Here is a 144,179-nt window from a genome sequence, read left to right as displayed (position 1 = left end):
GGCGCTCGTATATGTGTATATGTGTGAATGCGCCTGATAAAAGTGGATTGATCGATTGTTGACCGTTCTTTCACTAGTACGTAAGTGTGATATGATAACTTCGATATTGGGTTTGTTCATGAAAATTTTGAATTAGATAACCCTTTTAAAATTGTGTTTTTGACTATCCCTAGTCTAAAATATGTGTGCAATAAGAACATGAAGTTCTGGTGACTTATAAGATGCTATTTTTATAGATGACAGTTTTAGATTCTCCATTCTTGAACCCCTCGACGTGGGCACCTGTACGTGGTGAGGGGACCTCCCAGTGATGCTGCTGGGCTTCCAGATTAGCATCACTGGGATCTAACGCCCATACCTTGATTCCAGGGTTACATCTTTGGAATCCGGCGTGTGCAGCCGTGCGCCGCGACCCTGGAATTCGGAAAAGGGGATCCTGGTGGTTGAGGGGCCCAGCCTTAATACACCACTTTTGCCCCTGCTTCGACAATAGGGGTGGTCCCGGACCGGCCCGACTGCGATCAATCGGCGGGTGGTTCTTACTGCTAGGGTCAACTGCGTTACAAAAAGTCTCCCTCCCTTTGGTCCTGGGACGGGTTCAAGGCTTATTGGAAACGTGGGTATGGTGCCTCTAAGCTAACTTGGCGTCCCATTCGTGTACGCAGACCTGCTAGTTCACGAGTGGGCGTCCCCTCGTAGGGCTCCGTGGTGGGTGAGGTACTTAGGGCATCGGAAATGTTTATTTTACTCCTATGAGTATTATAAATTCAAATTCTTCTGGGGCCCCAACAAGGCCCCTACCTAATCGAGATGATGACGCAGAAAACACCTCTGCAAAAAGAGCCAAGACTGAGGATACACCACCACCAGGGACACCGCTTTTCCTCATTCTCCATTCCACCGGAGAGCAGTCAATTGGAAAGATGTCACCCTTCTTTATCCAGAAAGGATTAGAAGGGTTGGCAGGTTCACCAAAATCCGTTAAACGACTGCATTCTGGCGACCTTTTGGTTGAAGCTTCCACCACAAAACAAGCTGTAAAAATCTTGAACTCTACATGCATAAGGGGAATATCTATCACCGTAACCCCCCCACAAAACTCTGAATTCTTCACGAGGTATTATATCAGAGTGGGACCTTCTTCATGTTTCTGAAGAAGAGATCTACTCTGAATTAAAAGACCAAGGAGTGACAGCTGTCAAGAGAATATCGATACGAAAGGATGGGAATCTCGTCCCTACCCGAGTTCTTATCCTCACGTTTAACCCCCCCCCCACAGCCTCCAAGTTCCATCAAGGCAGGCTATCTAAACTGCCCAGCGAGGATTTATATCCCAAACCCACTGCGGTGTTTTAGATGCCAAAAATACGGCCACTCACAAACATCTTGTCGTGGTAACCCTGCCTGTGCTCGATGTGGTGTTAAAGACCACGAGAGCAAGGAATGTTCAGCTCCAAAACCGATCTGTGTCAATTGCCAAGGAGAGCACCCCGCCTACTCTAGAGCATGCCAGCGGTGAAAGGATGAAAAAGAAATCCAAAAACTGAAAACAGGGCTGAATATCTCCTACCCAGAGGCCAGAAAACGTATCCAACCAATAAATAGCGGGAAACCTTCATATGCCCCAGAAGGTTTCTGCTAAGTGCACTATCGGGACACAAACTGAGATGACTATACCACCAAGAGAGTCATTCACTCCGATTGCACGCTATAATCAGCTGCCACTCCTATATCCGTACCTCCTAGTGCTCCACCACTACCAAAACCAAGTGGTAAAGAAAAGCCAAAAAGTTCAGAAGAATCACCCGTGATACCAGAAACAATGGATGTAGAGAATAAGGAGGTACCGGATGAATCAGTCTTGGAATTTTTTGCGGAGGAAGAAATGGACACGGGACATCGTCCATTCTTCCCCAAAAAAGATAAATCCAAGACTGAAAAAATTAGGCTCTCAGCACCCCGGAAGCCGCCTGATGGACCCACCAAGCCAAAATAATGGCTAAATTCCTACAATGGAATTGTCGTGGATTCCGGCGAATTACTGATGACCTCCTGCAAAAGCATGAGCCAGTTTGCTTTTGCTTGCAGGAGACTTATCTAAAGGCAAATGATGATCCCACCATGCATAACATCACAATTTTTCGTAAGGATAGAATTGCGGATGGTCCTGCTCATGGAGGAGTGGCTATCCTTGTGGGCAACCAAACCCCAGTTCGGCCCTTGCTAGTTACAACCAGCATAGAGACGGTTGCAATTCGCCTTTCAGTAAGATTTTTATTAACCGTGTGCTCTATTTATTTGCCACCTGGGACTGACATCTCCCAGGAAGACCTTGATGATCTTGTAACGCAGTTGCCACCCCCTTTCTTACTTCTCGGAAATTTTAATGGACATAACACCCTGTGGGGTAGTGCTAACATCAATGGAAGGGGACGAGTCATAGAGCGTATGCTAAATGACAATGACCTTTCCCTTCTAAATACTGGAACAAACACATTCTTCCACATGCCTACCCGTACTTTTTCTGCCATTGATCTTTCTATCTGCTCCCTTCTCTACTCCCTTCACTCATTTGGGAAGTGGAGGAGCACCCATACGGAAGTGATCACTTCCCTGTGATAATCTCGTTACACAGTGGGAGACCATGTCTTCCTTTCAGGTTACCACGGTGGAAGATTGATCAGGCTGACTGGACTGCCTTCCAACATCAGGCAAATTTTGACCTCAGAGCCGTCAGTCAGGAGCCTATCAACGATGCAGTAACGTACATCACAGAAATTATTGTCCAAGCAGCTGCGAATGCTGTTCCAAAAACATCTGCCCGGTTTCCACCATTTCCCAAACCTTCCTGGAATTCACAATGCACAGCAGCAAAAAAGGCTCAAAACAAAGCGTGGGGGATATTCCGCCGATATCCTACCACGACCAACCTTATAGCCTTTAAACGCGCACGGGCCAAAGCACGCTACATCCGCCGTCAGAGTCAAGGAATCGTGGATCCGTTTTACTTCATCAATTACTCAGTCCACTAGTAATAAATTGGTCTGGGATAAAATCCGGAAAATTAAGGGAAAATATACATCCCACCCTTCTTCAATCCTAGATTATAATGGATGCATTATTGCAGATCCAACTGCAATAGCCAATTCTCTTGGGGAAACATTCACTAACATCTCTGCAACATCTTCGTATTCCCCAGAGTTCCTGGTCCTGAAACATAAAGTCGAAAAACAGGCACTTAATTTTAAGTCTAAGAGCGTCTATCCGTACAACAGGTCATTTACTATACAGGAACTGAAAAGAGCTCTTATTCTTTCCAAAGCAAGTGCTGTTGGACCAGATGGCATCCATTATGAAATGATTAAGCATCTTTCACCAAAATCCATGGATTATCTGCTCCTTCTATATAACAGAATCTTTATTGAAGGGCAGTTTCGGATTCCTGGGCAAGGCAATCGTTCTTGCCTTTGCTAAGCCAGAAAAGGATCCAAAAGTCACTACTAATTATCGTCCTATTGCTCTGACTAGCTGTCTGTGCAAAATGCTGGAGAGAATGGTTAATTTTCGTTTAATATGATATTTAGAATCGAATGACCTTCTCTCCAACATCCAGTGCTGCTTCCGAAGGAACAGTTCCACTCTGGACCATCTCATTAGACTGGAAACATCCATCCGGGATGCTTTCCTAAAACGTGAACATTTGGTGTCTGTATTCTTTGACATGGAGAAAGCGTATGACACAACTTGAAGATTTGGCATCTTAAAAGATTTGCATAGCCTTGGTCTTAGAGGGCATCTCCCCATTTTTATTAAAAACTTTTTAGCCAATCGATCCTTCCAAGTTCGTGTGGGATCCTCACTCTCTCGTCCCTTCTGTCAAGAGGAGGGAGTACCACGAGGATCAGTATTAAGTGTCACGCTTTTCGCCATCAAAGTAAATTCCATCACAGAACAACTTCCTCCAACTGTAAACAGTGCCCTCTATGTTGATGACTTTAGCATATTTTGTCAGTCATGGAACATGTGGGTTATTGAAAGGCAACTGCAAAAAGCCATTGATCGTCTTAATTCCTGGGCATATACTAATGGCTTCAGGTTCTCGCCGGAGAAGACCGTTTGCGTACACTTTTGTCGTAAGCGTAATCTTCATCCTGAACCTGAATTAAGGCTCGGGCGAAATGCTATTCCAGTAGCAGCGGACACAGAATTCTTGGGACTCGTATTTGATAAAAAGCTGACCTTTCTGGATCACATCCGTCAACTCCGCACAAAGTGCACAAGAGGTCTGAATATTCTGCTCTCTCTCTCCTACATCTTGGGGTGCGGATCGATGCACCCTACTACGCATTTACCGTGCGCTTGTACGATCCAGACTAGATTACGGGTCCCTGGTATACAATTCGGCCAGAGAAGTGTACTTCGTTTGCTGGATCCTGTCCATCATCAGGCTCTCCGTATCGCTATTGGAGCATATCGAACATCTCCTGTCCAGAGCTTATACATCGAAGCAAACGAACCACCGTTATCGCTTCGACGTAAGCAGTTGTCTCTAATGTACGCTTTAAAACTGAAATCCCTGCCAGACCATCCTACGTGGCCATTCGTTTTTGAGTCACGATGGGAAAATTTGTACAACACCCGTAAGACTGCCAATCGTCCTTTTGGTATTCGTCTCCAAGAGCTACTCAAAGAACTTAATATCAAGGTAGACAAGGTTGCCCAAACATCAAAGCAACCCCTTCCACCCTGGCATGCTCATGTTCCAGCATGTGACGTGTACCTTAGAAATTGGGGAAAGTCAGACACTCCATCGTCTGTCTACCTGCAGCTTTATTCAGCACACCGAGCTGAACATTCAGACTTCGCGCCACTTTACACAGACGGTTCGAAGTCGGAATCATATGTGGGATCTGCTGCTGTCTTTACAGACACCACTACATCGGACCAGATTCTCTCTGAATGCGGCATATTTACTGCAGAACTGCACGCTATAGAGTTAGCCTTGGATCACATTAGTGAATGCCAATACCAACGGTTCATTTTATATTCCGACTCTCTCAGCATGTTACAGACTTTAATAACTGTGAGATATAATTCTCATCCAGTTCTGTCTTGCATTCAGCAGAAGATTCACTTCCTCCGTGAACGTGAATACGATATCCGCTTCTGCTGGATTCCCAGCCACATTGGGATTAGGGGAAATGATTTGGCTGACACCGCAGCCAAATCAGCAATTGCCAATAATAATCGCTTCCTGTCAGTCCCCTATACAGACTACAGGCAAATAATACACCAAAACATACACTCCCAATGGCAGGATTCGTGGAATAGACAGACTGGGAATAAATTATATCGTATAAAGCCTGTAATTGAACCGTGGCAGTCTAGTCTGCGTAGGAAGTTGTTCTTGCCCGGACCCACATAGTCATTTGACTCATTCTTTTTTGTTGAGGGCTGATGATCCTCCTATGTGTGAGTCCTGTGGCACAATTTTATCAATTAGACACATTTTAATTGACTGTCCAGATTTTAGCAATATCCGCTTTACCGCTTTTAATCATCTGACTGAGCCGTATACACTCAGTCAAATTTTATCTGACAATGACAATGTGTCTGCTGTTTTTAGCTATTTTAAATCAATAAAGGTTTTTATTTGTATTTAAAATTTACATGTTACTGTTATTTCTTTATTGATTTATTTTTTCTACATTTTATACCTTTTGTTATTTTATATCTTGACATGGTGACCTAAGTAATTAGGTCAGTGAAATTTAAATTTTTATATATCACCTGGTTTTGGCGCATTATAGCCTTAGTTGCTAATGCGCCAATAAAACCCAACAACCACCCATTCTTGAAGTGATACAAATTTCCGTTATTGCTTTGATTGTTTTGTATATACCCAAAATTCTCTGAGCTAAACACAAAATAATTGTATTTTTGGACACATGGGTGACTGCACGTCGTCGGGAGTCACATTTTGGGCATATGGACGACCTTGTGTTGGCCTGGGAAATTTTTCTGTAACATTAGCTTAATGCAGAATACAGTGGCGCTGTGGTCGTGTTCTGTATCAGTTTACGTTTGACTTTTATGAATTATTAATTATAGTTTTAATTATTTTACAGCCGATTTTGCGCTGTAACAGTTGTTTCTACGGGAACTGTTTCTCCCAGCCTTTGTGATCAATGCTTTACTGGTCGTCAGATAAGTGTTTTTTTATCTTGATTACACCGGATTTATATTCAAAGTAATTCTTTGTTATCTAGCCTTCTCAAACGGCAAATTGCTGTAACAAGTAATCTCTTGGGATCAATGAATAGTCTACTACAAAAAAGTATAAAACCTATTCCAAATGCACAGTAAGGATTCTACGCATGATGCTTTGACTTACCCACAACTTATTTCCAGTTCTACTGTAACTGAAGACTACATCTGTCATTTCATCTCGTGTTTGTGCCTGCTGTTCTGACATTGTTTTTACTGCAGTCCAGTGCACACTCTGTAAAAACTATATATGTCAGCGTTGCCTCAACTTTCTGCCTGATGATGTTCGTACAAACCAGAATCCCGGATCTCACATTTACCTTAAGTGCTACTTTACTTCTCCGTCTACTGTTGGCCCTCTGAGTGTCTCCCATTCAGCACCAATCTCTGATCAATTGTCACCTCATCTTCAATCTGTAGCAAGTTCTAATGGGCCTCCTGTCTCTACAGTCTCATCTGTCTTACCTCAGCTTAACATAATTGAGTATCTCTGCAAAATTCTTTCCAGGGCTCCTAGTAATGAACCAGCAACCAATCCTGAAATATGCAAGCTTCGGTCTCATCCTCTTCCTGCATAAACTCTCACCCTTCAGATTTTTCTATGCTACAGTCTAACACTGTGCCTACTGGGAAATCCCAAGGCCTTTCTCCACTTCCCTATGTACAGTGTACTGTTCCAAGCTTGTTCTTCACATCCTTCAACTGTGGGACTACTGAAGTTCCTAAGCCTCGCCCAACAAATACTACCAAGCAAGCTTCCACTGCTGATGCTTCTGATTGCGAAATTGTGAGAGTTCATCCAGAATGATCTCATAGAACCTATTCCAGTTCCTCCTGTCTTACATCCTAAGCAGATTTCCTTCAGTGATGCTCATCAATCAGCTGAAGTTCTGCCACGTCATTATCGTTGCATTTGGATGGTAACGCTACTTCCAGTCAAATTGCTCACCTGTCTTTGAATGCTGCCCAGTTACCTAGTCCTCCGTCTGATAATGTCAAGCTCTCCACTACGCCTTCAAATATATTTCTCGATTCTACTTACTCTTCTGGAGTACTCATGCCGAATAATATGAATGGCCCTACAAAAGCACTTCAGCCCTTCGCTTTGACAGGTCAGTTCTTGTCCTCAGCGCCTGCGAATAGTCTTTGCCCAACCAATTATAATCAGCGTCTATCCAATAAACAGTCCACAACATCAGCTGACTTATCTCGTTCTTCAGCTAACGGAAGTAGAGCACCCCTATTTTTCTTCGGAACTAATAAGAGCTCAAGAATTCAAGCTGTTTCTCGCCAGGCTCGGTCTTTCGTCATTCGGCTTGCTCCTTCCACAGATCCTTCAGATATTGAGGATTTTCTCAACATTGAGTTAGGTTATCACACCTCTGTGAGGAAGTTATCTACCCGTTATCCAGACTGTGCGTCGTTTCTAATCTTAAGTAATTCATCTGAGCAAGCATGTATATTAGATACTGATATTTGGCCAGTCGATGCTATTATTAAGCCGTACAGGTCGTCTTCTGGCAATGCTGCCCATCTTGTCAAGCCTACTCGTACTAGCTAGCAGTCATCTTCCCGATGTTTATCAAGGTCGTCATCATTATCGTTACTATTTTATATAAATTGTAGAAGTGTTGTAAAAAATATGACTGCTTTCTTCTCTTCCTTCTGCAACAAACTTTTGCCGTAGTCGCCCTTACTGAAATCTGGTTACATCCACACATACTTAATAGTGAAATTTCACCTCTCTCCTATTCTGTTTATCGTTTGGATTTGGATCGAGATTGCTATCTTTACACCATCACTTGGTCATTTGCTATCTTTACCCATCACTTGGTCAAAGTGCTTCAGTTCACTAAACATTCTTCCATTTAAGGTATCTCTTTATTAGTTAATCCTGCAGGAAAGCTTCTTCTGCTTATGCTTTTTTACCTTGCTTCCCCAGTTTCTTTAGCCACCATTCAACAATTAGAAGATATTATAGATGCAGTGATCTTTTGAAACCTCCGAAAGCAATACCATTTATTCTGGGTGATTTTAATATCCCAACTGCTTTTGACCCCAATTGTTCACGAAATTCACTGGCTAAGAAATTTTGTAGCATTTGGCTTAGTAATGTCCTAAATCAAATCTGTAACTTTCCCACCCGGAATTCCTTTTACCTTGATTTAGTTTTACCCATGAATCAGTTCTCTTCTCAATTTCTAAGGGTGATAATTTCATCCGATCAGATCATTTCCCTATTGTCTTAGATTTCCTTTCTTTTATTTCTGAACCTTCCTTTGACAGATACTTTTGTAGCTTTAGGCACACAGACTGGACTTCGTTAAATCAATTTCTGGGCAATCTTGACTGGATTCCAATCCATAATTTTGAATCGATTGATCATTACGTTGAGTATCTGTACTTAACCCTCCATTCTGCAATTTCTGATTTCGTTCGCGTCAAATTCTCTTCCGCTAATCGTAGTAACTTCCGTCACTGGATGTCGAACAAGCTTGTGTATTCAATTCGTCGCAAAAATTATCTCCATAAAGAGTACGTAAAACTCAAAACTAACTTTAGCTACTTTTCCTTTTCTTCTCTTAGACGCCATGTTAAGAGAATTACTAAATCTCAATATTCTCATTAACTTCACTCAGTTGAGGCCGAACTTACTCTCAATTTCAATTCGAGACCATTGTGGTCCTATCTCAAAGCTATCGAAATCTCCTAGAATTCCTATGCTAATTAATGTTCAGATATTTCTATCAACTGTCCTCTTGGCATTGCTAATATGTTTGTTACGCACTTTTCGAAACTTTGTACTTCCGAACAGCAACACTCTATTCCTTGTTATCCGCTTGAATATAATAGTAATGACAGTTTTTATAGATTAGTTCTCACTACTGATGACTGTCTTCTTCATGGCTGTTACCCTTCATCGTTCAAAGAGACTTATTATTATTATTCGTTTATTAACCACAAGAAACTGTGGGCACACCCCGGGACGGCAGTGTGCCAGGAGGGTGAGAGATTTATAAAAAACAGGGTGATAAAGCTATGCCTAATAACTACCGACCTATTACTATACTGAATACAATTGCGAAAGTTTTTGAACTCCTACTTTATAAATATCTTAGTTCCTACCTTCACTCTTTTATCAGTAAGCATCAGTATGCTTTTCTTTCTAGGAAATCAACTGTTTCAAATCTTGCCTTGTTTTCTCATTTCCTACAAACTAACTTGGACAAAGGAAATCAAACTTATTCGCTTTTCCTTGATATTTCATTTGACTCTGTCCACATCAATCTTTTGCTGTTCAAGCTGTCATCGTATGGTCTACGATCCCCTTTACTAGATTTGCTTGATTCACTGCTTAGAAATAGTAAACTATCCGTAATAATTGATGGTACTTCATCGACTCCGTTTACTGTTTCTCAAGGTGTTCCTCGAGGCTTACCATTGGGTCCGCTCGTCTTTATTGTTTATACTAATGATTTGTCAACCTTATTTCAGTCTGTTAATGTTGAGTGGCAACTTTATGCAGATGATAATAAACTTTACAAAGTTATTCGTTCTTCAACTAACAGAGTTGAACTCCAGTCCTGTCTTGGTTCCCTCTTACTTTGGTTTAATAAAAATAACTTGTTTCTAAATCCGTTAAAATGTAAATTGTCGCTTTCGCTCGAATTGTGTAGTTAGACCCTCCATTCTTACTGATTATTATATTGGAAACTCTTTAATTGCAAGTACTGATTCGTTCAAGGATTTAGGTGTCCCATTTCGATCTGACCGTCATCCCTCTTCACACGTTGATCATGTAATATCACACACTTCTAAACTTCTTGGATTAATCAAGCGTTCTTCCTCTGTTTTCAAGAGTGAAAAAGTTAATAGTCTTATGCTGTTGTCAAGTTATAATCTTATGCTGCACCAGCATAACTACATGGCTAGTAATAATAATAAATCAATTTCGATGAACGGCCCTGGGAAAGGGAATTGTGTTGGTCATAACGATGTGCGAATGAACCTACTGAAGCTGTACTTTCAATCCCGGTACAGCGGTATTTTGTTAGAAATATAAAATTCAGAAATCACAGCTTTATTAAATGTATTCGTACATATATATAGCATTCGCCATTTTAAACAAAATCATTTAAATTAATGAAAAACATGAGTATAATAACAGTTATTGTCAGGAAAAGGACTAATATGATACAAAAACGGCCTACATTTTAGGATACTTCGTTGAGAAAAGAATTCGGGAACGAAAGGGTGTGCGCTGTACGAAGTTGTGTAGGGGGGCATGTCACATGTGTATATGTAAGGGCGGCACCTGAACGTTTGTTCAACTCCGCCTAGTCTGTCTGTGAAGAACAGAATCAACTGTAAAAGGGCCAGAAATGTGTTTGTGTGTTGTGTTATGTTCTGGCCTCTTGGCTACCCAGAAGCATCTATCACCTGGAGAAATGATTCTGGAAGGTGGGCCAGATAGAGGGGGGGGGAAGAAAATACCTTAAAAAAGAGTCTGTTTCTTAGTAAAGATAACCTCACATCTTTATAATAGATTCATGCGCAGTGCATAAAAAGGGATGTTCTTTTGGTTTTTGTAGCTGGAGAGGACCGCCCGAAAAATTTGAGAATGTTAACAAAACTTTATAGGCGTTGGAATACATGTCGTTTATAATTAGTACTATCAGTACTGAATCCAGAGTGCGTAATTGATTATCATATTTGTACAAAATAGGATATTTCCCGGTGTAGTAATCCACCTCCCCCGCCTTCTGAAAGATTAGAGCGCTCCTTTGGGAGGAGGGGAAAATAAATATAATAATAATGAATGTATAATCTAACTCTCCTTCTCTGGAGATTTCAGATATCATTCAATACGGAGCAATATGAAAATTGCGTAAAACTAAGGTTATATATATATATATATATAAACGGTATCTTTTTTATTTTAAATATTTTTATATGATGCCCTACAATTTGAAATTTTCAGATTCAAATAAGTAACGCATAAAACGTGCCCTGTTGGTAAAGTGCTATTTACAGAAAAATATAAAGTAATATATTAAAATAATAATAATAAAATTAACTAACTATGTATAGTAGCATAAAGCTGAAAATCCTCCATATGGTAATGGAAGTTGTATTCTGCAAGAAAGGTGGTGGATCGAGACGGTTTGTAAAGAAAAGGATATGTAGATGACATTTCTTATCGTGGATGAGCTAGTTTAAAATCAACATCTAGATGTTAGACTGTCTGAAGCATCTTGCTAAGTAGGAAGCGATGTGTAAGATCCGAGTGTCGTGAGACTGGGACGGAAAGAGCGTGCATGGCTGAGAAGCCCGAATTCTCTGGACGTAGTAGTTCCAGATACCTGGTGCAGAGTTAGTTCGATTAAAAGGACCATTAATAATCTGCCACACTCTGATGCTGCCGGAGCCGATATTACCCAGACTGCTATAAAACTAGCTAGTGCTTACATTTTAGAATTATTAGCTTCTCTGTTTAACAGGCGTTTTAACTGACATTTTTTTCCCTCCATCTTAACGTGATTACTCGATCTCGCACTGTGAGACTGAGTGATCGCTGGGATGACTACTCCATCACCCCAATCATCTAACTGATTAACTGTTGATCTAACTGATTAAAAACATCACTGTTAAGATAATGTCAGTGTTGTAGAACTAACTGGAAATATACAGCAGGTGCAACTGAAAGACATTTTTCTTAGTCCAGGAAACTATAAGCAATAGTGGTTAATTTGTTAGCTTTCTTCGTGTGATGGAAGGCAAGCACTAGGAGAAAGATTGAAAAGATTTGTAGGTACATGATCAAATAAAAAAATAATGATAAATATATATCGGACGGATTTTCACTAGCTATCAACAGTGAAGAGATTATATCGAATTGATTATTACTTTGGTCGCCGACTTATTAGTGAGAGGTAATCCAAGGTCCGCAAGGCTACTAGTTATCATGCTTTCCGAGGAGTTTAGTTAGAGGCAGCAGACTGAAGTCCCTACAGATAAGAAGGGATTTCATGGCTGAAAGTGGGTAACGAGCCACTCATAGTTCCTTCAGAGATGTTGGCATCTGGAGTTTGGGGAGGGGGATGCACTCCATATGTTGAGGAAAGTGTCTAATGAACTGTGAGCGGCGACATAGTGTGCGTTAGAGAGAGAGAGAGAGAAGGAAGGAAATCACCAAGAAAGAGAAGAATCATGATATCCAGCTCAGGGCCCTGGGTGTGCCAAGCCCATACTCACCAGATTGCAGACCTCGTGGACACGTACAGTTGCTTTCTTCATAAAATAACCTTCAAGAGACAACTTCTTGAATTCCAAAATTGGCTTCGTATGCATTGCAAAACTCGGTACCACCAACGATGTTATGCCGAACATGTCCAGACGTCCAGGATTGTGCGGGAGAGTCCCGGATTTCAGTCGTTTGCCCTGCATTGCAAGCTGTCCCGGAAAATGGCCCGGATTGGACATGTAGCCTCCATACTTAATGGAAAACACAATGCAAATCATTTGCATTATGTTTGCCGGGACCCAACGGAAAGCTTTTTCGGTAGTAAATAAGGACGTCAACAAAAACACAGCTGACCGTAGAAACGCTGAAAGCATATTACAAGTTAAGTGCAATTTTGCTAATTCTTGTGAGAATTTTACGAAGAAATAGCAAATAAGGAAGAATTATTAAGAAAAATCTACTCAGCGGAAAAATACATTTAATATTATTTAATTTCTCTTGTTTTTTATTATTATGATTATTATTATTTCACAGAAAAAAACCTTAACTTTTTTCACTAAACAAAAATGAAAATCAATTAAAAACATGACCCCTCTAACAAGTGTTTTTTTTTTTTTTTTTTTTTTCCTCTCTCTCTCTCTTCTAATTACAATTATTTTTCTCGGTTCACATCCTTCACGCAACCTTCTGTTCGTTACGTAGCATAACACGAGGCGTACCGTATACTGTACTGGATTTCAGCCTTTCTGGGGGGGGGAATATATATACAGGGTGATTCACTACCAGTGCGACAAACTTGCAGGAGGTGTAGGGGGCACAAAGACGAATCGGAATCACATAGCATTGCAGGGTCCGAAATGCCTTCGTCATGCGGTAGAGGACGTTGAACGGGAGGTCGCGTGAACAGCGATCCCGCTGGAAGTCAGCATTTGCGAACCGGTTCCCGAGGCAGTAGGATGGACGAGTATTCAAACGTTGAACTGCCGACATGCACCTCGCGTATGGAGCGCGGACTGTACCGGACGCGCTGCTCTGCGCTTGTACCAGGAACGTTTCCCCGCACAGGCGTGCTCCTCATCATACGATTTTCGCACGTGTGCACAGAAGGTTACGTGAGACTGGTTGTTTCACGAGAGGTACCATGAATCGAGAGCGAACGACGAGGACGCCAGACAATGAGGAGAATGAATGTCCTACGTCTTGCAGAAGGCAATCCGAGTACTCGAGCGATAGGCCAACGATTGGGTATTTCCCAATCCACTGTATGGAGGATACTGTCAACAAACCAAATGAGTTCATACCATCCGCAACGCGTCCAATCATTGGAGCCTGCGGATTATCCACTCCGGAGGACTTTTGCTACTTGGTTTCTTCAACAGAAACGGTTCGCAAATGCTGACTTCCAGCGGGATCGCTGCTCACGCGACCTCCCGTTCAGCGTCCTCTACCGCATGACGAAGGCATTTCGGACCCTGCAATTCGGACCCCACCTATGTGATTCCGATTCGTCTTTATGCCCCCTACACCTCCTGCAAGTTTGTCGCACTGGTAGTGAATCACCCTGTATATATATTTAAATGAAGATTGATGCAACAAAGCATCATATGTTTAAGAGTGTAAATATTCTACATAATATTGGTGTAAATACATCATAGAAAACTCTTAAACGAAAAAACTACGTTTGTAGTTTGAAGGGGAATCATTTTATCTGTATCTCATATTGTGCCCCTCCTTCACAACGAGTTGCCATGTATTGCACTACCTCGAATAAGTAACGCTTCACTAAAAGAGAAGACTATTGTTACTTATTCTCGGTGGGCACCACCACCCAGACGGCACCGTTTCAAGGATTATTGGTATTGCATACATGAAAATCCAGTTGTGAAGATAATCACACAATATGAGAGATGCCAGATGTACATGATAATATTTAAATGAAGATTGTAGTTTTTTCGTTTAAGAGTTTTCTATGGTGTATTTACACAAATATCATACATATATATATATACGCACACACACGCTATATATATCCAAAATAAGTAAAATGCATAAATAAAATTAATAAATAAATTTAATCAATAAACTAAATTTAGTATTGGTTTTTCTCGGTTTACATTATAACCCGCAAGAATTTTTGTGTAAATTACACCTTTAGCCTCTACCACTATTACTAACATCTTTAACAGATATTATATTAGACTATTTTAAATAATATATATATTTATAGCCACACACACTATATATATATATATATATATATATATATATATATATATATATATACACACACACACACACACACATATATAGTTTTTTTTTTTTAAGAAATTTGATCTTTTATTTTATGTTTAGTTCAAAGAAATCAATGTATTTAATTTATATTTTGTATGTCTATATTGTTTCAAGGGGGTTGAAAAATTCACCACCCCTGGATGTCCCGCATTGGAATGTTAAGGATCTGGTCACTTTAGTTATACCTCATTTGTTTCGTACCTATATAATAACCACAAATATAGCAGAAGTGTGAAAATAACTTACACCTTTGTTTGTTAACCATAGCAAATTGCAAAAAAAAAAAAAAAAAAAAAAAAACACAACAGCGAATATTAAACCTTTTGCCGTCAAAATATTTACCCTAAAGAAAAAAAAAATCAACAACACTATTGCATTCAGCACACACATTAAAATGTAATAGAAACATTTTACGTTACTCATCTATTTCGTAAATTCTTTATTGCTTTACCATAAGCTCTGCACTAAGCTACAAATAGTAGTGCAAACATGCAGCAGATGGCAGCACATTATCTAGTAAATTTCGAAGTAAGAAATTCATATTTCGAATTAAAGTTATCCTTCAGATATCTAAAAAAAAAAAAAAAAAGAATTGTTGAATTGTGTTCTTCTGAAATAGTATATATAACATAGCAGTTTGATAATATGAACCAGAGTTGTAATGCTCAATACGTTCTACGTTGATATCAATATTTATAAAAGAATAAGAGAAGCTTACCTCAATATGATACGTAGAACACTTCCGTATGATACTCTCCAGAAATTAAAACGAAAACAGAAAATCTTACATTACAGTAAAAAATAATTAAAAATCAATTGAACACAATTAAAATTAATTTTAAGCAAATAAAAATTGAGTAAAAAATTAATTAAAATAATTTAACAAAAAATTGCAAAAATGTTTTAATTCTTTTTTACTGTAATGTAAGATTTTCGATTTTTTAATTGTTTTCGTTTTAATTTCTGGAGAGTATCATACGGAAGTGTTCTGCATATCATATTGAGGTAAACTTCTCTTAATATTTTATAAATACATAACATAGTAGTATAACATGGTTAACATTTCTACAAAATGTTGTGAAGTTATAGGAAATTACTCATTTCAGTAAAAATGCTTTACATATTAAATATGCAGCTGATATACAAAATGTTTTTATTGAACTGTTCATGTTGGTTATTAGTTCTAGAATCATTGCGGCGCATCGGCTTAAAGCCATAACCCCTATAAGGTACATGCGGTATTATACAAGCACTTCACAGAAAGCCAGAGACTAATAGTAGCCTGGGTTAAGTGTGTGTTAGACGCCAAAGAGACTCACATCTGGTGAGTATGAGCTTGGCACACTCAGGGTCCTGAGCTGGATATCATCATTCTTCTCTTTCTTGGTGATTCCCTTCTACCTCTCTCTCTCTCTCTGGGTAACTCGAGGAATTATTATTATTTATTTATTTTATTTTATTTTTTATTTATTTATTTTTTTGGCTGGTGCAGCATAAGCCTCAGGCTTCCTTGACCCATATAGCTGCTAATAATAATAATAATGAGTCGTCAGTATACATTCCTGTAATTCCTTGTTCGGTTTTCTGGACGAAAAACCCGCGTTTCCAGGAGAAATAAAAAATCCGTAAAAGTTTCTTGCATCATAAACGGCATTGGAATTTTCAGCCTTTTCCACCCAGTGTGGGAGGACCATGAGCCACCACACTACTGAAGGCGCCAAAAACGGGAGTAGAACACTAAATATTGATTTTGTTGAATAGGCCAGATATTTGGTATAAACTGAAATGAGTAAGTGTAAGAGCATGAAATTTGATACATAAGTTCATACATTAATGAGGTAAAGATTTCACCACAAGGAGAATGATTATGTCCAGATGTGTACAATGTGGAGCCAACTATAAATTCTTTCTGGGACTCCTCTCTACCAGACTTTTGTCTGGCAATCTGGTAAAGGAGGCCCCATGATCATTAACAGCCATACCAAACCAGCTGTGGCAGTATGGTAGTTTCACCATAGTGCCACCTGGATTGTTTTCACAGCTTTATTTCATCTTGCAGAGTTAAAAATAATATTGCATTCATTTATGCAGAAGCTGCTTAAACTTGTATTTCACATGACAATGGCACTAGGGAAAAGAGCATTTGGAAGTTGGTAAAGAAATCAGAGATATGAAACCTGATTGAGTTTGACTTAGTGGTATGCCATGTTTGAATGTAATTTGTTAAAGTTATGAAAAAGCCTTCATAGATACCTTAGAGAGACTCATAGTAACTGATACAAATTAAAAATGTAGGTTTTACTTTATAACTTATAAAGTGAAAGCGGTGCACTACCTTAAAGAAACTAGGAAAGGAAAGCAAAAGATCCACTGCAATTAGTTTTCATATGTTAATCACAGTTACCTGGACATTCTGTATGAGAGATTTCACAAATGTGGCCTAATTTCTTTCAAAAGGACTCGTGCGCACACACACACACACACACACACACACACACACACACACACACACACACACACACACACACACACACACACACACACACACACACACACACAATCAGTGAGACAAGAAAGGCAGGTCAGTTATCCTAGGCAACACATTGTGTGTGTAGGGTTTTTTTTTTTATAATTGTCAAGTTCTTTTGAAACTACACTGCTCGACAAAATTAACAGAACATGTAGACAACATGGTGTAACTCATGCAGCTTGCAATGAAGTGGGACAAAATTTGGTATGGTGGTGGGACATTTATAGGGGTTTTATAAGAATTACCAAAAAGGTTGCATTACAGAAGTCAATACAGTACAAGCTGTTCAAAAATAGTCACATGACATCAGTGTAGTATATCCCCTCAGTTCATTCAAAGGCTCAATACCTCAATCTGATTACCTCACAGGTGCCTAGTCTCCAGATGCTGCAATTTGTTGAATGCTTTTTTTGGCAAGACCACCCCTTGTTCTCCTCATTAATTTATTGCCCTTCTCTGTACCTGTTCCAGATTTACATCCTTCCTAAAGTGAAGCCTCCAGACCTGTATACAATACCAAAGGTGCAGCCTAATCATGGCCTTATACAAAGGATAATCAAAGTTTCTGTATATATCATTGACAAAACCCCTTGAGCTGTTCTGGCAGCATGTCTGCACTGCTCAGAGAATTTCATATCTGACTGGACAATTACCCCCAGATCATTTTCACTTTACACTACCTTGATTGTAGTACCACAAATTTGGTACGTTTCTCTGCAGTTACTACTACCCATGTGCACTACTTTGCATGTATCAATGTTAAACTTCAATTGCCAATTCTCAGCCCATCTGCCTAACTTTTATAGATCCTGTTGCAGTAGCTGACCTTTAATCACCCTGTCTACCTTTGTATCATCTGCAAACTTGGACATTAAGCCTGATATACCTTCATCAATATCATTGATAAACAGAAAACAACGGGCCCAACACCGAACCCTAGGGGACTCCACTAATAACATTAGTTCACAAAGAGTAGTGTCCATTGATTAACTCTCCCCCACTCAACCATCCCTTTATCTGTAGCAGCAAATTGCTCTTAATGCGACTCTCCAATTTGTACAACTGTATTTTATGTGAAATTGTATCATAAGCTTTCCTGAAATCCAAGTATATGATATCAAAATTATTTTATGCATCCAGCTCCTTTATGACTGCATCATAGTATTCAATCAAATTGGTCACATATGATTTCACTGTAACAAGCCAATGCTGTGACTGAAGTATACCTACACTCCTATCTAGATGATCCTGCATTACTTCTTTAACCAGTGACTCCATTATTTTCCCTGAAACAGAATTTAAGCTAACAGGTCTGTAATTATTAGTGTTACTTTGCTCTCCCTTTCTGAAATCCAGTCCATGGGGACTTCCCCGAACCCAAGGGTGCTCTCATAATTATGGCTCAGGGTTTGCTTATCTCCTTTGCTGCCTCCCATAATATAATTGGAGAGATCCCATCCATTCTTGGTGCCTTTCTTATTTTAACTTCAACAATTTCTCTTCCACTTTCCTCTCAGTTATTACAAAATCATTTAGCCCCTTTTAGAGCTTGATAAACTTCTGGCATTCCCTTCCCTAAAGAAAATTCCTCATGCACAAATGTAGATGAAAAATACTCATTCAATTTGTCAGCAACCTGAGCAGGATCATCAACAGTCAAACAATCGATATCAAGTGGGCCAATTTGATTCATCCCCTTCCTTCTAGAGTTGTTTACATAAGTAAAGACGTCTTTGCTGTTTTTCTTTGCATCCTTGGCCAAATATTTCTCATAATTTTCCTTCACTTCCTGACTTCCTTTGTGACTTGATAAAAGACTAGTTTATATCTACCATAGGCTTCTGTGTTGCCCAATAATTTATATGCATCCCATGCACTTTTCTTTTCTGCCACAAGTTTCAGCAGTTTATCAGATATCCATGTAGGCCTCTACCTTGAACAGTATTTCTTATTTGGTATGAAAAGCCTATTAGCTTCTATTATTAATTCTTAAATGCTTCCCATTTAGAATTTTCTGATGGTAACATCAGTTGGTACCATTGTATAGAATTTAAAAACTGTCTGAGATGTGGTATGGCTGTTAAATCATCCAACTGTAGTCACTTTGACGAAAGCAAAAACCCCTCTCTTTACCCTTGATAGTACTTAGCATTAGCATTAGTAGAGGCATATGATGCAAGAAAGCAAGCTTATGCAGCATCAGCCAAAAAAACCAAAAAAAAAAACCTTCCACTTCACTCCTCCGTTCATTCGAAATACCTGTCCAGCTGAGCCTTAAATTTATTTAGGCTATCAACTTCCACAACAAAGGATGGAAGTCTGTTCCACCAACCAACTACCCGCTGGCTAAAGGCAAATTTCCGCATATCTATCCTCATCTGTCTTTTCTCAATTTGAATTTATGCCCACTCAGGTGATTATTCTGAGCAAGAGGAAGAATCCCATCAACATTGAGCATGCTCAAACCATTCAAGGCTTTATACAACTCTATCAGATCACCTCGCCGGTGCCTAGTCTCCAGACACTGTAATTTGTAAAACTTCAGCTTTCTTCGTAAGAGCAACCTTTTGTTCCATTCACTAATCTTGTTGCCCTTCTCTGTACTCGTTCCAACAGCTCTACATCCTCTTGAAATGAGGCCTCCAGACCTGTATACAGTACTCTAGGTGTGGCCTGACCATTGCCTTATACAAGAGAATAATCACCTCCTTATCCCTGCTAGAAAAATTCCTGTATATCACTGACAAGACACCATGAGCTACTCTTGCAGCCTGTCTGCACTGCTCAGAGAACTTCATATCTGACTGCACAATTACCCCCAGGTCCTTTTCATTCTCTACCACTGTCAGTGTAGTACCACAGAGTTGATACGTTGCTCTGGGGTTGCCATTTCCCATATGTAGTGCTTTACATTTGTCAATGTTAAACTTCATTTGCCACCTCTCAGCCCATCTGCCCAACCTTTCCAGATCCTGTTGCAGCAGCATAGCGTCAGTAGTGTCTTTAACAACCCTGCTAACCTTTGTATTGTCTGCAAACTTCGACATTAAGCTTGATATACCATCATCAATATCATTTATAAATACAGAAAACAATAATGGACCCAATACTGAACCCTGAGGGACTCCACTAATAACATTAGTCCACGATGCGCAGTGTCCATTGATTACCACTCTCTGTTTTCTCCCCCTCAATCACCCCTTTATCCGTAGCAGCAATTTGCCTCCAATGCACACTGCTCCAATTTGTGCAGCAGACTTCCATGTGCAACAGTATCAAAAGCCTTTCTAAGATCTAAGTATATAATATCAAAGTTATTCCCTGCATCCAGCTCTTTTGTGACTGCATCATAGTATCCAATCAAATTGGTCACGCAAGACTTCCCCTTAACAAAACCATGCTGTGTACGAGCTATAACTGAAGTCTTGTCTAGATGATCCTGCAGTGCTTCTTTAACCAGTGCTTCCATTAATTTTCCTGGAACAGAATTTAAACTCACAGGTCTATAATTACTTGTGTCAGCCTTTGATCCTCCTTTATGAATTGGGGTCAGATTTGAACATCTCCAGTCTATGGGTACCTCCCCTGAGTCCAAGGAAGCTCTTATAATTATGGCTAAGGGTTTGCTTACTTCTTTTGCTACCTCCTTTAATATAACTGGATAGATCCCATCCACCCCATGTGCCTTTCTTGTGTTTATCTAACAATTTCTCCTCCACTTTACTCTCAGTTATTACAAGATTATCTGGCTTACTGCCAGAGTTGAATACATCTCTGGCATTCCCCCTCACTGAATAACTCCTCATGTGTGAATGTTGATGCAAAATATTGATTTAGTTTGTTAGCTACCTGATCAGAATCATCAACAATTGAACCATCGATATCAAGTGGACCAATTTGATTCATCCCCTTCCTTCTAGAGTTTACATAAGTAACGAACTCTTTGCTGTTTTTCTTTGCATCCTTTGCCAAAGATTTCTCATAATCTGCCTTTGCCTGCCTAACCTCCTTTGTGACTTGGTTACAGACCAGCTTATATCTATCATAGGCTTCTGTGTCACATGTTAATTTATATGTATCCCATGCATTTCTCTTCTCTGCCATCTGTCTTATTAGTTCATCTGACATCCATTTAGGCCTAAACCTTGAACAATATTTCTTAGTTGGTATGTAAAGCCTAGTAGCTTCCAAGATAAGTTCTTTGAATGCTTCCCATTTTGAATTTGCTGTTGGTAACATCATCAGTTGGTCCCACTGTATAGAATTTAAATACTGTCTCAGACCATCGTAGTCTCCTTTACGAAAGCAATAACCCTTCCCTTTACCCCTGCTGGTAGTTACCTCTTTGAGTAAATCCCACTTCAGAACACTGTGATCACTGCAACCTAGTGGTTCCTTTATCTGCAGATTCTTAATGCATGAAGAATCACTACTGATAATCAAATCAAGAGTATTACTCCCTCTAGTTGCCTCCCGAACATGCTGATGTAGAAAACAATCATCCAATAAATCCACAAAAGCCTTGCTAGTGTGTGAGTGACCAACCCACAAATTGCAGTCAATATCTGGGAAATTAAAATCCCCCATTATAAGACTCTCTGATTTACTGGCCCACTCTATTTCCCTGTATAGTTTCTTATTATACTCATCAGAGTCATTAGGCCTATAGCACACTCCTACTCTTAATTTTTATCTCCCAATGCTTAGGTCACACCAAACTGACTCGACACTGCACTGTCCAGCGATGTCGACTGGCTTCACTTCCTTGGATTTTGTGTTTCTTAACTAATAGCATAACCCCTCCTCCCTTCCTATCCTGTCTATCCTTTCTGTAGACGTTGTACTCCCCAAATTCCAGTTGTGCATTCCTTATATCTGTGTGACACTACGTCTCTGATATCCCAACAATATCCGCCTTTGATGCTTTGAGCAATACCTCAAATTTATTTACCAAACTCCTAGCATTGGTGTACACGCAAGTATACATGAACCTGTTCCTATTCTTAGCTACCCTAACACAATCCATGTTTACTTGTACCGCAATGACTCCCAGCAGTCTTTGAAATAACCTGCAATTTGTTTTCCAGACTTCCGTTCATTCCAATAGAAGCAGTGCAAAATCACTTTCACCTCTGCCAGTGGCTACTGTTAATCTATTAGTCCTTGTATCCCCCCCCCAAGCTAGCAGTTTTAGTTACATCTCCAAACTAGTTGTAGCTACATCTTTAAGTAAATCCTAAATCAATACACTGTGATCGTTGCCACCTGGTGGTTTTTTTATCTGCAGATTCTTAATGCATGAATAATGGCTGCTGATAATCAGATCAAGAGTATTACTCCCTCTTGTTGCTTCTCTAATATTCTGCTGTAGAAAACAGTCATCGAATAAATCCACAAAAGTCTTGGTAGTCTGTGAGTGACCAACCCACAAGTTCTAGTCAATATCTGGAAACTTAAAATCATCCATTATAAGACATTCTGATTTATTGGTCCATTCTATTTCTCTATGCAGCTGTTCGTTATATATTAGGCCTATAATATATAACGAATATATAATATATAATACACAAGTTCTAGTCAATATCTGGAAACTTAAAATCATCCATTATAAGACATTCTGATTTATTGGTCCATTCTATTTCTCTATGCAGCTGTTCGTTATATATTAGGCCTATAATACACTCCTACTCCCAACTTTGTTTTCCAGTGCTTATATCACACCAAACTGACTGAACATTGCACCGGTCACCCATGTCAACTGGATGTGCTGCCTAAGATTTTATATGCTTCTTAACTAAGAGCATAACCCCCTCCTGTCTTGTCTGTCCTTCCTGTATACATTGTAATCCTCATATTCAATATTCAATTTCACTATCACTTATATCTGAGTGACACCCTATGTCTGCTATCCCTACAGTGTCTTCATTTGATGTAATCAGTACTTTGAATTCATCAAGTTCATTTATAACTTGATGAATTTACACATGCACATGTTTTTAGTCTTAGTAATCGTAGTGGGGAGATTCAATTGTCTGCAAAACTGGAAACATTTTCTATAATAATAACACATGGAATGGAATCAAAATACATTTCCCGGGTGAAAAAAAATTGATATTATTAACCGGTTACCAATCTCTAGGGAAACTAAAGAGACTATGGTTAACTAAATGGGAATTAATGAACAAGCAAAAAAATAAATAACATAAACTAATAAATAAAACTTGAGCACTTGGTTGCAAATATAAAGGTTATGCTGAAAATGTTTACAGCAATACCTCGTTTAGCACGGGTTTCACTATAACACTGTTTTCAATTAGGTTTAAGTCAATTTTACTGTACATATTAAAACTCATTCAATAGCCTAGACATGTATTCTACATATATGCTGCATTGTCGTAGCCTAGGTATGTGTACATATACCAGGGGATATCAAAAAGTTCGTACCCTTACCTAGAAATAATAGCCCTAGAAAGGTGAAACTTTGCAGGAACTTTAATCCTTTTCTATTTATAGTAACACATTTCTCCCATTTATGGATCAGTTATTTAATGCCTTGATCATAGAAGTCTGCACTTTTTGCCTGAAACCATGATTCCACTTCATTGATGACTTCCCTCAACTACGTTGACACGTCTTTAGTCTCTGGATCATACTGGTACACCCAACGTTTGCCATTTGTTACCAACTGATCAAAAAAGTTCTCAACATCTGCATTACACAAATCCAACAGTTGGCGAGAACATTGCATTCGACATTGCTTCTGCAAAGTCAAATCTTGGAACCCATTGTGTAGAGGCCGTAGACATGTGCAGATGGTCATGTAAAATGCTGTGGGCAGATCCATAACTAATTCCACTGAATCTGCGATGAAATTAATTGTCACACATCTGTCACTCAGCACTAGCTGTTCAACCTTTGCAACTGTCTCACTGTCTGTAGATGGCCTTCCTTCTCGGCTCATCAAAAACACTTGTACGACTGTACTGGAACTCCTGTTTTCACTTTTTTACAGTGTCATAGGATGGACAATTCTGCCCATACACAGCTTTCATTTCTTCGTCAATTTCCTGAGCTTTTCTTGCCCTGCAAATGCAGGAACTTGATCACTGCTCGATACTCTGTGTCAACCATAGCATCCTTCCTCAGTTTCTGGACTCTACCTCTGGTGTATGATAACGATAACGTGAAATTGCACGTTAGTTGTTGAATATGTAGACAACTTATATTAAAAATGGCATCTTCCTATTGATGTTTTATCTACATCAGAGTATGAACTTTGATATCCCCTCGTATGCTACGGTGCCAACTCTATTGTCTCACATTCACATGTGCCAATAGCTCACCTCAGGCTGTCAGCGGCAACATGCAACAGTGTTCAGTATTCTTAATTCCATCCTGACAAGACTACGTGATAGCTTTTCAAACTTTTCATTTCACAATTTAATTTTTATCCCATTAAAGATGATTGAAAATATATCTGCATTTTGGCTAGCAATCACTGCCAACAACATGTGTTCCGTTTAGCAACATGTTTTGCCCAATTTGGCAAATGATTTCACTGGTTTTGAATCGCAAGTTCAAACAATTGCCAAAGACATCATGAAGATCGGAAAAGATTTGGGATTCAAAACTTTGGACACTGCCAGTGTACTTGACTACACTGACCCACATGCAAATGAATTAGATGATACAACTCTCCTTGAAATTGATGAGCAAACTGCATATAAGAAGAGGTAAACAATTCTGCTGCCAAAAAATTTTCAACAGAAGAATTGGAGAAAGTTTTTTGGGGGATTGACATTGCCTGCGAGGCTATTATGAATGGAGATCCGAAGGTTGAACGTAACATCAAGATACGGAAAATTTTATAAGATGGCATTCGATGCTACAAAGATGTATGCCGAAAAAAAGGAGAGATGACTTCACCAGACTTCATTATTGAAATACCTAAATAAACAATAAAGCTTTTTTCTCATCTCATCTCTCATGATGTTACCTTTTCATTAATAAAATTTTTGCAATATTTTTTTATTTCAAATCCTTTTAATAACCCCAGGGGCTCACATCTGGTGAGTATGGGCTTGAACACACCTTAGCTGGATATCATCATTCTTCTCTTTCTTGGTGATTCCCTTCTACTTCTCTCTCTCTCTCTCAGGGTAATTCTGAAATTTTTTTTTGGCTGGTGCAGCATAAGCCTCAGGCTTCCTTGCACCATATAGCTAATAATAATTGGCTATCAATTATTATTATTATTATCAAGTGCAAATTGTTTATAGATTTATTATAATTTGTTTTTAGACTGTTTCTCTGGTACACATTCAATTAAAACCCATTATAATTATACCTCAATCAGCACGGTTTCACATAACACGGAACAGTTTCAGTACCAATTATCAGTGCTATGCGGGGTATTGCTGTATTGCCTGCAATTAAGCCCAGATAAAACATGCAGGATTTTATAAGTGCCTTTTCTATTAACAGACCTGAGGATTCTGTAAGAATTATGGAAGAATTTTTCTTAGCGTGGCCTGCCTTAAAATTGGCAGAAGGAATTTCTTTAGTAAAAAGTGGAATTTATTTGAATAGAATTTAAGAAATTCAAGAAAAATAATTGAGAAGGCCTTAAAGTCAGGGGAACTGTCAATTAAGAGATTAGAGAAATAATACAAGTTATTGATATGGGGAAAAATGACACATTATTATTATTATTAGCTATATGGTGCACGGAAGCCTGAGGCTTATGCTGCATCAGCCAAAAAAAAATCCCGAGTTACCCAGCGAGAGTCCTGAACTCATTATACTAATCCACCACTACCCATTTTTCTTCACCTCATACTGTCCCACTTACCTTACTTTCCCACTTACCTTACTTAAAAATCATGGATTGACCTTATAAAGTGAAATGTTTAATTGAAATCCATTTCACCATCTATGTGAGGCTTTCGGCCTAAAAACTGAATGTTTCCGCTGTTTAATGATTTTATGGTTACACACAAAACACTATGCAACAGGCATGTAAGTGAAGTAGAATGTGCCAATTATGTTCACTGTCTCAATTTATGTTATTAATTCCATATCATTAGTTAGATTTCATGGATTTCAAATATGTTCATTGGGCTTAATTTCACTTTTTTTAATTTTACATTTTTTTTTTTTTAGAGTTTAGAATTTATGTTAAACCTGTCTTCTGGAGATAGCCACTCTTAGTATATATACTACAGTATCTTAAAATTTCAACTTGTAATGTATTATTATTTGATCACAATATGCCTTATCCTATCAAAATACATTCTTGGCATATTTGTTATCAGTCATACCTGATATGTGATGAAACACTTGTCTCATTTTTTAAACCAGCAATAGTGGCACCCAAAATGTAGCAGAAACAGTGGCAGGTTACCTGACAGGTTTCCAACTTTCTTTTTAATTTTTGGAAAATGTTTTGCATTTTTTGATATAATTTTGAAAAGTACACAGAATAAGTACTTGCAGTGCTTATTGTATGTTTCTTAAGTTTAATAAAAATTAAAAATTTTAAAACATGCTATGTGTTTTACACCTTTCATTTTCAAAGAAATCAAAGAAAATTAATTCTGCTGAAAATAGTGAAAAAAAAAAAAAAAAAAAAAACATTTTAGACATAGAAACATGGAAGTAAACCTGTTAGTGTGTGTAATTTCAAACATGTGCATATATTTCAGTTTATTATGTATAATATTATAAAAAAAATCCATTATAGAGGCAACCCTCAGTATAACACAGTACTTCTACAAGTACTGTATAAGTTTTGCTCTAACACGATTGATAAATTACAGCAATCCTCGCACAACACTGTACTTATATAACATGGTTAGAGAATTTCAGTAAATCTGGCATAACACGGTTTTGTGCGGGGAAAACCCTGCTATTGTGTTGGATGTAATTTTTCAACATTTCCAATCTTTTTGAATCCCCACTGTTGACTTGCTAGAAAAAAAAAAATTATTCAGAAATCCTTGTATTTTATTTTGTTGGGAAATCCCCGTATTATGTTCTGTGCTATTGAGCTTGTGCTTGTTGAAAAATCTAGATTTCATCAAAGTTTTATTACTATTGGATAGCACACCAGGCCATCCAAAAGATATGCATTCCAAACATTAAAGTTATGTTTCTACCAGCACAGTTGTACTAATACAACTTCTTTCACAGGTGTTAATACAACTTCTTTCTGCCATTAGATCAAGGCATTATATCCACTTTTAAAATTAATTACATCAGAAAATCGTTACAATGAATTTTGGAAAAAATTGATTCCAAAATTATTGAAGTAATGGAGGTATGGAAACATTTCTCAATTGTGGACTGTATCAGAATCATAGCTCTATCGCTCAAAGAAAGTAAAACCGTCAACTTTAAATGCATGTGGAAAAATATATGGCCAGAGTCAGTTCATTCAAGAAATATGGTCGAACCGGCAGAAAATGGAATCAGTACAATTGTAGAACTTGCTACGTCAGTAGGAGGGGAAGGTTTTGATGATATGACTACTGAAGCCCTCGTGAGTAGCACAGTTGATAGAATCGCCCTCCTCCCCACACCGGGTGGAAAAGACTTGAATTTGAATCCTGTTGATGATGGGAGGAATTTTTATGGATCTATTTCACAACGTGGCAATCGGGCCCAGGTGAGGGTAGCATGGTTTTTTCCCAAGAAACATAGGTTTTTCGTTCAGCAAAACAGAAAATCAACCTCAGGACGCATACAATTTATAGACAATACATGCAGAGCAACATAGCCTTAGTTGCAGATGCTCCTAAAAATATAAAATAAAAATAAAAAAAGATATGATTACTTGAAGATGTTGAAGAATTACTGGTAGAAAAAGAGGCTGGCGAAGCGGATTTGGTGGAAATGGCATCGGAGGTAAAATCATATCAATTCAGAAGAAGATTAAAATTCTAAACTTCCAAATTTTACACTAAAAAGCATACGGGAAGGCATAAAGTTAGCCAAGCAATTAGAATCTTATTTTTTGAATGCAAATTCTTGAATGAAAGGAGCCCAAAGTTCAAAAGGGAGCTTCAAAAATGCTTAGTTCCATACAAAGATTTTTTAAAGAGAGCAGAAGATACACAAAATATAGAATGGTGTATTTTTGTTAGCTTTTGGAATGTAACCCTCCCCCCCTTTTTGTACTTTCTTAGTCCCGTATAACACAGTTTCACACAACATAACATTTTATAGGAACCTAACTACCTTGTTAACAAGGGTTACCTGTATATATTTGATATTATTGCCTACTCCCACTTTCGGGTTTATTTCAAATTTCACATGCTTCACAGAGTGTAAAATTTGAAATTATGTATCTTTCTTCCCGCTGTGTTAATAGCCATTTGGAGAGAGAATATTGAGTTTCATTTTCTCATCTTTATTCTGTCATCTTTCTGAAACAACTGGAGTAAGACTGCTGATGTTTATTGAACTAATGAGAGAAGAAAAACAAGTAACCTGAAACTAAACAAACACAGCATTGCTGCTTGTCGGATACCATTTACTCTTCAAGAAAAAGCCAAATAGCTTAAAAGATGGTGGTGGGTCCCCCTCACAGATTCTTGTGTGCAATTTCTATAGGAAAACTGTAAAAAATCACTTCAGAAACTATTGCAGTAAAAGTGTGACTATATTTAGGAAGAGAAAAAATTTCAGATTTTTAATCATTGATTAATGGTTATTGTGAGAATGTTATTTTAGAGGATCCCTGTCAGGTGACGTGCCACTATTGCAGGGTTAATAGAGAGGTATAAGGAGTACTATGCCTTTGTCTCTGCTCTTCTATAACTAGTCACTTAGCTAAGCCACAGAAGAGAAGCAGTTTAGTTATAAGAAGAAAGGACAAATGGTTAAGACCAAGCTGTAAAAGACAGCTTGGTCAACTAGTGTTACTGAAAATAAACTGACTTACCATAATACTTAAAGTGAGATGACTCCAACTATTTGAAACAGGTTTTTTAAGAATATATTTGCAGGAATCCGAATAAATATCTCCACGAGTACATTGATTTTAATTCTAGTGTTATGATGAAAAAAATTGTTCTGTGTCTATATTTTTCATGGGGGAAATGTCATGTAGCTTATCAACACTGAAGTCAATAATTAACCAGAAACAGAAAACAAATATATTTTTTCATTTTAAATTGCTGAGAATGTTTATTATTATTATTATTTAGAGCTTTGTTTACAAGACATGAAACCATGTTTTTTTAAACATCTACTTTAGATAAGAAGATAATTTTTATAAATAGGCTCAAGTTTTACTTAATTCTTAAGAACAGATCATTTAATGAATGATGAACTATGTCAAAAATTTGAAAAATGTTTGATCACACAAACAGTATTTATTTTCCTCTAGAAAAATTTTTGGCCAGAATTCTTGAAGAAAAATAATTCTCATTGTAAATTTTTAGGTTTGTTTTGTCTTAATTTATAAGTGTTCTTAATATTCTAAAAGTTCTTAAATATGGTTTCAATATTACAAAAGTTCTTTCATGTTCTAAACATAAAAGAACTTTTGTTAATAGTAAAATATTACAAATCATTAACTAAATGTAGTGTTAATTGTACAAGGTATGATCAAGAAAAATCAGTATTGTAATCTCATTATGATGCAAAAAAAAAAAAAAAAAAAAAAAGTGGAAACTTTTTTGCAAATGTAAGGAAGTAAGCTTTATACCATCAGCAAAAAATCTATTCTGTACCTAACCTTTTTCAATTGAATTTATGTCTCCTTTTGTATGTTGACTGAAAAAGAGTTAAGATGCCGTCACCGTCAGTATTTAGTTTATGTAATCCTTTTAACCCTTGAATGATTCAATTAGGTCACTGTGTAGATGCCTGGTTTCCAGATGCTGGAATTTACAGGACTCCCCCCCCGCCAGTCCTCCTTGGTAAGAATATTCTTTGAGATTTTGTGCTTATTCTTGGTTCTTGTTTCTTCTACCAATGAGAATATACTTCTCTTATTATTGATAACTTTCTGAGCCTTAATCCCTTTGATCAATCCCTTTCCTCAAAATGTCTAGTTGCCAAACTTTGCAGTCAGAACTCTAAGCATTAATAAATTGCATGCCTTATAGAGGAGCACTAATCACTGTCCTATTAGGACAGTGATTAGTGATCCTCTATAAGAGTTCTGCATCATTCTTTAGGTGGAGCTTCCAGACCCAAATACATCTTATATAAAGGAATAATGGCATTCTTTTCCATACTTGCATAGGTCTGACAAAGCATTGATAGGACATCATGTGTTATTATATTGTGCTAGTCAGTTTTACTTAGCACTATATAATGAGTCTTAATCAGTTTGTTTTTTCATTCTTTTATTCAAATGCCTTGCTTCCCACTCGTGTGATGACAACACCAAAACAATAATCTACAATGCAGCAGAAATTTTCATATTCGGTTAATAGTCATCTTTCAGTAGCATGTACAGTTTATTTGGTGTTCTTCTCAACTATATTAGTGGGCCTCAAACAATGAGGCACTTGCCCACATGTATAGACATTCATTTGTATTAGCAGTAACTAATCTCCAGAATATTATTTTTCAGATATCTTCGTAGCATATCTTTTAGTAACCACTACAAAACTTCTTTGAAGAAATGCTGAATGGGTTTGACCAAGTGGAACAGAGTCATGATTTTATCTATGCAAAAACACAAGGTCAATGTGCTTCTGACATTTTAGTGGACCTACTCAAGCTAGCCTGAATATGCAATGATTTCTGACCAAAAGCAACATGGCTGTGATCCCACATTCTCTGTTTCTCAAAACCTATCTCCCTGCAGCTGATCATTCTCAAAACTGAAATTTGTACTGAAAGGGCAAAAGTTTCATGATGTTTAAGAGAACTCTGAAAAACCAGGCCATCTCAAAATTTTTTAAGGAGATCAAATCCAGGACTCCAGAAATCCTACCAACAGTGGTAGGATCACTGGATTTGTAGTATCAAGCAGGGCTTACAATACCGAGATTCTGGGATCCCGGTAATTTTTTTCCGGTATTCAAATCCTGGTATTGATACAAAAATACTGGTTTTTCTGTACTAATTTAAAAAATAATTATCTATGATTTATTCACATAAAGTTTATAAAATCGACAAATGAAGGATTGTTATGCACAGTACAAATGCAATGGAAACCTGAAAATGTCATGAAACTATAAGACATAAAATCTTAGTAAGTATAGTGTGTGTGTGGAAGTAAAGCACTTAAGAAATAACGAAAACATCACTACGGAAATATTTCCATTAGTGGCAGTAGGCCTGATAGTGCAATTAAGGAATATGATGAACAATGGTATGGCGGTACGGAAGGGTTAAAATTAAAAGCTTCTGAAAAATAGTTTAATCCCTCTATTACACCGCTACTTGAGGATGCGACTCAGTGCATTTTGGGAAAGGGTGTCGTGTCAGTATGGAGCAGTTCAAAGGTATTGTGAACAGGTGATCTTAAGGTAAAAGATGAAAGCGTTTCATTGTGTGTGGGAAAAATATTCTGTTTTTCCCACCAATGGAAGAAGAGTGAGTTGAAAGAATAACACCGTGATTGGGTCAGGTTTAAATTAGATAGGGAGAAATACACAAATGCGTGCATACCCCTCTGGGGTTTGCACATAAGCTTTCATATAAAAAAGTAGTACAGGGGGCGATTGTAACTTGCAATCAATTCAATAAATAAATAAATGAGAAGGAAATAAATCAGATGCTCGCACCAAAAGAGGGGTTTGTGGTTGTTGTTCAGACGGGTTGCAGACTGCCAGTGGTAGTTTTGGGTTCAGTTCAGGTCCAGTTCTGAGAGTGTCCAGCTCCCAGAGTAAAGGATTCTGCTGAGCATGTTCTGTGCTAGAAGTTAATCCGGAAGTTGAATAACAAGCCAGTCAGATAGTGCCCTGGCTTCTACTACTGCTGTGATAATTTCCTTCAGTATTAACAGAGAACTGTTCTCGAAATAAGACAGTACTGGAAGAGCTATACAGCAGAGATGCAGAGCTCAACTAAGAAGAGAGAGAGAGAGAGAGAGACATCACTGCACTCTGTGGAAGGAACCCGCACAAAGGAATCCCACTGTGAAAGAGAAGGTAAATCCCCTGAACTGTGTTGTTTTGGAAATGGTACTTAGATAAAGTGGGAGATTATTTTAGAATAAGGTTGAAGTTGAATAAACACGAGAAATAAGGAAATGTTTCGTACTGAGTTGGTTTATTGGTTGAAATTGTAAAGAAAATTGATATTGCTAAATTAAGAGAGGTTACATGGAATTTTTAGCATTACGTTAGCAACTTATGGATTGCTGTTGTGAAGAGAACTGATATTGGTGATTAAGAGAAATATGAGGAAGTGATTAAGATTGAATTAGTGTAGTGTTTTAAGCTGTAGAGAGAGTTGATATTGTTAATTGAGAGAAATGTTATGGAAATGATAGCGTGTATTAACAGATTAAATGAGAAAAATGAATATATTAGATGTAAATGAACACCAGCTATGTATTCTAAGTAGTTATGTATTCTAAGTAGATTGGTATGATAAATTACTTTTGTTTTATGTTTGTGTCATTGCTCTTGAGAAACCGACAGCTCACATATAATATATATACAGGCTGGCCTCGATTAACGCGATTAATTCGTCCCATGAACGCATTGTGCAAAACAGAAATGCGTTAATTGAATATAATAATCAATAGAAAATATTATAATTGCTCCTTGAACTTCTAGAATGTCCATAAAGAATTTTAAAAATACCTTTTAAATAACTTTTCAACTGTATACAATGTAAAAGATTATGAAAATAATTATGGAATTAAATGTTTATTGCATAAAATAGCTGTTCCCAAACTGCACTGCTGAATATTTTAAATTTTCGAGGGAAACACAGCGATACTTGACATCTGTCGGACACCGCACAAACTATTAGCTCAAGGTAGTTCACAGTTTCAATATTTCTTATTAAGTTGTTTAGACCTAACAACTTAATAAATGGAACTGTTAGGTATTTCTTTTGGTCTAGGTGCGCCATGAAAAAATTAGTGAGACACTAAGGGCACCGTGAACCGAGAAAGTTTGGGAATCTCTGACGTAAAATACACAATGAAGAAATGACTGTTGCAGAAATATTTGAACAGTGTTGACTTTCTCTTTTCATCAATCAATTTCCGATAGCTGACAACAATCTTCTCTGGGTCCTGGCTAAATAAATATTGCAGAGAACCTCAAACCTTTTGTTTGAGGTTCTCTGCAATACGAAAGATTTCATCTAGTTCTTTTACTGTTACCTCCTTCGCGGTAACATTTTCATCTGGCTCATTTAAAAATTTGAATTTTTAAATGCAAGTCTGCATTGACTTTATTAGCGGGAGACAAACAAGTAACACGTCTTCTTCCGATGGTTGATGGAACACACTGAGGCGGGCAGCAGGCAAACGTTTGTTTATTGCCCGTCCGATGCATGGTAAGCTTAACGCGCGATTCAAATCTTTTTCAACTATCGCATAAAAAAAAATTGCGTTAACTGGAAATTTGCATTGTGTAAAGTGAAAAGTGGTATAATTTTTTCAAATAGCAGTAACTGAAAAACACATTAATCGAACTTGCGTTATGCGAGGCCTGGCTGTACTCGTGTATGTGGGGGGGGAGAGGTATATCCCTCAGCTCCTAGAAATTCTCATTTTTTAACACGGTCAAGTAGTTTTGGGGCTTAGTGCTTGAGGGGAGCTGTTGTATGAAAATCATAACAATGGCCACTGATGGCGATACTAAGGTACAGGAAAATAAAAATTAATAAATAAATAAATAATCCCCCCCCCCACAACATAGATTTGGTTTCCCCACCAAGCATAGCCGCCAGTCCCTTTCTTTCGTTAATTTGGATATAGTGCCATAAAAAGTCAAAGAGGAAATATTTTTTATTTTTGGTAAAAAGGAAATAAGATTTTTTGAAGATGAGGGAATAAGGGGGGTTGTTAAACTGCAACTCGTCTACGACTATCTCAGTACAAAGCACCAACCAGCACAGAATCCAAAAGGACGTTTTCTGCCTCTAATTAAATATGTACAAAAATTAAAACCAGTTTAAACGATAACATTATTGAGTTTCTTAAGAGATCACTTTATTCGGACAGGTAGTGTGGATGCTTATGTTTTTGTTTTTAGAATAACTGTATGTTTAATAATTTTTGCTAGAATATTTATTATTGTAATAAAAGTTGGATTTAAAATGTGAATTCAAGTAATTACTTGTTTTTTCCTTACTTTATTGTACACCTAATTGTCATCAAAATTTAATGCAAAAAATGTGTTTTTTTTTGGAATACCGGTATCAATACCAGTATCCCGGTTTCATAAATTAAAAATACCGAAATACCGGTATTAAGATTTCGATTAGTATTGTGAGCCCTAGTATCAAGCCTCATTGGGGACTACTTTGAAGGTGGCAACAGAGAATACCTAAGTGACAATATTTTATTATTATTATTTTTTTTTTTAATACAATCTGGAACCTTTCTGATCACACCTTATACAGGAACATCACAAAAAAAGAAAAAAAAAAAAAAAAAGTTGGGGAACTGTTTAAAATGTGTCACATCAATATGGATCAGTTTAAAAAACTGCATGCCATATAAGCATTTTCAGAAGTGTCATGAATTTCTATACACAACATAGAACCAAAATAAATAAAACAAAACGATAGTTTATATTTCATATTAAGATCAACATTCAAACAAGTTAACATTCAACCTTAAAAATGATAAATTTTGTACCTTAGAGCCAAAAATTAAATAAGGTACCTTTTTATACATAAGATATAAAATAAAAGCTAATAAATAAATAAAATTATTATTTAAGGTAAACTATATGTTCAGAAAACCTAATCTCTTTATAATAATTAACTATCTTGGACCTTGTGTAATGATCTGAACCAACATAACCATCATTATCAAACTTTTTTTTTTATATCATGTTATTTAAAATACCAAATGATTAATGTATACAATCAAAAGAAAAAAAAAAAAAAAAAAAAACCTTTTCTTTTAATAATAAATTTCTCCAGAGCCATGAAACAGTTGTAAATTTTATGCAAAAGTATTCTTTTAATCTAGTATAAAAGTTATAGAAAGTTTATTCTAGCATTATTAAACCAAAATATCCCAAGAACCATCATAAAAATATTCACACATGCAAATATCATAAAAAATACAGTCACATCAAGTTCCCCAAACATCTAATTACCTTTTGATTCAGGATAATATTCGGATTATCCATACCAAAATAAGCTGTAAAGGCAGAATATCTGTCCCTACTATGTATAAAAAGCATTACCAGTAAAATATTCATTTTTCTTTACAAACCATCCCTATAAACATGCAACTTAAAATATATCTGCCTTCAAGAAGTCCACTGTAGTCTTTAAATACACCATTGGTTACTACACACTGTTATCATCATTTTTTATTAAGCTCATCAACAAGTTCTTGAAACTCATAAACAAACCACTTAGACTCTTGTCTCACTTTTTCTCGCACTTCATTGCCTCCAAAGCCAATAAAAGCATCCTATAAAAAGATGGTAAATTTTTCATATTAAGAAAGAAAAATAGATGCCATTTTAAACTATTGATGAACACTGTCTTAAAGCTTAATTGATGAACACTCTTATAAATTAATATTCACTAATAGCATATTTTTTTAATGTCCATATTTACTAAAATTCTCATTTATTATAGTTATTTCAATTCTTTATCAAAAAAATGTGACTGTGACACCATGTCTTTTTGGTAACTGTTGTTTCAATACAGGAATCACTTCTTTGGCCAAAATAAAATTTTAATAATGTTTACATGGTACAATATTTCAGATGTAATAATTAGAAATATATATATTTAAAATGATCTTAAAATTTTAATAGACTTACACTTAACTTTAATGCTAAAGTTTTAAATGGCAATATTTATTTGTTAGTTACAGAATTTAAAAAGGGGGTTGGGGGGATTCATTCAGAATTTACTTTTCTAAAGCCACAGTATTCTGCATGCCTTATTAGTAGCTGTTGCACCAGTAAGGGCCATGCAAAGGTACTTGGGAGCCCAGATGCAAAAGAGGTTAGGGGGCCATTTACGTTGAGACTTTGATGGCTCCCTCAATTGGGGACCCTAGTGCTGCACATCCACTGCAACCCCATTTGCACAGCCCTGGCACCAGTATATATCAGCCACAACAAAATGGTTACAATGGTTACACGACCTCGAAAGTTGAAATTTTCGCTATCTAACTCTCTAAAAGGTAACTAATACAATTTACACCATAAAAAACGAGAGTTTTTTTAATGGCGTAAATTGTATTAGTTACCAATTCAAATCATTAAAATGCATTACACTTTCATCATTATCATATATGTTCTGTTATAAGAACCAATTTTAAACGGCTTTGTGATATTTTTCTAAAGCATATTTCTGGAAGTCATGACCGTAAAACAATAAAAACAATTTGCACTTTCCAGTTTACTGCAAGCAATTATAAACTGGTAGTAAACTTCATGTTATTGCATTTGTGAAAATACCAATAGCTGGAATTGTGTGGGTTTTTACATTATTATGGTGAAATGTGTTTGCTCTTTACTGAAATCTTCAATCGTATAAAAAACATAAATAAATTTTCAGAATCTTTTCTTCGTTCTTTTTTTTTTTAAAGCTTCGTAAACTTGTTACTCCGTGCAAATCTTGTTAGTTGCAATTTGTGCATTCTGTTAAAAAATGCTTATGCATGCTATTGAAATTTATAAAGAAAAGAAATTATCTTGGAAACAAATGCCTCTTAAAGCATTTTTGAAGACGACAACTCCTTGTGCAACAAAACAATGAGTGCTGAGCCAATAATGAGTTATCGAGTGTGCATTTAGTCGATGATGATGATGAAGAAGAATAAACATTCTTCAAAATTTGTAAGTCATAAATGATTTCTCTATTATTATAATTTGCTTAATTTTAGAGGCTACATTTTCATTTCTTTGGATAAATCAATTATTGTTTAAACATAAACTAATTAGCTAACTAATTTCATTGTTGAGAACGTAACCCCTATTTTTAACATTGTCTATGGAAAATAAATTTCCGCTTTACGAGTGCACACTAGGAACGAATTAACTCGTAAAGTCGGGAACTACTTGTATTTCTTTATCTACTAACCAACTAACTTTTCTAACCACTTGGCCTCCTTGCGGCACTGCTCCTACTTCCCTGTGGTGGGGCCAAAAAGCTGGGGGGGAAAGTTAACTCCCAGGGGCAAAGAGAAGCTATCCATGGACTACGACAATTATCCTGTGCTTGAGCAGCCTAGGCGCTCATCTAATACTGTTAGCAATGCTGATCATGAAACTCTCACACAACAAAGTCAAAAAGACTGCATAAGGATGCAGAACAATAAGAATGCCCATCATTCCTTATCTTACATTCTCTCTTGGACAAATCTTGTAGCACTCTATCACCATTTCTCATTTAAAAAAATGCTTAGAAAATGTGGCTGACTCTCCCAAAATGATGGGAAGACTCAGATCTGGAGACCTACTGATTGAAACAGCGATTCATAAACATTCTGAAACGCTGTTGAATCTAACAACATTTGAAGGACTACACGTACAAGGACTTACCCCGCAGGCAACATTAAATACCTCCAAGGGAGTAACTGCAGAGTGGGATCTGATTAATGTAACAGAAGCTGAACTGGTCCAGGAACTGAAACATCAAAAGGTGATTCAATCCAAATGCATCACAATTAAGAAACAAGATGTTAACCACACCCACAACATCATTCTGACATTCAAAACACGTCTTACCATCTAGTGTCAAAGCTGGCTATCTCAACCGTGAGTATATATATTCCGAATTCTGTATTTTGAGACTCACTTTCTTGATCAATTTCTAATAGTACAAGAATAGGACAAAATTTTAAAAAAATATCCTCTTTGTGGAAAGTGTACAAATCCCACATTGTGGAATGTGAAAAATGTGAATAAAAAAAAAAAATAAATAAGAAAAGCTCATCGACATTAGTTGACACACTTTCCTTATTTACCTTCCCAAAAACAGTGGGGGCCAGTAAATTTGGTATTTTAGATAACTGATTATTTTGGGGGGTTTTGAACATAATGGTTACTTTGGTTATTGTGTGCCAGGTTCATATGATTTATTACATAGTATGCCTGTATAAGTTGTGTTTTCATGGGACAATCTGTGTGGATTGATAAACATGGTACAACTTATGGGGGGAAACCCCCCCAACTTTGTCCACCTGGGATTGGCTAACTCCAAATGAAAAGGCCTTTTATAATTACTCAAATCTCTGGGATTGGAATACTGCTCTCTCTCCATATACACCAATGAGCCAAAACATTATGACCACCTACCTAATACGATGTTGGTCCTCCATGTGCAGCCAAAACAGCTCATACCCAGCAAGGCATGGATGCTACAATATTTCTTAATGTGTCTTGTGGTATCTGGTACCAACATGTAACCAGCAGATCCTTTAACCCCTGTAAGGTCTGTGGTTGAGATGTCACAGATCAGAGTCACTGTTCCAACACAAACCACAGATGCTCGATGGGATTGATGTGTGGGGAATTTGGAGGCCAGGGCAATACCTGGAAGTCTCCCCATGTTCCGCAAACCAGTCTCGAACAATCTGGGCGGTGTGGCATGGCGCATTATCCTGCTGAAAGACAGCACCGCCAGAGGGGAAGGTCGCTGCCATGAAAAGGTGTACCTGGTCAGCAATGATGTTTAGGTAGGTGGTAGACGAGTGCCCAGCACATGGATGACTGGACCCAGGGTATCCCAGCAGAACATCGCCCAAAGCACGACACCACCGCCACCAGCATGTTTTCGTCCCACGGTGCATCCAGGCACCATCACTTCCCCAGGTAAACAACGCACACATACCCAGCCGTCCACATGGTGCAACAGGAAACATGATTCATTGGACCAGACGACTTTCTTCTAATCACTCAAGGTCCAGTTTTGATGCTTGCATGCCCATGGTAGGCACTGGTTAGAATGAGCACTCAGAGCGGCTTGCAGCTACACAGCCCCATTTTCAGCAGGGTTCGATTACTCTGTGTTGACACATTACTCCCATCACCAGCATTCCAATTACTGGTGAGTTGCGCCAGTCTCCCTTCTGTTGCCACGTGCCATCTGGGAGAGCCTTCGCTCACCTCGAGCATCGATGAGCCGTGGTCGTCCAACACCTCGCCAGCAGTTTGCAGGTTTTCTCTCCTCACACTACTTTTGGTAGGTACTAACCACGGCTGATTGTGAGCACCCCACCAGCTGTGCCATTTCGGATATGCTCTGACCCAGTCGTCTGGCCATTACAATTTAGCCTTTGTCAAACTCGCTTTAAGTCCGCTGCCCTTCCCAACTGAAGAACAAGAGTAACACTGATTAACGGAGCTCAGTATGAGGTGTTTTTTATACCATATCCTGACCCATGCACATGCCATAGTTCACCTGCAGTTACTTTGATTTACATAATGACTCACTGGTCATAATGTTTTGGCTCATCGGTGTAAATGACAAGTGGTAACCCACTATGCTCTCCAAGCAAACTTATATTTTAGCTTATATGATGTCACTGGTGTTTAAATTGTGGTAAGGCAGTTTAACCATCCATATTCAGGAGAAAAACAAAAGTTGGTTTAAGGTCATTTACTTCGCTTCCCACTCTGTACTGATGCTATGAAAGAGAAGGAAGAGAACAAAAGCCTTCAAAACAAGTCAAACTAACAGGCTGGTTGGTGTACACTGTACATCATTCAGTATTGTTGGACAAAAGTGGCAGGATAGTTTAAAATGGTACATTTTATAATTATTTTCTTTATTCTGACACTTTGTTAGTTAATAAGAACAAGTAATAGCAGTCCTGTTAATAAAAAAAAAAATATACTGACCGCCTCACTTCCAATGCGCAATAATGCAATGCAAAAGAAATCAGTCAAAATGAAGATTCTATGAAAGTCAGCATAGGAGTGGGTATGCAGCGCACTGTGCATACCACAATAGAGCTTTAAAGAATTTTTTTACAGTTCTACATCTCCATTGCAGAGACTGGAGACTATACCAGAGGACAGTAGATAAATATCTAATAGATATATTTTTTTTTTTGTTGATGTTAAAATAACCAACAAACCTACTAGATGGTTAAATACTAATACGGATGGCAAAACTGTTATGCAGTAAATAGCAAACACTTTGGAAACTTTAAAAGTTATTTTTTTCTTTTTTTTTTTACTAATCTGACTTACTGCAGGAGGGCATGCTGCTAAATCTGTAGCACCATCTCCAATCATCACCATTCTTCTATGACCATAACGATGTTTTAAGTAAGCTACTACTTGAGCTTTACCATCCTGGGTAGAAGTTGGCTCATTTTCATCAAAGCCTGCATAGTCACCTAAAAAAAAAAGGAAGGAAAAAATTATTTCTGAATGAAATCTCCATTTCATTTGGAGATATTGTATTCTTGTTTCTTTCTTTTGGATTATGATGCAAATATTTCAAATGAAACAAGATTAATTGAATTCAATTTTATATTAATTATATAAAAAATTATATATATTTATATATATATATATATAAATTAATTATTTATAAAGGAAGAGTATTTGAAAATATTCTCCCTTTAAACACAAATTATTTTAATATATTTGGTATCAACCCACAGAGAGTCTGCAGTGAAAGTATTTATAGGAACCAGTTCTTATAGAATTCCACTCATCAACAGTTGAAATGAAAACTGGTTAAGAAAGTCAAAGTCTCAATCATCTCAATTAACAGCTGAAGCTCTCTCTCTGTCTAAAGGGCACGTCCTTGACTTCAGCATTAATTACTGTTATTCAAAGCGAACTAATCTTAGTAGCAGTAAGGGTGGCAAATGATGCTAGAAAGCAAGCTTATATAGCATCAGTCAAAGGGGAGGGGGGGGGGGCAGACTACACACTTCTCCAATCCATACCCTGCATGAATTTGTGTAGTTCTTCCTTGAATTTATTAAACATTCAATTACACAACAACAGATGGATGCCTGTTCCAACAATCAACCACCCATTGACCGAAGGCAAACTTCTGCACATCTATCCTGCAACCATTCTTCCTTGACGTAAATTTTTGCCCCCTCATGTATGTAGTCAAAGAAAGAGGATGAATGCCATTCACATTCAGCTTACTTGTTCTATTCAAGACCTTAAAACACTTCAATCAGATCACCCTGCAGGTGCCTAATCTCCACAAGCTCAATTTGTAGAACTGAAGCCTTTCTAGATAGCAACACCTTTTTGTTCCCTTTATTAATCTGGTTGCGCTTCTCTGCACCTATTCCAACAGATCTACATCCTTCCTAAAGTGAAGCTTCCAGACCTGTATACAATACTCAAGATGTGGCCTAACCATGGCCTTGTACAAAGGGATAACACCCCCTTATCCTGCTAGCAAAGTTTCTGTATATCATTGACAAAACCCCTTGAGCTGTTTTGGCAGCATGTCTGCACTGCTCAGAGAATTTCAAATCTAACTGCACAATTACCCCCAGGTCTTGGTCTATTTCATTTTCCACTATCCTAAGTATAGTACCACACAGTTGATAAGTTACTCTGGGATTACTGCTACCCATGGTATTACATTAAATTAATTATAGCTGAGTAAAATACTACAAAAAAGGTTATTCTATTCTGTACCAGTTGATAAGTTACTGTGGGATTACTGCTACCCATATGCAGTACCTTGCATTTGTCAATGTTAAACTTGAACTGCCATTTCTCAGCCCACTGACCCAATTTTCCTAGATCTTGTTGCAGTAGCTGACCCTGATTACTGTCGCTAACCACTCTGCCAATCTTTGTATCATCTGAAAACTTAGACATTAAGGCAATTAACCTTCATCAGTATCATTAATAAACATTGAAAACAATAATGGACTCGAAATTGAACCCTGGGAGAACCCCACTAATAACATTAGTCTAAAAGAACAGTGCCCATTGCTAATTAATCACTCTTTGTCTTCCCTCACTCAAACATTCCTTCATCCATAGCAGTAACCCTTAGTTCCACATTGCTTCATTTTGTACAGCAATCTGTTATGTGCAACAGTATCAAAAGCCTTCCTGAAATCCAATTATATGATATCTAAATTATATTTTGCATCCAGTTCCTTTGTGACTGCATCATAATATCCAATCAAATTGGCCAGACCAGGTTTCCCATTAATAATCCATGCTGTGACTGAAGTATAACTGTGTTCCTGTCTAGATGGTCCTGCATCACTGAAACAGAAGTTAAGCTAACAGACCTGTTAGCTTAACTTCTGTTTCAATACTCAAGATAACCTTTTGATCCTCCTTTGTGAACTTGGGATACATTTGCACTTCTCCAGTCCGTTGATGTGTCCCCTGAATCCAAGGATGCTCTCATAATTATGGGTAAGGGTTGGCTTACTTCCGTTGCTGCCTCCCTTAATATAGTTGGATAGATTCCATCCACCCTAGGTGCCTTTTCTGTTTAGCTTCAACAATTTCTCTTCCACTTTTCCTTTCAGTTAAAACAAAATCATTTAGCTCTCTGTTAGAGTGTGATAGATGTCTGGCATCCCTTTCCCTAAAGAATTCCTCATGTGTGAATGAGGAATTCTTTAGGGAAAATACCTATTCAATTTGTCAGCAACCTGAACAGGATCACCTTAATATAAGCACATTGTATTCTTTACCAGAGACTTCTCATAATCTGCCTTAGCTTACATAACCTCCTTTGTGACTTGGTTACAGACTAATTCATATATACTACATGCTTCTGTATTACCTGATAATTTATATGCATCCCACACATATTTCTTCTCTGCCACAAGTCTCATCACTGAAACAGAAGTTAAGCTAACAGGTCTAAGCCTTGAACAGATACAGATTTAGTATTTCTTAGTTGGTATGAAAAGGCTAGTAGCTTCTATGGTTACTTCCTGAATGCTTTCCATTTAAAATTTGCTGTTGGTATTATCATCAGTTGGTCCACTGCATACAATTTAAAAACTGTCTAACAGCACTGTAGTAACCCTTACAAAAATAAAAGCCTTTTCCTTTGCTCTTGACAGTATTCACCTCTTTAATTAAATTCCACAACACTACACTCTGATCACTGCTGACTAGTGGTTCTTTTATTTGTAGATTCTTAATGCATGAATAATCACTGCTGATAATTAGATCAAGAATATTGCTTCCTCTTGTTGCCCCTCTAACATGCTGCCATAGAAAACAGTCATTCAATAACTCTACAAAGGTTTTGCTAGTGTGTGAGTAACAAACCCACCATTTCCAGTCAACATCTGAAAAGTTAAAACCCCCCCATTATAAGTCATTCTGATTTACTGGCCCACTCTGTACAGCTGTTTGGGTATACTCATTGCAGTCATTAGGCTTATAGCACACTCCTATTCTCATTTTTGTTTTCGCAGTGCTTATGTCACACAAAACTGGCTAAATATTGCGCTGGTCACCCATGTTGATTGGATGCACTGCTTAGATTTAATATGTTTCTTAGCTAAGAGCATAACTCTTCCACACTTTCTGTCCTGTTTGTTCTTCCTGTATACATTGTATATAGGAAGGACACACATGTTTAAATTCAACATTGCTTATGTCTGAATGACATCGATATCCCTATAACGTCTGCATTTGATGATTTAATCAGTACTTCAAATTCATCAAATTTATTTACAATGCTCCTAGCTTTAGTGTAAATACAAGCGTACATGCATATGTTCTTATTCTTAGTTACCCTAACACAGCCCATGTATATACTTGTTCCATGATGACCAACAGCAGGGCTTGAAATCCCTAACACTTTGCTTTACAGGCTGCTGCACATTCCAATAGAAGCAGTGCAAGGACCATTTTCATGTCTGCCTGCATCTCTAGTTAATCGTTAATCTCTGTATCCCTCAAGGCTAGCAGTTTTCTGATCCACCTATCACTCACTGCCTCAATAGCATCAGGAAATATTCTTGCACCCCTTTTATTTACAAGCTCTCATATAGGAAAATTAGAAACTGAAAAATCAGGCTGATCTCCTTATATATATATATATATCCAAGCATGAAAAAGCAAATATTAAATGTTATAATAAATATAAATATTATAATAAATATTAAGCAGTCACATAACCAATTAATGCCATCTAGGACGATTAAACATTACATCGGTCTGTATAAATATGAATATGAGTTAAGTTGATAGTGGTAAGAGTTTTTAAAGGTAAAATATGATATACTAGCTTATCAGACAAACCATAAACCATGGCGGGTACCCAACGTGACCTGGAAAAAAATCAATCTATGCCGTGACATAAGCAATAAATTATAAACATATATAAAAATACCATTAAAATGTTAATTATGGCAATAAGATACATTGAAAGGGCCTTTTTCGAGGGCTAACCCTTTCAATGTATCAACCATAATTAACGAGCTATCCGTTTCTGTAGTCATCGTCCAGCATAACTATGTCCAAATATATGTAAAATAGTAGTAAGTTAGAGCCAAAAGGTAGTGACGAGAATAAAATTTTGTAGTAAGTTAGAGCCAAATGGTAGTAATAAAATTTGTTAATTAATCCCAAATTTAGCAGTAAGCTGGCAAGATGACTGTTAGCCCGACGGATAGCCAAAATTTTAAATTAAAATTATAGAAAGAGCTATAATTATTGTTAGGCATATGTGCGTAGTTGATAGTAAATGCAGTCATGGTAGTCTAAGCAAAAAATAAAAGTGTGAGCTATCGCTAACCAAGGCGAATTTTAATGGTATTTTTATATATGTTTATAATTTATTGCTTATGTCACGGCATAGATTGATTTTTTCCAGGTCACGTTGGGTACCCGCCATGGTTTATGGTTTGTCTGATAAGCTAGTATATCATATTTTACCTTTAAAAACTCTTACCACTATCAACTTAACTCATATTCATATATATATATATATAACCATAGAAATAAATTAGAATAAGAATGAATTAAAAATAACAATAATGCCAGCAGCATGGCAAGACAAGAGCAAAAATAGTCAAAATTAAACATAACAATCAAACCAACAGGGAGGGAAGATTGGTTTGGTTTTTTTTTTTTTTAGGAGCATTAGCAACTACGGCCATATTGCTCTGGAAATATGCGGTGGTCATTCGCTGACCTTTCTGCATCCTCCGTATTTGGTGGTGACGGGCTCGAACCCCGGTCTAATCAAGAAGGGGAGGGAAGAGAGGGATAACAAGAGTAAAAATATTGCAGCAGAAACTCTCACTCTCTAAGATAATTTAGAACATCTAAATGTAAGGATAATAAAATAATAATTTAATAAAATAAATAATAAAATAAATAATAAACAGAACTGCAATTTGGGAAGTACAACGTCTACAGAAAGGATAGACAGGATAAGAAGGGGGGTGGGGTTATGCTATTAGTTAAGAAACACATAAAAACCAAGGAAGTGAAGCCAGTCGACATCGCTGGACAGTGCAGTGTGGAGTCAGTTTGGTGTGACATAAACATTGGGAGATCAAAATTGAGAGTAGGAGTGTGCTATAGGCCTAATGACTCTGATGAGTATAATAAGGAACTGTACAGGGAAATAGAGTGGGCCAGTAAATCAGAGTGTCTTATAATGGGAGATTTTAATTTCCCAGATATTGACTGGAATTTGGGGGCTGGTTACTCACACACTAGCAGGGCTTTTGTGGATTTATTGGATGATTGTTTTCTACATCAGCATGTTCGGGAGGCAACTAGAGGGAGTAATACTCTTGATTTGATTATCAGCAGTGATTCTTCATGCATTAAGAATCTGCAGATAAATGAACCACTAGGTGGCAGTGATCACAGTGTGCTGAAGTGGGATTTACTCAAAGAGGTAACTACCATTAGGGGTAAAGGGAAGGGTTATTGCTTCCATAAAGGCGACTACGATGGACTGAGACAGTATTTAAATTCTATACAGTGGGACCAACTGATGATGTTACCAACAGCAAATTCAAAATGGGAAGCATTCAAAGAACTTATCTTGGAAGCTACTAGGCTTTACATACCAACTAAGAAATATTGTTCAAGGTTTAGGCTAAAATGGATGTCAGATGAACTAATGAGGCATATGGCAGAGAAGAAAAATGCATGGGATACATACAAATTAACACATGACACAGAAGCCTATGATAGATACAAGTTGATATGCAACCAAGTTACAAAGGAGGTTAGGCAGGCGAAGGCAGATTACGAGAAATCCTTGGCAAGGGATGCAAAGAAAAACAGCAAAGAGTTCTTTACTTATGTAAACTCTAGAAGGAAGGGGATGAATCAGATTGGTCCACTTGATATTGATGGGTCAAGTGTTGATGATCCTGCTCAGGTAGCCAACAAACTAAATGAATATTTTGCATCGACATTCACACATGAGGAGTTATTCAGCGAGGGGAATGCCAGAGGTGTATTCAACTCTAGCAGTAAGCTACAGAATCTTCAAATAACTGGAAGTAAAGTGGAGGAGAAACTGTTGAAGATAAACACAAGAAAGGCACCCGGGGTGGATGGGATCTATCCAGTTATATTAAAGGAGGCAGCAAAGGAAGTAAGCAAACCCTTAGCCATAATTATGAGAGCTTCCTTGGACTCAGGGGAGGTACCCATAGACTGGAAATGTGCAAATGTGACCCCAATTCACAAAGGGGGATCAAAGGCTGACACAAGTAATTATAGACCTGTGAGTTTAACTTCTGTTCCAGGAAAATTAATGGAGGCACTGGTTAAAGAAGCACTGCAGGATCATTTAGACAAGACTTCAGTTATAGCTCAGACACAGCATGGTTTTGTTAAGGGGAAGTCTTGCCTGACCAACTTGATTGGATACTATGATGCAGTCACAAAAGAACTGGATGCAGGGAATAACTTTGATATTATATACTTGGATCTTAGAAAGGCTTTTGATACTGTTGCACATGGAAGACTGCTACACAAATTGGAGCAGTGTGACATTGGAGGCAAATTGCTGCTATGGATAAAGGGGTGGTTGAGGGGGAGAAGACAGAGAGTGGTAATCAATGGACACTGCTCATCGTGGACCGATGTTATTAGTGGAGTCCCTCAGGGCTCAGTGTTGGGTCCATTATTGTTTTCTGTATTTATAAATGATATTGATGATGGTATATCCGGCTTAATGTCCAAGTTTGCAGACGATACAAAGGTTGGCAGGGTTGTCAAGGACACTACGGACACTATGCTGCTGCAACAGGATCTGGAAAGGTTGAGCAGATGGGCTGAGAGGTGGCAAATGAAGTTTAACATTGACAAATGTAAAGTACTACACATGGGAAACAGCAACCCCAGAGCAACGTATCAACTCTGTGGTACTACACTGACAGTGGTAGAGAATGAAAGGGACTTAGGGGTGGTTGTGCAGGCAGATATGAAGTTCTCTGAGCAGTGCAGACGGGCTGCAAGAGTAGCTCATGGAGTATTGTCAATGATATACAGGAATTTTGCCAGCAGGGATAAGGAGGTGATTATTCCATTGTATAAGGCGATGGTCAGGCCACACCTAGAGTACTGTATACAGGTCTGGAGGCCTCATTTCAAGAAGGATGTAGAGCTGCTGGAACGAGTACAGAGAAGGGCAACAAGATTAGTGAATGGAACAAAGGGGTGCTCTTACGAAGAAAGGCTTAAGTTTTGCAAATTACAGTGTCTGGAGACTAGGCAACAGCGAGGTGATCTGATAGAGGTGTATAAAGCCTTGAATGGTTTAAGCATGCTCAATGCTGATGGGATTCTTCCTCTAGCTCAGAAAAATCACCTGAGAGGGCATAAATTCAAATTGAGGAAAGACAGATGTAGGATAGATGTGCGGAAATTTGCCTTTAGCCAGCGGGTGGATGGTTGGTGGAACAGACTTCCATCCCTTGTGGTGGAGGTTGATAGCCTAAATAAGTTTAAGGCTCAGCTGGACAGGTATTTTGAACGAACAGAGGGGTGAAGTGGAAGTGGGTTTTTTTTTTTTTTTTTTTTTTTTGGCTGATGCTGCATAAGCTTGCTTTCTTGCATCAAATGCCTCTACTAATGCTAATGCTAATTCATTAAATTTCGAAAGCCAATTAAATAGAAATTTAATGGCACCCCTCTGACGGGCACCAGGTTCAAATTTATGTGACATATCACCAATAGAGATGTAAACCACTACAATAAAATAAAACAAAAATAAACCAAAAATAGACTGACCATTATGCCCCATCTCAACAGAGGACCACAAGGCCAATAATGATCAGGGAATCGCTGCATTTCGATTGCTAGACAAATCGCCACAAAGACAAGTCGATCGAAAGATCAGTCCGCCACCTGCTCCCCAGTTTGAACCGATATCCCTATAATGGAACATCTAAATCCTTACATTTAGATGTTCTAAATTATCTTAGAGAGTTTCTGCTGCAATATTTTTACTCTTGTTACCCCTCTCTTCCCTCCCTGTTGGTTTGATTGTTATGTTTAATTTTGACTATTTTCACTCTTGTCTTGCCATGCTGCTGGCATTATTTTTAATTTTTATTCAAATTTATTTTTATGGTTATATTTCAAGCATCATGTAGAGGAATATGCTTTTTGCTGCCTCTGATGTTTCTGTACACATTTTTATTTTATTTTTAGTATGAAAGATTCAGTTTCCAACTATTTTAAATATTATTCAAATATATGTATAATATATATATATATATATATATATATATATATTATGAATTTTTTCCTTTGTAACAATTATCACCTTCAATCTTGCAACATTTTTGACAACACACACACACACACACACACCATGGCAATGTGCATTCTACACAGCTTTCTGTAAGTAAAGCAATTTTTGGCAAGCACAAAATGGGAAGGAGATGTTGAAACATCCACTTCTTCAGTTTGAAGACATTATATAGAATATAACATTATAGAACATTATAATATAGGCATAGAATATGACTTCAGTTTGTTTCATTTGGATCTACAGAGGAGCTACACTGGAGTCCACTACATGTGTATTTGATACATGTAGAGATGTGAGTAATAGAGAAACATTCAGACATTTGACACTTATAATCTAGAACCATTAGGTATAAAATATAATGGAGGCATAGAAATGCATTACAATAAGAATAATGAAAAGAAAAGAAAAAAAAAAAAAAAAAAGGAATTAAAGAAAAAGAAGTTTCAAAATAACAGTTGCAGAAAGGATTATTCACCAGCAGAGGGCTAATTACACAAGAGAGCCTGTTGTGCTTTTCAGCTGTTGTGTGTTAGCAGGACTATAACTGCTAACATAGCCTGTAAGTCTGAAAGTAGTTTTTTTATTATTATTTCATCCCAGAAGTCAGAATTTGCCAAAATGTAAAATGTCTTTTAATAGTGTTATTAATTCTTTGTAAAATTCTTATCAGTATTAAACAGCTTCTTAAAGCTGAGAGGCACCCTGAAAGAAGTAAGCTAATATCTACATTCAAAATATATTTTCAAAAAAAATAACATTAAAAGTTCCATTTTCCTATTATGTTGTACATAGTGTTCGTAAATACCCATTTGGTTCCCTGAACTTCCCCAACCTTTCAACCTCAGTGATCTTGGCAGGTGATTTATTCCACTCATAGTCAACTATTCATTGGCTAAAGGTAAGTGTCCTGAAATCCAGTCTATTGGCACTCCTTTCAGTTTATATTTATGTCTTCTGGTTCTTCTCTACCAGTGATAATATGCAACCTTCAATTATTTTACTCATCTCCTTTAGGATTTTCCTGTTTGAATTTTTTTACTTTCTAGTCCAGCAAATGTTTTAATTATTAGGGCTGACTATGGTCCTGGGATATATCATAGATACATTTAAAGATCTAATCCATATGTAGTCACAAGTACACAGACTGTTGTTAACTGTTTGTATTGGTTTATCTACTACAATGGTTCCCAAACTCTTTTTTTTTTTTTTTTGCCCCTCAGGACCTCTTGAAAGCTGCTATATATGCTAAAGTATTTAAAAATACTTATATCAAATTCAGTTTTAATAAATTAAAAGGCAATAGTTAATTTTATGTTTGAGAACTTCTGATCTACTGCAGCTTACACATAGAAGGTTGTAACTTACAACCTTCTATGTGGGATGGTGGTCTAATCCTACATCTGTAACTTTTACATGTGTACAACTGTGCTCTTTTGAACCTCCCAAAATCCACTGTGATAGTGTTATTCAAAGTTCATGAGGCTATCCACCCCTTTTATCATTGAGGTGATACCTAAATGAAAAAAAGTGTGAGGACTACAGTATCCTCACAAAATGTTTTCAACAAACAATGAAGAGTGTAATTCGTGCCTCGTGCATATTACTGTCATCGTAGCAGGTCCATCAGTACATTAACTACTCATAGAAAGCTGCATAGCCTTGGGTAATATAGGGCATCTACAATTAAGCCCAATATCATGGTTACAAGTGAGAAATGCCATCTGGAAGGATGTCTTTCCCAATGTTTTCAGCCTCTAGAAAAGTGGTAGACGACATAGTGGATTCTAGAATAGTGATAAATAAATACAGTGCTGTTGTTTTTTTTCATAATTTAACAATAAATTAAACAATCATAAGAAGGCCCAAATCTGTAAAAGAAGTAGTGCCTTTGCATTATTTCTTTTACATGCTATGGAGTCTCAATTTATTACTGTTATATTGTTAAATTTATATTTTTTTTACCACAGAAGAAGAAGGCAAAAGTCTGCAAAATATATAGTTGTTTAATGTATCATTAAATTAATTCAAAATTGTGAAAAACAATGTAGTGTAATATGCATATTATCATGTTGTTTATCCCTACATTCACTATGTCTTTTATGCTATGGAGTGACAAATCTTACTAAACAATGTTTCATTCCAGTGGAATGAATTGGAAGAGTGTTTCCTGTTGGAGTGTATCATCAACTGTGCAGTTTGATGGTAGCAGTCTGATGATACAGGGCTGTTTTAGCTAGTTTGGATGTGGTTCATTGGTGGTAATACCATTAATTCCACAACCTACTTGGTAATTTTGGTCAAGTGTGCACTATCTACAGTGTATATCATTATATCATCTAGTGCTCTACCAGTACTAATATAATTATATAATAGTGGATTCTGCTTCTTACTGTGTCTTTTATGCTCCAATTCCCTCAGGTATCCAAAGGATAATTCACCAGGGAAGGCAAGCAGTTGTTCAGCATCCTTTGTTTCTAGATCAGTACTCAGGAACTCACTCTAGTTTATAATACAGCCAAACAGACCAAAGGATATAAGCAATTCACAGACACAATATTATTTTTGTATGGATGCAGTTACAATCTTTCTGTATAAGTTGGTACACTGATATTAATTTTAAATCAGGTGATTACAAGACATGCTATGAATTTCTCTGATCTTTGCACTGGTAACCCATATGCTTTCTGGGGTCCACACTCTCTACTTCTAATAAAAACTACTTTGGTCTTGTTAACTTATCAGTGATGTTTTGGAGCCCACCATTCAAATTTATTTTGGAAATCAAGTTGAACCGCCACAAAATTAATTTTTTGTTATAAATACAAACTTCTTTATTATTGTTCAAGAGAGAGACCACAGACATATGAGATACAATACAATGAGTAAATAATTTAAGGAAATAAATTCCATAAACCATGACTGTCTTTTCTAAAGACTATATATAAATTAGAATTCATTGAAATTAGTTTAAAATATGTCTGAATGGTGGGGTTTCTGTGTGAAAAAATAATTTTCTGTGTAAAAGGAGATCTTCTGAAATTAAAACAGAGTGGTTAAAAAAAAAAAAAAAAAAAGAGTATAATATACATACCATTGAAGTAGAATTTTAATCTGTTAGCAAATATGTTCTTTACAGGAATCCCTAAGGCTTTTGCTACAGGCTCTATAATAGTTTGAAATCCCCCAGAAATAAGATATACAGGAACACCTCTATTATGAAGAACTCTCACTAATTCCCTAATAAATGCCACATGGAAGAATAATTTTTTTCAGAAACACATTACAATAACATATTAATTATTTAAAGAACTGTATGCTTTCCTCATAAATTAAAAAAAAAAAAATTACTTTATGAATGAGTTAACTGCATGGTTTTCAGAAATAAAAAAATTTAAATGTTTTTATGGAAGAAATATAATATTTATAATCCCCCTAAAATTGGTTAAAAAAGTATGCAAGTAAAATTCGTTTTAAGAAGAGGCTTGGTTGCATAGCATGTTAAGTTTATTAATTTTACATCAGTTTATGAAATGAAGGAATTTTAGATGTAATCTAATGTTATATGAATCATCAACTTTATGTTATATGAATATAACATTATGTTCACATAACATAATGTTATATGAATCATAATGTTGTATGAATCATCAACTACTATAAATGCACAATTCATCCATCTCTCATATGTTAAATCCAAATACAAAATCTTAATTATGTCATATTTGGAGAGCTGGTCAACAAACAATTGGTTAACAGGACAGTTGGTCAACATGACTTGATATATTACAAATATAACAGAAAACAGTGATTAATAATTAATTTTATTTGTTTTGTTTTATTAATTTCAAATATAAAATACAGAAATAAACTAATATAACATGACAAAGTATTTGCTGCAATTACAATTATGAGCAAGTTTGAATTGCAAATATAATTCAAAGGTAATTTTTAGAAATATATAATAAATAATGAATGGATTGCAGCTTATTATTGTCAGACTAAAATTTCTCTTCAGATCTTAAAAAAAAAAAAAAAAAAAAAAAAAGAAAGAAATAAGCAATAAAAAGTGAGACAGGGACGTCCAATCCCTGGTACATCAATTTGATGCAGTGTTTTATTTAGTGTACTTCTTATGTTTACTGTGCTAAAAATGCTACATTCACTACCTACTCTGGAGTTCTTCATAGAATTGAAACTTTCATTAACACAGTATAGTTATGAGAGTTACTTTTTTATGATTGTTAAAAAGCATGGAGTACCTGTTCAAGATTTTTGCTGAGTGGGAGAACAGAATTTCTACTTTATTATTGCTACAACAGTGTTAAAACATATTTAAATACATAAAATAATAGTAACAATAAAAAATAATAATAAATCTACATTACCAGTTTAATTCTAACATAACGAAACAGGCCTACGCGCTCTGGATTCATTAAGAAATTTATTATAGTTACACACAGAGCGTACAAATAAAGAAGAAATATATGAGCTTTCGGCTATATGGTAGCCTTCATCAGAATTAAAAATACATGAATGGCAGTTGGAATGGAGATGTGCACTGCCAGGTGCGTGAGACGCGAGGTTTAATTGTTTGTTGACGTTTGTGGCTGTGACGCATGATGACGTGGCCAGCGTTTGTCCAATGATAGAACTACTGACTCTGTGATCGGGTTGACTTGGCAACCACTGTTCCTGTTCAAGGATTTATCCGAAGATTTTATATTTAACGATTCCAACCAGGTACGCTTTAGGTAATGGTGGGATCTGTCTACCAGTTTAATCTGTCTATCAGTATCAGTATCAGTATCAGTTTAGTATCTGTCTATCAGTTTAATTCTTTTTACATAACACAAAATACCTGTCACTGCTACTAGCAACTGTATGATACTGCATATTTTTGTTGCCTAAGTGAAGTCAAAATGCTAAGTTACTGAGCAATAGTATTTTGAGTTTTTTAAAATTTAATCCAATCTTAGTGAAGTAATTAATAAAGATATGATTGTGAGGGGGTTAATGATAGATATTAAGGATATACATACTTCATTAAAATGATGGTACACATATTTTATTGTATGTGCAGTGGTCACTGTCAATTCAGAAATAACCTTTTTTTTTGTTTGAATGTTTCTGTTTTTATTATACGGGGAACAGATACTATCCTTATGGCAAACATTGGAGAGTTTATGCTAAAGGCACATACATCAACATACTTCGTATTATTTTCAAATGCACTCTTCATTTCATTAATTTTTATCAACAGAAATTAATTCTGCTTTTCGGTTGACAGATTTTAACTAGCAAGCTTTTATATAAATAAAAAGTTTGTACTCTAGATGATTAGCAGTCTTTCTGCCAACAAGCATATTCTCCCCCTAAGCTGGCTTCCCCCTCCCCCACTAACTGCTTTCCTTTTTTTGACTTCTCTTTTGCATGGATATATTTCAAGAGAAAAACTGTCTTTCTAATTAGATGGTATTGCTAACCTATTGTCTTCTGACTAATGTTTACTGATTTCCTGGCATTCTGGCCTGTAAACACCTTTTCTCCCCTCTGATATAATGGGCATTGAATGTGCCTAAATCTGCCTGGAATGTTTTTCAAACTGAAATCTGTAGCAGTTTATATGCAGCTGCATATGAGTGCTACTCAATGAAATTGTTTTATGTTCGATAAACTGCAAGCATTATAAAACCTTGAAATAATGTCAGTGGGGGGGGAACTTAACTGCTCCGGTCAGTAATATTATAACAATAGTAATTACAGTGCAACCTCAATATAACGTAGGTGTGAGGCAACAACTCTTTGATGCCCATGTTATAAGCGGAATTCCATTATAGCTGAAACAACTTTCTTTCTTTTTTTTTTTTTTTTTCCAGTTTTTTTTTTTTTAACATAAATTCACTTTAGTACATAAAGTATTTATTTACTAAAGTGTAAAGTAGTGTTTTATGAGTATATAGACTAAAAGACAAAGTATTAAAGGTTATATCATTCCCTTTACATTCTACTAATACACAATGCTGTTATGGACTTGCATTTTATGAATCCATTCTGAAATAGTCATGTAATTTAGTTTGTCAGAACTGATGACCTTAACAATGGTCAGAGGCAATAAATGAAGATGTTCACCATCACTCTGACATTTTAACCATGCCATCACCTCATTAATGTTTTCAAGCACTTTGTTAATTTCTAGTTCTTTTTCCTTAAACAAGTCATCCACATTATCTTGTGAGTATCACTGGCCTTCTGTTTGTCGGTGCCTCTGTAGCCAGGTGGGCAGGAGCAGCAGTGCGTAGCACACACTTCTTGATTAGACCGGGGTTCAAGCCTGTGACCACCAAATACGGAGGATGCAGAAAGGTCAGGGAATGACCACTGCATATCCCCGGAGCAATATGGCCTTAGTTTCTAATGCTCCTAAAAACCAAATAACAAAAAACAACAACTTCTGTTTGTCGATTGCCTTGTTTCTTTCCTCGCCCAAGTAACATGTCAGTAGCCCTTGTGTCATTAAGCTAAATAACAACAACAACATCAAGTAACGTGAAACTGATGCTTCTGCATCCACCTCAATCCAAGCAGCCAGGTCATTTGTTCCATGACTGCAACCAAGTATGTTATAAACAGCCTTTGCTTCTTGTTCTGAAAATGTTGCTAGCTAGTTCAAGGTTATTATTAGTGATCTTGTCTTTTCCAATACATTTTTAAATTGTTGTTGTTGAGATTACTTTCTTCCACACTAACCAGAGGTATATTGCTAAAAAAAAAAAATAGTGCCGGAATGCTCGTCATAAAAAACATAGTACCGGAACGCTCGTTCTCCAGAAGACTATGTGACAACGCCACATTGACTGTACAGTAACTGAATCAGACTTCAGACTCACGGTTTATAGAACAACCAGTTCTAGCATTCACCTCATGGTAAATCAAAATGCAGCATTCGCATGCATCACAGTATATCTCATTTGCTGGATCTCTTTATCTAACACATTGTACTTTAGTAAGAAACGTTCAAGTTTCATTGTGAAATTTATATTTTTGTTTTTAAATAAATTTTTAAAGAAATCTATTAATTTTAAAGATTACTATTAATATATATTTTTAATAGCAATAAGTAAAATAGATATTTCTTCCTCCCCTTTGATTATGCCATTGTTTCGTAATATTAGGTGTATAAATTTAATGATTTTCTATCATGACATTTAGAAAAAAGTACTGGAACATCGTTCCGGTGCGTTCTGGCCCGAATGCACCACTGATGCTAACCCGATATTGTAGAGCAACATCTTTTGGTGTTGATATTTTCAGAAGTTCTAGAACTTGAATTTTCTGAGTTCACGACACCAGCAAGTAGCGCACCACAATAGTAGGCTTTGAAGGCTTGAATAATGCCCCGATCCATTGACTGAATTAGTGCAGGTGTGCCGACCGGGTTAGCTGGGTGGGTAAAGTGCCTGCCTGGCAACCCAAAGGTCGCGGGTTCGAATCCCGCCTTGGGCTTGGATCAAAGTACTGCAAAAACCTTGGGAGGTGCATTATGGCCACAGAAGCCGATGTGCCAACAACTACCAAAAAAAAAAAACAAAAAGTGCAGGTGTGATCCTTGGCAAAAATGCGACTCTGATCTTGCCATCTTTTGATTTCAGGAAATTAGCTGCAGGATGAGCTGGGCAGTGATCAAATAGTAACAGCCTTTTCTTCGTGTTTTTTGGAAAGCAAGTGGCATCTCATTGATGATATAAACTCATTTTCAAACCATGAAGCAAAAATATCACTTGTCATCCAAATGTTGGAGCTAGTTTTATAAATCACAGGGACTTTGATTTTTACCAATGCAAATGTATTGTAATTGGGATTTACCAATGGCTTTAGCTTGTAATTTCCAGTCTTTTTGCACACAGTAACACAGTAATTTTCTCTTCGTTAGTTTTCATGTCAGCTTTCTTGGGTACCTTTTTTATATCTAGTGACTTGTCGGGGAGAAGTTTACAGTACAGTGCTGTTTCATCACAATTGTACAGCTTTTTTTCTGTGAATTCACTATCTTGAATCACATTATGCTGAAATTCAGGAAATGCTTCTGTGTTTCCCGAATGTTTCCTTCTACGTCTGTTGTAATGGCATCAAATGCAGATTTGCCTATTAGACTAACCTGGGATGATATCCCATGACGAACCTTCCATCTCCAAAGCCACCCTTCAAAAGCTTTAAATGTCATCATCTCCAAGTAGCTTATTTATTTATTTATATATACACATTATGAAATTTAAGTTCTTGGGTTTTCAAAATTACTCCATTTGTTGGCACTACTTTACTAAGCTTCTGTAGAAACCACTCGTATAAGCTTTAGTCCACATCACTGTTTTCACAAAGTTCTTTCATTTGGAGGCTTACTGCATCTTCTATGGAGTCTATGAACAAATGAAATTTTTCTTCCTCTTTCATTCAACTACAGATTGTTCCTTTTGGAATTCCACTCACCAATTTTACTGCATTTTGTTTCTCCACTCTATAACTCTTTTGATTATTTTTAACTTTTCTTCAAATGTATATTTTTTTTCTTTTGGTGACCATTACTTCAGTCTTGCTGATTTACTAATTTTGCCATTCTGATGCTCTGGAATTTACCGTGTTTTGAGAAAATTAAATCAAACCAAACTGTCCAGTTTATTCTAATGCCGAAGTGAAGTCACATGATCTCTCCATAAATCACTTGTCATTTCATGTGTATTTTTGTCTAGTTCAGTCCTTAGCAGTTTGTGCTACTCTAACTGTAACTTCTAGTTGAAAAAAGGATGTCGTGTGCTGTTTACAAAAATTTACTTTGTAAGTAATGTAATGCACTTGACAGATTTTAGCCGTATTCCCTGTGGATTACTTGTGGGGTCCTGTTTGTTATTTCCTTACCTCCAGAAGTTAAAAACAATACAGATATTATTGAAAGTGAGTATAACATAAAAATTCCATTTTTAAATAATGTCCTACATTTGATATCAAAAAGTATTGATATTGAATACTTATTGAGTAATACTTATATAATACTTATCGATATCGAGTATTAACATCACTCTTGGAGTGATGTTAATGCGGGTAATTAGACACTAAGATGGTAGGCTCATTGATAGAAATGCAGAAAAGATGCAGATGATATTATTTAGACCATTTGAGTGTGGGGCTCTGTTCAACAGAACCAGTTGAACATGCTTGTGGCCCTGAGTACTTTGAATATGTCACTGACTTACCCTTTCAGCAGTTTGCTTTCCATGTGAGAGAGAGAGAGAGAGAGAGATGTTTGTTCATGGAATTTGAAATTTTTATTAAACTAACTTTACATATAAATGCTTTCAGTAGAGTCTGTCATTACTTCCTATAGAATCGTGCTAGTAAGCAAAGTTACTTAAAGCTAACTTATAATAAATACTGCTATATTTCTGAAAAGCATATTTGTAAAGACTAGGAATTTAATATTTTGTGGAAAAGGGTGTTCAATTTTAATTAGGTATACCTCAAAACATGACATTATATCTTAATTGTTGAAAGAAATTAAGAAACTGTATATAATTTTTCAGGAAACTAATATTTTGAACTGGACTGCATGCTGATAATTTGGAGGCATTGTGTATGCACAACTTAAAAGTGGGAATTGTGTTCACTGGTAGTGACAGACTAATACATGCATTATAAAAATGAAAAATTACAAAGGTGAGTTATTTTTCTTTTTAAATCAAAATGATTTGAGTTTTGAACAGTTGTACAAAAAAATGCAATACAAAAAATGATTAGGAAACTTATTACATAAAGAACAGAGATGAGTTTACAATAACATAAAATAAATGCAGAAAAAACTGCTGGAATTAAAAAGTGAAATTCATTTGATCCAGTAAAATTTTAAAACAATATCATTTTGCAATATACAACAGAGGTGGACTGTATTTGAATAACCAAAAGTTATGAGAACAGGATATTTTTGTTTAGGAAAAAATTCACTATAGTACTGCAGTTTAATATGACTTTAGAGTTATGTTTGAGAATGCTTATTACTGTTTAGCTTAAACAGAAATATGCAATCACAGGAGTAACACTTTCTAGCACATGCTTACAAGCAATAAATCTCAGCCCCTCTTCTACAAGTCAAACTGCAGTGTGAATAAAATAAATAAATAGCACATAGATATATTGATCAAGGATACAAGAAATTAGCATTCTGTTTACTAAATTAACCATATTTAGCAGTCACACTGGCTCTTGAACCATGGTCAACTCATATGCATATATTACTGCATTCCCGAGTCACTCAGCTAGTGTGTCAGTGATAGTGTCAGGTCTGTAGTGTGATTAACTTCATAGAGCTGCAGTAAAATTATCAAAAAGCTTTAGCTGCTTATTATCACTGAAACATGAAATGACTTTAGAAAGAATGGCAATAGTTTCCCTGGACAATAAATTAACTATTTTAAAAAGAAATTATCTAGCAGGAGATACTGTTGTGTCACATGTGCCTAATAATACATTTCACCAAAAATATAGTTTAATCTTTTAAAAGTGGCACAATTCTATGTTTTGAGGATTGATTCAAACAGTATGTTTCATTAATGTACAATTGTCGTAATTTTTCTACTACATGCTGCCATCTGTTATCTGTGTTTCCAACTAATTATAGACACTATTTATAATTAGTCCACCTCAGGTGACTTTTTTATGTTTAACTTCAGAAATTTCTCCTCCACTTTGCTCTTCGTTATTACAAAATCATTTAGCTCCCTGTTAGAGTTTAGTATACTTCTGTCCTCTCCATACAGAATTCCTAATGTGTGATTGTAGATGCAGAATGCTCATTCAGTTTGTCAGCTATGTGAGCAGGATAGGATTATCAACCGTCAAACCATCAAGTGGCCCAATCTGATTCATCACATTTCCTTTAGAGTTAACATAATTAAAGAAGTCTTTGTTTCCCTTGGCAAGGATTTCTCGTAATCAGCCTTCGCTTGTCTAACCTCCTTTTTGACTTGATTACAGACTAGCTTATATCTGATATAGGCTTCTGTGTCACTTGATAATTTATATGCATCCCATGCATTTTTCTTCTCTGCCATGAGCCTCAATAGTTCATCTGACATCCATTTAGGTCTTAACCTTAAACAGTATTTCTTAGTTGGTATGAAAAGCCTGGTAGCTTCCAAGATTAATTCTTTGAAGGCTTCTCATTTAGAATTTGCTGTTTTTAACATCATCAGTTGATCTCACTGTACAGAATTTAAAAACTGTCTGAGACCACTGTAGTCACCTTTATGAAAGCAAAATCCCTTCCCTTTATCCTTGGTGGTAGTTACATCTTTAAGTAAATTCCACATCAGTACACTGTGATCACTGACATGTAGTGGTTCCTTTATCTGCAAATTCTTAATGCATGAATAATCACTGCTGATAATCAGATCAAGAGTATTACTCCCTCTGGTTGCTCTTCAAACATGTTGCTGAAGAAAACAATCCTCCCATAAATCCATGAAAGTCTTGCTGGTGTGGAAGTGACCAACCCACAAGTTCCAGTTAAAATCCCTCATTAGAAGACATTCTGATTTACTGGCCCACTCTATTTCTCTGCACAATTGTTCATTGTAATCATTAGAGTCATTAGGCCTACAACACACTCCTACTCTCATTTTTCCTCTCCCAGTGCTTATGTCACACCAAACTGACTCAACATTGCACTGTCCACCCATATCAACTGGATGCACTTCCTTAGATTTTGTGGTTCTTAACTACTAACAGCATACTCCCTCCTCCCCTGTCTGTCCTTTCTGTACACACTGTACTCCCCAAATTCCAATTCTGCACTGCTTATATCTGTGTGACACCATGTCTCCGATATCCCAACAATATATCTGCCTTTGATGTCTTGACCAGCACTTCAAATTCATCAAATTTATTTACTATACTTCTAGCATTGGTGTACATGCAAGTATACATGCACCTGTTCTTACTCTTAGTTACCCTAACTCGGCCCATGTATTTACTTGTTCCACAATGACTCCATCAGGTCTTGAAATTCTCAGCAACTTGCTCTCTAGGCTGCTGCTCATTCCAATAGAAGCGGTGCAAGAATCACTTTCACCTCTGCCTGCAGCTACTGTTGATCTTTTAGTCTGTGAATCCCCTCCCAAGCTAGCAGTTTTCCAACACCCACCTAACACTGCCTCAATAGCATCAGCAAATATTCTTGCACTCTTTCTATTTAAGGGTATCCCATCCCTGTAGAAGCAGTCTCTCCTGTTAGCAAGTACAGACCATGCTGAAAAAAATTCTACCTAATGAGCCTTGCACAATCTCTCTAGGGCTGAATTGATTGACAAGGCTCTCATCATATACTCCCTCCTATCATGTCTGAGCAGAACTGTAGACACTTTCAAATTTAATCCTAACTTGTGACTTTTGAAATAATCAAATAAATAGTTTATTTTTATTTATTTATTTTTTATTTTATGTTTTTTTTTTTTTATTATATATACCGTATTTCCCCATGTATAAGACACACCTTAATTTTGGGGCCAGAAATTCGAGAAAAAAAAATGTATTACATAAAGTTATTGAACTCAAGTTTTATTCATCACAAAATTCATATAACTCCTCATCACTGTCAAAACTCCCATCCAATAGCTTGTCCTCATCTGTGTCTGATGAAGAATCACTGTCTTCATATATTGCCTCGTACTCAGTTCCATCTATGGCATTTGAAATGCCACACTTCTTAAATGACTTGACAATGATCTCAATCTTGATATTATCCCAGGATCTTTTCACCCAGGTACAAACTTCTCCTATAGTTGGTTTCTTCACTCTTCCTGCTGGTATCAAATTGTCCCCAGAAGACTTCATCCATTGGTTCCATTCGTCTCTCATGGCAGCTTTGGAGGGTTTGTTAATACTGACATCAAGTGGTTGGAGCTGGGATGTCAAGCCTCCAGGTATGACGACAAGTTTTGTTTTTTGCTCTGCAGCAATCTTCTTTGTGTTTTTTGTTATGTGTGGCCCGAACTGATCAAGCACCAATAGGGCAGGTTTGCGTAAGAGCCCACCTGGTCTCCTGCTCCATACTTTCTCAAACCAGATCGTCATCCCATCCTGATCCATCCAACCCTTGTCATGAACGTGGACAATCACTCCTCGAGGAATCTTCTTTTGGCATTGTTTTGTGTTTGAAAATCAGCATAGGAGACAGCTTGGTTCCATCGGCACAACAAGCTAGAACAACTGTATAATGGCTCTTTTCATGTCCACTTGTTTTCACAGTTACAGTTTTCACCCCTTCTTATCAACAGTTCTGTTACCTGGGACATCAAATTGAAGGGGAACTTTGCCCATATTTGCAGTTTGTCCCAACTCAAACTGATGTCTTCCGACATTGAATGACAAAACGATGAAATTCAAGGACCTTCTACTCATAGCTTTCAGGCATCTTTTGGGAAAGTCTGGTGCGTGTACACATGCTTAGTCCATTCCGTTTCATGAACCTGAAGCACCAATTGTGTCCTCCTTTGAAATCAGTAACTTCTTTTTCATCAGCAATTCTTCTTGTCTCATGCTGAACCATCTTTGTGGACACAGGAATTCCAATTGCCCTTTGCTCTTCAATCCATATCTTCAATTCCCTCTCTAAATCAGGCCATTTTGCTGACTTGCCTCTCATGGCCTTCTTCTGCCGTGGCGTTTTCAGTAGGGTTTCTTCTTCCCATAGCCAGTCTCTCAGTTGGAGGAGGACCAAACTTACGATTTCCATAAAAAGCAGCACGATTTCCATTCACTTTTCCAAACTGGATCACTTTTAACTTGAATTCAGCACTGTACAAAAATCTTTTCTTAGCCATTTCTGGGCTAAGAAATGGCTAAGATAATATACCTAAGATAATGTTACCTAATATACCGGTAACAAGTGCGAAACAATGAGCGCAAAGACAACAAGTGCGAAAAAGCGGGAAATGCAAGTAAAAAAATCTACAACCACTGTATAAGACGCACCCAGTATTTCAGACCCCAAATTTTTCGAAAAAGGGTGCATCTTGTACGTGGGGAAATACGGTATATATATATATATATATATATTTTTTTTTTTTTTTTTTTTTTTTTGGCTAGTGCAACAAAAGTCTTGAGCTTTCTTGCATCATATGATTAATATTAATGAACTGAGAGCTGCAAACCCTAGTTGAAAGCTTTATGGAATCCAATTTGGGAAACACTGTTATAAGGTAAAATAGTTATTGCTAGTTACATCACAATATAACTGGTATGATAAAATTTGGCTACTTGAAAGTTCAAAATAGTAGTGAAAACAAAAATTTTCATATAAAAAAAAAATAAATAAATAAAATTACTTTATGCCAGGAGTGAGTCGTGGAGGATTACAGCGCAGATAGTCCTCTAACATAGACATACTTGGCTGGATAAGCTCCAGTCGCCTGGTTAAAGCTTCACGAAAAGTTAATCCACCTCTCATTGCTTTAAGTGTCCTAAAGTTTTGAGAAAGTTTTGAAAAGGAGGTTTGAGGAAATATATAATATAAATATAATATATAATACTGAACCTTACATAAGTATATTTGCTACCAGAAGGTATATACTTAGAGCAATTCTTCTCAAACTACAGGGTGCAAGAAGCACTGATTTAGAGTAGGCTAGGGCATCATCACTTTCAAACTTAATTACATTTATAAATAACTTTTTGCTGGAAGTAATTTAAGTGTATTATAACTAGAACTAGTAGTTTCCATAAAATATTACTAAAATTTCACTACCAGTGTGTTCACTAATTTTAAAAAGAACACTGTTTGGTAGGTAGGGAATAATGGTTATTTTTAATTAATTACATTAAAACTGCATTTGCTTTAAGGCCAAATCTGAATACAGCTTTCATCTGTAAAAAATCACCATTAATAAGAATTCCAAAGTAACACAGTATAAGGAATAAAAAATATATATATATAATGCTGAATAGAATTAAAAATATAACTCCAATTTTAAGTGCATCCTTCTCTGGACATCATTACAAAATATTCTTAGTTGCTTGACCAATAATAAGGACACTTCATAAATGCAACCTTCACTTCTACAGTTACTGAAAACAAGCTTTGCCTTAGAGGCATGATGCCCATTTGATTTTTCAGAAATTCAAAGCTGACAAAACTGCCCAAACCGCACAACCAACGTTAGAGACATTGCTAAAAAATTTAAAATCATGTAAACTATCCTTTGGCAGGGTGAAGGCATGCATATGCATCATCATTTAATAACAGGACTCTGTTATAACATGCTCAATCATTTCTGATGTTTATCCACTGAAACAATGTAAGGGTGTGGAATTCGGACAATGGTAATTAAAATTTGACTGTGGAATTAAAGTGCAGACAAAGTATGATTCTAAATCCATATATTTTTGTAGTTAATATTCAAAGTCCCCTTCTTCCATCTAGCAGATCTGGCAGTGAAAAGCATCTTTATGTCAGTCTTAAAGAATTCTATTCTATAAGTTGGATGTCACAGCCAATCATTAATCATTCAATTTCATTTTTCAGATACAAAAATTACAATATGTGAAGTGCTTCCTCAGAAAAAGGTGCTTACATGAGAACAAGCCTAGACTATAGGGAGGGTATTCCCATAGTTTTCAACTCCAAGTGGCGCCTCCGTAGCCAGGTGGGAAGGAGCAGCAGTGCGTAGCACAAGCTTCTTGATTAGACCGGGGTTCGAGCCCGTCGCCACCAAATGCAGAGGATGCGGAAAGGTCAAGGGAATGACCACCGCATATTCCCAGAGCAATATGGCCTTAGTTGCTAATGCTCCTAAAAAACCAAACAAACAAACAACAATCAACTCCAAGTTTTGAATGCTACTGCCTGATTACTATTATTTTCACTGACAGTCATATATCTGAACTTTATATGATTCTTGCAGTGAATCATATGTGATGGGCTCAGATACACATCCAGCATTCTTTGCATCTCAGAAGATGGAAGGCCATTTGAAAGTCAAGAGACTGTTTTCTACACCATCTTTAAAATAAATTAAGCAGAGTGCATTAAGGAAGTATGGGTGCATCATAAAATATGAAATAGGTGTATTTCTGTCAAAATGGTTTTTTTGGGAGGGGGGGACAATTGCTGGATACAATTGAGTCAACAAGAGCCAGCACATCTCTTAAAGGATGCTTTTGGCACCTTGTTGGGGTTCATAACCTGATGACTTAAGCCATCTCTGAGGACATATTTGATATTATCAGTGTACCTAAAAAATTGACCTCTCACTATATGAATATATACTACAAGACCAGTTTATATATACCATTCCCAAACTTTTTTTTATTCATGCTCTGCTCTCTCAAAAGAAATAAGTCGATTCAAGTCCCTTCTTTGTCACATTCCAGAACTCAATGGGCTAAAAATTTTAATATCTCTTGTTTCCCATAAAGTTACAGTTATCTTCATCCAGTGAGCAATGTCTTCCAGAATAAAAATGCTACAGTTTCATCGAGCCAAAGGGGTGTAGAGAAGGAGAAAATTTGGGCGGGGGAGGTCACGAAGGTCTTTATAAATTATAACACTGCACTTTAAATTACACCTTAGTAATAAATGAAATGAGATGCTTCATTCTCCACATCTGTGTTTTTCCAATTTAAAAAATTTCAAAATTTTGCATTACGGTAGTATTCAGATTTTTATGCATATAAAAAGTGACCACAACAGTATATAACAAACATAATCAACTAATTATTTACAAGGTCAGACATTTTGCATAGTCTAATTTTGATCAGATGTCTGGTAAGATGTTTTTAATGTTTAAAAAGATTTCAGTAACACAAATTATTTTTGCTTTGCTGAAAATTTTATACCTTTCAGCCTACAATTTAAAAAAAAAGTATAATACAGAAAACTGCTGCTTACATTTCCATTACTTCTCTTTCTCGTCCAGCAAACTTGGCTAGCTCATCTATTGCTTCGTCCATACACACAGTTGAATCCACATCAAAGCAAACTGCATCTGCAGCATTCCAGAGAGCTCTGGTTGCTAATTCTGCATTGGACATATTGTATTTTATTTTTACTGAACACAGCAAGTCAAATTCTGCAAAAACAACAAAGGGACAAATCATAGCAATTAGTCTAAAAAAAAAAATGTAATGTAGACTTTCCCTTAATATACATATATATTTTAACTCTGCTCTGCAACTGATTGATTAAACTTTTATCCCATCACGCATTTCTGTGCGTGTTATTTTGGTATATAAGGATGTATGAAACAAACAGAATAGTTTCCTATTTTGAAATGCATGTAATTCTAAACAGCTGTCTTTTTGACTTACACTATTTTGCACCATACACACTGCCTCCATCCTCTTATTTTAATTTATGCAGCTGATTAATGCACATCACATTAACTTGTTTACCACCAGTGCTGAATTTTGAGCAAATGTTTTTGCTGTGTTTAACTCTGGATAAGTTTTTCTTTCATTTCTTTATTCACACATTTGTGTGGCATTATTGTTTGTGGATTCAGGCTGTTTTCTTATGGGGGAGAGAGAGGGTAAAATGATGATGATGATATATGTGATTTGCAATAATTGAAAATTTTTAACTTGAATTGATCTTGAAGTTTAACCAAACTTCATATATTATACATAAAACTTGAATAGTTACCATACAACTTAATATCATAAAACAGTATTCATTCCAATACTCTGGTTCTGGAGACCTGTTAACCTACTTGTTATCTGTAGATAGTATAATAAACAAAATAGTGAATTATGGATAGTATAATAAACAAAATATTGAATTATGGATAGTATAATAAACAAAACTCATAAGGTGATGTATAACCACACTTGTTTTGTAACTTTGATAAAATATATTTAAATTTTATAATTTTTTTAAGGTAGGAAGCTACCTTAAAAAATTATTTTTTTTTAAGGTGGCTTCTTAAAAGGTAGTTTTTTAAAATGTATGGTTTGACCTGTGACATTGGGTTAAAAGCAGCTAACTGTTGTTGATAGGAGGCACAAAATATGCATAAAAATATTTATGTGCAATTTCAAAACAACAGACATTAGTCAGTTTTCTTTCTTTAAAAATTTCATTTTAAAAGGTCTGAAAGTGAGGAATGATGACTGGTCAACAGTCGTGGATTTTTTTTTTTTTTTTGAAATTTGTATCTCAAGAGAAACTACTTCAAAAAATTAAAAATGACCTGGTTTTTGTTCACCTCTTGTTGTAAAAATTTATTTCATTGTTACATAAATTTTAACTACAGGACTGTCAGTGATATATTCACAATATTTATTGTGAATTCACTAAAGGACTGCCAGTGATATATTCACAATATTTATTGTAATACTGTACTGGCAGTCCTGTAGTGAAATTCTAATCTGTAGTCTATATTATGCCTTGTGCATTTATTTTTTAGTATAAATATAGAGACATATAGAGATTTTTATGAGGTGATCAAAATATGTTTAGACAGGAAGAAGTTCAATAAAATAATTACTGAGCAGAAGAACCTTTGGCTTCTCATTTACTTTAGTGCAATTATTCTTTATTATTCCTCACATATAATAATATAACTGTTTTTAAAATAGGTTAAACCATATCTGTTTTATTAAAGATTTCTTTTTCATTTTTACATATTACCTAGATATGGTACGATTCTTGTTGTTTTGGTTTCTCCCCCACTGGATTTCAGGCTTTTAAACTAATTTTTGTCCTGGTTGTGTCCATGAGCAAGTCCCATTAATCAAAGGCCATATTGTGCTGTTTCTATTGTCTATACAAGTGTGTTCATGGGCTGATTTGCATGTTTCAGGCCAAAAAAAAAAAAAAAAAACCCAAAATAACTTGCAAGGGAAATTCCTACTTTCTTTATTCCTCAGATTGGTTAACTGCAAGCACAATTGAAAAGGACTTGAAGAATTTTTCTAGTCTCTCCAATGGAATTTGAACCCAGGCCTCTTTAAATGAGTGACATGTGCAGCCATGTAGTAGTAGTAGTGGCATGTGATGCAAGAAAGCAAGTGTATGAGCTTATGTGGCATCAGCCAAAAAAAAAAAAAAAAAAAATCACACCATTCCCTCCAAATGCCTGTCCAGTTCCTCCTTAAATTTATTCAATCTATCAACTTCCACAATGACAGATGGAAGTTTGTTCCAGCAATTAACCACCCGCTGGCTAAAGGCAAATTTCCGCACATCTATTCTACTTCTGTCTTTTCTTAATTTGAATTTATGCCCCCTTAGGTTCGTAATCTGAACAAGTGGAAGGATCCCATCAGAATTCAGCGTGCTCAACCCATTCAAGGCCTTATACACCTCAATCAGATCACCGCACAGGTGCCTAGTCTCCAGCCACTGCAATTTGCAGAACTTAAGCCTCTCTTGGTAAGAGGATCCCTTCATTCCCCTCACCAATCTTGTTGCCCTTCTCTGTACACGTTCAAGCAAATCTACATCCTTTCTAAAATGAGGCCTCCAGACCTGTACGCAGTACTCAAGGCGTGGCCTGACCACTGCCTTATACAGAGGGACAATCACCTCCTTTTTCCCTGCTAGCAAAATTCCTATATATCATTGACAAAACCCCATGACCTGCCCTGGCAGCCTGTCTGCATTGCTCAGAAAACTTCATATCTGACTGCACAATTACTCCCAGGTCTTTTTAATTTTCTACCATCTTAAGTGTAGTACCACACAGTTGGTATGTTTCTCTGGGGTTACTTCTTCCCATATGCAGTACTTTGCATTTGTCAAGGTTAAACTTCAGTTGCCACTTCTTAGCCCATCTGCCCAAATTATCTAGATCCTGTTGCAGTAGCACATGAGTCGGCATTTTGCTGCCTCATTTGTGATATTCTTTCTCATATTTTCATCGTCTTGTACCGGGGGGGGGGGGGCCTCATTCAGGTGAGTATGGGCTTGGCACACCCATGGTTCTGAGCTGGATATCATCATTCTTCTCTTTCTTGGTGACTGCTTTACTGCTCTCTCTCTCTCTCTCTCTCTCTCTAAGGGAATTTTTTTTTTTTTTTTTGGCTGGTGCAGCAAAAGTCTCAGGCTTCCTTGCACCATAAGGCTAATAATAATAATAATAATAAGACAATGAAAATATGCTTAGGCAGGAAGAAGTTCAATAAAATACCAAATGTCTAAATTAGCATCTTGCAGAAGTGTCTCAAATTATTATAACCAGTAACTTGAAAGAAAATTTAAGTTCTATACTATCATACCCACCAGTTAAGCTACCTCACCTGGGGGAATATAATGGGATGGTATGGATGTTAACAAGCATAATTGGAGGGAGGGGGATTTATAGTTTTACAAAGGGTTTCCACACTGTGGATCATGGCAAATTTGAAGGATAGAAAAATTTTAATTTTGCGATTTCTTCTTGATTTATTTGATTCGATTGCTCTTTATTTCCAATGAAACGTTTTTTTTTTTTTTTTTCTTTTTAAATAAAGTTCTAACTTCTAAGGTTCTATCAGTTTTATTTTATATACATTAAATTTTATGTCAAAAGTAAGTTGTATATTTATTTCTTGCCCAACTGTAATTTGAATGAAATCATTCGTTTACTTATTGCGAGCATGGTATCTTTTGTTATCCAAAATTATATATGCAACAACGAAAAGATATAATTGGAAGGGGGGGGGGGACAATGCATAGCTCATAAGATAAAAAATATATAAATTTAATTGATTTTATCTGCGCACGGGTAACTAAAAATAACTTCATTCGGAGCAAAAGTCAGAAAAATTAAAATATTGGACAACTGTCATCGGATCCGAGAAGAAAAAAAATTTAAACAAATAAACTTAGCATACATCACCTTAGCTTTAGTAAACAGTTTACATCACCGGGAACTTGGTATTATCGCAGAATAATTTTATTGAGAAAAAGAAAAGTGACTTATAACACAAAGTTTTCAAAATGCGCGAAACCATTTACTCAACTAACTTTTTTCCCTCTTTGTTTTGTGCGCGTTTTTTTTTTTTTTTTTTCCTGACCCGGAAATAGCTCAAGGATACAAATTCTCCGACAGGGGTAAATCAGACTACTTCCTGTTCAGTTAAAATACAAATATAAATAGTATACATTTAATTTTCTTTTTTCCCTTATAATAGGGCAACTTTTTAAGTATATTTTATTCGCTTGCTTGCCAGTTGCCTATAAGTTTTTATAATCCCATTAGGAAACTTCACTCTGTAAGCAGAATTCAATTTTAAAGAGATCGGGAGTTGCGTTTTTGATATAGTTAGAGTTAGAGCTCGTTCAGTTATTCAGTTAGAGCTCGAAAATAACCCCAGGGACTCACACTAGTGAGATAGTAGGCCCGGTACACCCAGGATCCTAGCTGAATATCACCATTCTTCTCTTTCTTGGTGATTCTCTTCTTCTTCAGACTGGCACTCTCTCTCTCTCTCTCTCTTTCGAGGTAATTCAGAATTTTTTTTTTTTTTTTGCTGGTGCAGCATAAGCCTCAGACTTCCTTGCGCCATATGGCTAATAATAATAAATGGAAATTGTTACAAAACACCAATATAATCAGTGCAGAAGGCAGAAAACGAGTTTACTATATGACATTATTGGTGCATGTGACGAACCGAATTGATATTACAGTGTTAATTTCCGAACATGCATTTACAGTCTCTGACAAAGTACACCCTAAGATTAGGGCTTCAACAATTATGTTATTTGTTATGGCTTAAGTTCAGTACCATCAACTGCGGTAAGACCTCATAAAGCTATAAATTCTGTCTTCCTCCCTTTTTCCCCAAACCCTGACCGCTTGATCTTTAATGACGACACCAAACCAGCTGTTGGTCCGCAGACTCTCGGGAATCTCCGTGGTGGCCAATATGGGTGTGATATTTTGCCACTTTGGGCTGCATCAGAGCGCCTGTAATAAGCAGGTGCTCATCGCTTATTAAAATTGTTTCAATTGAAAACTGAAGTAGGAGTATGAACATACCTAAAGCTGCACCTGATCATCCACTACCTTTTCTTGAGTGCGTCATTGCGGTAGCACAATGTTTATAATCACGGCCTCTCCACACCGAGTTTAAAAGGCCCAGGTTTGAATCCCATTAATGATGCGAGAAATTTTTATGGGCTATATTCACTCCATGGTTGAAATCGTTAATCTTAACAAGGGTTTTTGGTTAGTAAAGTAGACAAGCCGAGTTTAAATGAAAAATTTTACGAAACGGAACGATGATTAATAAGTTATTTTAATTTTAATAATCAAGTATGCGAAAGGTGGTTATAAAGCCCCTTCACACTTATTAAAAATGAATAACTTGAAAACTAATATTTGATATTGCGAAACAGTTGGTGTCCTTTTTTTTCCTCGTTGTAATATGAGTTTAGTGGCATATTAGCTATGGTGTACTGTACTTGCACCAGTGACCTCAGCTCAGAGGGGCCAAAAAGAAAGAAGTAAAGTTTAATAAATAATGAACATTGAATCAGGAACCAAGGTTGTCATAATATAACACTGGGCGAGTTATTATTTCATATCAAGAGTTATATTTTTGATGAAATTAAGTTTTCAAGATAGTAACATGGCTAGATTTAAAAAACACAGAAAAGAATTCATAACAGTGCATAATGCTTTTGTTGGTTTTGTGTTGTTCTTGTTTATCCCCGGAGCAACTGAGGCAATATTGCTCCGGGGATATGCGGTGGCCATTCCCTGACTTTTCCGCATCCTCCGTATTTGGTGGTCACGGGCTCGAACCCCGGTCTAATCAGGAAGCGTGTGCTTCTTGATACGCACTGCTTCTCCTGCCCACCTGTCTACAGAGGCGCCTGGTTTTGTGTAAGATGGTTTGTATTTCTAGAAGTCATCATTGTTTTTTTTAATTTATATATACTGTACATAGCTGATTCGTTTCGATTATTCTTTTAGAAATAGAGTAGTAGTAGTAGTGGCTAGTGATGCAAGAAAGCAAGTGTATGAGCTTATGCAGCATCAGCCAAAAAAAAAAAAAAAAAAAATTCACACAACCATTCCCTCTAAATGTTTGTCCAGTTCCTCCTTAAATTTATTTAACCTATCAACTTCCACAACGACAGATGGAAGTTTGTTCCACCAATTAACCACCCGCTGGCTAAAGGCAAATTTCCGCACATCTATTCTACATCTGTCTTTCATTAATTTGAATTTATGCCCCCTTAGGTTCATAATCCGAACAAGTGGAAGGATCCCATCAGAATTCAGCGTGCTCAACCCATTCAAGGCCTTATACACCTGAAACAGATCACCGCGCAGGTGCCTAGTCTCCAACCATTGCAATTTGCAGAAATTAAACCTCTCTTGATAAGAGGATCCCTTCATTCTCCTCACCAATCTTGCCCTTCTCTGTACACGCTCAAGCAAATCTACATCCTTCCTAAAATGAGGCCTCCAGACCTGTATGCAGTACTCAAGGTGTGGCCTGACCATTGCCTTATACAGAGGTACAATCACCTCCTTTTCCCTGCTAGCAAAATTCCTATATATCATTAACAAAACCTCATGACCTGCTCTGGCAGCCTGTCTGTATTGCTCAGAAAATTTCACATCTGACTGCACAATTACTCCCAGGTCTTTTTCATTTTCTACCACCTTAAGTGTAGTACCACACAGTTGGTACGTTTCTCTGGGGTTACATCTACCCATATGCAGTACTTTGCATTTGTCAAGGTTAAACTTCAGTTGCCACTTCCTAGCCCATCTGCCCAAATTATCTAGATCCTGTTGCAGTAGCACACTGCCATTACTGTCATTAACAACCGTGCCAACCTTTGTATCATCTGCAAACTTCGACACTAAGCCTGATATACCTTCATCAATATCATTGATAAATATACAAAACAACAGAGGACCCAACACCGAACCCTGTGGGACTCCACTAATAACATTAGTCCACGAAGAGCACCACCCTATGTCTTCAATTACCACCCTATGTCTTCTCCCACTCAACCATCCTTATGCCTACGGATTCCAATGTTTTCGCGAATAAGGATAGTGTGACGATATCCAAAGAAATATATTGTTTCAGTAAGTTAATAGCAACGGCGCTTTTCTGAAATTTTTTACTGGTTCTACCGAAATGGCAGAGTGATATTATTGTTTTCTACTGGAAAATTTAGCAATAGGATTTACGGCTAAAATTTTCAATTGCGCATTTAGGTAATGAAGTGCTGCTGATTCATGCTAATGTATCTCTACAGACAGTTATGGAATTATTATTATTTATAATAGACATTACACAAGCTAACAGTTCTGTATTGAAAAGTAGGGGAAGGAGGATGGAAATAGCGTCCTTTTAAGATAAGTTAAATAAGGATGTGTTTAAATTGTATGAGAGGTCTCACGAGATTTTGAACGATAATGACATAACAGAGAATATCTGTAAAAATTCTGCAGGGAGTTTAGCTTATGTCTAGGGATTCTTTCGCGAATAAAGATAGTGTGACGATATCCAAAAAAATATATTGTTTCAGTTGGGCTAGGACTTGGGTGCTGCAATGGAGAAGTCTAGCTAGATTATAAATTTTGAGTTCATTTGGCGTTGTATTGACACAACCATGAAGTGGCAATCGCCATTCAGTGAAAAACAACTTTTGTTTTTGCTTTGAGGCGTGGAGGTCACCCTCACAGGAATGGCGTTATGTGCAGGGTACCTACTGCTGAGAAAAAAAAATTCCTTGTGGGTAATTTTGGAGATTTACTTTCAGAGCTCCGACGCAGATACACACCCAAGCCAATCTAAATGCATGCCTTTTTCTACCATCTTCATACATCCATGTTTTCTTAATAGTCAGTTATGACTATTAAGGAAACATTAGTCCAGCAAACAGGGAAACCGACCTAAAAAAATACACGCAGTCAATTAGCGTAGTCAATAAGATTGTGGCGTCTACTGACGCCGTATAACTTTAGTTGATTTGACACTTAGGTGGGTCGGAAAACTGCTAGCTTGGGGGGGGGGGATTCATAGACTAAAAGATTAAAAGTAGCCGCAGGCAGAGGTGAAGGTGATTCTTGCACAACTTCTTTTAGCATTAGCATTAGTAGAGGCATTTGATGCAAGAAAGCAAGCTTATGCAGCATCAGCCAAAAAAAAAACCCCACTTCCACTTCACCCCTCTGTTTGTTCGAAATACCTGTCCAGCTGAGCCTTAAACTTATTTAGGCTATCAACCTCCACCACAAGGGATGGAAGTCAGTTCCACCAACCAACCACCCGCTGGCTAAAGGCAAATTTCCGCACGTGAATAGTAGAATAAGTAGCGACTATTTAGAATAAGTAGCGACCCGGAGCGAGGGGTGCTAGGGGTTTCAGAGACTGATGGCAGTCATCTTGAAACAGGTGGGTATACGGGATGTGTTAGAGTGGCTGGGAATAGGAATAGGTGCATGTATACCAATGCTAGAAGTATAGTAAATAAATTTGATGAATTTGAAGTGTTGGTCAAGACATTAAAGGCGGATATTGTTGGGATATCAGAGACGTGGTGTCACACAGATATAAGGAATGCCGAACTGGAATTTGGGGAGTACAATGTGTACAGACAAGATAGGAAGGGAGGAGGTGTTATGCTGCTAATTAAGAAAAACATAAAATCAAAAGAAGTGCATCCAGTTGATATAGACGAACAGTGCACTGTTGAGTCAGTTTGGTGTGACATAAACACTGCGAAAGCAAAAATAAGAGTAGGAGTGTGTTATAGGCCTAATGACTTGAATGAGTACAATGAACAATTGTACAGAGAAATAGAGTGGGCTAGTAAATCAGAATGTCTTATAATGGGGGATTTTAACTTCCCAGATATTGACTGGAACTTGTGGATTGGTCACTCACACACTAGTAAGGCTTTTGTGGATTTATTGAATGACTGTTTTCTGCAGCAGCATGTTCAAGAGGCAACCAGAGAGGGTAATACTCTTGATCTGGTTATCAGCAGTGATCATTCGTGTATTAAGAATTTGCAGATAAAGGAACCACTAGGTGGCAGTGATCACAGTGTACTGATGTGGGATTTACTTAAAGATATAATTCCCATCAGGGGTTTTTGCTTCCATAAAGGTAAGTACAGTGGTCTCAGACAGTTTTTAAATTCTGTAAGTGGGATCAACTGGCAATGTTACCAACAGTAAATTCTAAGTGGGAAGCAATCAAGGAATTAATCGAGGATGCTACTAAAAGTTTCATACCTACTAAGAAATATTGTTCAAGGTTTAGGCCTAAATGGTTATCAAATGAACTAATGAGACTCGTGACAGAGAAGAAAAATGCATGGGATGCATATAGATTATCAAGTTACAGAGAAGCCTATGGCAGATATAAGCTAGTCTGTAATCAAGTCACAAAGGAGGTTAGGCAGGCGAAGGCAGATTACGAGAAATCTTTGGCAAAAGATGCTAAAAAAAAACAGCAAGGATTTCTTTACTTATGTAAACTCTAAAAGGAAGGGGATGAATCTGATTGGTCCACTTGACATCGATGGTTCGACTGTTGATGATCCTGCTCAGATAGCAAACAAACTGAATGAGTATTTTGCATCTACATTCACACATGAGGAGTTATTAAGGTTTAAAAATGGCAGAAGGTTATCAAATTGTAGCAGGGTGCTTCATGATTTTGTAATAACTGATAGCAAAATGGAGGAGAACTTGTTGAAGTTAAACATAAGAAAAGCACCTGGGGTGGATGGGATCTATCCAGTTATATTTAAAGGAGGCGGCAAAGCAACTAAGCAAACCCTCAGCCATAATTAAGAGAGCATCCTTGGATTCAGGGGAGATCCCCACGGACTGGAGATGTGCAAATGTATCCCCAATTCACAAAGGGGGATCGAAGGGTGACACGAGTAATTACAGACCAGTTAGTTTAACTCCTGTTCTGGGTAAAATAATGAAGTCACTGGTTAAAGATGCATTGCAGGATCATCTATACAAGACTGTAGCAATAATTTGGACACAGCATGGATTTGTTAAGGGAAGGTCTTGTCTGACAAATTTGATAGGATATTATGATGTGGTTACAAAGGAACTGGATGCAAAAAATAATTTTGATATCATATACAGTACTTGGATTTCAGGAAAGCTTTTGACACTGTTGCGCATGGAAGACTATTGTACAAATTGGATCAGAATGGTATTAAGGGTAAGTTGCGACAATGGATAAAAGGATGGTTGAGTGGGAGAAAACAGAGGGTGGTAATTAATGGGTGCTGCTCTTCGCGGACTAATGTTATTAGTAGTCCCACAGGGTTCGGTGTTGGGTCCTCTGTTGTTTTGTATATTTATCAATGATATTGATGAAGGTATATCAGGCTTAGTGTCGAAGTTTGTAGATGATACAAAGGTTGACACGGTTGTTAATGACAGTAATGGCAGTGTGCTACTGCAACAGGATCTAGATAATTTGGGCAGATGGGCTAAGAAATGGCAACTGAAGTTTAACCTTGACAAATGCAAAATACTGCATATGGATAGAAGTAACCCCAGAGAAACGTACCGTGTGGTAGTACACTTAAGGTGGTAGAAAATGAAAAAGACCTGGGAGTAATTGTGCAGTCAGATATGAAGTTTTCTGAGCAATGTAGACAGGCTGCCAGGGTAGGTCATGGGGTTTTGTCAATGATATATAGGAATTTTGCTACCAGGGAGAAGGAGGTGATTGTCCCTCTGTATAAGTCAATGGTCAGGCCGCGCCTTGAGTACTGCGTACAGGTCTGGAGGCCTCATTTTAGGAAGGATGTAGATTTTCTTGAGCGTGTACAGAGAAGGGCAACAAGATTGGTGAGGGGAAATGAAGGGATCCTCTTACCAAGAGAGGCTTAAGTTCTGCAAATTGCAGTGGCTGGAGACTAGGCACCTGCGCGGTGATCTGATTGAGGTGTATAATGGGTTGAGCACGCTGAATTCTGATGGGATCCTTCCACTTGTTCAGATTAAGAACCCAATGGGGCATAAATTCAAATTAAGGAAAGACAGATGTAGAATAGATGTGCGGAAATTTGCCTTTAGCCAGCGGGTGGTTAATTGCTGGAACAAACTTCCATCTGTCGTTGTGGAAGTTGATAGGTTGAATAAATTTAAGGAGGAACTGGACAGGCATTTGGAGGGAATGGTGTGATTTTTTTTTTTTTTTTTTTTTTTATATGGCTGATGCTGCATAAGCTCATACACTTGCTTTCTTGCATCACAAGCCACTACTACTTAACACACATTAACTCAACGTAATTGTAATTTTAATCACTATTCTAACAGAAATAGCTTCTCATGCTTAACTAATAGTCATGTTGGCTTTGATACTGATTATATAAGTCAATATTGCAAAAGACTCGTAGTGCGTACAATAGTCATGCTGGAATCATGTAGAAAGCATATCTTTTAATTAAGCCACATGTGATCTAAATTAACTCTTTCACAACCTTATTTTTTTTTATCATGAATCATCAATTTGGGAAGTTTGAGGAATAAGCTTTACGCTCGGAATAAATAATTCTTTCTGTCACCGTTGACAATGTGTGCCTAATTGACACCTGGCTCCTGCCCCCATCAAAACCAACTAAACTTCAACTCTAGCACTCCCACTAGACGTGGCGATGGCGCTGTTCTTACGAATGATTTTTGCAAATACACCATGACAGTCTCGTTCAACCACATACAGTTGTATGAGTACCGATTGTCTGTTAAAGTAAACAGCACGTTGTTTGATGATATAGTTGTAGTCTATATCCCTCCATTGCCTGACTTTTCATATGGATACTCACCAAGCTTCACAAGTCACTACTCATCAAAGAATGTGTACGTCTCCTTTTTAAGGAGTCGTACACATTCTTTAATGAGTGGCTGACTTGTAAAACTCTGTAATTTCTGTTGTTAATGTAGGCTCAACGTGAGGTGAAAATCGCCGTAAATTGATTTTTTTCATGAGCAAAGTGCAGCAATTCTACTCCTAGAATTAATTTCACGTTGGTTCATTGTCCCCTTGCAATTCTGTTACAGCTTCCTACTCCGAATTTCCATATCCCTAACATCTGTAATAAAAAGCTCATATCTGGTACTGTTTTTTCTACCTTGAAAAATGACTCTACGTAGCTAAATTCATTCCATAGAAAATTCTCGAAACCCTACTAGCAGTCTTGTTTGAATAGATGTTAGCCATACACTTAACTAATTGAACTGTGCAATTCCAAACATGTCTACTTCGATATTGAAAGGCTATCAGATTTGTAACATTCTACTGTTCGTGCTGGCTTCTCAAGTCTCGAATTCTAGTGTCAGGCCAAATCTGAACTCGCGCTTGCCCACACCGACACCCAGTCGGCCTAATCCTTTAATTAACATGCTTGAAAATACTTTCAGTATCGACGAAAATATACTTTCAATTCTTGCACCCTTGAATAGAAAAATAACTGTATGAATTCAGTGGGGTTGGGGGAAGTGCTATCTGTTCTGCACTTCGTTCTGTTAATCCCATTTCTAAACCGCCGAGATTATGTTTACGTGTATGCAGTAATCGATATCAAACGTAGCTTGGTTTCGCTTTTAATCTTCTCCTTAAGTTGAATAACATTGCCATGATAGCCTTCTCTTAAACTAACACCTGTCATACTAAATTTCAGCTCCTAGCGAATTCATGACTAATAATTGCTACTGTTATGAGTCATAAAGACTTAGGAGTAGCTGATATCTAGTTTGAGCTTGGCCCAACACATTTTAAGCAAATCGATAGTCTGCGCTTTGTTAACATGTAGGAAGTGCTGTTTATACAAACAATACTTCCTAATTAAAAAAAACAGTCGTGTATCTAAGAACGGCAGTCTGTTCGTCAATACTATATGTTGTAAAAGTATGGGCTTCGCCTACCTTGGTTTCATTGGTTTTACCCAAATATAAATGGAACAAATTGTTGCTGCTGCTGAATTTTGGATACCGAAATGAACAAACAACAAACACCACTTGCCAAATAGCCTGAAATTCAGGAGATTTCAGCAGTGATGAAACGTCTCCAACTTCTCGGTTGGAGACGCCTCATCATTAGTGTTAAGACGATGACTTTAATAATAATATCCTCACCGTCATGGGCTCCAGCAGCATGGGGCAAGGTGGTGCAAGTGCGCCACCTTTGGATTTTGAAGTAATACACAATTTTTAATATTTTCATTAATTTATTGAAACATAAGATATTGCATGTATTCGAAAATTTGGTGAACAAAAAATTTATTCCCACATGCACCACCTTACAAAATATCCTGCCTGCGCCCACGCTCACCATCCTTCTGGAATCTGTGCATCTATATAATATCGGTGTGGATACACCATAGAGAACTCTTAAGAAAAAACTACGATAGTAGTGTGGGAGGCATCATTTCCTCTGTATCTCTTATTGTGCTCATCCTTCACAACGAGTTGTCACGGTATTGCACTATTTCGAATAAGTAACGCTTCACTAATAGAGAAGACTATTGTTACTTATTCTCGGTAGGCAACGTTTCAAAGCTATTGACCTGTCATCGGTGGGTGGGCAGGTACCCTGGTATTGCAGACATGACGACCCAGTTGTGAAGATAATCACACAATATGAGAGATGCTAAAAGGTTTAAATAGTAATATTTGCAGGTGGTGCATGTTACATGCACCACCTGCACTCAGATCATCTCTTTCCCTGATATTTAACTGGTTTGCAAAATAATTGCAAACTGTTTTAAAATCTCTGATGGGTTCACTGAAAGCTCTTCCATCGATTAATTTGCTCCCCAACCGTGATATTGCTCTCCAAATGACAACTAACACCTGCTGCACAATAACTATTGCAAGCTGGTTTACATACGAGGGGGCCAGGTATTAAAAAGTTCAAAATTTGCAACTGCCCGTTACGGCACAGTGGCTGGGGGTTTACAGTTAAAAACATACTACTCGTATGTTTTTTAAAGTATGATGCCATATTAATGGGCCATCTATAACTGTCAGGGATGATATTAATACTGCTGTTGTTTATCGAAAGGCTAACAATTTTTCTACATAGTGAACTCAAGATGCTGTCCTCTGTAAATTTTTCTTGGATTGGTAATGCGGAGAAGCAATTTATGTTGTTAATTCATAACGGTATAATTGTGCGTCCATCAGACTTGATCAATCTACACTAGATTATTGTTTGTTGACAACCCTTGAGTTATTATGATGAAGCTATGAGAAAATGATGTGTCTACTTGTATTTTTTTGCATAACTAAATGTTCTCAACATTTAATCACTGGCTAACGTAATCTTCATACCAAAGAACATTCTGCTGGTAGCAGAATGGCTGTAATCACCATCTTTCCCACATTTGGCAGTGAAAGGCTCGGGTTCGAATCCCGTCATTGACACGAAGAACTTTTTTGGGCATTTTTTTTTTTTTTTTTCATTCCGTATCTGAGTTAGTCTCAAGTGCGGACAGCAAATTTCTCCCCAGAAAGTCAGATTTTTCATTCAGCAGCAAAACAGGAAAATCGACCAGAGTATACACGCAATTTATGGACACAGACATGTAGACAAATGAGTTCATTCTCGGGTGCCCATAATACCTCTCCGCCGGTGTCTAGTTTCTAGGTCCTGTAATTTTCAGAATGGAAGTCTTTCGTATTAAGAGTACCCTTTTGTGCGCGTGACTAACCTCCTTACTCTACTCTGTACCCGTTCCAACAGATCCTCACCCTTTCCTGAAATGAGGCTTCCAGACCTGTATTCAAGTTGTGGTCTCACCATTGCCTTATACAACGGGATAATCACCTTCCTCTCCCTGCTGGCAAAATTCACATTCTTCATTGACAGAACCTTATGAGCTATCTTAGGTTGTTATGTTATTAGCAGCTTGTCTGCACTGCTCAGAGAACTTCATGTCAGGCTGTACAATTGCCTTGAGTGACCGGGGTTCAAGCCCGTGACTGCTGAATACGGTGCTGTTTCTTGTATTCTGTCTATCTTGTTAACTCCTCTGACTGTTTGGTCGTCCCGGAGTATAAACAGAAAATTTATTTATTTTACACTTAGGTCTTTCTTGTTCCCCGCCATCTTGAGTGTGATACCACTCAGTTGGTATATTATTCTGGGATAACTGTGCCCATATGTAATAGCTGTTATCATTTTAACATTCATCAGATTAAACCTCAATTCCACCTCTCAACCCACTGCCTAATTTGCCTAGGACTTACTCGTTGCAGTAGCATACTCTGATTCTTATCATTAACCGTCCTGCCAACCTTTTTTATCATCTGAAAACTTAGTCAATAAGCTTGGTATGCTTTCATCAACATCGTTAATAAATATAGAAAAAGTAAGGGCCCAGCACTGCACCCTAAGGGACTCCACTAATAATATTAATCTAAGAAGAGCAGGTGTGCATTCAAAACCTCCCTCTGTCTTCTGCCGCTCAACCATCCATATTTACCCATAGCAGAAACCTTTCCCTATTGTTACACTGCTCTAATTTGTCAGTTTGTACAGCAGTCGTTGACATACTTCCTGTATGTCAGCAAGGATATGGAACGATGTCAAAAGCTTTAATGAAATCTAAGTACCGGTATATGTTGCAAAATTATTATTTATTATTTTTATGGTGTAGAATACCACTGAAATACTAAGTTGTACTGATGTTTTTGCACATTTACGAAAATTTTGTGGAAATAAGCATTTTTATTGGTAAAATTTTATTCCGTTTAATTAATTTTGTATATGAGAAATGAGAATTTAAAATATCCCCCCCACTCCACTGTAGCGCAATGTTCCTTTTTTAAATAACATATTTTATATTCGGGATTATAGAAGTCGTCCCACGAAGAAGTTGGAAATCATTATCGATATCAAGATTCTACTGTATGCCAATGGATGAAAATTTTAAAGTTAATCAAAATGTTAAAAATATGGGCTTGGTTATTAGCTAAGGTGCTTGAACTAAGTAGGTCAAGGATACCGAGTTTCAGCCGATAACGGAGCTGTTTCTTTACTGACGTATGTGGTCCAGGTGCTGGTAAAAGCTAATAAAGTTGCCCCCCCCCCCCCCCAATATGAATATTTTCTGTTGTGCCTTCCCACTCCAAATTCCTAATTGCCTTGCCCCAACCATTTAAAACGTGGTTCTTATTTAACTATAATTAAAAATAGCAAGAGCTTAAATGCCGAAAGTTAAGACGGAAAATATGCACTTTAGTCAAAGCTTAAATAAAACGGGCACTCACCCCATGATCCGTTTAGTTGCGTGAATTATATAAAAAAGGGGGTATGGGAAGGCCTCACATTAAAAACTAAAATCATAAGTTAAAATCTTGGGTTAAATTTTAAAATTAAGCTCAGAGGAGGAAGAGGTGCACCGCGTCATCCTCTAGTTGTCAGTTTTAAAACGTAAAACTATCAAGTGTTTAAATGGAATAAGGCCATTAGTCGTGAACGATGGACTTTCGTTAAAAACATCTTCAGAAGGATAGAGAATTTCCTTAGTGCCAACTGAAGATGTTTTTAACGAAAGTCCATCGTTCACGACTAATGGCCTTATTCCATTTAAACACTTTACAGTTTTACGTTTTAAAACTGACAACTAGAGGATGACGCGGTGCACCTCTTCCTCCTCTGAGCTTAATTTTAATTTTTAACCCAAGATTTTTAACTTACGATTTTAGTTTTTAATGTGAGGTCTTCCCATACCCCCTTTTTTATATAATTCATGCAACTAAACGGATCACGAGGTGAGTGCCGGTTTTATTTAAGCTTTGACTAAAGTGCATAGGTTCTTATTTAATTAACATTTGAATAACTATTTTTGTATTAACCCAAAATTTAAGTTTCTAAATATGCTGAGTGGCCAGTAATTTTGTATGTCGTTCAATGAATATACCACTCTGTTATGCACAGTGTGTGTGCGTGCACGCAATTCAGCGAGAATGAGTCAACAACGAAACCCAAGTGCAGGGGAGTTCCTAGGGAATGTTGCGCCCGGGTGCAAATTGCAATTTGGCGTCCCCCTTAAATTTTTCTTCATACGTGTATGTAAGTTTCAGGTTTTCAGGCGCCCCTTGAACGTTGTTGCCCGGGTGCAGTGATGCACTCTCAGGCCATCCCTGCCTAAGTGACTTTGAATGCAGCGTGATAATTGGTGCGAAACGTAGAAGCGCAAGTAATATGGACCCTGCTACCCTTCAAGGGTGTCACGTACATTGTACCGAGAATGGTCCCACAACCAGAAAATATCTAGCCAGCGTTCTGCAGGTAGAGACAGCTTATTGAGAGAGGCCGATAGAATGTAAAAAGAATTGCACAATCTAACACACAGACCACAATCGGTCAAATGGCATTACAGTACAACAGCGGTGTGCAAAGGGACATATTTGACCTGTCACGGATGGGGCACATCGGCAGACGACTTTAGCGGATCATCTTTCGCTCTTGTCAGATAAGCACTAGCAGCTATAGGTATAGTAGACAAAGTACACTGGATATCTGAGGAGTGGAAGAAGATAGCCTGATTCCAGTTGTTTCGTGCTAACAAGAAGACTACGAATCACTGCAGGTTGGTGCTGGAAGTAATGGTATGGAGAGTTTGTTCATTGTTGTTATTTATATAGTACATTAGTAACTAAGGACATTTTGCACTGTATTATTTCTGCAAAAGTTCATAGGCCGGTTTGCATGTTGTTCGGGATGAAAGACTTTAAGTACCTGACGGAGAAAAGCCTTGCCTCCACCTAAGATCGGCTAACTACGGCTCCGATTGAAGAGGTCTTTAAGAATTCCTCCAATCTCTGACCGGATTCGAACCCAAACCTCAACAAACGAGTGACGTGGCAAAACGCTGTGTAATGAAAAAGAACGGTGTGGAGAGGGAGTGTTTCCGTAGCACACTATTGCCAACTAGATATCCTTTCGTGCTCATAGTTTATCCATGTCGTATGGTTACATGGCAGTATGATGCGCCATGTCATAGGGCACGGATCGCTCTGGATTGGTTGGAGAGGGATGGTGACTTTACCATGATTTATTGGCCTGCTCTTTCAGCGAATATCAAGCCGATTGAGTGTCTGTAGGACGAAGTGGAAGGAACTGTTCGCGGAAGGATTCCTGCCGTCTAATTTGAGACGACTGCTGGATGAGATCGACTATTCTGGGGGGGGGGGGGGGGGGGGCTGAAGGAGATACTACTCTCTTTAGGTCGGCATACTTAATAAACGAACCACTCACTGTATGTTGTAATTTTATTTTAAATCAAATAATTAGACAATTATATTCGCTATAAAGGTGACTCTAAAAGTATGTTGCTGTTGGGATCAAAAGACCCGCTCATGATAATAACTATGGGTTCTTTTGGCTTCTAGCAGAGATCTGCGCCCTTTTAGGGGCCGTTATTAAAATACATCGTCTGTTAGGTCTTACTAAGTCTTCACAATTGGTAAGACCAACAGACGACCTGTGCCTTCAGTCTCACTTTTAAGCTTAAATGTCAGACTTAAAGCAGATGTCGGCAACCAACGGCACGCGTACAGGTGATACATTAGATGCTTACGAGAAGCACCATGGGGTGACCTCATCGTTATTTCAGCCATGAAAGTCATAACATAAATAGATATGTTTGTATTTTAATTTTAATGAATAAGCCTTTCGAAAAGCCAGAGATCGGGTAAGTGAAAGCAGGATTTTAAAAAATAGGTTTTTTTGCACAGAGGAAGAGTTCTTAGTAAAAAAGGAGAGAGGGGGGGAAAGATTTTTTTTTTGGAAAATGCAAGAGGTGTTTTGAAGTGCACGCAGCACTAGATCATGCAGCATTTCATATTACATTATGAAATGCCATAGGATTGTTTATCAGTGCTGAATGCTTTCAAACATTGGCTTACTTAGGGTTTCTGTTTCGATCGGTGCTGGTGTTTATCTGTCACTTGATTATGATTGTTTTTAGAAATATTCCGTTGTAGACTTTGCCCTCTACAGATATTCATTTATAACTGGTTCTGTCTAGACTTGACTGTCAGGAACATTTCCAAAGGTTAACTAGAAAAAAGATCTGAACTCTTTTTTTCTTTTTTCCCCCAAAAAATGAAAAGGATTTGGATAATTTGATATTCCTTGTGCAGTTTTCAGGCCCCAACAAAAAGGACCACTGTACATAATTTCTTTCTTCTTTCATCAGTGTCTGATCTTACAGTGAAATAGACAGAGCTGAATACTGCCAAATATCGATTTCTTCATCTTCACTTTTGTTAAAAAAAAAAAAAAAACCAATCATAATAAGATAATGTTTTCTGAATCAATATCTGGTCGGTAACGCAGAATAGCAGTAGGGTAAAAGCAGTCATCTGTGATAGACGCTCACAGTGCATTTCTAAAATAACCGACTTAGAGTCACGTTGTTTTTGATTCGCATGCGTACTACGCAGTCGTGTGTGTGTCCTGTTTGTTCTTTTTAATATCTGATTTCCTGGAATAGTTTGCTGAAATTGTTGGTGCATATAACAGGTAACAATATGAAAAGAATTCAGCAAGAAGTTTGAGGAGAGGGAGATTCCTATGTTGGGAATTGGCATTGTAAATAAAAAAAGGCATAATATTTTATTCTCCTTGAAAGAAAGGAGAAAGTCTGAAACGATAAGAAAGAGATTAGTAATCAAGGCGATGGTTTTAAGCGATTGCAAATTCATAAAAATCTAATAGATTTAATCTGAATGCGCAGTTTGTTTTAACCTCAATCACGTGATATCACATTTTCGGAAAGAAATTTTTATATAATAAAAATATACAATATTTTGCTAATCTTTCTTTTGTTGATAAGTTTGATTGCTAACGTTTTCGAGTTCGAGCAGCTCTGGAAGTCCTTACCTGATTATAACAGCTGATAGTAGGTGATTCTCCAGGATTTTTAGGAGGAAAAGGAGAGGGATAATAATATATAAAGGCAGTAATGTACAAAAAATATACATTTAGCTTAAAGCATAGGAATTCATTCTACTTTTAGAACATTTTTAACGAATATTTTTGCAATGGTGCAGTAAAGCGCTCGTAAATTTGTTGCTCTTATTCAGTGTTGTTACAGTACTTGAACTTGCAGGAAACTGTTACACGAAGCGCAGTCTGGCATTTTTCCAGCGAAAGTGTCGAATATCTGATATGTCGCGTAATATTATTCCTTTGGAGAACTAGAAATCATTGAAAATGCAATAATTTCTTTCAGCCCGTATTCAGATTTAAAAATGGATTGTTTAAAAATGGATTGGATGGTTGTCGGACACTGTTTGAAACTAAAATAATACATAGAGTGTACAAAAGTTAATAATGCAAAAGTAAAAATCAGTTATTATCAATTAAAATACGTTACAGCTTTCTTTAACATCAGCTTAACTGATAAAGCTATTGGTACAGTTTTCTGATATTGATAGACTGCCTGGGCAATTGGAAAGCCCTTGTGTATTTTAACTGTATATAAGGAAATATTTACCTTTATATTATTAACTTTTGCATTGTATACGCGTAGTTTTAGCCATCTATATATTAATTTTTATTTAATTTCTTTGTCAGTCTCTCTCTCTCTCTCTCTCTCTCTCTCTCACTCAGTAGCTGCCTATGTGTTTTTTCAAGTCTAACTGCTGTCGATTCCACGACAGTCTTCCACGCCTAGCTTCAGAGGACTGTTCTATCGGACTAATTTCATCCGAATGCACAATAAGTTTCTTTTAATTTATCAAGGAACAACTCGTACTGAGGATTCAGTCACGCAGGTGTACCTGCATTTATCGATTCATAATCGTATCATTTCTTAAACATCGTGTCACACATTAATCCAAACCGGAAATTAAATACAGACGGTTTCAAGGACCCTACTCTGTGAGTAGAGTTTTCAATGAAACTACGTGCAGCAAGTTCAAGGCAAGCAATGAAAGGTAACCTTAAGGAAGTTGCGTACAAGTATTACTTTGAGGAAACTACAGTAGGTTTCATTTTTTTTTTAACTTCAAGGACACGTGTGTGACTCATCAAAATTCCCCAAATGGATTTGATGAAGTATTAATTCAATCAACACAGTTGCCATTATCTAATGAAAAAGGATATACGAGGTCATTTTGAATCGCCTGGTATACAGGGTAATTCCAAATGACATTTCAAATAAAATAAAGTATTATATTTTATTTATTTATTTATTTCATTTTTAATAAATTTATTGGTCCTCTTAATGGATGGATGGTGACTTGGTCTTTTATATACAGTATCTCCAAAGATAGAAATTTCGGGTAGGGGTTGTAGCGGAAATCGTTGGATTGTGTAAATGTTGCTGAAACATTTTCCGTGCCCGCAAGCAGACATTACACTAATTAACCCAAATCCTGCCAAAGTAGGTTCTATAACAGGACAGCATTCCACAACAGAATTATGAGTGCTGCAGCAATGGCGCGTCGAGAGAATTTTACAGGACTACAGTAGGTTTTACATAGGTCAAAATATTTCAAAGTATATTTTATTTACAGAAAATTAAACAAAAAAAAAAAAAAAAAAAAACAAGGCACTCGTGGACTCTTTGTAAAAGTTAATTTTCTCTAGTATTTCCAGTGCTCATTTAAGCGACTGAATGCTGTTATATTCGCTACATTCGTGTTTTATTTAAATTATTTCGTCATATGTTACCTGGGAGAAAACAATAAAATTATTTATTTCAATATGGCTACACTGCAACATTCTACTAGTGGTTGGAACACTGATTTTTGAGCAATGAAAGGAAGTCCACCGCAGCGGATACTCAAAAAACATTAAAAGTCCGTCATGTTAATACATATTAAACATTTTATATTATTTTAATTATTTGCTATGGCGGGCCTTTAATATTTTTTCAAATTTCCGCCGCGGCGGACCTTGATTCACTCCCTAAAAATAAAATATACAAATGCAGTGTTATCATTAGAATAAAATTCTACGTTACAAATAGTAAACTGAAAATAATATTCACAAGATTCAATATCAAAATTCATTTTTCATCGGTGTCTCGATGTGTGAATAAGAGACTGTCGAATAAAGGTGAGTTGCCCTCCTAACGCAGTTGAAGATCACCCCGTATATTTTGCTGACGCCGCCATGTTTGCAATGATGTAATTTAATAATGTCCGCGATGGGCCGTCTAATGCAAACTGGAGTGAACTTAGTTCGCCAATAGTCAACCACCTTTAGTTGGCGCCATGATAGAAACCAGCCACTCGCTGACGAGTGCGGGTTAGCTACTGCTTGCACTTTCTAAAATCTAAAGAGCGTCAGTAGGTCGTCATCAGTCCGTGCTAAATCCGTACCCATGGAGAAAAAACGTAAATATTCAGAAGACTAGCTAAAATTTGGCTTTGCCACCTTCATCAGCAATGGCATAGAGACGCCACAATGCGTTTTGTGCAATGTCATTCTCAATGCTGAATCTATGAAACCTTCAAAACTGAAACGTCACTTAAAGACAAAGCATTCAAACACACTAAAAAGGATTTGGAGTTCTTTCGACGCCATGAAACTGGTCTCAGATGCCAGAGACTTGATCCTGCAGGAAGTTTTCAGGAACAGAGCACAGCAACAGTGCAAGCATCATATGAACTCGCATTGGAAATTGCCAAATAAAAAAAAAAAAAAAAAAAATCCTTACACGATTGGAGAAACGGTCATCAAACCCTGTATGTTGAAGATGGCGAAGTTAATTCTCGGGGAAGCCAGCGAGATAAAGATGAGACAAATATCTCTAATATCAGTATTCAGAGGCACATTTCAGATATGTCCGTAGACGTGAAAGAGCAGGTTTTGAATGAAATTAAACTCTAATGTTTTCTTTTCAAGTTGATGAATCAACGGACGTAAGTTCATGTTCTCAGTTGCTTGTTTTCGTGAAATATATTCATTCAGATGACATCAAAGAAAAGTTCCTGTTTTGTAGTGCACTTGAAACTACTACAAAAGGTGAAGATATTATGGAGAAGATAAATACCTTTTTATTGAAATTGGAGGACTACAGTGGAAAAACGTTTGTACAGATGGAGCACCAGCTATGTTAGGATTAGAGTCGGGCTTTCAGACAAAAGTGAAATAACTTGCTCCCCAAGCAAAGGGCGTTCACTGCATGATTCACCGATATGCTCTTGCCAGTAAGACTTTTCCAGCTCCTCTGCAAGAGGTAATTGATTCTCTGATCAAAATTGTGAATTACATCAAATATGGAGCCCTCAACACCCGCCTGTTTAAAGAACTCTGTAAAGACATGAATTCTGATTACGAGGTTCTTCTTTTCTACACTGCTGTACGTTGGTTGTCGAAAGGAAATGTTGTCAATCATATCTTTGAGTTGAAAGATGAAATCAATTTGTTCCTGGAAGTGCAAGGGAAATATAACCTTGTGACTTACTTTAATGATGAAGCTTGGAAGAAAAGAGTTGCTTACTTAGCAAACATTTTAGACCAGCTAAATAAGCTGAACCTGAAACTTCGGGGAAAGGAAACACACATTATCCAATTTCAAAACAATCTTCAGGCATTTGTATCAAAGCTGCGAAACTAGCGTCGGAAAGTAAATCTTGGAAACATTGCCATGTTTGAAAAACTCTGCAGTGTGGTAGAGGAATCTGAAGGAGGAGATTACTGGGCACCTTGAATCCCTTGAAGAGGAATTTCAGCGGTACTTCCCTGAGCTTACAGAAGAAGAAGCTACACTGGTACGAAACCCATTCTCTGCTTCCCAGAATGTAGCCAGCATTCCCGATGAAGTACAGGATGAATTCTTGAATCTGCGGAACGATTCCTTGACACGTAATTTGTTTTATGAAAAATTGCTGACTCAGTTCTGGTGTTGCTATGTTATTAGTCATATCCAAATGTCACCATGCTTGCCTCTCGAGTTTTACTTCCATTTGCCTCTACATATCTCTGCGAGAGTGGATTTTCAACGCTTCTTCATATCAAAATAAAGAAAAGAAACAGACTGAATGGTGAGGATGACATAAGGTTGGCTCTAACAAACACTCAGCCGCGAATTTTTAAGCTGGTTTCCCAGATGCAAGTACAACCATCGTATTAAATATTAGGTTAATTAAATATTAGATTAGAATTATATTCTGAAAAATATATATTTAATGTTTTCTTTACCCTATAAAAAATGCCTTTTTTTATGCAAATGTGGCGGGGGTTGCTTGGCTATTATAAAAGGAGGCCGCGACTCGAAAAAGGTTGGGAAACACTGGTCTAAATGAATGAATAAATCGACGGGCGATCACGAAATCAATGGACGCATTTTTAAGAAAATATAAAACGCAAACTACTAGTGAAAATTCTAAGAAACGATGAAAAACGTGTTTTGAAAATTTCGCGGAATTTTTAATACTAGATGCTCCAAGATTTGACGCAGCCACATTTTTATTTTATAATTGATAAATAAGATCTCTTTTATTATTATTTAAAAAAAAAAATATATATATATATATATATATATATATATATATATATATATATATATAGGTACATATATCTGACACAAATTTGACAACACACCCAAAGAAGGAAGATTTAAAAAAATAATATTGCACACACACACTAAAAGGACAGGATTCATGGGATACCTGGTTTCTGGGCAACGTGACGCTGTCACCCCTCTCGTTAGTGGACGAACCCACCGCTGGTAGGTATATAGATACACTGCATTCATGTAGACGATAATTCGATGTCAGTATGGATAAAAGTCGACAGTTAACAGACTTCGAAAGAGGAATGATAGTGGCTGCTCGGCGCATGGGTCACACTATCGCAGAGGTGATACAGAAATTGCACCCTCCCCGTTCGACAATATCAGGAGTGCATCGGGAATATGCCATTTCCAAAATAACCTCTGATTGTGGACAGAGAAAAGTGGTGGATGAATGGCCGTCGACGTCTGTCCCGCATTGTTTCAGCCACCAGGAGAGCAACAGTGGCACAAATCACCGCCGACTTCAACGAGGGTGGTGCCAGAAACGTCTCCATCAAGACCATCAGGCGATCATTAGCCGCAATACATTATGGGAAGCCGACCCACCAGAGTCCCATTGCTAACACCACTACACAGGAATCTACTCTTCAACTGGGCGAAAGAGCATCGGCACTGAACCCTGGATGACTGGAGACGAGTGTCTCGGTCCGATGAGTCCCATTTCCAGTTATTTTGATCTGACAGGAGAGTGCGTAACTAGCGGAAACCGCACGAAGCTATGCACCCGTCATGTCAACAAGGAACTGTTGAGGCAGGTGGACGGTCGGTAATGGCCTGGGGAGTGTTTACTGGTTAGACTGGTGCGTGTTTATCCTTCATCCCTTCATGGTTGTCGTGTACCCACAGGGCAATAGACTCTTCTACCAGAACAATGCACCTCCCCACAGAGCCGTGGTGACTAGAGCATGGTTCGAAGAGCATTCCACATATTTTACCACCATGGAATGGCCTTCCCGTTCACGAACCCTGTGGAACATCTTTGGGATGTTGTGGAAAGGTCGTTTCGAGCTTTGGATCCTCCACCCAGAAATGCGATGGAATTGTGGACAGTGGTGCAGCAAGCATGGATGGAAATACCTGTGGAACGCTTTCGTGAACTAGTCAACTCAATGCCTCGCCGTGTGACTGCTCTTATCCGCGCGAAATTGGGCCTACCCGTTACTAGGTAGGTATCCCATGATTTCTGTTCAATCAGTGAATATATTGCATTTCTTGACTTGGCAACTGTTGTGTTTCATTAATTCCCAGGGATTTTTCACCCATTCGCACACTTGTGTGCGAATGAGTGAAAAATTGTTGGTCGTTTTATTCAACATGTTTGTATAAAATATAACCGAATGGTGCCTCCATCCATTTGAACCATTTTTCTTTCATGGATGTTTTAAACGGTTTATTAATTGAGATGCCTAGTGGCCGCAGTTATCTAAGGCCTGCTGGAATTACTGCTAACTCCGTGATTAATTCAGCACCTGTCCTTTTTTGTTGCCTCCTTTGTGTGAGATCTGAAGTGGTTACACTAAAAGAGCTAGCTTTTTTAGAAGGCTACTGGACTTTCTGACCACATTTCCTCTAGCCACGGCTGGCTAGTGATGAAAACAGTAGTATTAATCTAGTATACCTACAGACAATAAAACGCAGAGGGGTTTTAGGCAAAATTTTTCACAAGAAAAGTGCCTCCTATGGTCCGAAAAACACGGTAACATTTCTCAAGAAAGTCCAATCTTTGGTTTCTTGTATTACAGATCCATAATTATAGATTTATAACAGTGCGATATGAAGATGAAAAAGTCGATTTTCTCTTCCAGTTCTTCAACTGATTCATTGTCAATTTTATTGTAACAGTTTATACAAAATGTCCATAATTTTGATCATATCGGAATTAGGCATTCGGAAGCTTTATTACAATGTAAGCCAAAAATCAGTATTATAAGAGCAAGAAATGCTAATTTTGAGTGTTGTTTAATTTAACAAATTTGAAAGAAGCGTCATAGGACGTTTTATTGATTTTTATCTGTACAGAAAGCAAATTTCAAAGAGAAATTTAATCATGGCAGAACACAAAATAGAACATTTTCCGAAACGGAATGCTTGTCAGGATGATACGCACAGAGGAGGCAGTTAACAAGTATATATGGAATTAATGATGTATATTACGAACCGAGAGGTCTCCGTAGCCGAGTGGTCACAGCAGGAATGCAGTAGCACAGGCTCTTTGAATAGACCGGCGTTCAAGCCCCTGACTGCTAAATACGGTTAATTTGCCAACCGCACTGGACCAGCGTGGCAGATTATGGTCCATTTCCCTCAACATGAATTTCCCTCATCCTGCACTTGATTGAGAATGACTGCAGTTTACCTTTTTTTTTATGACGAACCGGCACGGCGTTCCGGCATCTATTCCGAGTTTCCTTTGCCAGTTGAACACCCAAACTCGTGCGTAAGAATTTGCCTGTGCAACCATATTTCCAGGTTATGAACGATTTATTTTTAAATGATGATTGCGATAATATGATATTTCGGTTTGCACTTCTTAGAGGATTATTAGTCGAGCTAGGGTGAAAAAAAAAAAAAAAAAAAATGGCGTGTGTACCCTGTACGCACGAAAGATGTTTTATGTGTAAACATCTTTGATGACCTACTAAATTTCGAATGGCTAGAACCGAAATCATGAACGATGTAATTTATGCTCACGCCCGCTACTTTACCGAATCAATGTTTGGAAGAGGTTAGGCCAATAGCCTAATTACCCATTTTTCGAATAGTATGATTGTAATAATACAAGTATTTGTATTGTCACAATCATACTATTATGTTACTCTGTCATGCTTTGTCGCAAATTACACATGCAGCGCTGCGAGATCTGCAAGAAACGACAGCATCCACGCATAATACGCTATCGAACCTATGACTTGGCTTAGGATCTCAACGAGTACAAGCGCGAGTTGGCAACGCTACACATTCCGTTTCGCAAAGAGGAAACAGAGATACTGTCACAGATGAAATATGTCAAGATCTACGACAACAATGAAGAGCTCATACGAGATCGTAAATTGTATGACTAGGACTTGGACATTCGCAAATCGATTGAAATATGTAAGACGATTTTCAAGACAACGACGACGTTGACCCTGACGAAGCATGCGGTAATGACCTGCATAGCCTTGTAACGCGACTGAGAGAAGAAGGCCCTTTCGAAACTTTTACAATTATCTAAACAGCGAGATGAATGAGGATCTAAAGCTAGCCACGCTCAATCGACTCAACGAAATTGCAAAGAAACGCGAAAACTTGATGAGCAACGAGGACTTCTGCAACTTAATGAGAATGGCCAATGACAAGCAAACGATTCTACTCATACATGTAATTTGGAGTCTATTATCTCCCAATCGCGAACCGATTCAAAATATTCTTGACCGGTCTAACTGGTTGCGGAAAAACGTTTATGATTCGCATCTTGATGAAAATGTACAACCGCTTCAGTAATAGGGACTGGTACTGTAACGTCTACATTACATGCGCTTCAACTGGTAAGGCTGTAGCGCATGTAATGTAATGAATGATCTTGGATGTGCTCAGAGCTGGTTTAAGTCAGCTCCGAGCACATTCAAGATCACCTCCCATGATCCTTTACGTGATCTCTCCTGACGCCGTGTTTCATTGTTATGAAACGGTAATGACGTCATTTCCGCGTCGCAAAATCGTGGCAAATTGATTTTACTACCGTCCGAAATTTAGTAAGTGCCGCCAAAGATGTTTACACATAAAAAAAAGAAGAAGAAAAATATCTAGAAACTACTGTACTAATTTTGGGGATAAAATAGACCATAGTGACTGTGCTAGACGATGCATTATTTCTAACAAGTTATTTGTTGAAATCAATATCGAACTCCTTTCTTGTTGAATATTTAATCGGATAAAAATTTAAAATAGATACAGCTATGCGCATCGCTTTTAATCTGTCAAAATGTTGGGTATGAAAATCAGCCCTTACTACCACTCAGATTTCAGTTTTAAAAATATAGAAAGAAATTGATTATTCTGTTAGGAATCTGATATTTCAGTAGTACTGGTTAGAAAAGAATGCAGTTCAAGGAGCGACGTGGTCATCGTTCCTTCAAAATATCATCAGATGTTAACTTTCTTATCTCTGTCCCAACGAAATGAAATGGCTTCTTGAGTTTCGCATCAGCAATTAAAATTCTGATAGGCATAAAAATGCTACTGTCTTGTTTGAAATATTTGCTCGGTTTGCAAAATTACACGTACCACGCCGGGTGCTGGTTAACAGCGCCTGTTTTAAGATTGTCATCATCACGCTTCTCGTGGAAATTTTTTTTAACCATTGGAAACTCCTTAGCCGTTTTTTAAAATTCACATACCCATAAGTTCGTAACCATTCAGAATCGGACACATGTTTGTATGACTTCCCCCCGACCCTTATCACTGAAGTGCTGTGCTTAGGAAAAACTTGCGATTTTTTTTAAGGCTTTCTTGAATAAGAAAGTAAAAATAAGTAAATAAACTTTCTGATTTTATGATGTAATCATTTCAAATCTCTTGGCCAGAAGATAATACGTTCACGGTGAAATAATATTCGGGCATTCAAGTGATAATAAAATATTCATAATCACGACAGGATGGATATTTATAGCTATAAATATTCTATTGCCATTACTGAATATTTTCGTATAAATTCAGAGGATATTTAAAATATCAATGCAAACAGCTTTTATAGGTAAGAATTTCTGTTAAAAAAAAAATTAAATCTACTATCAGATATGCGGAAAAGGGGCCATATTTGACAAATTAGCCCGATTCTGTAAAGTTGTCTTTCATTCTGTCATTGGTGTAATTTTCATAGAAGAATAATACTCGTTAAGCAGCAAGTAAAAATATTGTAATTTTTATAATTTTTACCGATGTAATCAAATCCTGTGTCCGTTTTTTTTTTTTTTTTTTTCAACAATTCTAAGTGGACGGACATTATTGTTGTTGCATTGTGCGCAAAGCAAGGTGTCGATGTGGTTGGCGCACATGTTGTTGAGTTCCGAGGTTCGGTCAAATGAGACCGAGACCGTGTAGAACTTTCAAAAGGAGGACGGCGATAAAGATTTTGATAGCTTGTGATGACCGCAAGAGAGGTCAAGTGATAGCACCTGACCTTGTTTCTAGAGAATTTCAGTTGTTTTCAAGAATGCAAGATCTGCTGAGGTTACGTCATTTTCCGAATGGATGTTTATTGGTTTTTTTCCGGTGATATAAACAGATCCCTCGTCTTCACATATTGCTGTAGTGTAACTGGGTGTGACGAGGCGGAAATGGAGTCGTTTTTTTTTAATTATCCGGTGTGAAAATTGTCAAAATATATGGCATCCACCTCTAGACAAAGACAGTGAGGATAAAATTGGCAACACAGGATGCTAAAATGAAATACACTCGCTCTTTCGCCAGAACTGTCGAGTGTTTTAGTGCCTAAATTAATACTTTATTCGAATGGGTTTTATTTTTGTTACAGCGTGAATATCGGAATCTAAGAAAGTATAAAATTTTCTATGCATTTTATGAAGTTATCGTACAGTAAAACCCGCTATTAATAAAGCTGATGCCCAAATGAGGGGGGACGATATCTCAAATGAACCCAATTTTTTTTTTTTTTTTTTTTTAAATCTCCCACGTGCAAATTATATGCAAGGCAGGCTTCGTATATATAGGCTATCTAAATGTCATTCAATCCCAAGCAGCTCTGGAGGGTTGCAGTGGTTATAACCACAATCCCCAAACAGAGGACTTGCTAAGGTGAGGGGGGCTGTGATTTAATTCCTCGCATTATTGAATCCTGTCAATGATAATACTAGGTATTTTTTGGGCTTTTTCACATTGCGGCCGAGTTAGTCATCCTCAGGCGAGAGCTCCATTCCTCTCCTGGAAATCGAGGTTTTCATACAGCAAACCGACCGAATAACACACTCTATTTAAGATATAATATACTAACGCCTCACAGCTTCAGCCAGGGTCGTGCAAATGGATGCATTAAATGTGCCGCACCAGGCCTCTAATCTAGCGGGGCCCCAATCGAGGGAGTCATCAAAGTTTCAGTATAAATAAACGAGGCCCCTTAACCAGGGTGGCCAACCGGGATTGTTCCGATTTGGAAATCCCGCTTCCCGATAATACCATCATTTGTCCAGATGAGAGGAAAAAACTGTTAATTTATTGATTTTACGTGTTTTTAATTAATTCTTATTTGAATCTAAAGGATCTGTTAAAAATTAATTCTAATAACAAGACAAAAATGAAAAAGGCTAAAGGAATTTTGTTCGTCACTGAGTAATGACGAAAATAAATGCGTATTGATAAAAAAGGGGTGCAATTTTTCTCAAAATTTCCGGAGGAAAATAATTTGTCTCAAATTGCAAGCTCCATATTAAGCATTCCACATTCAAATGCTTCATCAGAAAGAGTTTTCAGCTTAATGAAAACTGCTTGGCGGAAAGAAAGAAACCGTCTTTTATTAGAAAATGTAGAAGCCGAACTTATGGTTAAAGAAAACTATAACATGTCCTGTTCAGAATTGAAAACCTTTTTTAAAATCTTCGGAAGGAGAAGAAATTTTAAAACTAACGAAATCTAAAGAAAAATATATAAAGTAAAAGTAGTCTTCCTCGCTATTTTTAAAATAACTGTTATAAATAATAGTATAGTTTATATAGGACAAATACATATTAACAACAATCATATAACAAATAAATACTATGATTGATTGATAAAAAAAATGTATTTTAATTGTAAATTTTTTTTTTTTTTTACTTTTTTGAAGCAAAAAATGCTATACTACACATTTCGTTTCAAGTTGTCCACATTTTGAAAATTGTTTACCAATTTTTAAAATATGGCCCACCCTGCCCTTAACCCCGTTGGCATCCGAGTGGCCCAAGTACCTTTGCACGGCCCTGGCTTCATCACTTTGAATCCCAAAGAAATATAAGCACACGAGGGTATCACAACAACTTCGAAGGAGGTAGAGAGTTACTATGAAGAGACTTATTACGACAGGGGCATATGGATTTCACTAGTCTCAAGAGCAAGCATCAACGAAGTACAGCGGAGACATTTTATGAACTGATTAAAATATAAACTGTTCCAATAAAAAAAAAAAAATATAAAAGATAATAAATAATTATGAGAAAAGGACAACGCATGAGGCCTATATATAATATAGAATCTTCGTTCTAATTTCAATCAGTTAAATATATAACGATATGGGCAGTCTTTTCCATTAGGCATGTGCCTAGGACCTACAAAAAAATACGATTTTATTCCAAAAAATTTTATATTTAAATACAGAATTCTAAGATAAATTATTTCTTTGGCTTTTTCTAATGTAGGTCTACCGCAAAATCATTAACAACGCCATCAAAGTTCGTATTACGAGAAAGTTAAGGAAGTCGGTAAATAAGTATTGTATAAATAACTTCAAACCCAAATTTATAGAAAAGCTGTAGAATTTCTTTTAAAAACAATTAGATTCAATGCTGTGTTCTGGCAGTTGTAAGAAAAGAGATGTACATCATTGGTGTTAATATAGTCATGAATCAATTCAAGCAATGAACTTGTTCAATGCACCTTTCAGTCAAGAGTGATATTTATATAACTATTAAAATTGAAAAAACTAATATAAAAAATTTATTAAATTACATTTAATAGAATTTTTTAGATTAGTTTAAAATTAGATAAATGTGCGGAGTCTAAAAAAAATTAAATAATGAGTAGAGTAAAGGATGAAACCTATTATTCGCTTTGGGTAACTATTATACCTTTAATTAAACTTACCTAATAAATTCGCTTACTGTAAAACTAATTTTCTGAAGTACTTTCCAGCCGATGGACTTCTTGCTTCTGACACTGCTTTTGCCGGCTAACACGTGTACTGTAATTGGAACCAGTTACGACGTAAATAGGCGTAACATGAAGAAACAAAATGGACAAATCACGATAAGGCTCTAAATCACCTCATGGCTCCAGCTGTTTGTTTGGCGGCTCTCCAGAGCAACTCGTGGCTATGTTTCGACGGTGACGTAGATGAAAAAATCGAAAATATTCTTTATATCTTAAACATGGTTGCGGTGTAACTAAAGTTTATGACCAATTTATGTAGAAATTCAATGTTCTTTACAATAATAAATCCAGACGTATACGTATTAAGAACTTCACGAATATAAAGGGTTCGATGAATTATATCTTGAGAGATAAAGAACTAACAAGCTTCGGTCTTAAATACGAGAAATTAAAGTATTAAACTAGCAAGACTTACTTCCATTATGTAAACCATACACAATAAAACTCCAGGACTAACTTCACTTCCATTCACTTTAACTTCTTATTATACTGCATTAGCAAATAAATTGCGCCTCTGAATTCAAAATAACCACATCATTTCTTTTCAAGCAGATCGACAAAAAAATAATTGAAATATGACTTGGGAAAAGATGCGGGCATCTTTTCCCAAGTCATATTTTATTAAATGTCTACATCAAATCTTTTTTCCTTGTTGTCGTCCTATGCAGAGACAAGAGCCCTACGTTTGATTTCTGCGTTTACGTATAACTTAGTTAATAATGAACAGAGCCACTGAAATCCTCATGCCGTGGACTGATCTGTGTTTTAGAGGAATCTCTTGAGTCGACTTCGATCCAAAAAAAAAAAAAAAATCGTTCTTGATCCGGTAGGAGGCAGATGATGAAAAATCGAATTTATGAAAACCAAAGGATCTTAATAACAAAATTGGAGAAAAGATACAAATTGTGCAATTAGTAATAACTTACAGTGTTTTGTAGCTCTGTGGTACGAAACGATCCGGTTATTTAGGATATCCAAGAATTCTAGAGATTCGTAGGTATGGATATGGATTCTCTCAGCACCAGCAGTAGAGTAAATCAGTCCAGTGCATCACATGCATGCTTAGTCGAGTTAAGTTCATGAGAGCAAGAAATTTTACGAAGGTTGAATTGAAATGCACAAAGTTTCACCTTCTAGCGATATTTTGTCCGGAACCAGTATGAAACGTGAAGCGCGAATATTTTTAATTTCAGCCATTTCTTTAAAGAAGAAATTAATCATAAAAATTAACCAGATTAATCATAAAAACAAAAAACTCAGCTACCGCACGAAGAAGAGGAAAAGCAGCTCATAGACTAATGTGCTATTGCGGGTCATCATAAAAAAAGTAAACTGCATCCATGATCAATCCACTGCAGGATGGAAGCCTCCTCGACGAGTCATGTTGAGGGAAATGGACTGTAATTTGCCATGCTGGTCCAGTGCTGGTTGGCAGATCGACCGTATTTAGCAGTCAAGGGCTTGAACCCTGGTCTGCTCAAACGAGCGTGTGCTACTGTACCCCGCTCTTCAGAACTCCAAGAACACGAAAGTGATAGCTTCGATATTGTTCATCCTAGATTAGCTAGGATGAACAATATCGAAGTTTCTTCTCATTTCTGGGAACGTAATAATCACATAAATGAAAAGAAAGAATTATTGGATCAACTCTAGCAGCGATACAGTTATGGACAATAACCGAAGAGCTTCGATTAATTCAAAGTGAATAAATCTATTCACTTTCGAATATCTTCAAGAAAGTTTTTACCATGCGGCTGTTGCCCCACACAATGAAGCCACTAGTGATATATCGTTACTTATTAGTCACCAGTGACTGTCTTAAACCCTTCAACCTGTAGGTACGTATGCACATTTCTAAGTGCATACTTACAGTCACCGCGATATTAGTTTCTGTAAGCAAGGCTGTCTTTAAGTAGATCATGCTAGAATCAAGACGGCCTTGCCATAAACTGGCTTGATGGTCCTATCCTCTAACTCGTTCCTGATGTCATGCTATACATGAGGAGATGACGTGAATTTCCACTGAGTTCCAAAGCATTCTGGACACGACAAATTGTTCTGTTCATACTCTGATATCACCACGTAGATTAAAGGAGTTTACAGTAGAGACTTAACAACAATAATTATTAACTGTATTTCAAGGTCACATGGATATGAATCACGATCAGCTGGCACGTGCACGACTGTACTTTCGAGTGGACTGTTCGGCTATGTAAGCCCAAATGTATACCACATCCTGTATGAGATATTGTCTGTTGAGGTTTCACAACGTTTTATAGCCGAGAAAAGACTCCTACAGTTTCAGTTAGAAACTTCTGCTCTATATCTTTCAGTTCAAAATAAGTAGTTTCGTTTAAGGTACGGGAGTGTTTTTCCGTAATTATTACCTGCATGTCTTATAAATGCTTCCTTCACCTTACATATTAAAATTTCGAGAAAAAAAAATCCGCTTATTTTATAGTTTAGATGGACTGTGTTAAAAAAAATTGAGAAATGCAAGTTTAAGTACGTGATAAGGCAGTGTATCATGTCTATAAAATGCTGTGATTTGTCTTCGCTCCTCTCGACGAATCTTAGATGAAAACAAAGCCAGGCTTTTCGTAGGGGTTAGGAATCCATATACCATCGTTTGAGACCTCACTACAGAATGAGAAAAAAAAAAGGGTTTTGATCAGGGTTTCTCAAGTATGCAACAGGAATTGAATTTGAAGTAGATCATGCTAGTAGATCACGTGAAGGAGGGCGCTCATAAACGTAACAGCTGGAGAGCTATTTTGATTGCCACAATAGAACTTTACCTGTATTACAGGAAATAATGGCATCTTTCTCAGTGCAGCTAAGGTTTGTACTGCTTTCAGTAGAATTTCATTATTATGATGTATACGTTAATTGGTTTTCAGTTTTGATGCAGGCAGTAGCAAATAAGGCCTACGCCTTAGCTTGTACTATGAAGTTGGTTTTTGAGGCTGGAAAACCGAAATCCTCATCTCCCCCTTAAAAAAAAAAAAAATAAAATAAAATAAACATAAGGACTTCTTTTTATGTGTATGCAGTCGACCGAAACAGTCCATATATTAGAGCAAGTTCTTTAAAGAAACCAAACGTTTACATAATTTAATTATACATCTCCTACGATGTAGTTCCTGAAATTATAGACTACTTTCCAGCGTTGCAGAACATAAATGACAGCAAACACACTTTCGCTCTGATTGACGATCAGAACAAGAGTGATGGAAAGCGTGAAATATTGCATGTACGCAGTGTGTTACATTTTAGACACGTGAGCATTAATGATTTTTAACGAGAAAAAAAAAAAAAAAAAAAGAGAAAAGCAAGGACTTTTATGTGCGAACCGAAAGTATTTCGTTTCTTCCCATTCTCCATATCGCCCATTCATTTCTCCAACCAGCGCACGGCAAAAACATTAATATACAGTGCTTTAGCTACAGTATGCGGTATATGGATATGTGAGGTGATTTAAAAATATATATAATAATAATAATAATTTCTGGATATATGCTACTAGACATTTTTATTAAAATTTGGGATTACCCTACATGTTTCTCTAAGAGAACTAATTATAAAATTTCATGAAAATTCATCCGCTGGGAGTCGAGTTATTACACGCGGACGGACAGACAGACAGAGAAATAATAATTGCCTGATTTCAATGAAATATGGAAAGGGCTCCACAAATTTATCTAAAAGCGCCAAATATAAAATTTTATGAAAATCGTCGCTCTCGTAATTATTGATTAATCTGTATTGCAAACGAAATTCTATAGTGGAGTTGGAGCGACAGACTGGAAAGTCAAAAGTGACATGTTATGTACGTAAATTCTTGGAATGTTATTGTGTGATAGAGAGAGAGAGAGAGAGAGAGAGAGAGAGAGAGAGTCACAAGCTTAGAATGAAGCGTTTCATGTATAGACAGAGCTCGATATTTTTGGGAACAGAAAAATTGCGCCAAGGCATTTACAAAGTTACAAACGATCATCACGACAGTAGTAAGTATGAAAACAATTTTTTTTTTTTTTTTTTATGCTGAAAATTTTGTTTAGTAAATAATTGATGGAAATCAGTACTGCTGTTACGTGACTATTCTGATAACTTTTTGGTAGTATCTCGTATACTTTAATGAACAACGAATCTAGGGTGGGCTATAAGTTTACCATCGATGAAGTAATCAGAATGCATTAAAGAACTCTGCATAGGTGCAATACTAAATCCAGGCATTTTCGTTTAGCAAAGGTCAAGATCACATAATTCATGTATAACCGATTAAGCACTGAATCCAAGCGGTGTGTAGCGGTTTTATTATAGATTTTCGGTGTATCGGGAAAGAGCTGGACTTTCTCCGCTTTGGGATCTGAAGTGATATTTATGGTAATACCCAGGAAGGTCAGAGGGACAGTATGTTAGAAGCACAAGCTCTAACATACAAAAGCCTCGGTACAAAAGGAACAGATCGAAGGAGAGACATCTGTTAAGGATCTTCAACGCAGGAGTAGACACAGTCTAAGAGACCCTGCTCATTGCCAAAAACATTTGACGTTGAATGTCATGAAGTTTAGTCTGGATTAAAACCTTCTAGGCTGTATGATATAGTGGCATAGTGTTTTGTAGAGGGCACCACCAGTGCTTTCCCACATCTGCGCTATGGTACTTTGTGAAGAAGTATAGAATTTCTGTAAAAGCCAGAAAAGGTGTAATGTCTGGTTTCTGTCAGAGTAGTGTTATGTTTTGTTGTTGTCTCTCTGGCTGTTTGGCCTGAGGGCCCCTAGTGGGACCCCATGTTGCCCGCCACCACCACTGGGAGGTGAGCCAGGCTGCCAAGGTCGCCTAAGCTTCCTGACAGAGATCAAGTTTAAAAAATAATAAAATTAAATTTAAAAAAATAATAAATAAATAATAATAATAATAAAAAAAAAACAAAAAATAGGAGAGCATGAAGAATGGGGTATAGAAGAAGAAGGGATTAAAGGGGGAAGAGTGTGGGTGGATAGATATATAAGAGTTTATTCACCCAATTTAGGAGAGATGGGGGGCTCCAGTGAGGATTATAAAGTCACAGGAGCAGATGCACTTCTGTGAGCGCCATTGGCCCTGAGCTTTGCAAATCCCGCACCATGGATGGTGCCAGAAGTGATCCTACCCATGTTGGGTTAGCCTGAACTTTGCGAATCCCGCACTCTGAGGAGTGTGCCAGCAGAAAATGCTACCGATAATGGGTTAGCGTGAGTTTTGCGAATCCCGCACTCAGAGGCTTGCCAGCAATCCCGCACCTAGGATGCCAGCAGTATATCCTACCCTGAATGGGTTTGTTTCAGTTCAGTGTTACGTCAGAGGTTTGGAATTTTTCTGCTCAAGTTTCATTTGGTCCAAAGTTCAACGTCGTGCTGAGTTCTGCTATTCTGGCTCTTCTTAGGGTAAAAACTTCCTGCTCATAGGTTGCAAGCGCTTTGTAGGAACTTTCTTCTAGACGGAGAGAGGACTCATTGTTTTGTGGATTGCTTTGTATTTCTGTGAAGAACTTAACCCTACTGTTTTTGGGGGCAGTCATACATGAGGTGACTCCCAGAACTCCTCTTCGCCGCAGTGGCATCGTGGGTCTCTCTCTCTATATGCCCATGGCTGTCAACTTTTGTCGAAAGGGACATGGTCCCTTTCGACAAAAGTTGAACCCAGGGTGGCCAGACGCCAAAAACCCTGGGGCCGACATAGCCGAGTGGTCAGGAGCGTGATGCAACAACACGTGTTCTTTGAGTGGACCGGGGTTCAAGTCTGTGACTGCTAAATACGATTAACATTTGTGTAGATAATTTATTGTAAACTCCACTGACCTGGTGGTCGTGCAGGAGTATAAACAAGAACATTTATTTATTTATTGCCATAGCTTTAAGTCTTCTGAGTGTGGAATAGGCCTCGGTTCAAATTTCGTAACGATAGGGGAAGTTTTATCAACTTTTTCACTGCGGCTAATCTGCATGATATCTCCTAGATTCTTTTTCGGGTTTTTTCCATCCAGCAAATAAACGAAGAATAAACGTTGTTACAGGCGCAATATGCTGACGATTCAGATCTTCAGCTGCTTTGCCGCTTAATACGCGATATCAATTTTTTAATATATTGAGTTATTTGATAACATCTTTTCAAAGAATGGTACACATTTTTTTTTAAATTATTATTATTATTAAAATCAGTTTATTTCCCAAGAAACCTTGAATCACCCTGGGACGGCTCTGTGCCAGAAAGGTGTGAATATTTACAGACTAAGGTGCAAGGAACACATGTACAATATACAAGAGTACATGCATGCTCGACACGAGACATTTCTAGGATTAAATATACAAGAAATCCAATTGCATGAAGAAAAAGTCTTTTGTCAAATACAAATAGGCAAATTAAAAAAAAAAAAAAAAAAAACAGACAGTAGTAGTAGTAGCAGTGGCATGTGATGCAAGAAAGCAAGTGTATGAGCATATGCAGCATCAGCCAAAAAAAAAAAAAAAAATCAAATCACACCATTCTCTCCAAATGCCTGTCCACTTCCTCCTTAAATTTATTTAACCTATCAACTTCCACAACGACAGATGGAAATTTGTTCCAGCAATTAACCACCCGCTGGCTAAAGGCAAATTTCCGCACATCTATTCTTCTACATCTATCTTTTCTTAATTTGAATTTATGCCCCCTGAACAAGTGTAAGGATCCCATCAGAATTCAGCGTGCTCAACCCATTCAAGGCCTTATACACTTCAATCAGACCACCGCGCAGGTGCCTAGTCTCCAGCCACTGTAATTTGCAGAACTTAAGCCTCTCTTGGTAAGAGGATCCCTTCATTTCCCCTCACCAACCTTGTTGCCCTTCTCTATACACGCTCAAGCAAATCTACATCCTTTCTAAAAATGAGGCCTCCAGACCTGTACGCAGTACTCAAGGCGTGGCCTGACCATTGCCTTATACAGAGGGACAATCACCTCCTTTTCGCTGCTAGCAAAATTCCTATATATCATTGACAAAACCCCATGATTTGCCCTGCCCTAGCAGCCTGTCTGCATTAGTCGGAAAATTTCATATCTGACTGCACAATTACTCCCAGGTCTTTTTCTTTTCTACCACGTTAAGTGTAGTACCACACACTTGGTACGTTTCTCTGGGGTTACTTCTACCCATATGCAGTACTTTGCATTTGTCAAGGTTAAACTTCAGTTGCCACTTCTTAGCCCATCTGCCCAAATTATCTAGATCCTGTTGCAGTAGCACACTGCCATTACTGTCATTAACAACCGTGCCAACCTTTGTATCATCTGCAAACTTCGACACTAAGCCTGATATACCTTCATCAATATCATTGATAAATATACAAAACAACAGTGGACCCAACACTGAACCCTGTGGGACTCCACTAATAACATTAGCCCACGAAGAGCAGCACCCATTAATTACCACCCTCTGTCTTCTCCCACTCAAACCATCCTTTTATCCATTGTAGCAACTTACCCTTAATACCATTCTACTCCAATTTGTACAATAGTCTTCCATGTGCAACAGTGTCAAAAACTTTCCTGAAATCCAAATACTGTATATGATATCGAAATTATTTTTTGCATCCAGTTCCTTTGTAACCACATCATAATATCCTATCAAATTTGTCAGACAAACCTATGCTGTGTCTGAATTATTACTGCAGTCTTGTCTAGATGATCCTGCAATGCATCTTTAACCAGTGACTCCATTATTTTACCCGGAACAGAAGTTAAACTGACTGGTCTGTAATTACTCGTGTCACCCTTCGATCCCCCCTTTGTGAATTGGGGATACATTTGCACATCTCCAGTCCGTGGGGACCTCCCCTGAGTCCAAGGTTGTTGTTGTTGTTATTTGGTTTTTAGGAGCATTAGCAACTAAGGCCATGTTGCTGCGGGATATGCGGTGGTCATTCCCTGATCTTTCCGCATCCTCTGTATTTGGTGGTGACGGGCTCAAACCCCGGTCTAATCAAGAAGCGTGTGCTACGCATTGTTGCTCCTTCCCACCTGGCTACGGAGGCGCCATGAGTCCAAGGATACTCTCATAATTATGGCTAAGCGTTTGCTTAGTTGCTTTACCGCCTCCTTTAATATAACTGGATAAATCCCATCCACCCCAGGTACCTTTCTTATGTTTAACTTCAACAATTTCTCCTCCACTTTGCTATTAGTTATTACAAAATCATGAAGCACCCTGCTACAATTTGATAACCTTCTGCCATTTTCAAACCTTAATAACTCCTCATGTGTGAATGTAGATGCAAAATACTCATTCAGTTTGTCACGTTCAGTCATGTCCAGGAGCAGGTGAATATCATAGATTCATTATTTGGTAGCAGTTCTTTAGGATTTCCTTCCTGCAGATCTTGTCTTCACAGAAGCTATCAGGGTGGTTCCTAAATTTATTGAAAATCCGAAGACAATTGGCTGGAAACATGTTCCTCAGGGAATCAATGCTTGACAGCGTAAGACGCAGAGGGAGACAGGAGTCGGGGTGCTCCCCCTCTTGCCCTCCTCGGGCACGAGATTAATGTGGATACCGATGGAGCATCAATTCGCCCCGTTAAAAGCCGTGCAAGATGAGGACATTTTTTGTCATGATATGTCTCCAGGGAGTGATGCCCAGATTTGCTTGTAGGATCGATCTGGAGATAGTTAGGGGTGGCCTACCACCCTGTTCATCCATCTAAGCAACTCGTACTCTAAACTGAGATACATTTGAAGGTATGAGGCAGGGACAGATGACGAAATTTCTGATGCATAGAGAGGGGTCGGCGTAATACACCTCAGGATGTGCCGAACAAGCAGCGCTGGTTGATGCACTCCAACGAGCTCCTGACGCACTGCCCAAAGAGCCACATACGTCTTCTACCTCATCCTGGCAAAGCGAGGCTGAAAGGTGAGCCAAACATCCCAGGTGAGGCCAAGGTCAGTATGGGAGGTCACTTTTTGCACCATAGAGTCAAAAAATATATCCAAATTAACAAAGGTTTGGATATAATTTTTGACTATCTTCTTTGTTATCGGCAGTTGCGCTGATTTGGAAGGGCTCAGATGCAGCTCAATTATGGCAAGATAATTTTCCAAGCTCAATATCTGCCTAGAAGCTTGTTGGTTGATATCATGAATCTGACAATTATGATCTGAGCTCACGTAGAACTTCAGATCGTCAGCGTAAGAGACAAAGTTAGGATTCTGAGCTAGGAAAGGTTCCAAAACTGCTGCAAACAGGATAGCTGACAGCACGCTTCCTTGCGGGATGCCTTCTGAGACGTCAATAGTTAACCAGAAGTCGTTGTGGGTCGGAGACAACTGTCTAGGAAGTAAAATTGACTTCAAAATTTGAAGTAAGGTATCTGCCAGGCCGAAGTAATGTTTCAGTTATGGTAAAAAGAGCTGGGAGGTGTATTCTGTCATAAGCCGATTTAATGTCCATGAATATGATATCAGTCTGATTTGCTGTTAAGGGTCCACTGAATTCTGAAGAGGGTATCAAGAAGATTGGTAGTTGTCGATCTCCTGTGCACAAACGATATGCAGGTATTATTCGGGCCTGTGTCCAAAGCAATGCTGGGCAATTGCTGGCTGAATTACTTTTACAAAAATTTTGAATAAAGAACAACTGATGGAAATTGGTTGCAGGTCTTTAAGAGATTTGGTTTGTTTGTTGTTTGGTTTTTAGGAGCAACTAAGGCCATATTGCTCCGGGAATATGCGGTGGTCATTCCCTGACCTTTCCGCATCCTCCGTATTTGGTGGTGACGGGCTCGAACCCCGGTCTAATCAAGAAGCGTGTGCTACGCACTGTTGCTCCTTCCCACCTGGCTACGGAGGCGCGTAGGAGATTTGGGTTTCTTGATCTTTGTAATGGGCTTAATATGGTAAGTTCTCCAAATTGAAGGAACTGTTCCAGATTGGAGGATTTGTCTGAAAAGGTGAAGGAGAAGGTCAACTATACATGGGCTGCAAATTTTGACAATAAAGAGTGGGAAACAATCCAGACCCACAGTAGCTTTGTTGGGTAGTGTATTAATGACATCAATTAGTGTCTCTCTTGTTATTTCGATGTCAGTCAAGTGTGTCCTAGGTAACCAGTCCTCCTGTGGGAGAGAGGAATCAGAATCAGGAAAATCTGCCTGCAGAAAGCTGAACTGTGCCCATTCCTGGACAAGCTTTTGGTCAATGGCTAGATGATCATGATGCGAAAGGATCCTTCTACCCCTCTTCAACCTATCCAGAACAGCTTGGTTAAGGACTTGCCTTTTCTTCTTCAAGAAGCATGCTCTTTCTTTCTTTCTTAAAGATAAAAGATCTAAGGGAAGTTGGGTTTTCTGCCATTTCCGGCAGGCCTTCTGCTTCCTGATGAAAGCCGTCTTAGTTTCCTTATTAAAACCCCGATTTGACCTGTTACCAATCCTGGTGATTCTGGCTGCACCACATTGTGCAATTAACTTCAGTTGTTCAGACAAGAGCATAATGGAATCCTCCAACGGCTCAGAATAGAGACTTCCTCAGTCAAACCCAATCTAGCATTGGAGAATGATCTCTGGCTTCAGATATTTAGTAAAGAAAGCTATCCTAGGCACGTCAGCGGAGTTACTCGTCAGGGAACCCAAGGGAATTGCTCTCTAGGGATAGTTTACATGCAATTGGCGAGTGATCGGATTGGAATCGAAAGTTGCTAGATAGGAGTTTGATGTCTTGCAAGTTGTGGAAGATTAGATCCAGCACTTGACTCACTGTAGTTGATTGCGTTGCTAACTGTGTAAGATTAAAGGCCCGAAGAGTGGCCTTAAGACCCACAAGCTCTGGGCAGTGGCAAGTTAAAATCACCTGCTAAAACAGTTGGAATTGTAGGCACTAAGTTGGTCGCTAACCACGTGAACAGCTCAGCTCTAGAGTCTTCGTTGTGGTCTGGGGGAATGTAAACCAGGCAGCATTGGATTTGGTGAAGGGGACTCCTCAGCGTCGCGCAGACTGCCTCAAAGTTGTTCGACTGTCTCACTCGTGTCCTTATTAGTTAGAATCGATCGTTAAATAGGATTTCAACACCTCTGCCCCGCCCGCTAATCCTATGATTCCCTATGTGTTTGTAAGGGGTGTTAAAAGGGGTAAGATCAAGCTGTCTATCCGCCGTTAACCTTGTTTCTGTAAGGCAGATGACATCAAACTCATTAAGAAATAGAAGAGTCTGCCGACGATGAAGCTTGTTTTTTTAGGCTGCGTACATTCTGCATAAACCAAAGAATCTCTCCTTCGTGTGAACCTAGTAGCATGTTATCCTTATGGCTGTTAATACAACGAACCCAGTAGGCGATCGATCTGCTCCTGTCTTGGAACGGCTTTATGAGGGTCTACGGGCCAGCAGCTAGAATCCAAGACGATATGCTTTGCATTCGCAGGGCAGGAGATGATAAAGGAAGAATAGGTCGGATGTCTAGTTTTGATAGCTATGCGTCTAAGTTGATCTCATGCTCTTGGGCAAAGAGTGCCCTGATACTCTCCGCTTTTGTTGCTGGTCCCAGTCTGGAAACAAAAATTCTCTCTCGGGTCTGGACAGCTGAAATATTATATATCTCCTCAAGTCTCCTCGACAGAGGGACCGAGGTTGGATTTTGGAACGGCTTTATGAGGTTGGTTAGGTTGGATTTTGTCAGCAATGCTAAAAAATGGGCGAGAAAAGCTCGGCAGCGCTTTATTTTAATTCTTCATTGTTTTGAAGATGCTGAAGTCAGGACTGCGAGCATCATTTTTGAAAGTTTCTTTATTTAGTTGGAGTCCAGTTGAATGAAGATAGAAGAAAAAATCAAGCATGATTTTTTGGACCTCGAGGTTGACCTTTTGAGTCAACAGTATTTGAGTGAATGAAGAACGCGATGTCATCGGTACAAGCAAAAAAAAATTAGGATTTTCTCATAAAATTGGATCAAATGCTGATGCAAAGAGCACCGAGGACAAATACGCGCCTTGCACAGCACCTCTTTAAACTAATTTTAAAAACTAACTGTTCGCCGTTATGTTTAACCTTTGGGCAGGATTTCAGTAATATTGAAAGGAAACTGTATTTATAGGAGAGCCTTTAGAGATCATCAAATGTAGCATTTACATATATGAACAGTATATCCAACTAACTTTTATTGTTAAATGCCCTTTGTATTTCAAAAAGGACTTTGGAGCAGGTTAGTGGTGGTTAGTGTATGTCGAAAGAACTTATGTCATTAGATCATTCCTCTAATGACATTACAGAGATATGGTCTGTGGCCGAAATTGCCGTTCAATTATTATTGTATGGATTGTTGTTTACAAAATTTTGAGTGATAAACATCCAATAGAGATCAGTCTGTAATTATTTAGTTGTTTTGGGCGTTTGATTTTAGGAATTGGTTTTACCAATATGACTTCCAGATTAATGGCGTGAAGGCAGTTTTTAATACTTCGTTAAATATGTAGTGAAGGATAGCCAATAATATAATAATATTATTGGCTATCCTTCCATAATAATATGTGTAATCGTATATCTTTGTAGCATATTCTTTCCCATTATTTGCTTAATTAGCAGTATTAGGAGAATCTAACAGGTTAAAGAAAGCAATTTGTTCTCTCAGTCGAAAGTTTTGTCACAATTATATATGTATATTTTTTGGATTTTTGGAAATGCATAATAAAATATACATTTCATGATACCAAAATATGAAGAAGAAAGCTATGTTGTAAAAAACAAATCCGATTTACAAAGTGATGAGAAAAGTACGAACGTGGATCTAATATAAAAAAAAAAAAAAAATGAAATAAAATAAAAAAGAAATATTGCGCAGTGGTCAATTTTTTCGCTTTCCTTTATGCGATAAAGAAGCGGGAAAAAAATAAGTTTGTATGTTGAAAGAACTTATCTCAGAAGTCGTTCGAAAACCGATAACGACTGGCAAGTTTTATCATATCAAGAAAGGATAACACCATTTGTAAATTTAAAGAATCATGTTGAAAGCGCAGACTAGTTTTAACACACATTTAATACGCATCTAATTTTTTTTTCTCTCACACTAGTTTCGTTGGCATAAAGTGGCTTTTGATACCTAAACAGGATGTTTTTTTTTTTTTTTTTATTATTTTAAATGTCTTGATCTTTCCATTGAAACCAAAGAGTTGTACCATAAACTTATCTAACTTTGGTAAAATGGATTTATAATTAGAAAAAAAAAAAAAAAAAATGCGTATTTCTACACTGGTGGGCAAAAAATAAGGCATAGTCAAATTTGCAACACTTTTCCTCTGTACAGTAAATCGAAGTGAAATTGTGCACTAGATTAAGTAATGAATGAGTACATATGCATGTTGCGATATACATATATAGACAGTTTTAAATAGAACCACGTTAGTCAGTCTGATTGTGTAAAGATATCAAGGGTGTCTGAATAATTTTGCTTGGTCCAGTGATACATATCACATGATTGAATGCTTGAGGTGGAGAGCAATCAGAGTAGGACCAAAGCGAGGCCGTCATAGGCAGAAGTAACAAGAACCTTCAGTATCCATCCAGCTGTGATATTCCGATTGTGGAGACAGTTGTGGGAGAGAGGAAGAATATCCTGAAGTGCTGTACAAGGTCAACCAAGGTTAACAACACTAGTGGTTCATCGATTTTTACTCTAATTCTAAACGACATGGCGGTATAACGGTACAGCACCTGTCGAGTTTGTAGCCGTCGGAGGAGAGAGAGAGAATCTGCAGGAGTTGTATCAAGGCTGGGGGGATACACTGAGAATCGTCTGAAATCCTATTCTCAATGTCCCCCAAACGGGGGGATAAAGGGAGAGAAGTGGGGGAACCCGAAACCAACCCATAATCGTGGCTTTGTGAAGATTTTGAGCACATAGATTAAATAAGAAAAGGTCTCAGTCATAAGACAAGGGGATGCTACGGAAAAAGTAGTCTGTGCTGGCATAATATGCACATATTTCCATATCTTCAAAAAAAGGAATCGTCACAGCTGTGAAATAAAACTTTCAATTGGCAGACGGCTTTTTTAGAATGAGAATTTTTCCTGAATACGAGCGGTAATCGACGTCTTCAGACCTGAATCCCATTGAGCATGCACAGGATGCCATGGGAACACAAACATCCAGTCGTAAATATTCCCCCCTCCCCCAAAAAATTACATTATACAAGTACTCTCCTGGAAGTGTGATTTCACTAACACTTTTAAACTTGCTTGTAAGTGCATTCTTACAACAGTTTCTCTCATATCTTATAATGAATACGATATGGGAGAATCGGCAAAAGGCGTAAAAAAAAAAAAAAACCACGAAATTCGAAATACAGTATAAGAATAAATTGAGAGGCGAGTAACCGAAAAGATATGTGAAAATTTTCCCGAAAGTACGGAGGAAAGCAGAGTCCAAGGATTAAGTGCGATCCAACCGCAGAACTGGTATTTCTGGCTCTAAAATATTCCTGTTCCTGAAATTCCATGATTACCGTAGACTTGCATTGGAGATCCAGCTACTCCTCCTTAATGGAAAAGAAAATAAAAATATAAAGAGAAGAAAAAAGTGAAGGCGCGCCAATCACTAGGAAAGGAAAAAAAATAATAATAATAAATAATTTCAGCAATCACCCTGTGAGTGAGAAACAAGCAGATACAAAAAAGGAATCCATTCTGATAGGCAGCAGCAATTTATTCAGAGACAACGCTGTGGTAGTAATGTAAGTGAATCTGGTTTGTGAACTGCTGATTGTCATCTGAAAGACTACTGAAGAACTGAAAGTGTTACGTCAACATCTATTCCTCCAGATTTTATTTTTGGAATGATATTCATAAGATATAAGAAAATTTTAATGAGAGAGAGGGGGGAAGGGGAAAAAACTCAGATAAAAAAAGAGGAAAACTCGGGTAAAAAAATATTTAACAAGTAAAGCATAAAATAAAATTGTGTTGAATTTAATGAATGTAATGATTATGCTCAAAACATAGCCATTGAAAATGATACGTATGCTGTCACGTATGACTTAAGAGAGAATTCAGAGGTTTTTTTTTGCCATGTAAAAATATGCAGATTTATTCATTTTAGTACCTTTTACGAGAAGCTTTTTCAATAGTATTGGTAATACTTAGTATCAAGACAAAAGTGTTTAAAATACCGTACTTTAAATGGTAGATGAGAGTCCGTTGTAAGTGTGTGACTATCCTGCTGTCAAGGGTAGTCATACACCCACCCCTTCTCCCTCCATTAAAGTATGAAACTTTCCCTTTTGGATGCCAATTTTCAGGTGCGCATAACGAACGTAATTTCCGTGTTTAAGGGATAACAAGTTATTCCGGAAATGGGCAAAATAAAACCCATAATTTTCCACAGTGCTGTTTCGTCATTACATAATGTACTTCTATACCAAATTTCATTGACTTCTGCTCACTGACGTACGAGAAGCAATTTAATAAAACGAGTATCAGTTACTGTACGCTTCGTTTTGAGCGCGAGGCCAGGGCTCCAACATTGTGTGGTTATCATTCATCCCCAGTACTAATATTCATAGAAAACTGCATTTTTGAATACTGTATTTATAACCAACTTTATTTTGCCCTTTATTTATTGCTAATGCAATTTATTTACTTTTAATCTTTCTCACGTAAATAACGTTCATTAGCAGCAAATAAAGAGGTCGTGTGAATGCGCTCTGACCTCTTAAATCATGAAGCGATTTTTTGTTAGTGGAATATAAACACCCAAGAGACCTTGTATTCTTTCCGGCAGTGTTGGTAAACTGATTAGGGCAGGACCTTCAAGTATATGTTACATAATTCAGTTCATTCTCTTCCTTGTTTGCTTGGTGCCTCCACGTAAATAAACACTTCTACGTATCCCCCCATCCCCGTTTATGCTAAATGTTTAGTGTAATGGAAAACCTAGGAGATCCATAAATATTTTGAGGACAATATATGTGTTTACCTACCCTTCGCCTAGTTCAAAGACATCAAATATACACAATAATATAAAATAAAAATGACGGGAATGAATTTGCGAAAAATAATAAAAAGAAGAATAATAATTAAAAAAAAAAAAAAAAAAAAAGCAGTGGCCTTTTTACACAATGTTCTCAATGGATGGGATCCAGTCAGAAAAGTAATTCCAGATGCCCATGTTAATATTTTTTCAACGATTCCACTTCGATATGTTCATTGTTTGCATTTTTAAAAGAAAGATGCTTGTCCAGTGTGTGCTTTGCTTGACAGTTACGCAATCTCTATACAAAAATAAAGGGAAACATTGTGGGATGCATTATTGGGATTTAATCTCAGTAATGCATCCCAGAATGTTGAAAAAATTTAATAGTAGTGACATCTGTAAAGGGGATTGCATGAACAATTGTCATTCATTAGTTGATAATGATTAGTACTTGGTTGTCGAAACAACTTCCATTTGTTGTTGTGAAAGTGGGTAGTCTGATAAATTCGAGGAAGAACCTGAGAAACTGTCGTAGGGAATGGACAGGTGATATGGGAAGTTTTTTTTTTTTTTTTTTTGGCTGATGCTGCATAAGCTTGCTGCTGCAATCTAGAGACGGACCATGCTGAAATCCAGTTGTGTGCAATTGATATAAAAATCAGAAGAAACTCATTTCGCCTGTGACAGACCACATACAGAGCGACGCTGTACAGTTTACACCTATGGAGACATTTATGGAGTCTGTCATATCCAGTGCTGGACTAAATCCCATTGCTTCCTCCACACAAAAATACAGCTCCAGTACTCAAGCAACGGATCGCTAGTTAGAGGCACCATTATCTACCATATTCACCCTTCAAAAGGTATTCAAGCTGTGCCCACACAACTTTACGTACAAGATCTCTGAATCCGGATCATTTAATATGATGGATGACCTGGATTTAAGCGTTGAGTTTGCCCTGCTGGTAGTGGACAAGCAGTTGCCAATGAACATTTTTACTCTATCCAGAGGCATGGACACCTCTCAGGAAAATGCGCCACCCGGGCGTAATTTCCCCGCTAGAGTATGAGCCAAAAGTCAGGACTACTTGGAAAAAAGCTAACAAAACACAATATATTTATATTTATGCGTAAAAGGAGCAACATCAAACTAGTTGCTACCGTTATAGAAACAGAAGGTCAAACAGAAACTGTTCAGCATGACCATGACCAACATTGGTTGATCGATGTAAAAAAAAAAAAGGAAAGGAAGAAAGAGAGAGATAGATAGCGCAAATAATAATCGCACTTGATTTACAGTAGTTGCGATGTCAGCCAGTTCGAACCGGCTCCGAACTGGTTGTAAAAACATATATTGAGGTGACACCGCTGCTCTAACCTCACGTTTTATGGAGAGGAAAACGTGATGGATAGTCCACCACATCAGAACAGTTTATGAATGCATTACTAGTCCAACTTTATACCAGCTCTGCAACGACATCGTATCTTAGAGCAGGCAACCTTTATGCAAGATGGCGCTATGCCCCACAGGGGTTGATTTTCGAAAGCGATCTTGTAGGAACACTTTCAAAATAAGGTCATCTCTCACTCTTTTTTTTTTTTTTTTTTTGAGAATGACCAACACACTTTTCAGACTTGACGCCTGGTGAATTCTGGTTGTGACACTACCCCGGAAATTACTGATGTGCCGTGTGCGCTATTGGCGACACTGTAAGCCTGAAGCAGTCCTCGATATATCTACAAAAGCCATATACGTATATAAACTTTATTATTTATTTTATGTTTCATGTGCTAAAAAGGGATAAACTATTAATTTTCAGATCGGTGCCGAAAATTAATAGATATGTGGCTTTGATGCTATTGTAATAAAATTATCAATTAATTTTGATAACATGTGACCGAAAGTTAAATTTACTTTATGTTTAGTAGTTACAGCTAACTGGGATTGAAGCCCAAAGCCCAATGGGTATGCCTCAACATGTATGTGGGTGGGTGTGAAAAATAAGAGCACAAGTTCGTGTTACGTCATATACTACTCGCCCCCCATGTTTCTAGCCATTGTATAAATATGTAAGATCAGAGAAGCAGCGGTCTTGCTTCCTGAATAACTCTTTCACCTACCATGCAGTGACATCAGATTGAGACCAGAATAACTTTAAAACAGAACAGAAATTTGTTCACACCTTTCATTTTGTCAAAGGGTTTGATATTTCAAACTTATGGAGGGATAAATACGGTACTGGTAAAAGATACCAGCAAAGCAGTCGACCACTACTTAATTACAACCCCTTTGAAAAGGGGCCATATTTAACTACCTCAGAATTTCATGTCTACCTTACGGAAGCGGAAGTTGCGTTATATTGCATTCAGTATTTAGAAACTTAAGCGTATTTTTAACTAAATGATTAAACAGTTGCTTACCGATCTGACGATTCTCGTCAAGGGATATTTTTCATCTTACTCGACTGAAATACTCGCTAAATTCACAACAGGAAATTAAGATACCATATGGCTCGCTAGAAGAAGTAACAGTAACGTTGCCCAACCGGTTTTCCGTTAAAACTAGAGAAATCGGGTCACCTGTTAATAGAAGCACAAATATTTAAAAAGTAGCATTTTGCTCGTAGCAACAGGACGCCCAAAACGAGTACACTTTCGCATGTCGAAATTGTCGGCCTGGAGTTCAACCGTTGCCGAGTTCATTGCCGGTTAAGAACTACACCTTCGTATACCTCCTTCGTGGTGTACTTGAAAATAAAAATTATTACTGATAACCTCTCTCGCTAAACCATTGTCCGTGTTTTTGTTTTTTAACTCTCTTCTCTGTGTGATCAAGTGCATAATGTTTAAATGCATTTAATAATTAGTGTAATAGTTAAACCAATAGCTGTTGTGACGAATTTAATTACAATAATGCTAAAAAATGAATCAAAAATGCTTTTTTCTTAATTCTGGCATTTATTCATTAGGGCGGAATGCAAACTGTGACTGCAGTATCCGACCTTTTTTTTTTTTTTTTAATGGTTCCAGTATACTGTAGTTTCTGTCAAATTGTGTGCGTGTTCAGAGATATATTTACAGGACGTAGAAACCATCCCCACCTGAGACCGGCTTCCAGTTCCACTTGAATCATCGCATCGCAGTGGTTCCTCTTCTCATCGACGGGATTTAAACCTGGACTTTTAGAAATAGGTATAAGTGGCGAAACAACTTACTTACGGAGCTCAGAAAGTGTGGGTACAGGCGCTGCGCTAGAGTTTTTGGCACCCCTAGGCAGAAGTGTATTTGAGGCCTTGAGATACTATTATTATTATAATAAAAATTTTGAATTTCGGCGCCCCCAGACGTTGGTTGAAGGCAAACTTCCGCATATCTATCCTGCAACCATCCTTCCACAATTTAATTTATGTCCCCTCATGTGTGTGTGTGTGTAGTCTCAGCAAGAGGAATACCATTAACATTCAGCTTACTCAATCTATTCAAGGCTTTAAACACCTCAATCAGATTTCCCCGCGGGTGCCTCATCTCGGAATGCTGCAATTTGAAAAACTGAAGCCTTTCTAGGTAAGTGCACCCTTTTGTTCCCTTCACCAATCTGGTTGCCCTTCTCTGCACCTATTCCAGCAGATGAACATCCTTCTTAAAGTGAGGCCTCCAGACCTGCATACAGTACTCAAGATGCAGCCTAACCATGGCCTTATATAAAGGATAATCACGTCCTTATCCCTGGTAGCAAGGTTTCTGTATATCATTGACAAAACACCATGATCTATCCTGACACATGTCTGACTGCACAGTCATCCCCCCTTCCAGTCGCCTCCATAGCCAGGTGGTAAGGAGCAGCAGTGCGTAGCACACGCTTCTTGATTAGACCAGGGTTCGAGCCCGTCACCACCAAATACGGAGGATGCGAAAAGGTCAGGGAATGGCTACCGCATATTCCCGGAGCAATATGGCCTTAGTTGCTAATGCTCCTAAAAACCAAATAACCAACAAACAACAATAACACAGTCATCCCCCCCACATATTTTTAATTCTCCAATACCCTGAGTGTAGTACCACACAGTTGATGTTACTCTGGGTTTACCCGTTTCCTAGATCTTGTTGCAGTAGCTCACCCTGATTACTGTCGTTAACCACCCTGCCAACCTTTGTATCATCTGCAAACTTAGATATTAGGCCTCATATACCTTCATCAATAAATATTTAAAACAACAATGGACCCAGTACTGAACCCTTGAGTAACTCCACTAATAATATTAGTCTATGAAGAGTAGTGCCCATTGTAACCACACTGTCTTCTTCCAGTTGACCATCCCTTTATCCATAGTAGTAACTTGCCCTTAACGCCATATTGCTCCAGTTTTTACAGCAGTCTTTTATACGCAAGAGCATCAAAAACATCGTGAAATCCAAGTATATGATATAAAAATTATTTTTTGCATCCAGTTTCTTGGTCACTGCATCATAGTAACCCATCACATTGGTTAGAGAAGACCGCCCCTTGACAGATCCATGTTGTGACTGCAGTATGATTGCATGCCTGACCAAGTGGTTCTGCATTACTGCTTTAACCAGCGATTCCATTATTTTCCCTGGAACACACGATAAGATAAGATAACTCGTCTGTAATTACTCATGTCGCCTTTTGATCTCCCTTTATGAATTGAGGATATATTCGCACTTCTGCAGTCCATAGGGACCTCCCTGGAATCCAAGGATTTTGTTATAATTATGGCTAAGGATTGGCTTACCTCCTTTAATATAATTGGATTTATTCCGTCTGCCCCGGTGCCTTTTTTTTATGTCCATCCTGAAAAATTTCTCTTCCACTTTCCTTTCAGTTATTACAAAGTCATTTAGCTCCTTGCTAGACTTTAATAAACTGCTGGTATCTTACTCTAAAGGATTGCTCATGTGTGAATGAAGATGCAAAATACCTATTCAGTTTGTCTGCAAACTGAGCAGTGTCATGAACAGTTAACTTATACACATCAAATGGCCCAATATGATTCAATCCTTTCTTCTATAAGCATAGAAGTTTTTGCTGTTTTTCTTTGCATTCTTTGCCATACTAAGGCAGATTATGAGAAGTCTCTACAAGAGACTTCTCATAATCTGCGTTAGCTTGCCTAACTTCCTTTTGTGTACCATAGGCTTCTGTATCACCTGATAGATTATATGCATCCCATGTACTTTTTTTCTCTGCCAGATTTCGCAATAGTTCACCTGACATCCATTTAGGTCTAAACCTTGAACAGTATTTCTTTATTGGTATGAAAAGCCTATTAGCTCCTTTCATTACTTCCCATTTAAATTTGCTGTTGGTAACATCATCAGTTGGTCCCACTGCACACAATTTAAAAACAGTCTAAGACCTCTGTAGTCACCCTTACGAAAGAAAAGCAGTTTTCCTTTACCTATTCAGGTTGCGGACAAACTGAATAGGTAAAGGGAAAAGCCTTTCCCATTACTTTTGACAGTAGTTATGTTTTTAATTAAATTCCACATTATACACAATGATCGTTGCCATCCATTGGGTCTTTTACCTGCAGATTCTTAATGCAGGAAGAATCAGTGCTGATGAATAACCAGATCAATACTCTTGATCTGGTTATTCCTCTTCTTGCCTCTCTAACATACTGCTGTAGAAAACAGTCATCGAAGAAATCCACAAAAGTCTTGCTAGTGTGTAAGTGACTAACCCCCAAATTCCAGTCAAAATATGGAAAGTTAAAATTCCCCATTATAAGACAATCTGATTTACTGGCCCACTCAATTTCCCTTTATAGCAGTTTGGTATACTTATCACAGTGATTAGGCCTATAACACACTCCTACTCTGAATTTTGTTTTCTCGGTGCTATATTACACCAAACTGACTCAACCTTGCACTCGTCACCTAAGTCAGCTGATTGCATTGCCTTGGATTTAATATTCTTCTTAACTTAGAGCATAACCCTTCCAACTTTCCTCCTCTGTGACCTTCATGTATGCATTGTACTCCCCATATTCAAATTCAGCATCACTTTACCACGCTCCAGTATTCCTAATACGACTGCATTTGACGATTTAATCAGTACTTCAAATTCTTCTTCTTCTTGTACTTAGTAGATTTTTAGGCTTATGAAGCCTGTACCATTAAATCTCTCCAAAGAATTGTTCGATCCATCTTTTTCTGGGACGCCCTCTGTTTCTTTTGCCAATAGGTATGTAGTTCAATTCCAATTTTTGTAGTCTATTCCTGCTCTTTCCATTTTAACTGATAATTTTGTATTTCTTCTATTATGTTGGAGGCGTTTAGTCTTACTCTTATGTCTGTGTTTCTTTTGTGATCTAGTGGTCTGAGAAATTTCATTTCTCATACCACTACTGAAGCCACTACTTCAAATTCATAAAATTTATTTACAGTGCGCCTAGGATTTGTGTACATGCAAGTATACAAACACGTGTTCTTACACTTAGTTACCCTAACACAGCTCGTGCATTCATTTTTCCCATGATGACCTACAGCAGGGCCTGAAATCCCAAAACACTTTGCTTTCCAGGATGCTGTGTAAGAGTACACTCTTACAAATAAAATGGAAATATTTATTTATCTGAAATAAGCTCGTGTAGTGCGACGAAAAGTGAGAATAATTATTTAGGTTTGAGTATTAATTTTGAATATGACAAATATTAAGGTTGAAAATACTACGTAGGGAGGTTATAAATGTATGAAGTAAACAGCAGCTAAATGGAAACAAAAAGTAGCAAGTAATTCAAAGAGGGTGAACTGAGAATAAACAAAAACAGTTTGAAAGTGGAGAAACGACCCAATTAAGAAGCGTTTTGATCTAAGCTGGACCAGGATGGAAACAGAAATACGTGGGACAGTCTGGAGTTCGTGTCGGAAAGACCACGCCAGGGTGGCGGATTTTAGGTAAGTTGGCAACGTTTAGCAAGGAAAGTGTAAACACGAAACTAGCTACTTTTGAAGGCGCGGCATACATGAAAGGGTTATAATGTGGGCGTGCTAAGAAAACAAGAAAATTACAAGTTTATACTCCGGGACGACCAAATGGTCAGAGGATAGACAGAATACAAGAAACAGCACCGTATTTAGCAGTCACGGGCTTGAACCCCAGTCACTCAAGGCACGTGTACTTATGTACCCGCGCGCTGTGACCACTCGGCTGTTCTGTGGGAAGCATTCCAAACTTCTGAGGAAAAAATGATTTGGGAGAGTTGTGGGAGTTACAGTTGGAAAGAGAGTTCGGAATTCGTGGAAGTGAGATGAAAAAAAAAAAAAAAAAAAAAAAAGGAGTGAGAGGACACTGAGAGTTTCTAGATTTGCAGTTTTAGAGTTGAAGCCCGGAGTTTGGAAATAGTGAGATATGAGAGGGAAAAAAATTAACAAAATAAAAAAAAAAAAGGAACGAGAGAGTTACGGAATATGGAAGAAACATGGAGAGTTTTTTTGTGGGGGGGAGTGCGGCCGAGTGCGAGTGGGAACCATATTCTGAAGTATAAAGTAAAGTGGAGTTGGCCATTAGTCGTGTGGTCGGAGTGTTTAGCAACGTAACATATTGTATTTCTGAAGAAATTTCATGTAGAAATTTCCAGATGTTTCAACATCCTGTCCCGTCGAGAATGAGCCCGGTATGTAGATGTTTTTTTTTTTTTTTTTTTGATTTGGTAGTTGTTGGCGCATCGGCTTCTGTGGCCATATTGCACCTCCCAAGGTTTTTTTGCAGTACTTTGATCCAAGCCCGAGGCGGGAATCGAACCCGCGACCTTTGGGTTGCCGGGCAGGTACTTTACCCACTCGGCTAGCCCGGTCGGCTTATGTAGATGTGTGGAGGGAGAGAGAGAGAGTCCAGTTGTTACTTGCTCGGCGTATCTAGCAACGAAATCGCATGCTGTATTTTTGAAGTATAATCATCTAGGAAATTACATTTGCGTTTATTATTAGCCATATGGTGAAAGGAAGCCTGAGGCTTATGCTGCACCAGCCAAAAAAAAAAAAAAAAAAATTCCAGCGTTAGCCTGAGAGAGGAATCAGCAAGAAAGAGAAGAATGATTATATCCAGCTCAGGACCCTGAGTTTGCTAAGCCCGTACTCACCAGATCCGGTCCCATCGAGAATTAGCCAGGTATGCAGATATGTGAGTCGAGAAATCTACGTGAGAAGGAGTAGCCAGTCCAAGAGCTCTAGAAGGAGAGATAGACAGCAGAAAGATTAGAAGCGGATGTGAGAAGTCTGTCTGCCGCGGAGGAAAACCAGAGTGCCAAAGAATTGAAGTAGTGGCCCATTTAGAACGTAAGTGTGTTCCAGTTTTATTGAACCTCGAACTCAGACTCATAAGCTAAACTCTGTGAGAAGTTGTTTGATTTGATAGTTTCTTTCAAAGGAATCCTTTTGTAATGTACAATGAGTTATTAAGTTGGGTTAGATTATAGATCAAGTTAATGACAATGAAATTTTGTAAGGGTACTAAAGGGATAAAGAAGGAAAAAAAATATAAGGGAATTAATAATAGAATAAATCATGGGCGTAGTAGGATGAGAATATGGTAAGCTATATTATTATTCTAGACAAATGTGTTAACGAATGATAAAATAACAGATAAGATAAGATTGTAGTTAATGTGTAAAAAGAAGAAAAATTTATTTTTATTGAGAAACTTTGAGAGAAAAGGGGAACCCTATCCTGTATCAGAACAGGGAAGTAACAAAGATGCTTATGGGTGAGGTAGTAATAAGCCTATTGATGTAAGGTGAAAATAGTAACTGATTTGATAGGTGTTGATAGATGGGTGATTTGATAGAAATAAGTGATTTGTAGTATTAATGATTTAAGGTGATGAAAATAGAAATTGATTGAAGAAATGTTATAGAAATTCATTTGATAGGTGATTTGATAAAAATAAATGATTTGTAGAAAATACTACTGATGTAAGGTGATGGAAATAGTAATTGATTTGATGGGTTATTTGTAGTAAGTAAGAGACAACTGATGTAAAGGGACATGTGTAAACGGTGGAAGTCAACATTTATTTACAAAAAAATAATAAATAAATTAAGTATATAAAAATAAATAAATATACCGGCGACCACGGCAGCATGTATCAATAGTAGCAATGCAAGAATCACTTTCATCTCTGCCTGCAGCTATTGTTAATATATTAGCTTGTGTATTCCCCAAGGTTTTTCTGCAGAGTTTTTGTAACATCACAGTGTAACACGGCGGAGTTGAACTAGCGTTTAGGAGCCGCCTTACATAAGATATTATACATGTCTACATTCCCCAAGGTAGCAGTTTTCCAACCCTCTTATCACTGCCATCGAAAGCATCAGCAAATATTCTTGCACCCCTTCTATTCAAGTGTATCCCATTCCTATAGAAGCAGTCTCTCCTGTTAATAAACAGAGACCACGCTAATTAAAATTTACCCCATGACTCTTGCACATTCTCTCCAGGGCCGAATTGATCGACAAGGCTCTCATCATATACTCCCTCCTATCGTGTCTGAGCAGAATTACAGACACTTTCAAATTCTATCCTAACTGGCAACTTTTTGCCAACATCGCCCTGTACTTTTTAAGTACGTGCTCAGATCTCTTACTCTTAATATCATTAGTGCCAACTTGTACAACAGTATCACCTCTTGTGCCCTTAAAAGATGATATCTGCTCTATTACTTTCGTGTACTTTTGCCAACATACCCTGGTCCTATTCCACCTATCCTTCTTACAACATATTTCCCCGTTTCCCTGACAATGGAGTCACTTACAATAACTAGCTGCTATGGAACCAGCGCATTCTGTCTTGAAGATTGCCTTTAGTTTACTAACGCAATCCATTTCAGTTTTCAGTCCGCAGGCCTTATCCACGGTGCTGTCGTGTGGCCTCAGTGGCCACTGGATTCTGAAACTTTTGTTGAGAAAGATATTCTCACATTTTTTTGTAGAAAATACATTAACAAAGATTCCTTTCCCAATCTTTCGAGGCATGCAATAGCATGGCTCGAAATCTTTCTGTAGGTTAGGTATGATTGTATGATTTTATACAGGGTGTTTCAGTTAAACGTTTCAGAACTTCTAAGAGGGGTAGGGTACATCCTGACAACTCGAAATCATATAGCAATGTGGGGTCGGAAATGCTTTCCTGAAGCGGTATTGTACACAGAAGTCGTCGTGCAGCAGAGTTTCGATTTTCAGTCAATGTATGGGCTGGTATTATGGGAGATCACCTCATCGGACCTTACCTGTTACCGTGTCGTCTAACCGGACCTATCTACTTGATCTTTCTGCAGCAAGTATTGCCACAACTTTTGAGAGATGAACAGATTTCTGCATCGACGCAACAGACAATGTGGTTCCAACACGATGGAGCCCCTGCCCATTATAGCGGAGATGTTCGTAACTACCTGGATGTCACATTTGGTCAACAGTGGATCGGACGTGGTGGTCCCGTGCGTTGGCCTGCTCGGTCACCCGACCTATCATGTCTTGATTTTTATTTCTGGGGTCATATGAAATCGCTAGTTTATGACACCCCTGTTGACAATGCTGAGGAGCTGGTTGCAAGAATCGCAGTAGCTGCCGAAGAAATTCGAAATTCGCCTGGAGTATTCCAGAATGTTCGGATGTCCATGCGTCGGAGATGTGAGGCGTGCATTGTAGCCCGTGGAAGAAACTTCGAACACTTACTTTAATCCATGTACCTTTTGCTTCTTTTCATGTATTATTAAAACGATTTCTCACTTACGGTCTCTTTTGTTTATGGTGCTTCTGTGTACAACACCGCTTCAGGAAAGCATTTCCGAACCCACATTGCTATATGATTTCGAGTTGTCAGGATGTACCCTACCCCTCTTAGAAGTTCTGAAACGTTTAACTGAAACACCCTGTATAAGCTAGTTGGGATGTTGATATGACGGAGCCTCCTAAGGACGCTGGGCCACCATATCCTATCGAATGCTCCCTCTAAGTCAACGGTTATTGCCATAGAGTACTTGAAATCTGTGGTTGTAGCTGTAGAGATCAGGTGGTGAATTGCGTCTACTGTGCTGGTTCCTTGCTTGAATTGGGTCGTCGAAGCTAGGTTCGCAGCTATGTAATGGCTGTTGAGTCTATAAAGTAGCAGCCTCTCCAATAATTTATCGTATACGGTCACTTTTAGACCTATAGCGTATGCAGTCACTTCTAGACCAAAGTAAAAGGCACAATTTGGCCATAGTAGCCCTTGCGCCATTAAATCCCACTCCAACAACTTTATATTAGCGGGGGTGTGGCCCCAGAGGGGGGGGGGGAAACCCTTTGTGGTAAAGAAATGCACGTGAAGTCGTCTAGTAATGTACGGGTGAGAAGAATAAGTGGTTGTATGTGGTATTAATTTTTGTTAGCTGTTTTAAAAAAAAAAAAAAAAAAATTGCCCTTTTTCCGTTTCTTCATTTTCAGCTTCGACATATTGTGATGTCACGTGACATTCCCAGTAACATGCGCACGATGAGGAGGGGAGGGAAGAAGTGAGTAGGAAGGTGCCTTCATGTCCTATCATTGCCTTCTTATTCTCTTTCTCGCCGAAGTACAGGGTTGTACTTCGGCGAAAGTTGTTGTTGATACATCACTGTTTTGCTGTAACCACGTTCTGGAGCATAACCCTGCGAAATATAAATATGAGACGCGGATCCAGATAATAGGCAAATTAACATGTCTGCAATTTCATTTATTGTATTTATTTCAAATGAATTATTTGCCTGCCTTGTTGAATACTGGTAAATGTTTAACCAATCAGATGACCAGCGTGGCTTCTAGGTATTTGGGACAGGGGACTGGATAGGTCCCCTGTCCCAAAATACAGCGGTGTCAGTGAAAGGTGATTTTTTTTTTTTTTTTTCACACGTGCATCAGATCTTTCCCAAGTGCGGTTATTTTACTAAGAATTTCCGATAAAATCGATTTAATGAGGCGCTGAATGTTTTTGAGCATTGTGAAATTTCCGAAAACTCTGGTTTTTCGTCCTGCAAGCAGACCATTTGCAAATTCAGTCATCTTGTTACATTTCTGGCTTATAATTGTTAGCCGAAAATTACTTCCTGTTTAGAAATACTTTTGAACGATTAGTCTGCACTGTAAATTAAAATTCTAGCAGCCATTTGTAACTGGCGTTAATTTTTCACATACCATAAAGCCAGCCAAAGAGACGCCGGAGAACTGCTCGTGGACCGTTCCTTCGATGGTCGATAACAACAGATAAAAGCACCAGACGATATATCGTCATTCCTGGAAGGTCATAGACTGGCTAATCGAAAAGAAGAGTTGGAATCAAATGAAGATAAAAATGACGGAAGATGTTTATTCACTGGTTGCTATTGCAATATTTTAACTGTAAGCCTCATTATCAGTAATCTAATTTGTCTGTGCAGATTATCAGTGATGATTAGAGTTGCCACCCGGCGGTGAAGTTGCTTTAGCCGACTGACTTGAAAGCTGCACGTACAGAAGTTAAGTATTAAAGTATTTTCCTTCATTTCTATGCAAATGAAGATTATTTTATCGGTCAAGAAGCCTTTGAAGCAAATTCGCTACGCAGGGGAAGGGAGGGGGATCAGGAATGTTGGAAAATATTGTCAACTTTAAAAATAAAAAAAAATAATAATAATAAAAAAGAAATGTAGAAAATTATTTACAAATGAAACTATAAACTGCCCAATGCTGTTTAGAAGCTAACCATCTTCTCCCTCGCGACGGTAGACACGGCGGTATGGTAGCTTCATCACTGAATTTACGGCTCTTATTATAAAAACGGTTAATTCACAAATACTGTACTATATTGCCGAAAGTAAATGAAAACCTCATATCTCAAACAATCATTTATTGATAAAATATTTAATAATACAGTCCACCTTGACTTTAATCACGCATGTATCATCGTCGGTAGACGTCAATAAGGTGGTATTTTGGTCCATTCTTCCTTCAGATTAAAGGAATGAACCCTCCTACTTCGTAACGTTGTTCGTTGAGTTTGGATCAACGGTGCAAACCCAAATCACGAGGAACAACCACAGACGACGACACCACAGTTGGGACGATTTATCATCAGAAATAACATTCTCTGGATATACGCCACACCTAAACACGACCATCAGATAGTAAAAACCATGTACCGTGATTCTTCAGTCCATAACACAGCTTTCCAACCTTACAGAAACCAGTTACGTCCACTTGCCTGGATTGTGGCCAGACAAGTGGACATTGTTGTTTGGTTTCTGGGCCGCAGCTTTTCCGTAAAATCACTTGTTGGATCTACCACAACTCCTGTTTGACTATATCACTCTTTTGAGTGCTGTCTGGTCTGTTTTTTCTCTCTGTTTCTGCGTCTACCCGAACATTTTAGTCTGCAGTAGCATTCTGACGTTTCCATTTGGCGATTACATCAATCACCATTTTACGGCGTTACACTGACTAGGGTGTCAATCAATAGGGCGTTATAGTTTTGCTGCAATGGCACGAACAGATTGGATTTTAACGTAACATCCAGGTGAAAGTTGCTAAGCGCGGTATCTACTGTAATTATCCTCGCTTATTTTATTTTTGATCTGCTTACTTGTGGCGTAAACGCACTTGCTTTTATACCTATTCCTGACACGTGGATGGCGGGTATGTTCATTTTTCCAAAATCCCAGGTGTCCGGATACTTTTGGTAATGTAGTGTAGGTTGTACCTACGCTTCTGTTCGCGGAGAAGGGAGAAGCCACTTTTTGGCTTGCATTTGCTGCCCAAAACAGAGAGGTTTTACCTCTATTATACAATTGAATGTTTTATATTACAGCGTTTGTACAGTCTTGGATGGTGTGATAAATACTTTGGTTTAGAATGAGAAACTGCATATCGAAATTAAATAAAAATTCTATCGTTATAAAATGTCTGACGTGTTCAACAAATAAAGACAACCTTGCCCTCAAGTGGCCGGAGAGCTGATAATCCGATCTCCATAGTGCGTGTGTATCTGGTACTTTCCACATTCCTGCGAAATATAATCGCTGCAGATGTGCTCCATTTTGTCTGACCTTCAATGTCATGGTTACTCGGTAATTCTCTGCTACACTGCTCTGCCACTTTTTGAAGTCTAGCGCACTTTGTTAAGCCACAACAAAATAAGAATTACTAAATTTACAAAAAAAAAAAAAAAAAAAAAAAAAGTTTCTTGCACGAACATTGTCACTGTTGAAGTGGGGAAGGAAGCCAAACGGGAGAAAGTATTAAAAAATAATAATGCATCTTCATAAAATTCTGACCATAAGCGTTTAAATTAGATTAATTTGTTGATGATTCGCGCTGTTATTTAGAGCAATAAAAGTGAAAATTTTGTGATTAAAGAATGTATTATTATTTTAAATGTATATACTGTGGCGGGGGTTGCTAATCGTGGGAGTAAAATGTTAAGATTGAGAACTTAGGATAAAATGCCGAAACAGTTTTATTTACCGTAAATAAAATTAATATTAATTAAACTCGAGGAGGATATTACATGGCGTACTACTAAGTGAGAAATATTTCATAAAGACTTTTCCATGTGAAGCATTTTAATTAGTTAGTACAATTAGACCTCAAATTAGCCCAGTAACTAAATAAAATGGCTACGTTCGGATTACAGTGAAGACAGATATCGACACTGAAATCTGAAACGTAGCCAATTAAACCTTTCTTAAAATTAGTCTTACGAAGTAATATTTATTTTGAATTTTTTTATTATCACGATAGTTTCGTTATGAAATTTTTATTGTATATTTTTTTCCCTTTCACCTGTTTATAAGTAATTTTACTGACACTATATTTCAGCTAAAATTAGAAAAACAAATGTTTTTTCAAGAGATGTATATACCTACTGATGCGTCGCCTTTGCATGCAACTGCAATAAGTTGCTACTTTAAGAAAGAGAGCGAACCCAATTCGTTCTGTATCCTCAGAAACTGTGGATGTTGGAATGCAGAACAGAACTTTCTGTTGTTCTATCAGTTTCACGATCTCTGCAAGAAATTCATGTCTGACTTGTTTAATCAAATGTTGACTGTAGACAACATGTATCTGCCAAGGTCGGAATAAAATTATGTCAAGGGAAACTGATCTTATTGGCAAAACTTAACTTTTTATTCAAGCAAGTTCGTCATTCTAATCCAGAAATCTAGCAAACATTCGAACTGTACCAATATCATGAATGAAAGCCGAGACACTTGTAAATTATTAATAATTATTTTAATAACACGATGCAGTGAATATAGATTAAAGGTTTCCAGCCACAGGGCCCCGGCGTCTTTTTATCGGAATATCTTCGTTTCAGAGGATATTTCATGCATCTGATAAGAGGTTCATAATAATTACGTGCTGGTAATGCTTAAAGTATCATTTCTGTTCTTAGCTTAAAAGATGCAGCTAGTTACCATAAAAGAATTTAAAAAAAAAAATATATATATATATATATATATAAATCTCCACGAGTTGTTATTTTTATGTTACAAATAAATAGCACTTCCCCGAAAATAAGAAGTACGGTATATTCCAGCGTTTAATAAGTCGATCTTTGAAGAACAAAAAATGGTGTAAAATTTTAATGTTGATTAAACAGCAAGTATAAAATCCTCAAGCTGAATTAAAGTAAGTTGTTAAGGTTTGAAGGGCATTAAATACATATATTTACAATTTATTACACGAATACACCGATGAGCCAAAACATTATGACCACCTACCTAATATGATAGGTACCAATATCATGAATGAAAGCCGAGGTCATGATTGGTCCTTCACGTGCAGCCAAAACAGCTCGTACACGGCGAGGCATGGACGCTGCAAGATTTCTAAATGTGTCTTGTGGTATCTGGTACCAACGCGTAACCAGCAGATCCTTTAACTCCTGTAAGATCCGTGGTTGAGATACCGCAGATCGGAGTTGCTGTTCCAACACAAACCACAGATGCTCGATGGGACTGATGTCTGCAAAATTTGGAGAGCATGGCAGTACTTGGAAGTCTTCCTCATGTTCCGCGAACCATCTCGAACAATCGGAGCGGTGTGGCATGGCGCATTATCCTGCTGAAAGACGGCACCACCAGAGGGGAAGACTGTTTACATGAAAGGGTGTACCTGGTCAGCAATGATGTTTAAGTAAGTGTAAAGTGTGTTTAGGATCAAGCGGCAGCAGGGGTTTCTCCCATTTCCACGTAGTTAACATTGTCGTGTGATACAGTACGCTGTAAAGGCCAGAGATTTAAAAGTGTGTGATGTCATGTACCGTTGTTTCTCTGGCCCTTTAGCTGCCAGACCTCTGCTGAGGCCCGACGTTGCTCAAACGTCGCCCCGTGGAGGCAGACCAGGTACCCAGTAGTTAAAATTTTCTGGCAGGTCCTGCCACCTAATTTCCTAAGATTTCAGTGGCTAGGACAAAAAAAAAAAAAAAAAAAAAAAATGATGATTTAACGTTCGATTGCGAGGGGACAGCGCTTGAGGTATGAGAGACCGTAAAATGGGCGAAAATGTTTTTGAAAAATTAAATTTTGGCATGTGGGGCATATGCTTTGTTGCAGAAAGAGGGGGGGGAGACTGAAGGCTGGGGCAGAAAGATAGGAAGAGGTGGGGTCAATAGGGAAGGCGACCAAGGCAGATGTCAGTGGGGCATGCCCATGCCCCACCAGAGGAAAAAGATGGCGGCGAGAGGGGAGAGATAGTGAGCCGGCTCAGCAGCAGTTTGTCAAATCGTAGGTTGTGATGTCCAGGGCAGGTTCTGACATTAAAGTTTGTTGTCTTTCAGTGCGATTGCCATTTTCAGGATAATGCCCTCCATGGTCTCCTGATCAACTAAGTTACCAGCTCTTTATCTGGAGGGTATGTTGTCACGCACGGTTTCCGCAGGTCAGCGCCTCAGCGATTTCTACCAAGCAACACCGTTTTGGGTGGTTGTCGCATCCGGGTCCTTATGGAAAGTGTCTCTTTGTGTTGCCAAGTCGATGGTTTATCCAGTCCAGGTGGATGTATCCCCAGGAAGGGGGTCTTCCTCAGTGTGTTGGGAAATGAGATGCGTTCCTTCCAGGTAGTTGTACACTTCTTGCTGGACATTCATGTAGGCAAGAGCGTTCTTTGGGCTGGTGAGTCAGGGAGGTTGCGCTGTTTGTGGTTCAGAGAAGGTTCCTCTTCTGCAGAAGAGGTCCTGCACATATTTAGTCAGTGCCTTGTAACTGTACTCCTCATGTAGTACACGATATTCCTGGTTTTGTAGCACGTATTGTGTTTCTGCGATTAGGCAGCAATGTAGGGCTTCGTATAATTCACAGTGGTGCATAAAGTGCTCCCACGTTTCTTGTCAGTCTGCAGTGGCAAAGAGGTAAAGTAAAGTGTGTTAGTTGTCTGACGGCACCAGGGGTTCCCCCATCTCCGCATTGTATTCTTTGTAAGTGACACAGAACTCTGTGGAAGCCAGATATTAAAAAGTGTGTGGGGCTTGGTCTGTTGTGTCTCCGACCATTTAGCCATTAGGCCCACCGTTGCCCACACTTTGCCATGAGGAGGCAGGTCAAATTATGACCTGCCTCCTCAAATTTGGTCGAAAGAGATTTACAAGAAAGCAGTAGAATTTGGCGGCATTGTTAGGGCTGTACCCTGTCGGTTTAGTCAGAGGGTGGAGAGGAAACAGGTAGAAGAATGGGAACGATACCCCAAAGATATCAGTGGAGTTGAGCCCCACCAAGTGAAGTATGGGAAGGCAGGGAGGGGAGGACACAGAGACCTGTCTCCTCCCTGGGATTGGGTTTTAAAGGGAACCAGGTTAGAGTACCCAGTTCAGACCGTGTAGGCAGCAAAGCCGCAGTATGTCTTCGTCGGTGATGGTTGTTGTGTCCTAGTGTCGAATCTGGTAGAAAGGTCAAACTACTCATCCTGCTCTGGGGGTGGGACATGTTAGCTGGCAGTGGGGAATCCCCCAGGCAAAGGGGTGGGAGAGAGACACATTTACTTCATTCGTAATCTGCATTCGCACTCTACTTGCAGTCTGTTTATATCGTTTTTTCTTATATATACACACATGTGTATATATATATTTTTTTCCCTCACTCATTCATCATTTTCTCACCCACCGGGGGGGATCCCATGATGTGTAGTGTAAATTTAAATACTAATTTAAACTATGGTTAGTGTGTACTTAACTGTAGCATTTATGGTTTGTGTTCTTTTTCTCATGCACTTACACTTTCTTTCATTCTTCTGGCTTTCATTTCATTTATTTGACTCTTGCTTTCTGCACTGCACTCTCTGGGCACCTCAGCTTGCTGTTATTCTTCAGTTGTGGTGCTGGCCTAGTCCCATGTGTTTTGCAGGCTAGGGGAGAATGCAGTGATAGTGTTTGTATTGTTAGTAAATGTTTGTTAGTATAAATAAAGTAGTGTAAGTTATTATTAACTTTGTATTATTTTGGCCAATTACATTTGCTCTTCCACTCATTCCAATTCACTCTTTCTTTCACCAAAACTGCCATTTATGCCCTGTTATCATAATTCATAGTTCACTCAGTGCCCAGCCTATTCATTATCAGTGCCCAGCCTATTCATTATCTTTCATTCCCATTCATTCTTCTTTCGTTTTACATCGTATCCTCTTGCTATTAGCTTACTGATATTTTTCAACAAATCTGCTTCCCTGGCTGTTTGTACATCTCCCCCCCGCCTACATAGTTACTTATTTGGTGTGGACCCCAGGTTCCTATACATGGCAGGGTAGTCCTGGGGGGGTTTTGCCATGTCAGGGCAGAATACTGCTATGTTGGCAGTTTTTAAGTCATCAACTGGGAGTGGTGGGAAACGTGGGCAATTTTAACTATTGATTATTGTTTAATTGCTAGGGGGAATAAATTGCCATTCTTTGAATAGTTCTGTGCATTTAAAATACTTTCTGGTGAAGGATGTAAAGGCTTTATAATTTTCCTCTTCTATGATGAACTGATGTTCTTCTCCCCTGGGAAGGGGCCAATGTGCTTTTAGATCTGTTCTGGGGATGTCATATATTATACATTCATATAGAATGCGTGCCCAGTCTTCACTCTTGCCACAAGTGCAATTTGGGTCATCAGTCAGCCCTAAGGAGGTTAGTTTCGCCTTTAGGGAGCCATGACCTGTCAATATAAATGTTGTACAAAGTCCAGGGGCATACCACTTAGGTGGCTTTGGAGCCACCTGTGGCAGAAACCTTTTGGTAACCAGACATCTGGTTTCCTGCTCCCACTTTGTTTGCCATAGCTCATGGAGCTTTGTGGCTATTTTTTTTTTTTCAGCATTGAAGGTGCTAGCTGTATCAATGGCTATCCCCAGAAATCCTGTGGGTATGCCTCTTTTGACTACTTACAAGTAAAGTGGGAGAGCTCCGGCCAGAAACTGTAATGCAGGTGTGCTTATTGTGCGACACGTTCTGGTAATAGTGAGTGGCAAAGAGGTAAAGTAAACTGTGTTTAGGGTCAAACGGCACCAGGGGTTTCCCCCATCTCTGCGTAGTATACATTGTGGGTGTGAAACAGAACACTGTCAATTCCAGAGTTTTAAAAGTGTATGGATTTTGTACAAGTGTAATGTCGTGTACCGTTGTTCATCTGGTCATCATTTAGCCGTTGAACCTCTATTGGGCCCATCGTTGCCCACACTTGACCCCGTGGAGGCAGACCAGGTACACCAGTATTTTAAGTGGTACTCTGGCAGGCCCTGCCGCCTAATTTCCTGAGATTTCAGTGGCTAGGGCCTAAAAAAAAAGAGAGAATTAAGCTAGAATTTTGCTAGGCCGAAAGGGTCGTGAGCGATTTGAATTTGGATATTTCTAATTTCCGCTGTGTGGGACGTGCACTTGTGTGAAGGTAGAGAGACTGAAGGCTGGGGGGAAAGTCAGAAATATGAGGACAATAGAGAGGGCATCTCTAGTAGTGGCCTGTGGAGCAACCCATGCCCCACAGGGAGGAGACGTGGAAGCAGTCTCCTCCCACCACCACCACCAGGGAAAAGGAGTGAAAGTGAGCCAGGCATGGGCACCCGGCTCAGATTGCCAAGAGGCATATAGCAAGCTGCAAACGTCATCATGGGATGGTGTCCCATCCAGGATTTTAGGACAGTATTTCTTTGGTTGATGTCAAGTCTTTCATGGGATGGTGGCTCCTCCAGGATTTATGTACGTGCATGGGGTTGACTCCTGTACATGGTGTAAGTCCATGGGGTTGTTTCTGTTGAGGCGTGAGATCGGGGACGATTTGTAGGCAGGGAGGGGCTTGCTGTTCGCTGGTGGTTTGCCAAAGTCCAGTGGTTCAGTCAGTGATGCAGGATGCACAATTTATTGGTTATTGTTGCAGTTGTGGCTATGTCTGCCTTCTTGTGAAGAGTTCCTGGGCAAACTGGGTAAATGCTTTGTAGATGTCCTCTTCGATTAGGACGAGATGTTCCTGGTCTTGCGGTGACGGGTGGGTGTTCATAAGTCCGCAGCAAAGATCTTCGTACAGGCAGCAGTGGTACATTGAGTGTCCCCATGTTTCATGCTGGTCACAGTAGCACAGAGGGGTGTCGGCGAGTCCGAAGCCTTGTAGTTTATTCCTTATTGCCCCATGTCCAGTAAGCAGATAGAAGGGAAGAAGATTCGGGGGATGACCAAGGTGGATAGTTGGGGTAAACCACTTGTAAGTTGGGTATAAATTTCCTGGTAATTTCTCCTTTAGTTGATATCTGCTAGGCCTACTGGAGATATGTGGAGAGACATTTCAATTTTAGAGTAATTTGCGGGATCTGTCGTGAAATCGAGGCAGGTGACACTTCTGACCTTTGAAAGCTGGTGGAAAATTCCACAGCAGATGATCTCCAGATCTAAGGGAAGGGTCCCTGTCAGGGCCTGGTGCACGTGCATAGGCCAAATGACTTAATTCTGATACTTACTGAAGACAGTAGAGCTCAACTAGAAACACAGCAAACTGGACGCTAGACACCCTGCAGGAATGGGCTGACCAAAATATTGGGAATTGTTTTTAAAGTCGAGATTCAGGAAGCTGTCCAGGACCACATTCCAGAGAAGTTGGCCCAGGACGGAGCCCTGTGAGCATCCTCTATAGACTGGTCTGGATACGGAGCATTACAGGGCTGATTGTGACAGATCTGATTGAGAGGTAGGTGCTGATGCATTTGTAAAGGCTGGTTGGTAGGTTATTATCCCAGTCTGCCAAGGACGCTTGGCCACCAGAGGGTGTCAGACCTTATCAGGAGGGATAGAATTCTGAAGTAGGTGGGGGAGTTGCTTTTTTTTTTATTATCAAAATTTCAGTATTTTGGCACAATCGAATTTGGACGAATTTGAGGGCATAAACAGAGGCGGATTTAACGGCGGGCGCCCTGGCCCCGAAAACTTTGTGATTATTATGCTATTATTAATTATATTATATTCAAATTTTATTGGAAATAAAACATTTTATTATATTTACCTCCACATGTTCTAGTTTATACAATATCTAAACTTGAGACCTACATGGTCTCAAGTTTAGTTATTGTAGAAACTAGAATTATTAACTCCGTTAATATGGATACTATTACAATTATTATGGGAGATTGTAATGTACCTTTTCTGTGGAACCCTAATAAAGGGAGATTTTTTTATAGTAAATCATCTTTTTAATGTTCTTAAGACTTAATTTAATTCAAAGAAATTCATTTGCAACTAGAGGTAAAAATATACTAGATCTAGTATTTTCAAACTTTGATATTAAAGTGAATTATGACGATCAAGATTATTTTAACTCTGGTCATACTGCACTACATTTGAATTTGTTATATAGTTTCAACATTTCCTCCGAGATTGCATCCACAGCTTTCTTGATCTCTATTAGATCTTCCCTGGGGACATTTTGTTTCTCAGGCTGGCCACTGCAATGTCCAGCTCAATCTTGGGTGAAAGGTTCTCAATTTCCTGGGTTGACTTTCATGCCCCATCTTTATGAATTGCCCTTGCGATTCCCTTGTTGTGACTGCCTCCCCTCTGGGGGATCCTGTTTGCAGTCACCCGATAGCCCAGGGGGTTATCATTTCCTGTCGTCGAAACTAGGTGCACCAAACTAGGTATATTGATTCCTTGAAGTACGGTATCGTTCGCGTAGCACCTAGACTTCTGTAAATAGGCCCATCACGTCTAGTCTGCTGGAATTTTTTCTGACAGGAGTTTGCTGGACTTCACAGTTCCACCCCATTGGAGAGGGTTGCTATCTTTTGATGGATTTGTCCACCGCTGTCCAATTTTCTGTTACAGTCCAGGCTGTGATGTGATCAGTGACAGATCTTGTGGCAAGGCTAAAATCAATCCAGCACTAAGTGGAAAACTTGCTGGCACATAGTGTAGGTTGTTTGGCTGGTTAAGTATTATAGCAACTATGTGTGAGGTACTCTCCTTACTGGTGTTTCGCTATACCATGCTGCTGAGCGGCACTTCAGTGCCTACAATTATTTTGGCATTCGAGAATTCTGTGTGCATGGTCTGTAGGGAGTTAGTTGGATGTCTTCCCCCCAGTCGACTGTATATTGAGACAGCATAAAATTCCCGTAGTGTAGTGACGATGTTGGCACACACAGTATTTTTGATAGTTTGGTCATGGGTCACGGGTTTTCAGCATCAGTATTCACGATCTTGTTTTGCAGGGGGTATTTGCTGTGTTTATATGGCACTTACACAAGTATAATGTCGATATTAGAAATCATCTACATTAGTGTTTAAGGCGTGCTTCCATAGTCGAGTCTTGTTTGGTATACTCCCTTGGCTTTGATGCATGCAGGGCACTTGTCAGATTGAATGGTCTGCCTTTTATGCTGCCTCTCTTAGAGGCAGCATAAAATTCCCCTAGTGCAGTGACTATGTTGGCACATGCAGCATTTGTGTTGCATTTAAATTTGTCCTACTTCAGCACAGTGCCCACATGCTGGTTGTTTGGGTGCCATGTGTGGGTGGTGTCTCCGAAGCGGTCATATCGGAAGCACTTGGAGGGCAAGTTATATCCCAGGCAAAAGCTCGACCACCCAGTTTGTGGCCAATTTGGTTTGAACTTCGACCTGACCCTGGATGTTCCTGCTGAAGCTTTGTCATATGGTTCTTCGTCTGCACGGGTAGCAGTGGTATCATCACTTTCCTCGTCACACCGGCTGGAAGGTCCGGGTTCGAATCCCGCCGATTCTCACTCCATGGCTGAGTTAGTCGCTCTCATGCGTAGATAGCAAGGTTTATGTTGGGATTTTTTTCGTCCAGCAAATAGACAGGGAACACACGCAATTAGTTCTTGAAGAACCGAAGACTCGAGCTGTTGAATATAATTATACAAGACTCTTTAGGCCTAGGGTTTGTATTTTCTCAGATTCGTGCTTTTTGTGGTCCTCCGCTAGTTTCTTTACCTCTGTGGATGTCAAATTCGGCATCGGGAGTAGGCTTCCGTCTGGATGCCGATCCTCGGCATTTGACCGTAGTGGGGGCGCTGTGGCATTTTGTTTGCCCCACATTGTCGCAGTCTCTATTTTAAGATACTTGAAATTCAAGTTTTTCGGGACTTGTGATTAAGCACCTGTGGGAGAGCAGGGTCAAGTAGTGGGTCCTATTGCTTTTCGGCCCTCCTGTGAGGTCGTGTAATTGGTCTCTCACTGTAGACTGAGACCGCTTTTCAAATTTGAGAAGGCACCCGGGTGGGTATCCTCCAGTTCATGATAGTTGACTGGGATATGAACGAGCACGTTGATTTGGTGGCCGTGGCCTGCAGAGATTGGCTGTTGAGTCGAGGTTTAAAAAATTAGTAATTTAGATAGCGCCCTGTTTTTATTTTATTTTTCCGAAGCTCTAACCCATCATGCTTGCTGGCGATCTAGTGCTTATCTCCACGGCTGTGTAAATGTGCCTGTTATAGTTGTGTGACAGACCTGTATTCTGCAATGAATTGTGGGGCCCCTTCCGGCGCAGGGGTAGGTAGCGATCACCTGAAACAGTTTTTTTTTTTTTTTTTTTATTGGAAATAAAGGCAGTGTTAGTCCTTTTTTACTCAGGCGAAATCTGAATTTAATGATTTTTAAATTAATGTTTTTACCCATAGGGTGGAACCATCTATCACTTCTCTCTGTGAAATTAAGGATTTTTATTTTGCTCTAATTCATTTCACCTAAGTATGGTGGCTCCATCTATTGGTCATTTCTGCAAGTTGAATTAATTTAAGTTTGTTTTTTTAATTTTCCAATGTTTAAAATACTGTACTTTGAAAAGTAAAGATTTATTTACCGACACTGAATGATGACTCCATCTACTTGAATTTTATTCTTTTAACCTTTTACACATTTCTAAAAGTAACTTCCCAGTTTATTAAACTTACCTCTTCTAGTAGCTAAGGGAAAAAAAAAAATAAATAATTTTGTATGTAACAACAACAGAAGTTAACACATCGCTCATCTTTAACAAAAAGCAAGATATCACATTTTCTTTGAATTCCATTGTCTTCTCGATAAACGCATGTGTGCATTAGTTGTCTCGAACGTGACATACGGCTTGAATTCGTAACAAGGTAGTACTGTGGCCCAAACGTCTATAGAAAATACCGTTAAAGGTTCCACTATCGAGCTTTTCTGCAAGTTGAATTTTCCCAAAGTTGCTAATGATTAATTGCAACTGCAATTTGAATTTAAACCATTGCTGAATGTTCGTTGTTTGGATACGGACGTGTTGTCAATACTAGCATAACATTAACCTTTCAATGGAATTGCTTTTAGTGTGTTTTAAAAATAATGAAAATATTCTCAGAGAAAAGCAGATTGTTCTCTCTCAGCTCTATAAGGGGAATGGTTTATTGAACCTGCTACTATTCTTAGCAAGACAAATACATTTTTTTTTTTGTCGTTTTCTTTAGAAAGACAAAATAGAATCACAGCAACCAAATCTTTTTTACACATCCAATTTTTTTTTCATACTGCTATACTTTGATGCTGGCTCCATCTAGCTAGCTTTTCTAGAAGTTGCTATTGATTAGATTAATTGCAGTTTACCGTGTTATTTCTGTTTCTATAGTAGCTAAGAAATGGCATACAATATTTAGCTTAACATTAGTAGTAAAAAGTTAAACCTGATTACAGTACCCTGTATTTTGTCATAAAATCATCACGACTTCCATCGCTCCACACGATTGGTACTGTAGATGCCCGAGACGTTGAAAAAGAACTTACACTCGTCGCATACGGATTCAAAAATTCAATATCAAACCATTTCATCTACATGTTCCAAGTCCTCGTTGTTATTTGGAGCCTGGAACTAAACATCGTTGTCAAGGGAGTATGCTGATTGATCTGATGACCTAGATCGCCATAGTAACCAGTGTTTGAAACAGGTGTTGAGCCTCTATATATAAACTTCAGAATCAACGGGAGTTGTTCAAAACAACGCTTTCAACAGCTGGTGGTTCCTGAGTGGACATCATGAGGAGGGTCCCTGAGAGGGAAGCGCATTTTCTTAACTCTAAAGAGTTAAGAAATGAATCTGTTAAGCTGGAAATCCCCGCATGAAAATACCAGGGAGCAGCACACATTGAAGATTATAGTAGTCCAATTACTAGGCGATGAGTTCTAGGGACATAAGGGAGAATTCACTGATGTGTTGCACCAAAAACTTTCTTAATCCCACCACTGTTTTCTTTCTCCTAGAGAGAAAACAGTGCGATGTCTGTCAGTATTTTAGCCCAGTAGGCCGATGCTAAGACATGTGCGAGATGATGCAAGGGGTTACTTTTGGAAGTTGTGGTTTGACTCAAGTTGAACTGTTTCAGTTTGTGATCCCCAGATTTCCAAATCATTGTCATTCTTGCCGAGTGCTGCTTTGAAGTTGCACATCGGGGACCAGTGGGTGATAAACAGATATTTCTTCTCAACCACAAAGCTCATTATGATCTTGTGCGCTCTTTGAAAGCACTGATTACTTTCATGTCTAAAGTGTATTTTTTCAATATGGAATTGCTTTCAGTGTTAGTTTTACAAAAAAATTTCTGTTGCTTATTTGTTTAAGCATATTTTCAGAGAGAAAAACAACTTGTCACTTTTTTCTCTCACCTCTACAAGGGAAAGGTTTATTACCTCACTACTATTCTTATTTGTTGTTTTCTTAAGTTCATAGCATTCCTTAGAAAGACAATAGAATCACAGCAACCAAGCTAGAAACGGGTGAACACCATGCACTTGAAAAGGTTGAAATGTTCTCTAACGGTTAACCACAATTTGACTTCCAATATAGTCAGATATCCAAACAGTACTTTTATAAACTACACGGGATACAAAATGAACCCTGTGTATATCCTTTGGATGGTTGGGGAATTTCACTGTAGACAACATACAGTATGGAGGGTATTCTTCATAACATCTACAGTGAATCGTTTCTCTACCATCAAATTCATAGAAGTTGAATTTCTTCTCAACCATGAAAATAACTAAGCTTCCAATGATCAAGCTTCATTTGACATGTCATATACCAAATTAAAAACGCTTTTCTGATTTGCAATAGCCATTCAAACTAGTCCTAACAAATATGAAGGATTAGATACAAAATTAGCATCATGTTTCCTGTGAAGCAGGACATACAAACATGAAGAGCTGTGAGCCCTTCTGTGAAGGACTGTGGATGCATTTGGGTTGGCTATTGGGAGTTCCTGAGTTCAAAGTTCTCATGCACATCCTATACGTTGTAAGTTTGTAATTAAAGAGTGCTGCTTTAAGACTAGGCAGCACCCTACCTTGTCAATAGACTTAAAACACAAGTGAGATTTTCATCCCATCAATGTATGTCTCTTTTGTGAAAATACATACAAACATGTTAATTTTGTATCTAATCCTTTGTACGCATTAGAAACAGAAACCGTTCTTAATTTGGTACATGAACTTCAAGCATTGGAAGTTTAGTTATTTTCATGGCTGAGAAATTCAACTTGCAAGGCTCTGATGTTAGAGAATCTATTCACTGTAGACACTATGAAGAATACTCACTATATTGTATGCTGTCTACACTGAAATTCCTTACCATGCAAATGATATGCAGGGTTCATTTCGTATCACATGTAGTTTATAAAAGGTTCCAACAATGTCGTATATCTGACTATATTGGAAGTCAAAATTGCTGCTAACCATTGGAGAGCATTTTAGGTAACTGCATCTTTTAGGACAACTGTGGTTCAAACCAGATACACTCAAAAGAACTTCACTGTACACTATCCATGCTATAAGCTTTTAAAAATAAGAAATAAAACATTTCTCCAGGTTACGAATATGCAATGTGGAAAATACGATCAAGTAATCAATGAAATTTTCTCACATAATAAACAGTTTGGAGAACTGTTTATTACACTGAAGAAAGCTATAGGTAAAAAGAAATCCAAAGAAGAAAATAATGCAATAAGTTTTGCTGCTTAAATAAGGAGATAAATAAGAAATTACAGACCAAGCAGCTTGTCATCCCACATGTACAAGTTGTTCACAAGGGTCATTACTAACAGATTAGAATCAACCAAAAGAGCAAGTTGGCTCTAGGACATGATTCTCAACTATGGATGACCTTCATGTAATAGCACAGCTAACGGAGAAAACAAATGAATATAAAACACCATTATGAAAAAGCATTCGACTCCATACAGCATAAGACAATGTTCTGGGCACTGGAAAGACAAGGCATAGATACCCCCATATACAGTCGAACTTCCTTATAACGAATCTGATAAATCAAGTGAAAAAATTACTCAACTGCAGCTCTTGCCAATACATACTTCACAAACTTTGCTGTGCTAGCCATATAGTGAACTGTTAGTACCGCCTACTCAATGAGGTTCGCTTGCCAATTCAACACTATCACGTGACCTTTCTATCAACCACTTTGAAGAAATATACTATACAACTTTGTGAATTTCTTTTATTCTGCTTTCATTCATATATACACAAAAGAAAATTAATGCTTAATGTATGCTGTTTGTTACTAAAAAAAAAAAAAAATCTACTAGGAGTCCAGTTAGATGAGAAGACATATATGATCGACAGGAAGGTCACATGGTACAGGTGAGGTGAGAAGCGAATGTCACTGAGTAGGCATTACTAAAAACTATGGTAGCATTCTGTGTATTGCCACCACAGCGAATTTCGTTTTTCCCTGAGTCAACATCAATTTACAAATCTACCCCATTTGGTTTAATAACTGTAACAAAAATGAAATAAAGACCCTCCTACGGCTGTCAATAAAAGGATGATTAATTCCAGATGCTAATGCGCAATTTCAGAAGGAAGGAGGCAGTATATTTGAGCAGCTGTTTAGCAGTAAATGCTTGAAAATCTTCAAAAATGCTTTTAATAATTTTAAAAATTCGTTATAGAGACCCTACCTCATTAGTACAGTATGCTATATGGACTTAATTTTACACGTAATTTCGTTTCAAGGTGCAATGTTTTCCGAAAAAATTCGTAATATAGAGAAATTCGTTAAATAGAAGTTCGTAATAGAGAAGTTCCACTGTATTATGATTTAAGAAAATATAAGAATGCTACCTCCTTTATTAGACTAGACAGACAGCAAATTTAAAAAGGAGTTTGACAAGGAGGCACAATATCTCCAAAGTTTACTGCTGCCCTTGAGAAAGCTTTCAGTTTAGACTGGTCACATAAAGGAGTCAATGTGAATGGAGAGTACCTAAACTTTTTACAATTTGCAAATGTCATAAGCCACAATCCCAAAGAATAAGAGAAAAATCTTATGCAGAGTTAGTAAGGATTTTGTACTAAAGATGAATATGGCTAAAACAAAAGTAATGATGAACAATCATGCCACAGAAAGGGATATAGTGATTGAAAAGGTGCAGTCATACTTATCTGGGCCAAGTCATTGACTTGTAATAATGATAAATGGTTGGAAGTCACATACTGAGTAGCAATCTCAATTTGTCTGAAATGTAAAATAATGAACTAATGTATACTCCCACCATGAGTTAAGGAGATGAAACTTGGGTACTCACCAAAATAATGGAAGAAAAGCTGAGAACACAGCAAAGAATGGAAAAAAAAAAAAAGATGCCTGTTCGGCCAATTTCAACAATTTTGGCCTTTATGAAGTGTTTGGCAACAAGTTTTCCATTTTGGAAGTTTTTTTTTTACTTAAATAAGTAAAATGATCAGCAGTTCAGTCTAGAACTTGTTCAAACAGACTGGCAACCAGCACATTTTGTCTGGTATAGCGATTGCCTTCATGTGCGTGTTGCAAATTTTTTAAAACTTCTGGATAAAAATTTTTTTAAAACGCAAAAGTGTAAGCCTTCATACAATTGTGACCATAAGTACAAAGAATGCGAGAAGTATTTGTGGTTACAGAAAGTGGCAAATAATAGTGAGGATGCTTTCTGTAAACTGTCATTGCACAGTGAAAAGTAACATCTACAATTTTACTCAACATGAAGCTTCTCAGCACAAATCTAACATTACTGGTTTGAATCAAAGTACTCTAGCTTTTGTGATTAAGAATAGTAAACAGGCTGAAATTAAGTTGGCAGTAGTGGTACTTGTCGTTATGGAAAAATATAACACTTTTTAGAAGCATAAAA

General features: G+C 37.8%; 1 protein-coding gene across 3 annotated transcripts; it reads right to left on the bottom strand.

Annotated features, from left to right (window-relative positions):
- Window positions 1-35,427: 35,427 nt before the first annotated feature.
- LOC150085963 (phosphoserine phosphatase-like) lies at window positions 35,428-117,037 on the bottom strand. 3 transcript variants are annotated; one of them, XM_090374309.1, is made up of 6 exons: window positions 116,991-117,037; window positions 66,106-66,286; window positions 63,545-63,679; window positions 52,267-52,412; window positions 40,661-40,809; window positions 35,428-35,916 (listed from the first exon to the last, which is right to left on the bottom strand). In XM_090374309.1, the coding sequence occupies exons 2-6, from the start codon at window positions 66,246-66,248 to the stop codon at window positions 35,806-35,808; spliced, it is 684 nt and encodes a 227-aa protein (XP_090230435.1). In that variant the 5' UTR covers window positions 66,249-66,286; window positions 116,991-117,037; the 3' UTR covers window positions 35,428-35,805. The 3 variants fall into 3 exon arrangements, with proteins under 3 accessions (XP_090230435.1, XP_090230434.1, XP_090230436.1); XM_090374308.1 differs by lacking the exon at window positions 116,991-117,037 and adding an exon at window positions 98,530-98,588; XM_090374310.1 differs by lacking the exon at window positions 116,991-117,037 and adding an exon at window positions 70,037-70,076.
- Between the last annotated feature and the right edge of the window lie 27,142 nt (window positions 117,038-144,179).

This window comes from Mastigoproctus giganteus, chromosome 5 (genome assembly GCF_048544385.1).
Source record: "Mastigoproctus giganteus isolate SK-2022 chromosome 5, ASM4854438v1, whole genome shotgun sequence".
NCBI classification, from domain to species: domain Eukaryota; kingdom Metazoa; phylum Arthropoda; class Arachnida; order Uropygi; family Thelyphonidae; genus Mastigoproctus; species Mastigoproctus giganteus.
Note: the sequence above shows the minus strand (reverse complement) of the source record. Positions and strands in the feature narration are given on the sequence as shown.

What these genes read in the sequence shown, in the direction of transcription:
- LOC150085963 (XM_090374309.1), bottom strand. Translation starts at nt 66,248, where the DNA reads ATGTCCAATGCAGAATTAGCAACCAGAGCTCTCTGGAATGCTGCAGAT. An exon ending in CGACTCACTCCTGGCATAAA is followed by an intron (nt 52,413 to 63,544) that starts GTAATTTTATTT and finishes GGCATTTATTAG; the next exon opens with GGAATTAGTGAGAGTTCTTC. An exon ending in TAGCAGCATGCCCTCCTGCA is followed by an intron (nt 35,917 to 40,660) that starts GTAAGTCAGATT and finishes ATCTTTTTATAG; the next exon opens with GATGCTTTTATTGGCTTTGG.